The sequence below is a fragment of the Pseudophryne corroboree genome, chromosome 10 (genome assembly GCF_028390025.1).
Source record: "Pseudophryne corroboree isolate aPseCor3 chromosome 10, aPseCor3.hap2, whole genome shotgun sequence".
NCBI classification, from domain to species: Eukaryota; Metazoa; Chordata; class Amphibia; order Anura; family Myobatrachidae; genus Pseudophryne; species Pseudophryne corroboree.
In genome coordinates this window covers 79,927,439-80,071,617 of record NC_086453.1, presented here as the reverse complement: position 1 = coordinate 80,071,617, position 144,179 = coordinate 79,927,439, and the positions used below count along the sequence as shown (strand labels likewise).

Below are 144,179 nucleotides of genomic sequence, written 5' to 3'. Positions count from 1 at the left end.
TCATGTGCTGTTTGGGGAGTGTTTTTTGGAAGGGCCATCCTGCGTGACACTGCAGTGCCACTCCTAGATGGGCCAGGTGTTTGTGTCGGCCACTAGGGTCGCTTATCTTACTCACACAGCTACCTCATTGCGCCTCTTTTTTTCTTCTTTGCGTCATGTGCTGTTTGGGGAGTGTTTTTTGGAAGGGCCATCCTGCGTGACACTGCAGTGCCACTCCTAGATGGGCCAGGTGTTTGTGTCGGCCACTAGGGTCGCTTATCTTACTCACACAGCTACCTCATTGCGCCTCTTTTTTTCTTCTTTGCGTCATGTGCTGTTTGGGGAGTGTTTTTTGGAAGGGCCATCCTGCGTGACACTGCAGTGCCACTCCTAGATGGGCCAGGTGTTTGTGTCGGCCACTAGGGTCGCTTATCTTACTCACACAGCTACCTCATTGCGCCTCTTTTTTTCTTTGCGTCATGTGCTGTTTGGGGAGTGTTTTTTGGAAGGACCATCCTGCGTGACACTGCAGTGCCACTCCTAGATGGGCCAGGTGTTTGTGTCGGCCACTAGGGTCGCTTATCTTACTCACACAGCTACCTCATTGCGCCTCTTTTTTTCTTTGCGTCATGTGCTGTTTGGGGAGTGTTTTTTGGAAGGGCCATCCTGCGTGACACTGCAGTGCCACTCCTAGATGGGCCAGGTGTTTGTGTCGGCCACTAGGGTCGCTTATCTTACTCACACAGCTACCTCATTGCGCCTCTTTTTTTCTTTGCGTCATGTGCTGTTTGGGGAGTGTTTTTTGGAAGGGCCATCCTGCGTGACACTGCAGTGCCACTCCTAGATGGGCCAGGTGTTTGTGTCGGCCACTAGGGTCGCTTAGCTTAGTCATCCAGCGACCTCGGTGCAAATTTTAGAACTAAAAATAATATTGTGAGGTGTGAGGTATTCAGAATAGACTGAAAATGAGTGGAAATTATGGTTTTTGAGGTTAATAATACTTTGGGATCAAAATGACCCCCAAATTCTATGATTTAAGCTGTTTTTTAGTGTTTTTTTTTTAAAAACACCCGAATCCAAAACACACCCGAATCCGACAAAAAAAATTCGGTGAGGTTTTGCCAAAACGCGGTCGAACCCAAAACACGGCCGCGGAACCGAACCCAAAACCAAAACACAAAACCCGAAAAATTTCAAGTGCACATCTCTAAATCACACTACGATCACTCAAGCGTTGAAAAAACATCGCTCGAGCTTGTGTAAATCTACTAAGTTTTGTGTTAAATAACTAAGCGCATGCGCGCTGCGTACCATGCGCATTTTCTACCTAATCGCTCTGTTGCGAAAAATGGCAACGAGCAAACAACTCGGAATGACCACCATAGAGCACTGGGCATGATATGCCTAAAACGATTATTTAGCAGAATTTCAACATAGGAACATTAAAATAAACATAGTTCATCAAATAAGATTTATCCTCACACGGTTTCATATGCTCAATCAAAAGGTAAGTACAAACAGTATTATATAATATATAAAGCACATTTGGCATATAATATGGGTTGACAATATTCAAATGAGCGTGAGATATGAATATACTCTTTCAGCATGAAGGCATCTGTACTCAGAGCCAAATGATCAAACAAATTGATTATTTGGAAAAAAAATGTCTTTTCTTTTTATATGTTCTATAATATCTAAATCATTATACAGCATAAGGCGCATATTCTGAATGCAACAAGAACATAACAAGAAATTGCAGGATTGTACATATAACAAACATCTTCTTATAGTCATTTAATATACGGACAATTTTAGATGTATTTTTAGTGTTAAAGATAGCATCATAATTACATCCAGTATGACAAAATATATACATTTATGAGGATACAAACACATCATAAAGTTTAAAACCTCACAATGAGGATTTTAGCAATAACATTGCAGGTCTTAGTATATGGGGGCAGTGAAAAGAGGAAAAATCTGTTACTTACATAAAAATGATTATGTGTTCCTCTCAGAGTCCAGTGGATAACTGAGAAGGAACATAGGAGGTGATACTTATACTAGAGATGAGCGGGTTCGGTTTCTCTGAATCCGAACCCGCCAGAACTTCATGTTTTTTTTCACGGGTCCGAGCGACTCGGATCTTCCCGCCTTGCTCGGTTAACCCGAGCGCGCCCGAACGTCATCATGACGCTGTCGGATTCTCGCGAGGCTCGGATTCTATCGCGAGACTCGGATTCTATATAAGGAGCCGCGCGTCGCCGCCATTTTCACACGTGCATTGAGATTGATAGGGAGAGGACGTGGCTGACGTCCTCTCCGTTTAGACACTTGATTTACTAATTTTGGGGAGCATTAGGAGTACTCAGTAGTGTACAGTGCAGAGTTTTGCTGATAGTGACCAGTGACTGACCACCACTTTTATTTATAATCCGTTCTCTGCCTGAAAAAAGCGATACACAGCACACAGTGACTCAGTCACATACCATATCTGTGTGCACTGCTCAGGCTCAGGCCAGTGTGCTGCATCATCTATTATCTATATATAATATTATATATCTGTCTGACTGCTCAGCTCACACAGCTTATAATTGTGGGGGAGACTGGGGAGCACTACTGCAGTGCCAGTTATAGGTTATAGCAGGAGCCAGGAGTACATAATATATTATATAGTGAGTGACCACCAGACACACAGTGCAGTTTATTTAATATATCCGTTCTCTGCCTGAAAAAAGCGATACACACAGTGACTCAGTCAGTCACATACCATATCTGTGTGCACTGCTCAGGCTCAGGCCAGTGTGCTGCATCATCTATATATATTATATATCTGTCTGACTGCTCAGCTCACACAGCTTATAATTGTGGGGGAGACTGGGGAGCACTACTGCAGTGCCAGTTATAGGTTATAGCAGGAGCCAGGAGTACATAATATTATATTAAAATTAAACAGTGCACACTTTTGCTGCAGGAGTGCCACTGCCAGTGTGACTAGTGACCAGTGACCTGACCACCAGTATATATAATATTAGTAGTATACTATCTCTTTATCAACCAGTCTATATTAGCAGCAGACACAGTACAGTGCGGTAGTTCACGGCTGTGGCTACCTCTGTGTCGGCACTCGGCAGCCCGTCCATAATTGTATATACCACCTAACCGTGGTTTTTTTTTCTTTCTTTATACATACATACTAGTTACGAGTATACTATCTCTTTATCAACCAGTCTATATATTAGCAGCAGACACAGTACAGTGCGGTAGTTCACGGCTGTGGCTACCTCTGTGTCGGCACTCGGCAGCCCGTCCATAATTGTATATACCACCTAACCGTGTTTTTTTTTCTTTCTTTATACATACATACTAGTTACGAGTATACTATCTCTTTATCAACCAGTCTATATATTAGCAGCAGACACAGTACAGTGCGGTAGTTCACGGCTGTGGCTACCTCTGTGTCGGCACTCGGCAGCCCGTCCATAATTGTATACTAGTATCCAATCCATCCATCTCCATTGTTTACCTGAGGTGCCTTTTAGTTGTGCCTATTAAAATATGGAGAACAAAAATGTTGAGGTTCCAAAATTAGGGAAAGATCAAGATCCACTTCCACCTCGTGCTGAAGCTGCTGCCACTAGTCATGGCCGAGACGATGAAATGCCAGCAACGTCGTCTGCCAAGGCCGATGCCCAATGGCATAGTACAGAGCATGTCAAAACCAAAACACCAAATATCAGTAAAAAAAGGACTCCAAAACCTAAAATAAAATTGTCGGAGGAGAAGCGTAAACTTGCCAATATGCCATTTACCACACGGAGTGGCAAGGAACGGCTGAGGCCCTGGCCTATGTTCATGGCTAGTGGTTCAGCTTCACATGAGGATGGAAGCACTCAGCCTCTCGCTAGAAAACTGAAAAGACTCAAGCTGGCAAAAGCACCGCAAAGAACTGTGCGTTCTTTGAAATCCCAAATCCACAAGGAGAGTCCAATTGTGTCGGTTGCGATGCCTGACCTTCCCAACACTGGACGTGAAGAGCATGCGCCTTCCACCATTTGCACGCCCCCTGCAAGTGCTGGAAGGAGAACCCGCAGTCCAGTTCCTGATAGTCAGATTGAAGATGTCAGTGTTGAAGTACACCAGGATGAGGAGGATATGGGTGTTGCTGGCGCTGGGGAGGAAATTGACCAGGAGGATTCTGATGGTGAGGTGGTTTGTTTAAGTCAGGCACCCGGGGAGACACCTGTTGTCCGTGGGAGGAATATGGCCGTTGACATGCCAGGTGAAAATACCAAAAAAATCAGCTCTTCGGTGTGGAGGTATTTCACCAGAAATGCGGACAACAGGTGTCAAGCCGTGTGTTCCCTTTGTCAAGCTGTAATAAGTAGGGGTAAGGACGTTAACCACCTCGGAACATCCTCCCTTATACGTCACCTGCAGCGCATTCATAATAAGTCAGTGACAAGTTCAAAAACTTTGGGTGACAGCGGAAGCAGTCCACTGACCAGTAAATCCCTTCCTCTTGTAACCAAGCTCACGCAAACCACCCCACCAACTCCCTCAGTGTCAATTTCCTCCTTCCCCAGGAATGCCAATAGTCCTGCAGGCCATGTCACTGGCAAGTCTGACGAGTCCTCTCCTGCCTGGGATTCCTCCGATGCATCCTTGCGTGTAACGCCTACTGCTGCTGGCGCTGCTGTTGTTGCCGCTGGGAGTCGATGGTCATCCCAGAGGGGAAGTCGTAAGCCCACTTGTACTACTTCCAGTAAGCAATTGACTGTTCAACAGTCCTTTGCGAGGAAGATGAAATATCACAACAGTCATCCTACTGCAAAGCGGATAACTGAGTCCTTGACAACTATGTTGGTGTTAGACGTGCGTCCGGTATCCGCCGTTAGTTCACAGGGAACTAGACAATTTATTGAGGCAGTGTGCCCCCGTTACCAAATACCATCTAGGTTCCACTTCTGTAGGCAGGCGATACCGAGAATGTACACGGACGTCAGAAAAAGACTCACCAGTGTCCTAAAAAATGCAGTTGTACCCAATGTCCACTTAACCACGGACATGTGGACAAGTGGAGCAGGGCAGGGTCAGGACTATATGACTGTGACAGCCCACTGGGTAGATGTATGGACTCCCGCCGCAAGAACAGCAGCGGCGGCACCAGTAGCAGCATCTCGCAAACGCCAACTCTTTCCTAGGCAGGCTACGCTTTGTATCACCGCTTTCCAGAATACGCACACAGCTGAAAACCTCTTACGGCAACTGAGGAAGATCATCGCGGAATGGCTTACCCCAATTGGACTCTCCTGTGGATTTGTGGCATCGGACAATGCCAGCAATATTGTGTGTGCATTAAATATGGGCAAATTCCAGCACGTCCCATGTTTTGCACATACCTTGAATTTGGTGGTGCAGAATTTTTTAAAAAACGACAGGGGCGTGCAAGAGATGCTGTCGGTGGCCAGAAAAATTGCGGGACACTTTCGGCGTACAGGCACCACATACAGAAGACTGGAGCACCACCAAAAACTACTGAACCTGCCCTGCCATCATCTGAAGCAAGAAGTGGTAACAAGGTGGAATTCAACCCTCTATATGCTTCAGAGGTTGGAGGAGCAGCAAAAGGCCATTCAAGCCTATACAATTGAGCACGATATAGGAGATGGAATGCACCTGTCTCAAGCGCAGTGGAGAATGATTTCAACGTTGTGCAAGGTTCTGATGCCCTTTGAACTTGCCACACGTGAAGTCAGTTCAGACACTGCCAGCCTGAGTCAGGTCATTCCCCTCATCAGGCTTTTGCAGAAGAAGCTGGAGGCATTGAAGAAGGAGCTAAAAGGGAGCGATTCCGCTAGGCATGTGGGACTTGTGGATGCAGCCCTTAATTCGCTTAACAAGGATTCACGGGTGGTCAATCTGTTGAAATCAGAGCACTACATTTTGGCCACCGTGCTCGATCCTAGATTTAAAGCCTACCTTGGATCTCTCTTTCCGGCAGACACAGGTCTGCTGGGGTTGAAAGACCTGCTGGTGACAAAATTGTCAAGTCAAGCGGAACGCGACCTGTCAACATCTCCTCCTTCACATTCTCCCGCAACTGGGGGTGCGAGGAAAAGGCTCAGAATTCCGAGCCCACCCGCTGGCGGTGATGCAGGGCAGTCTGGAGCGACTGCTGATGCTGACATCTGGTCCGGACTGAAGGACCTGACAACGATTACGGACATGTCGTCTACTGTCACTGCATATGATTCTCTCAACATTGATAGAATGGTGGAGGATTATATGAGTGACCGCATCCAAGTAGGCACGTCACACAGTCCGTACTTATACTGGCAGGAAAAAGAGGCAATTTGGAGGCCCTTGCACAAACTGGCTTTATTCTACCTAAGTTGCCCTCCCACAAGTGTGTACTCCGAAAGAGTGTTTAGTGCCGCCGCTCACCTTGTCAGCAATCGGCGTACGAGGTTACATCCAGAAAATGTGGAGAAGATGATGTTCATTAAAATGAATTATAATCAATTCCTCCGCGGAGACATTGACCAGCAGCAATTGCCTCCACAAAGTACACAGGGAGCTGAGATGGTGGATTCCAGTGGGGACGAATTGATAATCTGTGAGGAGGGGGATGTACACGGTGATATATCGGAGGGTGAAGATGAGGTGGACATCTTGCCTCTGTAGAGCCAGTTTGTGCAAGGAGAGATTAATTGCTTCTTTTTTGGGGGGGTCCAAACCAACCCGTCATATCAGTCACAGTCGTGTGGCAGACCCTGTCACTGAAATGATGGGTTGGTTAAAGTGTGCATGTCCTGTTTTGTTTATACAACATAAGGGTGGGTGGGAGGGCCCAAGGACAATTCCATCTTGCACCTCTTTTTTCTTTTCTTTTTCTTTGCATCATGTGCTGATTGGGGAGGGTTTTTTTGGAAGGGACATCCTGCGTGACACTGCAGTGCCACTCCTAGATGGGCCCGGTGTTTGTGTCGGCCACTAGGGTCGCTAATCTTACTCACACAGTCAGCTACCTCATTGCGCCTCTTTTTTTCTTTGCGTCATGTGCTGTTTGGGGAGGGTTTTTTGGAAGGGCCATCCTGCGTGACACTGCAGTGCCACTCCTAGATGGGCCCGGTGTTTGTGTCGGCCACTAGGGTCGCTAATCTTACTCACACAGCTACCTCATTGCGCCTCTTTTTTTCTTTGCGTCATGTGCTGTTTGGGGAGGGTTTTTTGGAAGGGACATCCTGCGTGACACTGCAGTGCCACTCCTAGATGGGCCCGGTGTTTGTGTCGGCCACTAGGGTCGCTTATCTTACTCACACAGCGACCTCGGTGCAAATTTTAGGACTAAAAATAATATTGTGAGGTGTGAGGTATTCAGAATAGACTGAAAATGAGTGTAAATTATGGTTTTTGAGGTTAATAATACTTTGGGATCAAAATGACCCCCAAATTCTATGATTTAAGCTGTTTTTTAGTGTTTTTTGAAAAAAACACCCGAATCCAAAACACACCCGAATCCGACAAAAAAAATTCGGTGAGGTTTTGCCAAAACGCGTTCGAACCCAAAACACGGCCGCGGAACCGAACCCAAAACCAAAACACAAAACCCGAAAAATTTCAGGCGCTCATCTCTATGACCTCACTTCCTGCCTATTAAGTTAATAGGACAGATGAGTGTGGAAAAAAAAGATCCCCAATCCATACTTCTCTATAGATTCGGAGTGAATGAGTGCAAAATTATACACTAATGTGAGAATTTTGTCAAAAATAATAAATTAAATATGTAAACTATCATTTATTCTCAATATTAAAATTATTGGAGATATATAAATAGATTAAACTCTAGGCTTAATAGATCAGCTAATGAGAATTAAAAAAAGTGCATAATGGTGATGATAGGGGAAAGACATAAAACCTACACTTTTACAATTCTCTAACATCCTAGTGGATGCTGGGGACTCCGTAAGGACCATGGGGAATAGACGGGCTCCGCAGGAGACATGGGCACTTTAAGAAAGAATTTAGATTCTGGTGTGCTCTGGCTCCTCCCTCTATGTCCCTCCTCCAGACCTCAGTTTGAATCTGTGCCCGGACGAGCTGGGTGCTGTTCAGTGAGCTCTCCTGAGCTTGCTGTGAGAAAGTATTTTGTTAGGTTTTTTATTTTCAGGGAGCTCTGCTGGCAACAGACTTCCTGCATCGTGGGACAGAGGGGAGAGAAGCAGCCCTACTCTCTGAAGCTAGGTCCTGCTTCTTAGGCTACTGGACACCATTAGCTCCAGAGGGATCGTACACAGGATCTCACCCTCGTCGTCCGATCCCAGAGCCGCGCCGCCGTCCCCCTCGCAGAGCCGGAAGACAGAAGCCGGGTGAGTATGAGAAGCAAGAAGAATTCGAAATCGGCGGCAGAAGACTCCGTTCTTCACTGAGGTAACGCACAACACTGCAGCTGTGCGCCATTGCTCCCACACACCTCACATACTCCGGTCACTGTAAGGGTGCAGGGCGCAGGGGGGGGCGCCCTGGGTAGCATATGGACCTCTTTTGGCAAAAGTACACATATATACAGTTGGGCACTGTATATATGTATGAGCCCCCGCCAAGAAAATGTATATTTAAGCGGGACAGAAGCCCGCCGTCGAGGGGGCGGGGCTTCTTCCTCAGCACTCACCTGCGCCATTTTTTCTCCACAGCTCAGCTGAGAGGAAGCTCCCCAGGCTCTCCCATGCAGATACACAGAAGAAAAGGGTAAAAAGAGAGGGGGGGGCACATAATTAGGCGCAAAAATCAATATAAACAGCAGCTACTGGGTTAACATTAAGTTACTGTGTTATTCCTGGGTTTATAGCGCTGGGGTGTGTGCTGGCATACTCTCTCTCTGTCTCTCCAAAGGGCCTTGTGGGGGAATTGTCTTCAGATGAGCGTTCCCTGAGTGTGTGGTGTGTCGGTACGTGTGTGTCGACATGTCTGAGGTAAAAGGCTCCCCTAAGGAGGTGATGGAGCAAATGTGTGTATGAGTGGTGTCTCCGTCGACAACGCCGACACCTGTTTGGATATGTGAAATTAAGTGCTAAGGAAAATTTATTGCACAAAAGATTAGAGAACAGACAGGGAATCTACCCATGTCTGTCCCTATGTCGCAGAAACCTTCAGAGTCTCTCAATGCTCACTATCCAAAATAATAGACACTGATATCGACACGGAGTCTGACTCCAGTGTCGACTACGATAATGCAAAGTTACAGCCAAAATGGCAGGAAAGTATTCAATATATGATTATTGTAATAAAAAAATGTTTTGCATATCACTGATGACTCATCTGTCCCTGACACAAGGGTACACATGTTTAAGGGGAAGAAAGCTGAGGTAACTTTCCCTCCTCTCATGAAGAAAAAGAGCGGGAATCTCCAGACAAGAGACTGCAGTTTCCCACAAAGAATTCTCAGGGAGTTTCCTTTCCCTATTAGGGCCAGGATACGATGGGAATCTTCCCCTAGGGTGTCAAGTTTGCTCAAAAGGTAGCGCTGACTTAACAGCTATCCTCAGGGATCCTGCAGGTAGCATGCAGTAAAAGTACTTTGAAGTCCATTTACACACGTTCTGGTACACTACTCAGACCGGCGATTGTGTCGGCATGGGTTTATAGCGCTGTAGCAGCGTGGACAGATACCTTATCAGCAGAGATTGAGACCCTAGTATGTATATATATATATGTATATATATAGATAAATATATATATATAAAAGATGCTGTCTTAGATATATATATAAAACATGCCCAAAGAGACATTAGTCTACTGGGTTCTAGAGTCAACGCTATGTCGATTTCTGCTTGACGTGTCCTGTGGAACATGCAATGGACAGGTGATGCCGACTTAAGAGGCATATGGAAGGTTTACCTTACAAGGCTGAGGATTGTGTGGAGAAGGGATCTCGGACCAGGTCTCCACAGCTATAGCTGGTAATTCTGATATTTTGCCTTATATTACAGCACAGCCTAGGAAAGCACGACATTATCAAATGCTGTCCTTTCGATCACAAAGAAACAAGAAAGTCCGAGGTGCGTCCTTTCTTGCCAGAGGCAGGGGCAGAGGAAAGAAGCTGCACAACACAGCTAGTTCCCAGGAACAGAAGTCCTCCCCGGCCTCTACAAAATCCACCGCATGTCGCTGGGGCTCCACAGGCGGAGCTAGGCCCGGTGGGGGCACGTCTTCGAAATTTCAGCCACAAGTGGGTTCACTCCATGTTTGATCCCTGGGCAATAGATATTGTGTCTCAGGGATACAAGCTGGACTTCGAGGAGATGCCCCCTCACCGACGGCCCTGCCGGCTTCCCCCCACGAGAGGGAAATAGTGTTAACTGCAATTCACAAATTATATCTTCCACAGGTGGTGGTCAAGGTTCCCCTCCTTCAACAAGGAAGGGGTTATTATTCGACCATGTTGTAGTCCCGAAACCGGACGGTTCGGTCAAACCCATATTGAATTTAAAATCCCTGAACATATACTTGAAAAGGTTCAAGTTCAAGATGGAATCGCTGAGAGCGGTCGTCGCAAGCCTGGAAGGGTGGGATTTTATGGTGTCTCTGGACATAAAGGATGCATACCTTCATGTCCCCATTTATCCACCTCATCAGGCGTACCTCAGATTTGTGGTACAGGATTGTCATTACCAATTTCAGACGTTGCCGTTTGGTCTCTCCACGGCACCGAGAATATTTACCAAGGTAATGGCGGAAATGATGGTGCTCCTGCGGAAGCAAGCAGTCGCAATTATCCCATAATTGGACGATCTCCTCATAAAAGCGGGATCAAGAGAGCAGTTGCTGATCAGCATAGCACTTTCTCTGGAAGTGTAACGGCAACACGGCTGGATTCTAAATATTCCAAAGTCGCAGTTGGTTCGTACGGCTCGTCTGCCTTTCCTAGGCATGATTCTAGACAAAGACCAGAAAAGGGTTTATCTCCCGATAGAGAGAGCTCAGGAGCTCATGACACTGGTCAGGAACCTATTAAAACCAAAACAGGTGTCAGTGCATCACTGCACTCGAGTCCTGGGAAGGATGGTGGCATCATACGAGGCCATTCCCTTCGGCAGGTTCCATGCGAGGACCTTTCAATGGGACTTACTGGACAAGTGGTCCGGATCACATCTTCAGATGCATCGGTTAATCACCCTATCCCCCAGGGCCAGGGTGTCTCTCCTGTAGTGGCTGCAGAATGCTCACCTTCTCGAGGGCCGCAGATTCAGCATTCAGGAATGGGTCCTGGTGACCACGGATGCAAGCCTCCGAGGGTGGGGAGCAGTCACACAGTGAAGAAATTTCCCAGGTCTGGAGTCAAGTCAGGAGACTTGCCTTCACATCAACATCTTGGAACTAAGGGCCGTATACAACGCCCTACGTCAAGCGGAGACCCTGCTTCGCGACCAACCGGTTCTGATTCAGTCAGACACCATCACCGCAGTGGCTCATGTAAACCGACAAGGCGGCACAAGGAGCAGGGTAGCGATGGCGGAAGCCACCAGAATTTTTCGCTCGGCGGAAAATCACGTAAGCGCACTGTCAGCAGTGTTCATCCCGGGAGTGGACAACTGGGAAGCAGACTTCCTCAGCAGACACGACCTACATCCGGGAGAGTGGGGACTTCATCAGGAAGTCTTCGCACAGATGAGGGCATCACGCCTCAACAAAAAACTACAAAGGTATTGCGCCAGGTCAAGAGACCCTCAGGCGATAGCTGTAGACGCCCTGGTGACACCGTGGGTGTTCCAGTCGGTCTATGTATTTCCTCCTCTTCCTCTCATACCCAAGGTGCTGAGAATAATCAGAAAAAGAGGAGTGAGAACGATACTCATTGTTCCAGATTGGTCACGAAGGGCCGTGGCCTCTTCCTCTAAGACAGGACTTGTTGCAACAGGGGCCCTGTCTGTTCCAAGACTTACCGCGGCTGCGTTTGACGGCATGGCGATTGAACACCGGATCCTAGCAGAGAAAGGCATTCTGGATGAGGTCATTCCTACGCTGATAAAGGCTAGGAAGGACGTGACAGCTCAACATTATCACCGTATATGGCGAAAATATGTTGCTTGGTGTGAGGCCAGGAATGCCCCTACGGAGGAATTCCAGCTGGGCCGTTTCCTTCACTTCCTACAGTCAGGAGTGAATTTGGGCCTGAAATTGGGGTCCATTAAGGTCCAGATTTCGGCCCTATCCATTTTCTTTCAAAAGGTGTTGACTTCTCTACCTGAAGTTCAGACGTTTGTAAAGGGAGTGCTGCATATTCAGCCCCCTTTTGTGCCTTCAGTGGCACCTTGGGATCTTAACGTGGTGTTGAGTTTCCTGAAATCCCACTGGTTTGAACCACTCAAAACGGTGGAGTTGAAATATCTCACGTGGAAGGTGGTCATGCTATTAGCCTTGGCTTCGGCTAGGCGTGTGTCAGAGTTGGCGGCTTTGTCACATAAAAGCCCCTATCTGGTTTTCCATGCGGATAGAGCAGAATTGCGGACCCGTCCACAATTTCTGCCGAAAGTGGTTTCATCCTTTCATATAAACCAACCTATTGTGGTGCCTGTGGCTACTACGGACTTGGAGGATTCGAGTTGCTTGATGTAGTCAGGGCTTTAAAGGTTTATGTAGCCAGAACGGCTAGGGTCAGGAAAACAGAGTCTTTGTTTATCCTGTATGCTTCCAATAAGCTTGGTGCTCCTGCTTCAAAGCAGACTATTGCTCGCTGGATCTGTAACACGATTCAGCAGGCTCATTCGGCGGCTGGATTTCCGCTGCCAAGATCAGTTAAGGCCCATTCCACTAGGAAGGTGGGCTCTTCTTGGGCGGCTGACTGAGGGGTCTCGGCATTACAACTTTGCAGAGTGGCTACTTGGTCAGGTTCAAACACTTTTGCAAAGTTCTACAAGTTTGATACCCTGGCCGAGTAGGACCTTGTGTTTGCTCCCGCACTCTCCCGCCCGTTTGGGAGCTTTGGTATAATCCCCATGGTCCTTACGGAGTCCCCAGCATCCACTACGACGTTAGAGAAAATAAGATTTTACTTACCGGTAAATCTATTTCTCGTAGTCCGTAGTGGATGCTGGGCGCCCATCCCAAGTGCGGACTTCTTCTGCAATGCTTGTATATAGTTATTGCTTAAATAAGGGTTATGTTATGGTTGCATCAGGGTTGACCTGTTGCTCTGTTGTTGTTCATACTGTTGACTGGGTATGTTTATCTCAAGTTATACGGTGTGATTGGTGTGGCTGGTATGAATCTTGCCCTGGATTACCAAAATCCTTTCCTTGTACTGTCATCTCTTCCGGGCACAGTTTCTCTAACTGAGGTCTGGAGGAGGGACATAGAGGGAGGAGCCAGAGCACACCAGAATCTAAATTCTTTCTTAAAGTGCCCATGTCTCCTGCGGAGCCCGTCTATTCCCCATGGTCCTTACGGAGTCCCCAGCATCCACTACGGACTACGAGAAATAGATTTACCGGTAAGTAAAATCTTATTTAAGTGCTTATATATAGATAAGAAGTAAATGTTTAAACACAGTGAGAGGACTTAAGTTAGTCTGATAGCATCTAAAAATACCAATGCAGAAAAAAAAAATTCTATATATACATACACACATATATTTATATACACCAGTGGCGTGCAGTGAGGTCAGTGGCTGGTGAGGCACTGCAGCCATAATGTATGCTGAGGCCCACCGATGACCCCTACCACAGCTGAGCTGCTGTCTGCTACCGCCCTACAAGCCAATACCCACTACCGCCACTGCTAACGGCTGCTGCCAACGCCAATCTACTACAAAATCGGCGCCATCAACGGCCCTAGCCCCACCTGACACTAATTTGCATCTCAGTCCGATGCAGCCACTGCCAAACTTGTGATGAGCAGGTGGCTAATTTATTGTCAATTTTGTAAAATAAAAAAATACATATTAAGGGGTGGGGTGATGCCAGGGAGAAGGTGACATTGACAGCATTGGGAGACAGGGAGAGGGTGACAGCAGTGGGTGACAGAGAGAAGTTGACATTGACAGCATTGGGAGACAGGGAGAGGGTTATGACAGGGAGAGGGTGACAGCAGTAGGTGACAGAGAGAAAGTGACATTGACAGCATTGGGAGACAGGGAGAGGGTGACGACAGGGAGAGGGTGACAGCAGTGGGTGGCAAAGAGAGCGTGACAGGGAGAGGGTGACACCAGGGAGAGGATGACAGCAGTGGGTCACAGAGAGAGGGTGACATTGACAGCATTGGGAGACAGGGAGAGGGTGACGACATGGAGAAGGTGACAGCAGTGGGTGGCAAAGAGAGGGTGACACCAGGGAGAGGATGACAGCAGTGGGTGACAGAGAGAAGGTGACATTGACAGCATTGGGAGACAGGGAGAGGGTGACGAAAGGGAGAGGGTGACAGCAGTGGGTGGCAAAGAGAGGGTGACAGGGAGAGGGTGACACCAGGGAGAGGATGACAGCAGTGGGTCACAGAGAGAGGATGACATTGACAGTATTGGGAGACAGGGAGAGGGTGACGACAGGGAGAGGGTGACAGCAGTGGGTGGCAAAGAGAGGGTGACAGGGAGAGGGTGACACCAGGGAGAGGATGACAGCAGTGGGTGACAGAGAGAAGGTGACATTGACAGCATTGGGAGACAGGGAGAGGGTGATGACAGGGAGAGGGTGACAGCAGTGGGTGGCAAAGAGAGGGTGACACCGGGGAGAGGGTGACAGCAGTGGGTGACAGAGAGAGGATGACACCAGGGAAAGGATGACAGAAGTGAGTGACAGAGTGAAGGTGACACTGACAGCATTGGGTGAAAGGGAGAGGGTGACACCAGGGAGAGGGTGACACCAGGGAGAGGATGACAGCACTGAGTGACAGAGTGAAGGTGACACTGGCAGCATTGTGTGACACAGGGCCGGCTCCAGGCCTACTAGCACCCTGTGCGAGAAAATTTCAAAGCGCCCCCTCCCATACTCGCGCCGAAGTGGGCATAGCCTCCTGGGAAAGTGGGCGTGGCCTCCTGGAGAAGTGGGTGGGCCTTACAACTTCATATTATCACACTATAAATAAATAAATATATTTTCACACCCCCTCTATGCACACAATTAGCAGCATTACACATAACAGCTACAGTAGTGTTCCTTACACACAATGTCTCCAGTATAGTGCCAGCTACACATAATGTCTACAGTAGTGCAGTGCTAGATAGACATGACATGCCCCGCAGCAGTGCCAGCTACACATGACATGCCCCCCAGCAGTGCCAGATAGACATGATATACCCCCCAGCAGTGCCAGATAGACATGACATGCCCCGCTGCAGTGCCAGCTACACATGATATGCCCCCCAGCAGTGCCAGCTACACATGATAGTGTTCACTCTAGGATTTTTTTAGGGCAGGGGTGCTGATCACGGGGAGGGCACATTTTGCATTTGGGAGGGCACATATTTAAGTTAGAAGGGCAAAATTATGTACATACTGTAATGCTTGTTGCTCCGGTCAAATTCATGGACCTTGCGCGTCGAAGGCGCGCATCAAAAATTTTGCGGCGTTGCTTCGTGGGGAAGGGGCGCGGCCACATAATAGTGGCAATTCGCGTTACACCACACAGAAGTGCAGCTAATACACATTGCACCAGGTAGAACCTCCTATACACACTGCGACAGGTAGAGCACGTTAGACACTTTGCGCCAGGCAGAGCACGTTAGACACTTTGCACCAGGTATTGCACTGAGACACGGGAACACTACATGATATGCCCCCCAGCCGTGCCAGCTAGACACGACATGCCCCCCAGCCATGCCAGATGCACATGACATGCCCCCAGCAGTGCCAAATGCACATGACATGCCCCGCCAGCAGTGCCAAATGCACATGACATGCCCCCCCAGCAGTGCCAGAAACATAAATGCCCCCACATTGCCAGATACATAAATGCCCCCACAGTGCCAGATACATAAATGCCCCCACAAGGCCAGATACATAAATGCCCCCCGCAGTGCCAGATGCATAAATACCCCCCACAGTGCCAGATACATAAATGCCCCCCACAGTGCCGGATATGCCCCCACAGTCCCAGATAGATAAATGACCCCACAGTGCCAGAAATGCCCCCACAGTGCCAGAGAAATGCCCCCACAGTGCCAGATAAATGCCCCCACAGTGCCAGATACATTAATGCCCCCTCACAGTGCCAGATAAATGCCCCCACAGTGCCAGATACATTAATGCCCCCCAGTGCCAGATATGCCCCCACAGTCCCAGATAGATACATGACCCCACAGTGCCAGAAATGCCCCCACAGTGCCAGATACATTAATGCCCCCTCACAGTGCACAGATAAATGCCCCCACAGTGCCAGAAATGCCCCCCCACAGTGCCAAATACATTAATGCCCCCCCACAGTGCCAGATAAATGAATGCCCCCACAGTGCCAGATAAATGCCCCCCACAGTGCCAGATAAATGCCCCCACAGTGCCAGATACATTAATGCCCCCCCAGTGCCAGATATGCCCCCACAGTCCCAGATAGATACATGACCCCACAGTGCCAGAAATGCCCCCACAGTGCCAGATACATTAATGCCCCCTCACAGTGCACAGATAAATGCCCTAACAGTGCCAGATAAATGCACCCCTTCCACAGTGCCAGATAAATTAATGCCCCCCACAGTGCCAGATACATTAATGCCCCCACTGTGCCAGATAAATGCCCCCACAGTGCCAGATAAATGCCCCCACAGTGCCACATATGCCCCCAGTACCTACTGTGCCGAGGGAGGGGGAGTGCTGCTGTGCGCTCCGCTGTCTGACACAGAACTGTGCGCGCTGTGCGGCGCCGGTGTCTGACATCAGACGCCGGCGCTGCATAGCGCGCACAGCTCACTATACAAGCGGGAGGACAGCAGGCTACAGGACAGGGCCGGCTCCAGGCACCGAACATGCCTCGAGCCGGCCCTGGTGTGACAGGGAGAGGGTGACACCAGGGTTAGGGTGACAGAAGTGGGTGCCAGGGAGAGGGTGACGCTGTGGAGAGGATGACAGCAGTGGGTTACACGGAGAGGGTGACACTAGGTATAGCACAATATAAAATACAACATAAACAGTACAGCCTGGGGTCCGTGGAACAGCACGGGTGAGCTTACACAATGTCACACTGAAAATACACTTAGAAAAAAGAAGGCTCTTTTTTGGGGGCACGCTTGAAAATATCCGCAGGGATGTAAATGCACACATTTTTTTCTGGTCCCGCTCTCATGGAGGGCACACTCTGCAATGCTTTTTAGTATCAGGGTGACCCATTACCCCTAACGCAGACAGCAGAAGGGACCCTCTATCACTATATACTACACTCTCTGTAATTTACCTCACATATTAGCTCAGTATTTTTTCCTATTTTTCAGCACTCTCTCATTGGCGAATTTGCTGTAGTCTCCCTGCACCGTCCTTTGGCATCAGGGTTACGATCAGCATCTAACACCAACAGCAGAAGTGTTTTCTGTCTTATTTTTTTATTTGCAGTAAATTATACAGTGCAGGTACACAATTATGTATTCCTGTTTTAACTGGAAATACCTGTGCAAATAACTATGTTACTGCACTATCTGCTGAATCAAATTGTATCAATTGCTTTCTTTAACAAAAAATTCTAACAATGTGGCAATAATAAAATAACAGTGTTGCTATCACTTACATTAGTTGGTGAATATAAACTTGTTTTATAGCAACAAAATATTCAGTTGCCGCTTTTGAACTTGTTCTAAAGCAACAAACGTTTTAGCAATTAGAACACATCAGTGTTTCTGTTATCTTTATCACAAGCTTACAGTATATTGGGGGTCATTCCGAGTTGATCGCTCGCTAGCAGTTTTTAACAGCCATGAAAATGCATTGTCACCACCCACTGGGGAGTGTAGTTTCGCTTTTGCAGAAGTGCGAATGCTTGTGTAGCAGAGCGCCTGCAAAATCTTTTTGTGCAAAACAAGACCAGCCCTGTAGTTACTCTTCATGTGGGTTGATTCTAACGACGGAGGGACGGCTTTTGACGTCACACACCCGACCAGCGTTTGCCCAGCCACGCCTGCGTTTTTCTAAGCACTCCCTGAAAACGGTCAGTTTACACCCAGAAATGCCCACTTCATGTGAATCTTCCTGCGTTCGGCTGTGCAACTGGAATCTTCGTTAGACCCTGTGCAAACCCACAATGCTCATTGTACCTGTACGATGCACATGTGCATTGTGGTGCATACGCATGTGCAGAAATGTAAATTTTTAGCCTGATCGCTGCGCTGCAAACAACGGCAGCTATCGATCAACTCAGAATGACCCCCATTGTTGCTCCTGGGACCCTCATGCTTGATCAATTGAGGTGAATACTGTTCTCTCTATTAAAACCTATACTGTTACTCTTAAGGACCTCGATACTTTACTAATTGAGGTGACAATTGTGTCTTTTTCCATATTGGGTAATTCTAACTTTACATTATTTTATATTTATGTGGTCTTTTTCAAATATCACAATAATTGATGGTTAGGGAGCAATATGATTAAGGATCTTTAATGGCAATTAACTTGTTTTTTGTATTTATGCTTTTGACCGAGTGCTATGCAGATAATGAATGAGGTCCGCAGTTGGAATTGCTCCTATATTACATGTGCAATTTTAGTAATTTGTAAACATTTCAGATCTTTTTGGTGTATAACATTAATTGGTATTGTCCTTTATGACTAGAGTAGTGATTATAGGATTATGCGATCAATGAATTGTGTATACATTAAAGGTCACTTTTACGTTTGAATTAATTAAATGTTTGGTATGTCTAAGTATTTTGGGGAACTCTACTCTTTTTAAGATGGAATAATAAAAGTAATGTTTTAATTTTTTCTATGTGTACATTTACAACCCTGCGGACATTTTCAAGCATGCCCCCCAAAAAAGAGCCTTCTTTTTTCTAAGTGTATTTTCTCTGTTTATTTGGCTCTGGGGAGCACCGCCAACCCGTATTATACATTTGCTCTGTAGGGCTTATAAATAAGGTAGTTGGCTTTGTATCAGTACTTCATGATATTTCCCATCCATATGTGTCTGTTTGAGAGATTGGTGGTCATTCCGAGATTTTCGCTAGCTGCATTCGTTCGCTGTGCAGTGATGAGGCAAAAAAACCCGGCACTTCTGCGCATGCGTATGTGGCGCAATGCGCACGTGTGGAGTACTATTACAACGAATGATGTAGTTTCGCACAAGGTCTAGTGAAGTTTTTCAGTCGCACTGCTGGCCGCAGAGTGATTGACATGAAGTGGGCGTTTCTGGGTGTTAACTGACCGTTTTCAGGGAGTGTTCGAGAAAATGCAGGCGTGCCAGGAAAAACGCAGGCATGGCTGGGCGAACGCAGGGCATGTTTGTGACGTCAAAACAGGAACTGAACAGTCTGAAGTCATCGCAAGCGCTGAGCAGGTATTGGGCTACTCTAAAACGACACAAAAAATGTTTGCCGCCGCTCTGCGATCCTTTCATTTGCACTTCTGCTAAGCTAAAATACACTCCCAGTGGGAGGCGGCATAGCGTGTGCACGGCTGCTACAAACCGCTAGCGAGCGAACAACTCAGAATGACCACCATTATCAGATGCTCACGGTGGGGATCCTGTTGCGGACATTCAATTTGTGTTTTTCTGTCCACAATGTCACACTGACTAGCACTCACACTGTACTAAGGCACACACACTCATACTGAGACACACACTCATACTGAGATATGCACACTGACACTCACACTGAGGCGCACACACTGATACTGAGACGCGCACACTGACACTCACACTGAGGCACACACACTCATACTGAGACACGCACACTGTCACTCACACTGATGCACACACACTCATACTGAGACAAGCACACTGACAACTCACACTGAGGCACACACACACACACACACTCATACTGAGACATGCACACTGACACTCACACTTAGGCACACACACTGAGGCACACACACACTCATACTTAGAGACACACACACACACACTGACACTCGCACTCATACTGAGACACACAGACACACTGAGACACACACACTGTCACTCACACTGAGCCACTCACACTTGTACAGAGACACACAGAAACACTGAGGCACACACTCATACTGAGACACGCACACTGACAACTCACACTGAGGCACACACACACTCATACTGAGACATGCACACTGACACTCACACTGAGGCGCACACACACTTATACTGAGACTCACACACTGTCACTCATACTGAGGCGCGCACACACACACACACACTCACTCATAACTGAGAGACACACACACACTGACACTCGCACTCATACTGAGACACACTGAGACACACACACTGTCACTCACACTGAGGCACTCGCACTTGTACTGAGACACACAGACACACTGAAGCACACACTTATACTGAGGCACACACACACACTGACACACACTACCACAGTAGTTACCTCCAGGCTGGAGGCTCCAGCTCAGACTGCAGGAGCCAGTGTCAGCAAAGTAGGCTAAGCAGCAGTAAGATCGCAGGAGACTTGGCAAAGTCGGGGGCATGGCTTAGTCGCGGACATGTGACCACACCCCCTTTTTTTATAAAAATAAACCCTCACCATCAAGCAGCAATCTCTGGAGCCAGCCCAACACTAGCTGGTGTAACGTGCCCCCCTCCCCCTTAACTCGCCACTGCAGCTCCCTGCAGCCCTGTCCCCTGGGGGAGTCTCTGGTGATCTGTGGGTGTGAGCTGCCCCCCTTCCCACGCTACTCTCATTCACTCACCCCTCACCTCGGTCCTCATCATATATGCCTTCCGCAGAGGTGTCGGTGCTGCTGCCTGGGAGAGAGTAGTGAAGGAAGGAAGTTTGCGCCACCCGCCGCATAATGCACTCCCAGCTCTTTGCACTTGGCTCTCGCGGTGCTGCCAAAGGGGTAAGGAATTGCTGCTCATGTTTCTGTTAAATTGTCCCACCACCATACATGGTTTATTGGTCAGCAGATCCAGCACTGGATCTGCTGTCCAATCACATCTGCCTTGCAGACAGGGGCATGGTGTCCCTGTCAACGAGGCATTTATACAAGTGCCGCTTTCTCCAGCGCTTTCAATGGGCTTTTACAGCCAAATCGTGGCTCCGCCCCGTGCTTTATCCCCCATTCCCATTGTCTACGGGAGGCACTGCTATCACTGCCTTCCAAACCACTTTAATGTATTAAAATGATTAGCTTAATATAAAGAAGATACTTATGACACAGAATATGTGTCATAAGTATCTTTTTTATACTTGTTTAATCATTAATGACAGGGGACGCACTTGTATAAGTGATTCCTAGTGTGAGAAAATGGTGTAGGAAAATATTGTTGGTAATCTGTATCTGAGGGCAGGCCTTACATTGCCCGCATGGGAAGGATCCTGTTATATTTCTGGTTTTGGGAGATTCCCGTGAAAAGTGACTTCGTACAAGCATGTCCTTCATATTGTTGGATCTTCTCCAACCTACTTGGAGTGTCTGGTTCAACAAAAGTGATAAATCTGCATCTAAGTGCAGAATCGACATGTTTTTGGATCGCGTTCCTCAATAGGCGCCATTCTGGACAAAAGGTGCCTATCAAGTGAATCTTAGAATCCTTAACCCTATTTTTTGGTTTATCCTGAAAGATCAGAGATTTCCTTTTGGTTAGTAAGACCGAATGATGTGCTCGTTTTAAGGCCCGATTACTGTATCCCCGAGTTTGTAAATCTGTTATTAGTTCTCAACTTTTTTGTTTAAACACTTTATCTTCTGTGCAGTCGTAGGAATTCCCATTTGGGGATGTTCTCTATGGTTGGTGGGAAGTGGGACCTGGTCTAATACAAGATACTGTTAGTAGCTGTGTCTTTGCGGAAAAGTTCAGTTGCTAGTGTTCTATTGGTTGTCTTATAAATGCTGAGATCCAAGAAAGACACCCTTTCTTTGCTTACTGTGTGAGTTAGAAATATGTTACGATTATTGACGTTAAGATTTATGAAATCAAGCAGGCATTTTTCATCACCATCCCAGATCACAAATATATCGTCAATATATCTTAGCCAGCTCATGATGTGTTGAGTGTAATCCTGGTTGTTGTCGTTGAACACTATGGTTTGTTCTCACCAGCCTAGGAACAGGTTGGCATACGTGGGAGCACAAGCTGCTCCCATCGCAGTACCCCTGACCTGTAAGAAGAATTGATCGCCGAACGTAAAGAAATTTTTGTTAAGTACAAAACTGAGAACTTCACAGAGAAAATCATTGAATTCATGTTTTTCTTCCATATGCAGGAAGAACCTAGTAACTTCCACCCCCTGTTGATGGCTGATGCTAGTATAGAGGGCCTCTACATCTAGTGTGACCAAGATGCATTCCTCATCCAAGCTGATATCATGTATCTTTCGTAGGAGATCAGATGTATCCCTTAAGTATGAGGGTAGTGTTTAGTACATGGTCTGTAAGATGTAGATCTAAGAATTTGTTCAGTGATTCCAAGAGTCCCCCGTTGCCCGAGACGATTGGTCTGCCGGGTGGTTTGTTCATGTTCTTATGTATTTTCAGTAGCAGATAAAAAGTGGGGACTTTTGGATTTGACACTGTAAGATATTTGGTTTCTTGTTGAGTGAAGGTACCAGGAGCTGAGGCTTCCTCTACCATTCGCATATATTCTTGGTGGAACCTTTTTGTGGGGTTAAGTGGTAATTTCTTATAACAGGAAGTATTTAGTAACTGTCTCTGGGCTTCTTCTTCATATTCTTCGTACATTTTGGTTGGCCATAGTACGACATTTCCCCCTTTATCTGAGGGTTTAATAACAGTGTCTATCCAGGACTTAATTTCTTTCAAAGCCTGTCTCTCTTGGAATTTAAGGTTTTTGGTCAGGCATCTCTTGGAGTTATTTTGAATCTCATCGAATTCGCTCGAAACCATATCCAAAAACACTTTAATCTCAGGACTATTAGTGTCAGACAGAAAAAAGGTTGACTTAGCTTTGCATAAGGGTCTTGTTTTATGCAGAGGCGACATGTTGGAAGGTGATTCCATGCGAAGTTCTTCCAAAGTCTGTATAGCTGCGAGTTCTTCCTCAGATAAGGACATAGAAGGTGAGGCTGGGATAGTGGTCTCTTCATGGAGCATTACCGGCGCCATTGATCCCAAATCATCAAATGATGAGGCATCTAACATGTTGTCAGAAGATAATTTGGCAAAAAATTTCTTAAGTAGCAGTTTTCGACCAAAGAGTCTCAGATCTTTCTCCCATAGAAACCTGTTGAATGGTATATATATAATTAACAGGGCCACTAACAATATTTTCCTACACCATTTTCTCACACTAGGAATCACTATATCACAACATTACGCTTTTTTCACAATCATGATTTTAGTAAGTATTTTTCACCCCACTAAGGATTAATCTGAATTCATGCACAACTTCATCTGGTTACTTTTATTCTCCCAGTGGCACGCCCTTCCCTATAATCTGATACCTAGGTATTAGGACTATTTCCATCCATTTTCCATCCATCTAATATAGGTTAGTAAAGCTTCAAATATCTCCAATATTTATTCCAAAACTAGTGGCAATATAGACTTTAACCGTTTTTAAGGGTAACATACCAGGATTAAGAATATTCAACTACTTAATAGATTCACAGTTTGTACCCTATAAGTAGCCTCATATAATAATTGGGGTTGTAGTTCTTGCCTATCTTCGTTTATGACAGAGCAGCTTAGAATGAACTAGTGATTTCTAGTCCACACTTCCATACGGTTGTACCAGATGCCTGCATTTTATCTACAGGCAACATATTATTATTGCAACTATTACCCAATTGTCTACAACCTATATTCCTCTGCTTTCGGGCTGTCTATGCAGTACCCAGTATCCATTCAAATTATAGAATCCATACTTACCATTCTTTGTACCTGTTTCTGTATATATTTTGCCTTAATATCTGCAAATAACAAAGCACTAGGTCTCTACTAAATTTACCAGACGATTTGGTTTCATTTTATTTTATTTTGTTTTTAATGCACTTATTTTTCCTTTTTTATTACATGACACCACATACTGACAAGTTTTTATTGAGGTTAAAATTACTCTGGAGCTGTCAACCTAACCGGAATGCAACTCGATATCAATCACGAATGATTATACTTGAAATGACTCCGGCGGCTCGTTAACTGTAACAGCACACCCCCTGTTTTGTGATTGGAGATGAGCAAGTACGGACAGCGTTTAAAGCCAGAATGAAAACACACCAGGACAGGAAGTGATCAAGCCCGGTGTACGGGTGAAACGCGTCTTCTGTCCTGTCTGACCAGCTGTCTGAGATCGCGGACTGATCTCAGTCGCCTCCTTGAGTCACGCACCAACCTTTGCCACCAGGTAACGCCACACTCTCCAGTGACGAGGATCTACACTGTGCTCCGTTTCAGCTTTGCTCTGGTACGATGGTCACGGGTAACATTCACTTCTCCGCAATCCTTCACTGACAGACCACCGCAACGGGACACCAGTGTATAGAAGTTGTATCCCCACTTGAAAATAATTTTTCAGCGGTGCTTTTTGATCTTTACATATGTACATGTGATTATAATCTCAGCACTTAAATCCTTATCTACTTTAATAGTAATATTACTGTAATATCAGTTTCTTTAACCAATGTGATAACTACTAGTGAGGCACCTGTATTCTCAGTTTATTTACAAACTGAATTATTTTTCATAGTCTTATAGTAGTGCATTCTAGCCCTGAATGATACTTGTTGTATTCAGCAACAATATTGCTTTCTTTCTTATCTTTTGCATATACTGATACATTTTGAATACTCAGTATTTATTCTGTGTAATATCAGGAGTTGATTCATCTTCGTCTATGTGCAACCCTTTGGGATTTTCTATGCATGTAAATAGTATACTGATTATTCCCTAATTACTTAACCCTTTGCATTATTAGCCTAAGACCTCTGGGTTATAATTGTTCTTTGAATCATCCTTTTCCATTCTCCACTATTTTTCTGGACTCTCACCAGCGATTCAGAGTTTCACATCTCTATCTAACGTTGGCAGCAGAGCCACCTAATATTTTTCTCCTATCATCTCACTGTCATTACCTTCATCTTTTTTCTATGAGTTTGTAAACTCTCATCAGTGACCCCAGAGCTACAAAGATCATTTGCTTACAACTCTACTATCATACCACACTGGAAACGCCTGAATACATTTGATCTTGGAAGCTAATCAGTGTCGGGCTGAGTCAGTACTCGGGTGGGAGACTCCTGAGGAAGACCCAGTTTAGTAGAGTATCCTCATGATCCCCATGCTCAGTGTTTAACACTGACAGCAGATTCACCCTTTCATTTCTCTCATTACTTATTCTCCATTACTTTTTGGCAGCTTACATTGTCATGCTCTGGCCACAATACATGTTTAAAAATATTGCTAATGCCCGTAGGCAACTTTTGACTATTAACTTCGCTAAGTCATGCATAAACTTATGGTTGAGATCAATCTGTGAATTTATTGGATACCTTATTTGTAGGATAATCCTTAATTAAATCTAAATCTATCTCAGACAGCAGGCACTTGCTAATTAATGCCAATTATGGTTATTATTGTTGTTATTATTATTATTATTATTATTATTTTTGCATTGTTATAAAACACACCAAACTACTGACATATTTTATCACAAAATTAATAAAATTGAATTAATTTTACATCTTCCTCATTATTCATCATTTCTATAAATTTTTCTAAATTACTAAGAGTGCACCCACAAAAGAGTCTTCTTTTTCTCCCCTTGTGTTTGTAGAGTCTCCTTTTTGCACATTATGGCAGACAGCGTCCCCTTTTTACACATTACGGCAGACAGTGTCCCCTTTTTACACATTACGGCAGACAGTGTCCCCTTTTTACACATTACGGCAGACAGTGTCCCCTTTTTACATATTACGGCAGACAGCATCCCCCTTTTTACACAGTACGGAAAACAGCGTCCCCCTTTTTACACATTACGGCAGACAGCGTCCTCTTTTTACATATTACGGCAGACAGCGTCCCTCTTTTTACATATTACGGCAGACAGCGTCCCCTTTTTACACATTACGGCAGACAGCATCCCCTTTTTACACATTACGGCAGACAGCATCCCCTTTTTACACATTATGGCAGACAGCATCCCCTTTTTACATATTACGGCAAACAGAATAGAAAGATAGATAGAGAAATAGATAGAAAGAGACAGATAGATAGATAGATAGATAAATAGATACTTACTATCTCTCCCAACTGGCTCAGGCAGTCAGGCTCCTCGGTGCTGGCAGATTCCGGGCAGGGGAGAAGGAGGAGGAGGGAGGGGGACTTGGGAGCCGCAGCAGCACAGTGTAATTGGTGGTGGCGCCGCAGCAGCTGTCCCTCTCCTTCCACATTGGCTGGCCGCTGCCGCTGCTGTGAATGCTGGGATGAGGGAAGCACATCCCAGCATTCACAGCAGCGCCGGCCAGCCAATGCAGAAGGAGAGGGACTGCTGCAGCGGCGCCGCTAACAATTACATAGTGCTGCTGCGGCTCCAGAGTCCCCCTCCCTCCTCCTCCTCCCCTGCCTCCGGAGCTGCTCCTCTCCTCTTCTCCTCCAGCATGGCGCACACAGCACAGGCAGCTTGTAATGAGTCAATTGTAATGAGTTACGACTCTGCCCAGAGCATTACTGCGTGTTTATCACTTAGTGCTTCTCTACGTGTTCTCCAGTACTGATTACCTTCAGACATATCTACATGTTCTCCAGTGCCTATTACCATCGGACATCTCTATGAGTTCTCCAGTGCCGATTACCATCGTACATCTCTACGTGTTCTCCAGGGGCAATTACCATTGGACATCTCTGCGTGTTCTCCAGTGCTGAATACCATTGGACATGTGTACTTCTTCTCCAGTGCTGATTACCATCAGACATCTCTACGTGTTCTCCAGTGCCGGTTACCATCGGACATCTCTACGTGTTCTCCAGGGGCAATTACCATCAGACATCTCTGCTTGTTCTCCAGTGCCGATTACCATCGGACATGTGTACATCTTCTCCAGTGCCGATTACCATCAGACATCTCTATGTGTTCTCCAGTGCCGGTTACCATCGGACATCTCTACGTGTTCTCCAGTGGCAATTACCATCGGATATCTCTGCTTGTTCTCCAGTGTCGAATACCATCAGACATGTGTACGTCTTCTCCAGTGCTGATTACCATTGGACATCTCCAAGTGTTTTCAAGTACCAAATACCATCGGTTTAACGTAATTTGTTCTTCAAGTGTTTTCAAGTTCACCTGTTCTCAAGTATCGTGTGCCATCGCTCAAGCATCATTTATTTCTTCAAGTGCTTTCTAGGTCACCAGTTCTCAAGTAGCATGTGCCTCCGGTTAAACATCTTTGTTTCTTCAAGTGTTTTTTCAAGTTCTCCAGTTCCCAAGTATTGAGTACTATAGTGCTTCAATTTCATCAAAGACTCTCTCATTATCAATCTGCCACTAGGTATTTCTTTGTAGGATTCCTCAGCTATTTCCGGGTACCTGTCTAGGGGGCCGCGACCTGCCTATCGGAAGCAGCGAAACCCAAATTCCCACAGGAGGGGGAAACTGGTGAAATCCTTCCAGTGGGTTAGACTCCACGCCTCTTGGCAGGTCTCGCCAACACTCGGTGATAGCGATCTTTGAGGAAGTCTTATAATTATCTTCCTTGTTTAGTGTGGCAGTCTGATCCTGTAATCTCAGAAACCACCAGCTCAGTACACAGGGACCCTGGACGTGACATATAGTAAATACTGCTAGTGCAAGCATGATAATGTACCAGATTAATAACAGTAATGCACTGTAGAAAATATACCATAGTCCTGTGCAGTATAAGGTAACATGTATAATGTATAATTCAAGCGAACAGTCAGGAACCTGATCCCAGGGTGTTGGGCCCACCGGGGTTTTCACCTCTACCCCTGTGGGCCAGTCCATCCCTGATTATATGCAAGTATATACAGGAACTTCTTCATACCACTGTGGTGATTTGGACTTCTGATGAATAAAGGGTCTTCAGTTTTGCTTCTGTGTCCTTTAGATGACCTTGGAAGCAGTTACAGTATGGAAATAATGTTATTGCAGAATTGAGGAAATAGAAGGAAAAATATTTATCTGATCTTTCTCTGTTGTTTTTTTTTTTTTTTTTATGCCCAGCATATTCTCTACAGTGTGTCCAATACATTTATCCAAATACTGGGCCATATAATGAAAATCATCCAAGCACTGTGGTGAACTGCTCATCAGATCAGGATGTGTGCATGAGGATACACTATCTACTAGAAAAAAGAAGTAAGTACCACTGTCACTTTCCTATAGTCACAGACACAAGTGAGTTCTTGCAATAAAAAATATACAGTGGCGACATATTTTATATTATCATTATTATTATTATTATTATTTTTGTAAACAGACAATATAGTAAAAAGAGAAGAGCAAAACCTTCACAAGTTAATTTGCCAAAAAGTTTTATGCAAACAAAAAGAAACTTATTAAATATAGCACTTCGTCAACAGATTTTGGAGGAATTGCAATGATTTTGTAAAAGGAATACACTGACATTTTCTGTTGTCATGGATGTGGATTACAGAATGAATGTAGGGGTATCTGTTTCTATTTCACAGCCTTTAACTGGTGAGATACTTCCATACCCCGCTCTTTTATATCATGGGGAGGTGCTGGTCATAATCAGTGGTGCAAGTAGAAAAAATGTCTTACAAGCACTGTGTGCGTGCGCCAAAAATGGGTGTGGTCAAATGCCACATGGGGCGTGGCCAATGAAAATGGGGGCGCGAAACACATATGGGGGGTCAGATACACATATGACACCAATAGTGCCAGATACATGTTGCCCCATAGTGCCAGATATACATTGTCCCCACTGTACCAGATATGCATTGCCCCCACTGTGCCAGAAACACAAATGACCCCACTGTGCCAGATACACAAATGCCCCCACTGTGCCACGTATACATTGCCCCACTGTGCCAGATACACAAATGCCCCCACAGTGCCAGATATACAATGCCCCCACAGTGCCAGATATACATTGCCCCCCTGTGCCAGATATACATTGCCCCCCTGTGCCAGATATACATTGCCCCCCTGTGCCAGATATACATTGCCCCCCTGTGCCAGATATACATTGCCCCCCTGTGCCAGATATACATTGCCCCCACAGTGCCAGATATGCAATGCCCCCACAGTGCCAGATATACATAACCTCCCCTTACCGCTGGCTCTGTTTCTACTATGTGAGGGGAGGAGAGCGCAGCGCCTCTCTTGCCCCTCAATTCTCTTTGATGCCCGGTCTCACTCTCCGGCAGCAGGGTCAATCTGAAATGATGCGCCAGTTCGTAAGTTTCAGAGCTCGCGGACTGGCAGCCAACAGGGGGCACGGTATTGGCATAGGGGACGGTCCGAGGCGTGGATACACGATTGCATCATTACAGCATTGCCCCCACTATACAATGCCCAGATTACTGGCATTGTAAAGTGGTCCATGGGACTACTATGATGCACTTCTGTCCAAAATGCATTATTGCCCCACGCACTTTGTAGTTTTGTATGGTATAGATTTGCCTACTCTACGGGTGACCAAGACTGCAAACCAATTTTCAGGAGCCTCCCGGCCTTCCTGGGAGAGTAGGTAAGTATTTAAAACCATGACTCAAAACACTAAACTGGTCCAGGAGAACAGCTAGTCACTACTTAGCAGTAAGTAGCAGTGGCACTGGTTCAATGGAAAGGCAGTTATTTTACAGCTGTTTAGCCAATGTAGTGAAGTCTGCATACCAACCTTCTCCTAATGAGTGAACAACTGCATCTGGGAACAGCCCAGGGCAAGAAAGAAGCTGTCTATGTATTTTATTGCAACCTGCACAACTGGCCAATTGCTTCTAACAGTAGTTCTATTAGTATTGTAGTTTTATCAAACTGCACAATTAGTTTTAGAAATAAAGCAGTCAATCAATAAGGTATCCATGAACACAGTGACAGTCTTGTGCACATGCAGATTCTTTTATAGAGGCATGTAAACAAGTCTTGCATCTGGAGGCTAGACAGTCTGACCTTTAAGTTTTGTGAAAATATTTCCTCAGACATGTGATGTTATTTAGATAGATAAGTCATGCACAATAACACACAGTTATCTTTTAACACACAGTTAAGAGACAGCAAGTAGCGATTACCTATTTAACTACATTTCAACACATTTCCCTAGTTCCTTCGCAAAGTAGGAATGTGGAAATGTCTCCTCAATAAGGTGAGATAATTAATGTAGACATTTTCAAGTAAAAGTTAGGATTTCACAAACAAATAAAACTGTCAAAAATAGAAAAGACTGCACATGTCCTAGGGGTACTTTCAAAAGTGGACTTTTCTTCTACTTTTAAATGAATACATTTAACACCCTTACCCAAAATTGCCGTTCATCTGAATACTATAATTTTGCAATCTGACAGGACCAATATGCAGTCAATGGCACGAAACCTTATTTATCAAATTATTATTTACTGAACATTTAAGACTTCAAGGCAAACCCACTTACCTGTGTCAGTTTGCCAATGGTCATGTTTTGCATTTTTTCCCAATAGTAAATCAATGCAATGTATGCTAGCACTATCTAAATTATATATATATATATATATATATATATATAGCCAATGCTATGCTCCGGCACCGGGCACTGCCCCGGCAATGGGGCTGACCTGCTCTGGTGCCCTCCTCCAGGGACAAGGCCCATATGGATAACAGCAAGGAATGATGAGGCGGCACTCAGAGTCTTGAAACTGCTTAAAACTTGTAATAGTGCATATCAACGTTTCGGGGTCTTCCCCTTCGTCAGGATTAGTGCTTAACAACAAACAGTGTGCTTAAATAAGACTTACCCCCAGTAAGAACATCCCCTCTCGCGTGTGCCACTGGCCGCGCCGTCCCGGCGTCCAGCCCGTCGTCACTGATGTCTCAGCGGAAGTGACACGCCGGCGCCTGGAGGTGCGTCCATGGCAACGCTGCCTGGCAACAGAGGAACATGTACACAACATTAAATATACAGTGTCTTGAACATTATTGCTAAAAACAGTTATTATAGACTTTTAGTGTTACTAAATTGCTTTGTGTCATGAATATAAAGTGCTCTTGTTGCGTGATGCCAGGTCAGACATAACATAGTGCATAAAAAAAGGACTTTTTTAACATAAATATCTACAACGTGAAAAAATAATACATGGACCAACCTAATGGCCACACCACCGTACATTGTAAGCCCATACTACAATCTAAAAGATATAACCTAATAATAAACACCTATCACTGATACCCAGAGTTGGTTTTCATATTGTCACGGCTTTCCTGTTAGTCTGTTTTGCTGCCCTAACTTGAAATAAATTAAATGAATATCCCTTATATCAGCGGTGGCCAACCTGTGGCTCTTGAGCCGCATGTGGCTCTTTCTTTATTCAAATGTGGCTCCCAACACTCTAAATCATGTGACCACAACAGATACAGAAACTGCTGCACTCCAGCCAGACATGCAGCAGCACTACAGGGACTGAAATCTGAAGGAGCCAGATAATAGAGGTGAGACAACCACAAGAAAAGAGAGGACACATTAGGGTCTGCTGCAATGGCACGAGTTGATGGGAGGGGGGAGCTGTAGTGATACATGAGGGTGGGCTAGAGCAGTGCCGTAACTAGACATTTTAGCGCTGTGTGCAAGAAACAGCATCGGCGCCCCCCCCCCCCCCCATATATACAAAACAGGGCCATTGCGCACATCAGGCGCGTGCCAAAACTATAGGAGCAAGACCACAGAGCTCCCTTTCACACATTATGGCAGCAAAGCCCCCCTTTTTTTACACATTAGGCAGGGTCCCCATTTTTACACATTACGGCAGCAGAGTGTCCCCTTTTTTACACATTACGGCAGCAGAGTGTCCCCTTTTTTACACATTACGGCAGCAGAGAGTCCCCTTTTTTTACACATTACGGCAGCAGAGAGTCCCTTTTTTTACACATTACGGCAGCAGAGTGTCCCCTTTTTTACACATTACGGCAGCAGAGAGTCCCCTTTTTTTACACATTATGGCAGCAGAGTGTCCCCATTTTTACACATTACGGCAGCAAAGTGTCCCCTTTGTTACACATTACGGCAGCAGAGAGTCCCCTTTTTTTACACATTACGGCAGCAGAGAGTCCCCTTTTTTTACACATTACGGCAGCAGAGTCCCCTTTTTTACACATTATGGCAGCAGAGTGTCCCCTTTTTTACACATTACGGCAGCAGAGTGTCCCCTTTTTTACACATTACGGCAGCAGATTGTCCCCTTTTTTACACATTAGGGATAGAGAGTCCCCTTTTTTACACATTAGGGCAGCAGAGAGTCCCCTTTTTTACACATTAGGGCAGTAGAGTCCTCCTTTTTACACATTAAGCATGCAGGGTCCCCTGTTTACACATTAGGCAGCAGATTCCTCTTTTTACACATTAAGCAGGCAGAGTCTCATTTTACACATTAGGAAGCAGAGTCACCCTTTTTACATGAGATAGAGAGAGAAAGTGTGAGAAAGTGTGTGTGTGCAAGTGTGTGTGCAAGTGTGTGTGCGCAAGTGTGTGTGTGCAAGTGTGTGTGTGCAAGTGTGTGTGTGTGTGTGTAAGTGTGTGTGAGTTTGACAGTGTTTGTGTGTGTGTAAGTATTATACCTAAAAGTGACCAGCTGGCAGAGTGGCAGGCCTCTCTTCTTCTCCTTCCTGGCCTCCTCCTCCTCCCCCAGCTCTTAACTTCTCGCAGTGCAGTCTCTCCCGAGTTGCAGGGGGTGGCGATCCAGCATCCAGAGGCGAACATTTACGTCCCGGGACTCGGGAACCAGAGCTGCTGCTCCTCCATCCTCTCTCCCCTGCGGCCGCTTCCCCGGCGTGATGCAGTTAGGGAGCAGAAAGGGTAGCAGAGAGAGTGGGTGTAGGGATCAGTGAATGAGGGGAGCAGAGAGTTGGTGTAGGGAGCAGAGAGAGTGGGTGTAGGAAGCAGGGAGTGTGAGGAGCAGGGAGAGTGGGTGTAGGGTGCAGAGAGGGTGGGTGTAGGGAGCAGAGAGTGAGGGGAGCAGAGGTGGGTGTAGGGAGCAGAGAGAGTGGGTGTAGGAAGCAGGGAGTGTGAGGAGCAGGGAGAATGGGTGTAGAGTGCAGAGAGGGTGGGTGTAGGGAGCAGAGAGTGAGGGGAGCAGAGAGTTGGTGTAGGGAGCAGAGAGAGTGGGTGTAGGAAGCAGGGAGTGTGAGGAGCAGGGAGAGTGGGTGTAGGGTGCAGAGAGGGTGGGTGTAGGGAGCAGAGAGGGTGGGTGTAGGGAGCAGAGAGGGTGGGGAGCAGAGAGTGCATGTAGGAAGCAGTGAGTGTGAGGAGCAGAGCAAGTGGGTGTAGGGAGCAGAGAGGGTGTAGGGCGCAGAGTGAGGGGAACAGAGCAAGTGGGTGTAGGGAGCAGAGAGGGTGTAGGGCGCAGAGTGAGGGGAACAGAGCAAGTGGGTGTAGGGAGCAGAGAGCGGGGGTAGGGAGCAGAGAGCGGGTGTAAGGAGCAGAGAGGGTGGGTGTAGGTAGCAGAGAGGGTGGGTGTAGGAAGCAGAGAGGGTGGGTGTAGGAAGCAGGGAGTGTGAGGAGCAGGGAGAGTGGGTGTAGGGAGCAGAGAGTGGGTGTAGGGAGCAGAGAGTGGGTGTAGGGAGCAGTGAGGGTGAGTGTAAGGATCAGTGAGTGATGGGAACAGAGCAAGTGTGTGTAGGGAGCAGAGAGCGGGTATAGGGAGCAGAGAGTGGGTGTAGGGAGCAGTGAGTAAGGGGAACAGAGCAAGTGGGTGACACTGAGGGGAGCAGAGCAAGTGGGTGACACTGAGGGGAGCAGAGCAAGTGGGTGACACTGAGGGGAGCAGAGAGACTGGGGTGTAGGGAACAGTGTGTGTCATTGTGGAGCTGCCAGTGCCGAGCTAAGTGTGCGTTATGCTGCGGCTGCCACTTGTGTAACCTCCCCCCTCTGCCTCCGTCTCCGTCTCTGTTACTCATCCCACACACTGCCTCGGTCCGCTCCTATGCTTCTTCCGGCTCCCGCCGCCGAGTTCAAGGCAGAGCTCCGGAGACCTGCGGGTGAGAGGGCGGGTGGGCGGCGGCCGGCCAGTGGCCGCAAACTAATTACTGCGGGAGGTGGCGGTGGGGAAGGGGGAGAGCGGAGCTCTGCACATCACCTGCGGGTGAGAGGGCTGGAGGGCGGGTGGGCGGCGGCCGTCCAGCGGCCGCAAACTAATTACTGCGGGAGGTGGCGGCGGGGAAGGGGGAGAGCGAGTGTGCCGGTTGCGCCTGCAGTGCCCATGCGCTGTGGGCGGCGCACACTCGGCACACACGTCGTTGCGGCACTGGGCTAGAGTGACACATGGCAGAGCTGGCTGGAGAAATACAGGAGGGTCCTGGCAAGAGTGATGTGGGAGGGTGCTGGCAGGAGTGACACATGGGAGATATGACTGGAGTGACATAGGAGGGTGGTAGCAGGAGTGACACATGGGGGAGCTGGCTGGAGTGACAGGAGGGTATTGGCTGGAGTGACACATGGAAGAGCTAGCAGGAGTGACACGGGAGAGCTGGCTGGAGTGACATAGGAGGGTGCTAGCAGGAGTGACACATGGGGGACAGGCTAGAGTTACAGGAGGGTGTTAGCTGGAGTGACACATGAGGGAGCTGCCTGGAGTGACACAGCAGGGTCTTGGCAGTAGTGACACATGGGAGAGCTGGCTGGAGTGACATAGGAGGGTGCTAGCAGGAGTGACACATGGGGGACAGGCTAGAGTTACAGGAGGGTGTTAGCTGGAGTGACACATGAGGGAGCTGCCTGGAGTGACACAGCAGGGTCTTGGCAGTAGTGACACATGGGAGAGCTGGCTGGAGTGACATAGAAGGGTGCTAGCAGGAGTGACACATGGAAGAGCTGGCTGGAGTGACAAGAGGGTGTTGGCTGGAGTGACACGGGGGAGCTGGCTGGAGTGACATAGGAGGGTGCTAGCAGGAGTGACACATGGGTTAGCTGGCTGGAGTGACAGGAGGGTGTTAGCTGGAGTGACACATGGGGGATCTGGCTGGAGTGACACAGCCAGCAGGGTCTTGGCAGTAGTAACACATGGGAGACCTGGCTGGAGTGACACAGCAGGGTCTTGGCAGTAGTGACACATGGGAGAGCTGGCTTGAGTGACACGGGGGAGCTGGCTGGAGTGACAGGAGGGTGTTGGCTGGAGTGACACATGGGGGAGCTGAAGTTTATTATGTGAATCTGCCTTTTTCAATTATTTTATGTGAAAGTGGCTTTTTCAATGGATCTGGCTTTAAAAAATGTATTTTATGTCGTTCTGGCTTTTTCAATGTATTTTATACCAGGGGTGTGGTCTAGCAGGCACAAGGCCACATTCCATTTTTGCATGCACGCCATCGGCTCGATGTCGGCTCTTTGACATACCTAACAAGGTTTTTTGGCTCTTTGTCACTGACTGGTTGGCCACCCCTGCTCTAGCCTGTCCCCCATGTGTCACTCCTGCTAGCACCCTCCTATGTCACTCCAGCCAGCTCTCCCGTGTCACTCCTGCTAGCTCTTCCATGTGTCACTCCAGCCAATACCCTCCTGTCACTCCAGCCAGCTCCCCCATGTATCACTCCTGCTACCACCCTCCTATGTCACTCCAGCCATATCTCCCATGTGTCACTCCTGCCAGCACCCTCCCACGTCACTCTTGCCAGGACCCTCCTGTATCTCTCCAGCCAGCTCTGCCATGTGTCACTCTAGCCCAGTGCCGCAACGACGTGTGTGCCGAGTGTGCGCCGCCCACAGCGCATGGGCACTGCAGGCGCAACCGGCACACTCGCTCTCCCCCTTCCCCGCCGCCACCTCCCGCAGTAATTAGTTTGCGGCCGCTGGACGGCCGCCGCCCACCCGCCCTCCAGCCCTCTCACCCGCAGGTGATGTGCAGAGCTCCGCTCTCCCCCCTTCCCCACCGCCACCTCCCGCAGTAATTAGTTTGCGGCCACTGGCCGGCCGCCGCCCACCCGCCCTCTCACCCGTAGGTCTCCGGAGCTCTGCCTTGAACTCGGCGGCGGGAGCCGGAAGAAGCATAGGAGCGGACCGAGGCAGTGTGTGGGATGAGTAACAGAGACGGAGACGGAGGCAGAGGGGGGAGGTTACACAAGTGGCAGCCGCAGCATAACGCACACTTAGCTCGGCACTGGCAGCTCCACAATGACACACACTGTTCCCTACACCCCAGTCTCTCTGCTCCCCTCAGTGTCACCCACTTGCTCTGCTCCCCTCAGTGTCACCCACTTGCTCTGCTCCCCTCAGTGTCACCCACTTGCTCTGTTCCCCTTACTCACTGCTCCCTACACCCACTCTCTGCTCCCTATACCCGCTCCCTACACACACTTGCTCTGTTCCCATCACTCACTGATCCTTACACTCACCCTCACTGCTCCCTACACCCACTCTCTGCTCCCTACACCCACTCTCTGCTCCCTACACCCACTCTCCCTGCTCCTCACACTCCCTGCTTCCTACACCCACCCTCTCTGCTTCCTACACCCACCCTCTCTGCTACCTACACCCACCCTCTCTGCTCCTTACACCCGCTCTCTGCTCCCTACCCCCGCTCTCTGCTCCCTACACCCACTTGCTCTGTTCCCCTCACTCTGCGCCCTACACCCTCTCTGCTCCCTACACCCACTTGCTCTGTTCCCCTCACTCTGCGCCCTACACCCTCTCTGCTCCCTACACCCACTTGCTCTGCTCCTCACACTCACTGCTTCCTACATGCACTCTCTGCTCCCCACCCTCTCTGCTCCCTACACCCACCCTCTCTGCTCCCTACACCCACTCTCCCTGCTCCTCACACTCCCTGCTTCCTACACCCACTCTCTCTGCTTCCTACACCAACTCTCTGCTCCCCTCACTCTCTGCTCCCTACACCCACCCTCTCTGCACTCTACACCCATTCTCCCTGCTCCTCACACTCCCTGCTTCCTACACCCACTCTCTCTGCTCCCTACACCCACCTCTGCTCCCCTCACTCTCTGCTCCCTACACCCACCCTCTCTGCACCCTACACCCACTCTCCCTGCTCCTCACACTCCCTGCTTCCTACACCCACTCTCTCTGCTCCCTACACCAACTCTCTGCTCCCCTCATTCACTGATCCCTACACCCACTCTCTCTGCTACCCTTTCTGCTCCCTAACTGCATCACGCCGGGGAAGCGGCCGCAGGGGAGAGAGGATGGAGGAGCAGCAGCTCTGGTTCCCGAGTCCCGGGACGTAAATGTTCACCTCTGGATGCTGGATCGCCACCCCCTGCAACTCGGGAGAGACTGCACTGCGAGAAGTTAAGAGCTGGGGGAGGAGGAGGAGGCCAGGAAGGAGAAGAAGAGAGGCCTGCCACTCTGCCAGCTGGTCACTTTTAGGTATAATACTTACACACACACAAACACTGTCAAACTCACACACACTTACACACACACACACTTGCACACACACACTTGCACACACACACTTGCGCACACACACTTGCACACACACTTACACACACACTTACACACACTTTCTCACACTTTCTCTCTCTATCTCATGTAAAAAGGGGGACTCTGCTTCCTAATGTGTAAAATGAGACTCTGCCTGCTTAATGTGTAAAAAGAGGAATCTGCTGCCTAATGTGTAAACAGGGGACCCTGCATGCTTAATGTGTAAAAAGGAGGACTCTACTGCCCTAATGTGTAAAAAAGGGGACTCTCTGCTGCCCTAATGTGTAAAAAAGGGGACTCTCTATCCCTAATGTGTAAAAAAGGGGACAATCTGCTGCCGTAATGTGTAAAAAAGGGGACACTCTGCTGCCGTAATGTGTAAAAAAGGGGACACTCTGCTGCCATAATGTGTAAAAAAGGGGACTCTGCTGCCGTAATGTGTAACAAAGGGGACACTTTGCTGCCGTAATGTGTAAAAATGGGGACACTCTGCTGCCATAATGTGTAAAAAAAGGGGACTCTCTGCTGCCGTAATGTGTAAAAAAGGGGACACTCTGCTGCCGTAATGTGTAAAAAAAGGGGACTCTCTGCTGCCGTAATGTGTAAAAAAGGGGACACTCTGCTGCCGTAATGTGTAAAAATGGGGACCCTGCCTAATGTGTAAAAAAAGGGGGGCTTTGCTGCCATAATGTGTGAAAGGGAGCTCTGTGGTCTTGCTCCTATAGTTTTGGCACGCGCCTGATGTGCGCAATGGCCCTGTTTTGTATATATGGGGGGGGGGGGGTGCCGATGCTGTTTCTTGCACACAGCGCTAAAATGTCTAGTTACGGCACTGCTCTAGCCCACCCTCATGTATCACTACAGCTCCCCCCTCCCATCAACTCGTGCCATTGCAGCAGACCCTAATGTGTCCTCTCTTTTCTTGTGGGTGTCTCACCTCTATTATCTGGCTCCTTCAGATTTCAGTCCCTGTAGTGCTGCTGCGTGTCTGGCTGGAGTGCAGCAGTTTCTGTATCTGTTGTGGTCACATGATTTAGAGTGTTGGGAGCCACATTTGAATAAAGAAAGAGCCACATGCGGCTCAAGAGCCACAGGTTGGCCACCGCTGCCCTACACCCTCTCTGCTCCCTACACCCACTTGCTCTGTTCCCCTCACTCTGAGCCCTACACCCTCTCTGCTCCCTACACCCACTTGCTCTGCTCCTTACACTCACTGCTTCCTACATGCACTCTCTGCTCCCCACCCTCTCTGCTCCCTACACCCACCCTCTCTGCTCCCTACACCCACCCTCTCTGCTCCCTACACCCACTCTCCCTGCTCCTCACACTCCCTGCTTCCTACACCCACTCTCTCTGCTCCCTACACCAACTCTCTGCTCCCCTCACTCTCTGCTCCCTACACCCACCCTCTCTGCACTCTACACCCATTCTCCCTGCTCCTCACACTCCCTGCTTCCTACACCCACTCTCTCTGCTCCCTACACCCACCTCTGCTCCCCTCACTCTCTGCTCCCTACACCCACCCTCTCTGCACCCTACACCCACTCTCCCTGCTCCTCACACTCCCTGCTTCCTACACCCACTCTCTCTGCTCCCTACACCAACTCTCTGCTCCCCTCATTCACTGATCCCTACACCCACTCTCTCTGCTACCCTTTCTGCTCCCTAACTGCATCACGCCGGGGAAGCGGCCGCAGGGGAGAGAGGATGGAGGAGCAGCAGCTCTGGTTCCCGAGTCCCGGGACGTAAATGTTCGCCTCTGGATGCTGGATCGCCACCCCCTGCAACTCGGGAGAGACTGCACTGCGAGAAGTTAAGAGCTGGGGGAGGAGGAGGAGGCCAGGAAGGAGAAGAAGAGAGGCCTGCCACTCTGCCAGCTGGTCACTTTTAGGTATAATACTTACACACACACAAACACTGTCAAACTCACACACACTTACACACACACACACACACTTGCACACACACACTTGCGCACACACACTTGCACACACACACTTGCACACACACACTTACACACACTTTCTCACACTTTCTCTCTCTATCTCATGTAAAAAGGGGGTGTTCAGCCTCTCACTAAGCCCTTTCTGGCAAATTTGAAGCCTACAGTATAACCACCTTTACTTTTCAATAATCTGTTCAGAAGAGGTGTTTGTAGAACGGTGTTTTATTATTCAGTAAAGGGATCACAGATATGATGCGTTGATTTGATGTACAATACGATATGATGATATGTGATAATGAGGTAAAACTGTTAATGAAACAAGAATATGCAATTATGATATGCATGTGAAAAGCAAATGGATATACACAAGTACATATAACATGGGCTGTGCAAACATGTGATTACATGTGCAAGTATAAACTACAGTGCAGCTAACATTACTCACTGACTAAACAGGTTGAGATGAGACATTTAATATACAAACTCACCATCGAATGCTATATGAGAGTTGGACCCATGTAAAGCATGACTGTCTGGGACCATGAGGGAAGTAGAAAGGCTGATCCCAGCTTCTTCATCCCAGAATGCATTGCAAGACTGGCTACAAGAGGCTATGAGGGTCAAATTAATTGATGGGACTGACCACCAGATGGGGCAATAATACAACTTTCTGTAGTAAAAGTAATCAGATCTACACAAAGCAAATGCTGAAGGCATGACACTCCCCGTCTGGTATCACTGGTACCATATTTTAAACTCTAAACAGATAACAATAAGAATAGTTCAGTCACTGGTCTGAGGAACAACTTAGTCTCTCCTCGCTTACAGATCTTGACCTCAACCTTACGAACCTTCCCATCCTTGCTTGGGAACGTCTTGGTGACAAGACTTAAAGGCCATTCGTTGCGTTGTGACTGGCAATCTCTGACGAGCATAATGTCACCTGGTTTTAAGTTGGGTTTGGCAACTTGCCACTTGCTCCTTGACTGCAGGGTAGAAAGGTATTGTCTTTTCCATCTGTCCCAAAAGGTGTTTGCAAGGCTTTGAACTTGTCTCCATTGACGTTTGAACAGGTCTTTGGTATTGAATACTCCAGGAGGAGCATAGGTAATCCCGGTCTTCTGTGTAAGAAGAGTGGCCGGAGTAAGTAGAAGTGGGTCTTCTGGGTCATTAGACACTGAAGTCAATGGTCTTCCGTTGACAATAGCTGAGACTTCAGCCATGAAGGTTGTTAAGCTCTCGTGAGTAAGTCTTGCAGTTCCCACTTGCAAGAATATGGAATCAAGGATTCTGCGTATCATGCCGATCATCCTTTCCCAGGCACCTCCCATATGAGAAGAATGAGGCGGGTTGAAGGTCCATGTACAACCTTGCTCACTGAGATATCTCTCTATGCTTTTAGTGTCAATGTTCGAATTAATTTGTAATTCTTTGGCTGCTCCAATGAAGTTGGTACCTCTGTCGGACCGGATGTGTTTTACTGGGCCACGGATAGCAATGAAGCGTCTAAAGGCATTGATGAAGCTTGAAGTGTCCATTGATTCTATAACTTCGATGTGAACAGCTCTAATGCTCATACAAGTGAATACAACCGCCCAGCGCTTGCTGTTCGCATTCGCACCTCTAGTATGTCGTGTGATGACAGTCCATGGACCAAATACATCAAGACCAACATTGGAGAAAGGAGGGTCTGTACTAAGTCTGTCTGTTGGAAGATTAGCCATCTTCTGAGTTTGGGAAGTACCACGAAGTCTACGGCAAATGATACATTTGAAGATTGTGCTGCTTACACACCTTTTCGCTCCAATAATCCAGAACCCAGCTGATCGTAGAGCTCCTTCGGTAAACAATCGTCCTTGGTGTTTGACTTCGTTGTGATAGTGTTGCACAATTAAAGAAGCTATGTGGTGACTCCCAGGAATGATTAAAGGATTTTTCTCATTTGTCTCCAAGTTTGCTTCTTGAAGACGGCCTCCTACTCTCAATAAATGATTTTCATCAAGAAAAGGGTCTAGCTTTTTTAAGGTGCTGTCTTTGGGAATAGGATTTCCACTGTTAATGCAGTCGATCTCTCCGGAAAAGATTTGGTGCTGCACAACACGGATGATAAGGTTCTTGGATCGTTGTGTTTCTTCTGGTGCGTAAACATTTTGACAGTGGTGCCAACCTTTACATCCATTCACACTTACAGACGCGTTGCGTTTAAATGAATGGACTATGTGAGTTAAGCAGGTAATGGCTCTGACAAGTGATTTCCAAGTTGAAAATCTTTGGAATCTGTGAGGCTGAAGTTGACAATCTGAAGTTACGGTATGGATTGTAGTTATTTGTGGACGAATTTCAACATCTGAGTCTGCGTCTACTAGCTTGAATATGCTACTTTCAGGATTGTTCGAATCTGCCTTGTACAGGAATTCAGGTCCTCTGAGCCATGTAGTGTCTTTGAGGATACTGGCTGGGACAGCTCTTGTAGCGTGATCTGCTGGATTGTGAGCAGTAGAATACATAGTGCCACTGTTTTGGATTGGTGGATCTTCTGATTCTTAGCACACGATTGCTGACATAAACATGGAACCGTCTGGTCTCGTTGCATATGTAGCCTAATACTACCTTACTGTCTGTGTAGAAATCTGCTTCAGAGAGTCCAATTGGTAACTCAGATGAAATGAGCTCAGCTAATTCTACAGCTAGTACTGCAGCACAAAGTTCAAGTCTGGGCACTGTGTGTTCTGGACGTGGAGCTAACTTTGCTTTGCCCATGACAAATCCAATATGACATTGTCCTTTGATGTCCATGGTCTTAAGATATGCAACTGCAGCAATTGCCTGGGTTGAGGCATCAGAGAATACACATAGTCTCTGGTTTTGTACTGCTGTAGAAGGCACGGGGGCATATGGACGTGTAATGCGGAGGTTGGTTAAGGTAGATAGAGAATCTTTCCACTCTTGCCACAAGTTTCTTTTCTGGGGAGGCAGTGGGGCATCCCAGTCAATTGACTCACAGGTTAGGTCTCTGAGCAAAGCTTTGCCTTGGATAGTGACAGGAGCTGCAAATCCTAAGGGGTCGTACAAGCTGTTTAGAGTAGAGAGAACACCTCTGCGAGTGAAGGGTCTTTCTTCGCTGTTTACTTGGAAGGTAAAGGTGTCAGATTTTAAGTCCCACAAGAGTCCAAGGCTACGTTGAGCTGGTGGGGAATCGGTTCCTAAATCCAAGTCTCTTAAATCGCTGGTATGATCTTGGGAAGGGAAGGCTTCCATCACTACTTTGCTGTTGGAAGCTATTTTGTGAAGCCTCAGGTTTGAACAAGCAAGCATTTCCTGAGCTCTTTTGAGGAGGCTGATTGCTGTCTCGGCTGTTGGCATAGATTTTAGGCAGTCATCCACGTAGAAGTCTTTATCTACAAGTTGTCTAACATCAGAACCATACTCTAGCTCACCCTCTTGAGCTGAACGTCTGAGTCCATAGATGGCAACTGCAGGTGAAGGGCTGTTACCAAAGATGTGTACCTTCATGCGATACTCCGTGATGTCTTTTGAGGGGTCATTGTCTCTGAACCAGAAGAATCTTAGGAAATTCCTGTCTTTTTCTCTCACAAGAAAGCAATGAAACATTTGTTGAATGTCAGCTGTGAAGGCAATAGAGTCTTTTCGGAAACGGATGAGTACTCCTAGGAGTTTGTTGTTAAGGTCTGGTCCTGTCAGGAGTACGTCATTTAAAGAAACACCTTCAAACTGGGCACTGGAATCGAACACCACTCTTATCTGACCTGGTTTCTTCGGGTGATATACTCCGAACATTGGCAGGTACCAGCATTCTTCTGTGTCTTTAAGAATGGGAGCTATCTCGGCGTGACCATTCTCAAATATTTTAGCCATAAAGGAGAAGAAATGATCTTTCATCTCTGGTTTCCTGTGAAAGTTGTGTTTAAGTGAAGAGAAGCGTTTGAGTACTTGTTCTCTGTCATTAGGAAGGCGTTGTCTGGGTGTTCTAAAGGGTAGAGGAGCAACCCAGCTGTTGGCATCATCCTTGACTAGTCCTTTCTCCATTATTTCCAAGAATAGTTTGTCCTCTATGGACATTGCCACCTGGTCATCCTTCTTTGTTCTCTGGAAGACTGCGTGTCCCAGATGATCTTGATAGTTGTCACAGATATGGTTGTCACTAGTTGAGTCTATGAAGGTACAGTGTGGTAATTCCTTTATGAGGAAATGGTTATGACATGGCTGGAATAGAGAAGGGCGTCCATTTTCTAAAGTACAGGTAAGCATGCTGTTGACAGAATCTGGTTTATGCACATCTCCAAGACATACTTCTCCTATTATTACCCATCCCAGATCCAGTCTTTGAGCGTAAGGTGCGTTATGTGGACCATTAATCTGACTTCTGGCTTTGTGGACTTGTAGGATATCCCTCCCAATGAGTAGATTTATTTGGGCATGTGGATCCAGTTCTGGTATCAGATGTGCTATGCGTTTCAAATGTGTATGGTGTTTAGCTACCTCTGGTGTAGGAATCTCACTCCTATTGTCTGGAATCTCGTCACACTCTGTGATAGTTGGTAAAGAGAGACATGTCTTCCCATCCAAGGACTCAATTTGATAGCCAGTTGCTCTCCTTCCTGTTGTCTCAAAACTCCCTGCGCAGGATCTTAAGGAGTAAGGAGTGCTGGGTCCTTTAACATTAAAGGTCTCAAAGAAGATTGATCTGGCTAGAGACCTGTTACTTTGGTCATCTAGGATTGCATAAAGTTTAACGGCTTTGTCTGGATGGCCTTTGGGGTAAACTTTGACTAAACATATTTTGGAGCAGGATCTACCGCTAATGGCATCTTTGCAGACTTCGGTACATTGTGAAGTTATTTCTGGTGTGACTGCAACAGTGTCTTTTTGTTCTACACTGTGCTCCCCGCCATGCTCTGTATCGGTATAACTGTGTTGCAAAGCCCATGGGGGAGGACCAGGGTGTAGAGCGGTATTGTGGTCTGTGCTGTGGCATTCTGTGCAGTTAGCACTAACCTTGCAGTCCTTGGCGAGGTGTGATGTGGAGGAACAGCACTTGTAGCAGATCCTATTCTCCTTTAAGAAGGCTTTGCGGTTCTCCAGGGACTTTTCTCTGAAGGTTCTGCATTTCAGGAGAGGATGCGGTTTGTGATGCAGAGGACATTGCTTGGCTGGATCTTTGTCTGTGGTCTCTTGGCGATTAAAGCTGGTAGACCTGCGGAAAGAATCTGAATAATGCACATTAGTCTTGTGAACTGCAACTGATGTTTTGCGGGGGTTAGGTACCATAGGTGCAGTATTTGTCAAGGTAAAGGCAAAACTAGGATCATTCCTGGTCATAGCTTGCTGGTGTACAAAGTCCACGAAAACTGAGAATGGTGGAAATTGCACTTTGTTCTGCCGCTTATATTTGGAGCCATGGTTGATCCATTGTTCCTGCAGATTATACGGTAGTTTCTGCACTATAGGGTTAACGCCTCTGGCTGTGTCAAGGAAGGCAAGTCCTGGTAAATCTCCCTCACATTTAGCTACTTGAAGTTCTTTTAGTAAGTCACTTAGTTCTCTGAGTCTCTGATAGCCTTTGTTGGGTAACCTGGGGAAATCGTCTATTCTTTTGAACAGAGCACTCTCTATTATCTCTGGTGAGCCATAGCACTCATTAAGTCTATCCCAGATCATCCTAAGTTCATTCTCAGGGTGGTTAATGTTAATCACTCTTATCCTTCTAGCATGTTCTGCAGATTCATTCCCAAGCCATTTAATTAAGAGGTCTATCTCTTCACTATGTGAAAGGTCTATTCCTCTGATAGCATTTTGAAAAGAGGACTGCCAGGCTCTGAAGTTCTCAGGGCGATCATTGAACTTTGAAATACTAATCGTGACTAATTCACGGCGGGTGAGAAATTTAGCAAAGTCTAATGTGTCCTGATTGGCTCTTGGAGATGTCGGTACATTAACACGGTAGGTATATGGTGTGTAGTCATACCTGTTAGTGTTGTCTGGTTCCCGACGGTTGGTATCACACCGCTTCTGTGTGAAGTAGGCTGTGTCTTTCTTGGAGTTTGCAGATTCAGACATCTGAGGTGGGGAAGAGTTGTCCCTCATAGGTTCACAGTGTCTAGGATTCTCTTGCTTGCAAATGTGTGGTCTGTTGTCCACTGGTGGTGGCGCTGTAGAGTGTACTTGATTTGTTTGCATGAGGTCTGAATGCGTACCTTGTAAAGATGGAGGGTTGCTACTCCTTTTTGAGACTTGACGTACGTATTCTGATGTGCGTTGCAGTGAATCCTGAGATCCATTCTCTGTGTCAAGTACATTGGTTCTTCTTATATCAGGGAGTTCTGCAGTCTCCAAGATTTCTGCTTCAGCTATGGCAGCCGCTGCCTCCTTCTCTGCAGCGAGCTTCTCGCCGATTGCTTCTAAGCGTTTGCTCTCGATTTTTAATTGCATCTCCTGCTCGGCAAAGTTAGCCCTTACTTTTGCGGCTTCCGCTTTTGCACGTGCCATGATGGCTGCATTACTGACAGACAAGGATTTGGAGGAACCAGAGACTTGGGACTTTGTTTTGTATGAGGATATCGTTTTCTGTGACATGGTGATCTGGTAGAGATGTTTGATTGTGTAGAGACTGCTGTAATGCTGTCTGCAAGTAACTGTTCAGACTGTGTCGCAGATCTCTGAGGAGTCAGTATCTTTGAACTGTTATGAAGCTGCTTGACTGTGAAGAGACTGTTGTGTTGCCTTATAAGCGTGGCGCACTGACTTGTACAGGTTTCTGTGTAGTCAAATGGCGGTACTCCTATTGCTGAGCTGCCATAGTTGGTAGACTGTATAGAAACTGTGTGGCTGTCATATGCAGATAGCTGTGGCTGGCAGTGTAACGGCTCTGTAAGTCAGTATATGTCCCCACTGCTGACAGGCAATGATTTACTGACGGAGTCAGTGTAAGAGAGTCCATCTGCTTGTAGCATTCGATGTTTTACTGTTCAGCCTCTCACTAAGCCCTTTCTGGCAAATTTGAAGCCTACAGTATAACCACCTTTACTTTTCAATAATCTGTTCAGAAGAGGTGTTTGTAGAACGGTGTTTTATTATTCAGTAAAGGGATCACAGATATGATGCGTTGATTTGATGTACAATACGATATGATGATATGTGATAATGAGGTAAAACTGTTAATGAAACAAGAATATGCAATTATGATATGCATGTGAAAAGCAAATGGATATACACAAGTACATATAACATGGGCTGTGCAAACATGTGATTACATGTGCAAGTATAAACTACAGTGCAGCTAACATTACTCACTGACTAAACAGGTTGAGATGAGACATTTAATATACAAACTCACCATCGAATGCTATATGAGAGTTGGACCCATGTAAAGCATGACTGTCTGGGACCATGAGGGAAGTAGGAAGGCTGATCCCAGCTTCTTCATCCCAGAATGCATTGCAAGACTGGCTACAAGAGGCTATGAGGGTCAAATTAATTGATGGGACTGACCACCAGATGGGGCAATAATACAACTTTCTGTAGTAAAAGTAATCAGATCTACACAAAGCAAATGCTGAAGGCATGACAGGGGGACTCTGCTTCCTAATGTGTAAAATGAGACTCTGCCTGCTTAATGTGTAAAAAGAGGAATCTGCTGCCTAATGTGTAAACAGGGGACCCTGCATGCTTAATGTGTAAAAAGGAGGACTCTACTGCCCTAATGTGTAAAAAAGGGGACTCTCTGCTGCCCTAATGTGTAAAAAAGGGGACTCTCTATCCCTAATGTGTAAAAAAGGGGACAATCTGCTGCCGTAATGTGTAAAAAAGGGGACACTCTGCTGCCGTAATGTGTAAAAAAGGGGAAACTCTGCTGCCATAATGTGTAAAAAAGGGGACTCTGCTGCCGTAATGTGTAACAAAGGGGACACTTTGCTGCCGTAATGTGTAAAAATGGGGACACTCTGCTGCCATAATGTGTAAAAAAAGGGGACTCTCTGCTGCCGTAATGTGTAAAAAAGGGGACACTATGCTGCCGTAATGTGTAAAAAAAGGGGACTCTCTGCTGCCGTAATGTGTAAAAAAGGGGACACTCTGCTGCCGTAATGTGTAAAAATGGGGACCCTGCCTAATGTGTAAAAAAAGGGGGCTTTGCTGCCATAATGTGTGAAAGGGAGCTCTGTGGTCTTGCTCCTATAGTTTTGGCACGCGCCTGATGTGCGCAATGGCCCTGTTTTGTATATATGGGGGGGGGCGCGCCGATGCTGTTTCTTGCACACAGCGCTAAAATGTCTAGTTACGGCACTGCTCTAGCCCACCCTCATGTATCACTACAGCTCCCCCCTCCCATCAACTCGTGCCATTGCAGCAGACCCTAATGTGTCCTCTCTTTTCTTGTGGGTGTCTCACCTCTATTATCTGGCTCCTTCAGATTTCAGTCCCTGTAGTGCTGCTGCATGTCTGGCTGGAGTGCAGCAGTTTCTGTATCTGTTGTGGTCACATGATTTAGAGTGTTGGGAGCCACATTTGAATAAAGAAAGAGCCACATGCAGCTCAAGAGCCACAGGTTGGCCACCGCTGGGCTAGAGTTACAGGAGGGTGTTAGCTGGAGTGACACATGAGGGAGCTGCCTGGAGTGACACAGCAGGGTCTTGGCAGTAGTGACACATGGGAGAGCTGGCTGGAGTGACATAGGAGGGTGCTAGCAGGAGTGACACATGGGGGACAGGCTAGAGTTACAGGAGGGTGTTAGCTGGAGTGACACATGAGGGAGCTGCCTGGAGTGACACAGCAGGGTCTTGGCAGTAGTGACACATGGGAGAGCTGGCTGGAGTGACATAGGAGGGTGCTAGCAGGAGTGACACATGGGGGACAGGCTAGAGTTACAGGAGGGTGTTAGCTGGAGTGACACATGAGGGAGCTGCCTGGAGTGACACAGCAGGGTCTTGGCAGTAGTGACACATGGGAGAGCTGGCTGGAGTGACATAGAAGGGTGCTAGCAGGAGTGACACATGGAAGAGCTGGCTGGAGTGACAAGAGGGTGTTGGCTGGAGTGACACGGGGGAGCTGGCTGGAGTGACATAGGAGGGTGCTAGCAGGAGTGACACATGGGGTAGCTGGCTGGAGTGACAGGAGGGTGTTAGCTGGAGTGACACATGGGGGATCTGGCTGGAGTGACACAGCAAGCAGGGTCTTGGCAGTAGTAACACATGGGAGACCTGGCTGGAGTGACACAGCAGGGTCTTGGCAGTAGTGACACATGGGAGAGCTGGCTTGAGTGACACGGGGGAGCTGGCTGGAGTGACAGGAGGGTGTTGGCTGGAGTGACACATGGGGGAGCTGAAGTTTATTATGTGAATCTGCCTTTTTCAATTATTTTATGTGAAAGTGGCTTTTTCAATGGATCTGGCTTTAAAAAATTTATTTTATGTCGTTCTGGCTTTTTCAATGTATTTTATACCAGGGGTGTGGTCTAGTAGGCACAAGGCCACATTCCATTTTTGCATGCAAGCCATCGGCTCGATGTCGGCTCTTTGACATACCTAACAAGGTTTTTTGGCTCTTTGTCACTGACTGGTTGGCCACCCCTGCCTTATATAGACCGCCACCCTCGCATTACTCATATTATTCTCAAACCCTATCAATTTTAATTCTTCAGGGAATATGGTACAGATGTCACATAACTGGGCAATTTTAGGGGATCTCTACCCCCATTAAATAAAATTAATAAGGCCTAGATTGTCATTGAGACCAGCAGGTCTAAGGGTGTTTAGTCTATGAATCCACATAGACTCTAATTGTAAGAGCTTTTTACCTCTATTACCGCCCCGCATAGATTCCGGCACATGGTCGATGATTCTTTGCTTAAAAGTAGCCATGGTATGTCTGTATTCCAAAAAATGTTTGGATACAGGTTGGTCCCCCTTGCCTGATGCAAGAGCATTCCTGATAGCCAACCTGTGTTGTGCCATCCTGGTTTTAAATTGACATTCGGTCTTGCCGATGTAGTATCTACCACATGGTCATATGATGGCATAAATTACGAATTTGGTAGTACACGTTAAAGGCCATTTGATGGGATATTTTTTACCTGAACATGGATGTGTAATACGGTCTCCCACAGACATATGTGCACAGGTCGTACATCCTGTGCATTTAAAGCACCCGTTCTTATGTTTCAGAAAATGTTTTGGGATCTCTTTAAATTTTGCCATGTCAGTTTTAACGACCATGTCTTTAATGCTTCGCCCTTTCCTATAACTAGGCATCACTCTTTGATGCCGAAATACAGGCAAGTCCGGATCAGTTGATACCAGGGGCCACAGTTTTTCGACCTGCTTTTGTGTATGATTACTATATACATACATTGTACTCACACACCCAAGGAATGACGTCACCTAATTTTTTGACTCTCTTTGGTTTAAGACTTTCGGTCCTATTTTTGCTAATCGCTTTTGCTCTGGCCTGGGCCAATAATTGTCGTGGGTAACCTCTAGCGCTTAATCTCGATTCCATTTCATCCATTTGCTTATCCCTTTCTTGTACATTACTATTGATCTTACACACTCTCAAGAGTTGGGAATAAGGTATACTCCTAACAGTAGATACTGGATGGCAGTTATCGTATCTGAGTATGGTGTTACGGTCTGTCGGTTTTTTGTATAAAGACGTCTCCAATGTGCCTTCCTGTATTCTGATATTAAGGTCCAGGAAGCAAATTTCACTGCGGCTGTGTTATGAGCCACGGCTGTGGCTCATTCCTGTTTTGCATGTCAGTTAGGTATTTTATGTTTATAAGTTGTTTCGCAGGACAGGATTTCCCGTTGCTCTGTTTAAGAGTACTCTTGGTTGCTGCCGCTGGTGAGTCTGTGTAATTGCAGCTTGTTCCCATGTGTTCAGCCTCACCTGGCTGCTAATTGCATCTTGTCAGTTTGGAGTCATGCAACAGGGCAGCTGCATGAGATTATTAATTAGGCCTCTCTGTTATATGCTGGCTCAGTGCTATTCACAGACGCTGGTGATATTTCTAGGTTTCCAGTCTGCTTGAGTTCTGAGCTTGGTTCCTGCTAGCTCCTGTGTAGCAGTGTCAGTCGAGCTGCTTCCTGTGTCGATTCCTGTGTCAGTCCCTGTGTCGATTCCTGTGTCTGATCCCGTGTCCTGCCGTGAGGCGTTCCTGTCCTGAGGTCCAGTGGCTTTGCCTGTGCCTGGTCAAGTTTCTGGCTTCTTGGTGTCCACCGGTCTGTCGTTTGGGATTCTGCCTGTCCTCCAGTTCTGAGAGTCTGTGTCAGCAGCATTGGGAGTTCCTGTCTGTTTGCCAGTATTCGTACCGGTTCCGTGAGTAGCGGCTCTGCCGCGTCCGTCGGCCTAGGCCGCTGTATTCCGTTATTATTTCTGTCACTGGTGTTTTGCAGAGGGTTCTGCTTATGCTGTCACCGCCGGTACACAAAAGTATTGTGTCGGCGTGTGGTCAGCATTTCCTTTGTTGTTCTTTTCCTTTGGCGGCAAGCCGCACATACATTTAGTTTTTGGCTAGTTAGTAGCCCCTGGCTTTGGTTGTTTCAGTAAGAGGGCCCCTTGTTATCACCCTGTCTCGGTACACTCTTTGTCTTTCATTAAGACCTGAGGGGGCATCGAAGTTGGGCAGACGTAATCCGCCCTTCAAACGCGGCTGCCATGGGCTCAAGCAACCATAGTCTCGCAAGAGTGTACTGACAGCACGGGCGAGACAACGGAGATAGGGCGCCAGGGGCTATTCCCTTTCCATTCCCCTTTCTCAGCATTACGTCCTGGTGCTCTGGACTCACTTCATAACATCTCCCTTGTTCTTAGCCAGGAACCTAACATTATCACCAGCCATACCACAAAAAAGAAATAAAACTTTTTTTTTCTTTTTTGGCCCAGTCCAGTGTCTAGTCTAGAATTCAGTGTGCTGAACCCAGTCCTGTGTTTAGAATCCAGTCCTGTCTAGAATTCAGTGTGCTGAACTCAGTCCGGTGTTTAGAATCCAGTCCTGTCTAGAATTCAGTATGCAGAATCCAATCCGGTGTTTAGAATCCAGTCCTGTCTAGAAACTAGTGTGCAGAATCCAGTCCGGTGTTTAAAAATCCAGTCCTGTCTTGTCTAGTTTAAAAATTCAGTCTTGTCTTGTCTAGTTTAAAATTCCAGTCTTGTCTTGCGTTCTAGTCTTGCCTTGTCTAGTCTTGCCTTGTCTAGTCTTGCCTTGTCTTGTCTTGTCTAGTTTTAAATCCTCCTATGTCTACTATGCAAGCCCTGCAGGCATCTCTCGCAGCCCTGAACTCTGCTTTCAGTGCTTTGAGACCAGAGCGACTAGAAGTTTTGCAGCAATCCCTAAAGCAACTGCAAAACCTTCTGACTAAAATCTTGCTCATCTTGCCAGAAGTCGTTGAGAGTACATCTATCTCTAAAGAGACTCTTGTTCACAGTATGGTGACAAGAGAATCCTCTGGTTTAATTGAAGAGAAAAGGTTTAAAAGTTTTCTGCGGCCCAGGCTCTCAGAAGAGGAGCGTCTGCGTCGCAGAAACTTAAACTTATGCCTATATTGTGGGGGTTTAGGCCACTATCTGCAGACCTGTGAGTTGCGCAAGCCAAAGTGTGGTGACGAGTCTTGCCCTCTGGCCAAGTTGAGTCAGGATACAAGACCTACTCCTGTCTCTACTGTGGCAGAGGTACTTGTCACACAACCCACACTAAAAAGCTCTCTGTCCTATAATTGGGGTCCTTGGGCAAGGGAGCCCCATTATAGATTTAGGAATCAAAAGAGAATGTTTCTCTCCTCTCTTGAGGTTCCTGTTGAAGCAGGGTTGCAAGCCCCTAGAGTGGTGCCCATAGCCCAGGTTCCTGGAGTGGTGCCCATAGCCCAGGGTCCTGGAGTGGTGCCCATAGCCCAGGGTCCTGGAGTGGTGCCCATAGCCCAGGGTCCTGGAGTGGTGCCCATAGCCCAGGGTCCTGGAGTGGTGCCCGTAGCCCAGGGTCCTGGAGTGGTGCCCGTAGCCCAGGGTCCTGGAGTGGTGCCTGTAGCCCAGGGTCCTGGAATGGTGCCCGTAGCCCAGGGTCCTGGAGTGGTGCCCGTAGCCCAGGGTCCTGGAGTGGTGCCTGTTGCCCAGGGTCCTGGAGAGGTGCCCGATGCTCAGGATCTTGGTGCGGTACCCGATGCCCAGAGTGCTGGAGCGGTACCCTATGCCCAGAGTGCTGGAGCGGTACCCGATGCCCAGAGTGCTGGAGCGGTACCCGATGCCCAGAGTGCTGGAGCGGTACCCGATGCCCAGAGTGCTGGAGCGGTACCCGATGCCCAAGCTTATAGAGGGACATCAAATATTGTAGCTCAGGTGTCCATACCAGAAGGGGTCTCAGAAGCTGTTACCCCAGGTAGGGACTTGAAAAGCGCAACCCCAGAAAGGGTATCTAAAACCATAGTTCTAGAAGGGAACTCGAGAAGCAAAACCCCAGAAGGGATATTTGAAGTAATATCCCCAAGTGGGGTCTCGAGAGACGCAGCCTCTAAGAAGGGTCTTGAGGTCGCTTCCCCAGGAAAGAACTTAAGAGGCGTTAGTGGAGGTGCTGAAGGTTATAGCTTCAGCAAAAGTCCCGGAAGTCATAGTCCCGGGAGAAGTTTCGGTAATTATCGACTCAGAGAGGGAGGCCGATGGCTCGGTCCCAGTGGGGGAGGCCGACGGCTCGGTCCCAGTAAAAGAATCTGAGGTGCTGACCCCAGCGGGGTTCCCGGAGGCCACTGCCCCAGCGGGGTTCCCGGAGGCCAATGCCCCAGGTGGGGTTCAGAAAGTCACTGCCCCGGGTGGGGTTCAGAAAGTCATTGCCGCGGGTGGGGTTTAGAAAGTCACTGCCCCGGGTGGGGTTCAGAAAGTCACTGCCCCATGTGGGGTTCAGAAAGTCACTGCCCCGGGTGGGGTTCAGAGAGTCTCAGCCTCGAGTAAGGTCAATAGTGACCAGGTCCTAGCAAAGCACTCCAGTCAGTCAGATGGGAAGGAAACAGATCCTGACTCTGTTGATATCTCAACATCCATAATCTTTGATGGGGACTTAGCCCAATTTCTGGCGCTTTACAAACACTATTACATTATTATGTTGTCTAGACCATTTCTGGGCATCACTTCAGAGAACATTGTGCTCTATCTGATTTATTCTTTTAGAGGAGAGCCTTTTGAGTGGGCGATCAGCCTAATGAAAGCTGAAGATCCCATTCTCCAGGATCCCCCAGCATTCAGTGATGCAATTATTAAAAGATATGGTTCCAAAGAAATTGGTTCAGGTACCTCTAAGTCACCCGTCTTGTCTGCTGAGAGTCCACCAAATACTGTAAACTCGGCACAAGAGTCCCAGCCCATTGTTTTGACTGCAGGATGTGCTTTTCTCACTTCTTCTTCTTCTAATAATAGTACTTTGCCAGAAAGTTCAGCTCCCAAGGGTAAGACACCTGTCTCTGATTTGAACGCAGCCTTGCTGGGTGGTACCATCAGTTCAGACAATGTTTGGGGAATTACCTTGGTCAGACCTAAAGAGCTTTGTAAAAAGAAGAAGAAGAAAAAGAAATAATTTTTGACTCTTGCCTTGATATAAAAAAAAAAAAAAGATTTTTTTCCTTATCTTGTGTCCAGTGGCCACCGTCAGGGGGGGGGGGGGGCACTGTTACAAGCTGTGGTTGCAGCTTGTTTCTGTTTTCGTGTCTATTAGTCCAGTGTGTCAGGTTTTTTTTTTTTGTATCCCTTGTTTTGGATAGTCTGTATTTTGGGGTCCTTTGACCCCTCCTCAAGGGGGGGGGTACTGTTATGAGCCACGGCTGTGGCTCATTCCTGTTTTGCATGTCAGTTAGGTATTTTATGTTTATAAGTTGTTTCGCAGGCCAGGATTTCCCGTTGCTCTGTTTAAGAGTACTCTTGGTTGCTGCCGCTGGTGAGTCTGTGTAATTGCAGCTTGTTCCCATGTGTTCAGCCTCACCTGGCTGCTAATTGCATCTTGTCAGTTTGGAGTCATGCAACAGGGCAGCTGCATGAGATTATTAATTAGGCCTCTCTGTTATATGCTGGCTCAGTGCTATTCACAGACGCTGGTGATATTTCTAGGTTTCCAGTCTGCTTGAGTTCTGAGCTTGGTTCCTGCTAGCTCCTGTGTAGCAGTGTCAGTCGAGCTGCTTCCTGTGTCGATTCCTGTGTCAGTCCCTGTGTCGATTCCTGTGTCTGATCCCGTGTCCTGCCGTGAGGCGTTCCTGTCCTGAGGTCCAGTGGCTTTGCCTGTGCCTGGTCAAGTTTCTGGCTTCTTGGTGTCCACCGGTCTGTCGTTTGGGATTCTGCCTGTCCTCCAGTTCTGAGAGTCTGTGTCAGCAGCATTGGGAGTTCCTGTCTGTTTGCCAGTATTCGTACCGGTTCCGTGAGTAGCGGCTCTGCCGCGTCCGTCGGCCTAGGCCGCTGTATTCCGTTATTATTTCTGTCACTGGTGTTTTGCAGAGGGTTCTGCTTATGCTGTCACCGCCGGTACACAAAAGTATTGTGTCGGCGTGTGGTCAGCATTTCCTTTGTTGTTCTTTTCCTTTGGCGGCAAGCCGCACATACATTTAGTTTTTGGCTAGTTAGTAGCCCCTGGCTTTGGTTGTTTCAGTAAGAGGGCCCCATGTTATCACCCTGTCTCGGTACACTCTTTGTCTCTCATTAAGACCTGAGGGGGCATCGAAGTTGGGCAGACGTAATCCGCCCTTCAAACGCGGCTGCCATGGGCTCAAGCAACCATAGTCTCGCAAGAGTGTACTGACAGCACGGGCGAGACAACGGAGATAGGGCACCAGGGGCTATTCCCTTTCCATTCCCCTTTCTCAGCGTTACGTCCTGGTGCTCTGGACTCACTTCATAACATCTCCCTTGTTCTGAGCACCAGGAACCTAACAGGCTGCTGCTCAATGTCAATTTAATAGGACTATCTGTGGCATTATGAGTCACGATGATGTCCTGTAAATCAGACACATCTCCATACCACATTAGAAGCAGGTCGTCTATATACCTATAGTATAAAAACAATCTGCTAGAAATCAAACTATTGGCGAAAAAGAGACTCCGTTCTACCTCCCACATATAGGCATTTGCAAACGAGGGTGCCACAGAAGATCCCATGGTACACCCCGTTTGCTGCCTGTAGAACTGGCCATCAAAACTGAAAAAATTATGAGTTCAAGTGAAATTCAATAATGTCATAAAAAAAATCAATGTCGGGGCCCTCATAAGATACATTCCCCGTAATCAAATGTCTAACCGCCTGCATCCCTTGTGCATGCGGGATGCAGGTGTATAGACTTGTGACATCGATAGTGGCTAAAGTAATATCAGCCGGTATCTGATCAAAAGAAGAAAACTTATGAAGCAGCATGGTAGAATCTTTAAGGTGGGTAAATGTACCCTGTTTCACGTTGTAGATATTTGTTAAAAAAGTCCTTTTTTTATGCACTATGTTATGTCTGACCTGGCATCACGCAACAAGAGCACTTTATATTCATGACACAAAGCAATTTAGTAACACTAAAAGTCTATAATAACTGTTTTTAGCAATAATGTTCACGGCACTGTATATTTAATGTTGTATACATATTCCTCTGTTGCCAGGCAGCATTGCCATGGATGCGCCTCCAGGCGCCGGCGCGTCACTTCCGCTGAGACATCAGTGACGACGGGCTGGACGCTGGGACAGCGCGGCCAGCGGCACACGCGAGAGGGGATGTTCTTACTGGGGGTAAGTCTTATTTAAGCACACTGTTTGTTGTTAAGCACTAATCCTGACGAAGGGGAAGATCCCCGAAACGTTGATATGCACTATTACAAGTTTTAAGCAGTTTCAAGACTCTGAGTGCCGCCTCATCATTCCTTGCCGTTATATATATATATATATATATATATATATACTTTTGTCACCTGACAGTGAGGGGATTGTTATAAATGTATATTTCACAATACTGCAACATGCTATTCTCATGTATTTGTAATCTCAGTTGCAACTAAAATAGACCAGTAAACACAATAATCTTCAATACAATTTCCTCATAGCAACCAAACAGATGATGAATGCATTAAGTTTTCTCACAGAGAGTCAAATGTATCAGTAAAGAACGGCGAGTAACTACACAGAATACCTCTGCTCCAATACGGTATGATACTAACAGGAGTTACATCCTCTACTTTCTGAGCTCCAACATGGGGTTATTTGTCAGACATTAGTCCCAATGAGTACACATATCTACAAATTGTGCATGCATAGTAAAAACCAATCAGAGGCTGCCAGGGCCGGCGCCACCACTAGGCAGCTTTAGGCAGTTGCCTATGGGCGCCGGCCACTGGGGGGCGGCGGTGCACACTGCTGATGAAAGATTGCGTCTTTCATTTCCTTAGCTCAGCTGAGCTCTTCGTTTAGAGAGAGACTGAGGAGAAAGGATGCCGTGGCCACCCAGCTGTTATCAGCCGCCACGGCACTGATGTCAGTCAGTGTAACACCTAACATGGGTAAGTGTAACATGGGTAGCACTGTCTGACTGCTCTTGTCTGCAATCCCCTCTCCCCTCCCTCTGCAATAGAACACAGCATTTTCCCACCCCGCATCACAACAGCACCCTGTTAATGTGGAAACCCTCATGTCACCTGGCACCACTCCTCCCGCGATTGCATCCAGCATTTTACCCGCCCCTGCCTCCCGTGATTGCATGCTGAATATTACCAGAGCCCCCTCCCCTCCCGTGAGTGTCTGCCGCATATTAATCACACACAATCCCCCCCCCCCCCCGATTGTCTCCCGCATGTTATGCGACCCCCCCCCCCTCCCCCGGAATTCCCTCCGGCATATTACACCCCACCCCCGATTGTCTCCTGAGTCTCGCATGACCCGCTCCCTCTCTCGCAGTTGCCTCCTGCATATTACCCGCCCCCCCTCCTGCAAATGCCTCCCCCCTCCTGCAAATGCCTCCCCCAAATGCCTCCCCCTCCCGCAAATGCCTCCCGCAAATGCCTCCCCGTCCCGCAAATGCCTCCCCTCCCACGAATGCCTCTCACGATTGGCTCCGGCATATTACCCACACCCCCTCCAATGCATCCCGTATATATAAAACCCCCATGATTGCCATATCATCCTGCATTTTAGACCGCCTCCCCTCGCGATTACACCCCCACCCTGCGATCACATACCCCACATATATTCTCTCCCCCCCATGCTACATTCAAAAAACGTCTCCTTTCACATGTCTTCATATTCCAGTCACACCAACTATCATTAGAACTGGGCAAAAAGTTAACTGTATTTAGATGCAGGATACATAACTGTAACAACTGACAGTACTATTAAGCCACATGGGAGGTACTTTAACCCCCAAAAAATGTCCGCATGCACCTTTCCTAAAACAGTTTGACAATATTGATTTTTTTTTATTTTTTATAAAAAATAGCTCCAAACAATTATTACTGGATAAGTATGCTACCCCTAATCCCTTACCTCCCTAACCCTCCTTACCTGCAGCCTGACCCTACACAGCCTAAGCCTAACCCACCCTCCCTACAGTTTAGCCCTAACTGTCTATCCCCCACTCCCTAACTCTCCCCAGTGGTGCCTAACCCTCCCTCCCCGAAGTCTAACCCTAACACTCCCCAGTGGTGCCTGACCCCCCCTCCGCACAGCCTAAACCTAACCCTCTTTCTCTGCAGCCTATCCCTAACCCTCCCCCTGCCCCCCCCCCCCCCCTTTCCTATCCCTAATCCTCCCCAGAAACCTTTAAGCACAAAAATAGGTCTATTTTTTAGCATCACCTATCTTATAGTACAGACATAGGGGGTAATTCAGACCTGATTGCTAGGCTGCGTTTTCTCACAGCCTGCGATCAGGTCTAAACTGCGCATCCGTATGCACCACAATGCGCAGGCACGTCGCATGGGTACAAAGCGGATCGCCGCTCAGTGATGTGTTTGTGCAAAGGAGTCATTCACACAGGCGATCGCAGGGAGATTGACAGGAAGAGGGCGTTTGTGGGTGGCAACTGACCGTTTTCTGGGAGTGGTTAGAAAAACGCAGGCGTGTCCAAGTGTTTGCAGGGCGGGTGTCTGACGTCAATTCCGGGCCCGACCAGTCTGAAGGGATCACAGCGGCTGAGTAAGTCCTGGGCTGCACAAGATCTGTTTGTACCGCCTGGCTGCACATGAGACCGCACACTTCCACAGTGAAAATACACTCCCCTTGTAGGTGGCGAATATCTAATCACAACAATGCAAAAATCGCCTGCTAGCAATCAGGTATGAATTACCCCCATAGGCAGCCATTGGCACTAGTGCCACAAGCGCACGAAGATACTGCGAGTGGCACCCGTATAGTCTATCCTACTCCTACTATAAAGCAAGATGCAATGCTCCCCCCCCCTCCCCCCCCCCCCGCTCCACCTCCCTCCCTTATAGAGGGCGGAGTGTACTAATTTCCGCATGCTGCTTGCAATATTTTCACATTATTAGTGCTGCAGTGTTCTAAAGCTGGGCATACACTATACAATCATCTGGCAGATAATCTATGGTTGGAATGAAAACCCTGCAATGAATGAGAGCAACAGACACTGGAAAATGGACGATAACTGAGTTTATGCAAATTGGTTAAATCATGGACAGGTTTTGTCCATTTTCCGGTGTTTGGTAGCAAATGGTCGATTATTAGTTGCTCTCATCCATTACCAGATTTTCATTCCAACCACAGATAATCTGACAGATAATTGTATAGTGTATGCCTAGTTTAACTCACCGGCTTCCTTATCGCCGGTATGTACTAAGATTTGTCTGCCTGCGCTTCCATTGCAGTCATTGACTTCTTTGCAGTTTGAACACTCTGCTAGTATCTTAAGCAGTTTGTGGATTAGGATAATAATGTATCATTCCAATGTTGCTAGCATGCTGCCAGTACTGTGTGGTTAAAATCAATTAAAGGTTTGTTACTTTGTTATAACTCAAGAGCCATTAGACTGATACATTATTATTCTAATCCACAAACTGTTTCAGCATACGTGTTCTTTTGATGCATGTAACTGTTTCTGAATTGAGTGCCAATATAGCAATTCATAAATACAACACTGTCCTGATACTATACCCTTTAACTGCCCTGGTGCCCTCCAAGATATTTTCACACCACATACAAGCTTTCCAAAGACGGCGGCACTCTCTGGACTATATGGGGGAGATTCAAATGTTTGAAAAGTCGGTTGGTTGTCTGTTTTTTCCTGTCTATTAGATAGGAAAATACAGACTCCCAACTGACTTTTCAAACATTTGAATCTCCCCCCATAAGTGAAAGTCAAAGACACTAAGGTCTGTTCACCGTTTCGGTCCACTGGACCTTCATCAAGAACCCGGTTTCTTGATTAAGGTCCAGCAGACCGAAACGGTGAACAGACCTTAGTGTTTTTGACTTTCATTTATACAGTCCCGAGAGTGCTGCCGTCTATGGAAAGCTTATATATATATATATATATATAGAGAGAGAGAGATGTAGCCACGCTCATCTATGTCACGATGCGTGCTATACTGCGACTGGCCGCAGCAGTGTGGTGCAGGTACAAGTGTGGCGCGTTTGCATTATGCCGCGATGCATGCGTACGCATCGCGGCATAGATGAGCATCGCTACATCAGTATATGAGCAGCTGGGGGGAGAGTATCGCGGGAGGCAGGGGCAGTATTGTGTAGCTTTGCCTAGGGTGCCTAGAAACCTTGCACCGGCCCTGGAGGCTGCACAGGTGTCGCAGCCATGCATATGCACATGGACAGAGATTGAGGGTCTGATACAAAGGTGGAGGCAGCTGAATTAGCTACAGCATTTTCAGATTCATAACTGTAATAATTAGAGATGAGCGGGTCAGGTTTTTTGAGAACCGGATTCACATGAATTTCGTGATCTGAGCCGGGATCCGAGTCTGGCTCGGATTTCCCTGCCTGACTTGGATCCCAAAACAAAGCAAAAAGTAATCCTATCGCAGTTGAATTCTCGCAGGTTTTGTATTCTATAAAGGTCCCTGGTGATTATGCCATCTTTACTGGCTGTGGAGGTTGTATACTGCAGACGTGCTGCGTCCATCCAGGGTGCTGTGTCCATCTAGAGTGCTGTGTGGTCTATCCAGGGGTGCTGTCTTGTCCATCAAGGGGCTGCTGTTTCCGACAAGGGGATGCTGTGTCCAAGCAGGGGTGCGCTGTCCATCCATCACGGGGCTGCTGTGTCCTCCATGGGTGCTCTGTCCATCTAGTAGTGCACTGTCTGTCAATCAAGGAGCCGGTTCTAAGTCTTCCAGCGCCCCGGGCGGGAAAAGGGGGCGTGGCTTGATACAGGGGGCATGATCAGTTACACCCCCTGTTCAGTAGTGAAATGATGACGTCATCGCGCACCGCACAGCAAAGGTCCTCTCCACGAAGGGAAACTAGACGCTACGCGTCTAGTTCCCTTCACAGCGGGGGGCAGCGGCAGCGGGACAGAGCGATCAGCGGGGGGCACAGCAGCAGCGGATCTTGCCATGGTGTGGCGCCCTCCAGATGGCGCCGGCGCCCTCCGGAAGGCGGCGCCCCGGCAAAAGTCCTGCTTGCCCGTGGCAAGATCCGCTACTGTGTCCATCCGAAGATGCACTGTCCGTCCATCAAGGGACTGCTGTGTCCTCCAGGGGTGCTCTGTCCAGCTAGGGGTGCTCTGTATGTCCATCAATGGCCTGCTGTGTCCTCCAGGGGTGCTCTGTCCATCTAGGGGTGCTCTGTCAATCCATCAAGGGGCAGCTGTCTCCTCCGGGGTTGCTCTGTCCATCTAGGAGTGCACTGTCCATCCATCAAGGGGCTGTTGTGTCCTCCAGGGGGGGCTCTGACTGTCCATCTAGAGGCTGATGTGTCCTCCAGGGGTGCTCAGTCCATCTAGGGGTGCTCTGAAAAAAAAATAGATAATTTTATTGTGACGCTGCAGGTCATACCCCAGCTTAATATTCATACACATATTGTGAAGCTGTAGGCCAGACCACAGTGCAATATTCATACAAGTATGGTGACACTGCAGGTCATACCTCAATTTCATACAAGTATTGTGATGCTACAGGACGTACTGCAGCTTATTATTCATACATGTATAGGGACGCTGTAGGCCAGACCGCAGTGTACAGTAATATTCATACAAGTATTGTGATGCTGCATGCAGTACCCCAATTTCATACAAGTATTGTGACTCTGTAGGTCGTATCCCCGTGCATTCACATAAGCAGTGTGACACAGGTGTCATTTGTGAACAAAGTTAAAACTTTCAATGTCTGTGGACAGTGCAACTCCGTTAGTGGTCCTGAACACTCCACCATCGGTGCACCATTGTGCACACCATTGACACTTGTGGTAGCCTGATCAATGTTTTCTTCTCAAATTCCTCTAATCATGGCTTCTGTGGCTGTGTGCCTGCATTTGGGAACACAGTCATGTTCAGTGATATGCCTGTAACACTCCCATAACATGCCCACGTGATATTTTTGCAAGCACTTAAGGCCACATCCCAGTCACCGCCCAGGAACACCATGGATGTCTATAAATAGATTTTCAGGTGCGTTATCAACTGCAGCTGGTGTAGGGAAGGTCAGTTCCCTAAAAATAGGTAATAAGATAAAGGTATTTCTCTGACGTCCTAGTGGATGCTGGGGACTCCGTAAGGACCATGGGGAATAGACGGCTCCGCAGGAGACTGGGCACATCTAAAGAAAGATTTAGGACTATCTGGTGTGCACTGGCTCCTCCCCCTATGACCCTCCTCCAAGCCTCAGTTAGATTTCTGTGCCCGGCCGAGCTGGATGCACACTAGGGGCTCTCCTGAGCTCCTAGAAAGAAAGTATAGTTTAGGTTTTTTATTTTACAGTGAGACCTGCTGGCAACAGGCTCACTGCAGCGAGGGACTAAGGGGAGAAGAAGCGAACCTACCTAAGTGGTGGTAGCTTGGGCTTCTTAGGCTACTGGACACCATTAGCTCCAGAGGGATCGCACACAGGACCCGACCTCGTCGTCCGTTCCCGGAGCCGCGCCGCCGTCCCCCTTACAGAGCCAGAAGCAAGAAGGTCCGGAAAATTGGCGGCTGAAGACTTCTGTCTTCTCCAAGGTAGCGCACAGCACTGCAGCTGTGCGCCATTGCTCCTCATGCACACCACACACTTCGGTCACTGATGGGTGCAGGGCGCTGGGGGGGGGGCGCCCTGAGCAGCAATATTAACACCTTGGCTGGCAAAACTGACACCATATATAGCCCCAGAGGCTATATAGGTGTAAATTACCCCTGCTAGAATAATACAAATAGCGGGAAAAAGCCCGCTGAAAAAGGGGCGGAGCCATCTCCCTCAGCACACTGGCGCCATTTTCCCTCACAGCTCCGCTGGAAGGATCGCTCCCTGGCTCTCCCCTGCAGTCCTGCACTACAGAAAGGGTAAAAAAGAGAGGGGGGGCACTAAATTTAGGCGCAGTATATATATAATACAAGCAGCTATAGGGGAAAACACTCTGTATAGTGATATCCCTCTGTTATATAGCGCTCTGGTGTGTGCTGGCATACTCTCCCTCTGTCTCCCCAAAGGGCTTTGTGGGGTCCTGCCCTCTGTCAGAGCATTCCCTGTGTGTGTGCTGTGTGTCGGTACCGCTGTGTCGACATGTATGATGAGGAAAATGATGTGGAGGCAGAGCAAATGCCTGTAAATGTGTTGTCACCCCCTGAGGGGTCGACACCTGAGTGGATGGACTTATGGAAGGAATTACGTGACAGTGTCAGCTCCTTACATAAAAGGTTTGACGACATAGGACAGCCGGCTACTCAGCTTGTGACTGTTCCAGCATCTCAAATGTCATCAGGGGCTTTAAAACGCCCGCTACCTCAGATGACAGACACAGATGTTGACACGGATACCGACTCCAGTGTCGACGACGATGAGACTAGTGTACCCTCCAATAGGTCCACCCGTTACATGATTGAGGCAATGAAAAATGTATTACACATTTCTGTTAGTACCCCAGGTACCACAAAAAAGGGTATTATGTTCGGTGAGAAAAAACTACCAGTAGTTTTTCCTGCATCTGAGGAATTAAATGAGGTGTGTGAGGAAGCCTGGACTTCCCCCGATAAGAAATTGATAATTTCTAAACGGTTATTGGCAGCGTACCCTTTCCCGCCAGAGGATAGGTCACGTTGGGAAACACCCCCTAGGGTAGATAAAGCGCTTACACGTTTATCAAAGCAGGTGGCACTACCGTCTCAGGATACGGCCGCCCTAAAGGATCCTGCTGATAAAAAGCAGGCGGCTACCCTAAAAGCTATATATACACACACTGGCATTATATTGCGACCTGCGATTGCATCAGCCTGGATGTGCAGTGCTGCTGCTGCTGCGTGGTCAGATTCCCTGTCGGATAATATTGATACCCTGGATAGGGACAATATTTTGCTGACAGTAGAGCATATAAAAGACGCTGTCTTATACATGCGTGATGCACAGAGGGATATTTGCCGGCTGGCATCAAAAATAAGCGCAATGTCCATTGCCGCCAGAAGGGGGTTATGGACTCGGCAGTGGTCAGGTGATGCCGATTCAATAAGGCACATGGAAGTTTTGCCTTATAAGGGGGTGGAACTGTTTGGGGATGGTCTTTCATACCTTGTTTCCACAGCTACGGCTGGGAAATCGACATTTTTGCCACAGGCTACCCCACAGCAAAAGAAAGCACCGTATTATCAAGTACAGTCCTTTCGGCCCCATAAACACAAGAGGGCTCGAGGCGCATCCTTTCTGCCGAGAGGCAAAGGTAGAGGGAATAAGCTGCAGCATACAGCCAGTTCCCAAGAGCAAAAGTCCTCCCCCGCGTCCGGTAAGTCCACAGCATGACGCTGGGGCTTCACAGGCGGACCCGGGTACGGTGGGGGCCCGTCTCAGAAATTTCAGCACACAGTGGGCTCTCTCACAGGTGGATCCCTGGATCCTTCATGTAGTATCTCAGGGGTACAGGCTGGAATTCGAGACGTTCCCCCCCCCCCGCCGTTTTCTAAAATCTGCCTTACCAGCAACTCCCTCTGCCAGGGAGGCAGTGTTGGTGGCTATCCAAAAACTGTTTTCACAGCAAGTGATTGTCAAGGTACCCCTCCTTCAGCAAGGAAAGGGTTACTATTCCACAATGTTTGTGGTACCGAAACCGGACGGTTCGGTGAGACCCATCTTAAATTTAAAATCCTTGAACACTTATATCAAAGGGTTAAAGTTCAAGATGGAATCGCTCAGGGCGGTTATTGCGAGCCTGGACAAGGGGGATTACATGGTCTCCCTGGACATCAAGGATGCGTACCTGCATGTCCCCATTTACCCTCCTCACCAGGAGTACCTCAGATTTGTGGTACAGGACTGTCACTATCAGTTCCAGACGCTGCCGTTTGGGTTATCCACGGCACCGAGGGTCTTTACCAAGGTAATGGCCGAAATGATGATACTCCTTCGCAAGAAGGGAGTTTTAATTATCCCGTACTTGGACGATCTCCTGATAAAGGCGAGGTCCAAGGAACAGTTGGTAGTGGGGGTAGCACTTTCTCGGGAAGTGCTACAACAGCACGGCTGGATTCTCAATATTCCAAAGTCACAGCTGGTCCCGACGACACGTCTTCTGTTCCTGGGAATGATTCTGGACACAGACCAGAAAAAAGTGTTTCTTCCAGTGGAAAAAGCAGAGGAGTTGTCATCTCTAGTCAGAGACCTCCTAAAACCGGGACAGGTGTCGGTACATCAATGCACGCGAGTCCTGGTAAAAATGGTAGCTTCGTACGAAGCAATTCCATTCGGAAGGTTCCACGCAAGGACTTTCCAGTGGGACCTGTTGGACAAATGGTCCGGGTCCCATCTCCAGATGCAACAGCGGATAACCCTGTCGGCAAGGACCAGGGTGTCGCTGCTGTGGTGGCTGCAGAGGGCTCATCTACTAGAGGGCCGCAGATTCGGAATACAGGACTGGGTCCTGGTGTCCACGGATGCCAGCCTTCGGGGCTGGGGTGCAGTCACACAGGGAAGAAATTTCCAAGGACTGTGGTCAAATCAGGAGATTTCGCTTATTCTGGAGCTAAGGGCCATTTACAATGCCCTAAGCCAAGCAAGGCCCCTGCTTCAGAACCAGCCGGTACTGATCCAATCAGACAACATCACGGCGGTCGCCCATGTAAACAGACAGGGCGGCACAAGAAGCAGGAGGGCAATGGCAGAAGCCACAAGGATTCTCCGATGGGCGGAAAATCATGTGTTAGCACTGACAGCAGTGTTCATTCCGGGAGTGGACAACTGGGAAGCAGACTTCCTCAGCAGGCACGACCTCCACCCGGGAGAATGGGGACTTCATCCAGAAGTCTTCCAAATGCTGGTAAACCGTTGGGAAAGACCACAGGTGGACATGATGGCGTCCCGCCTCAACAAAAAGCTAAAAAGGTATTGCGCCAGGTCAAGGGACCCTCAGGCGATCGCTGTGGACGCTCTAGTAACACCGTGGGTGTACCAGTCGGTTTATGTGTTTCCTCCTCTGCCTCTCATTCCCAAGGTACTGAGAAAAGGGCATTCCGGAGGAAGTCATCCCTACCCTGATCAAAGCCAGGAAGGATGTCACCGCAAAACATTATCACCGCATTTGGCGGAAATATGTTGCTTGGCCAGGAAGGCCCCAACGGAGGAATTTCAACTGGGTCGATTCCTGCATTTCCAGCAAGCAGGGGTGACGTTGGGCCTCAAATTGGGGTCCATTAAGGTCCAGATTTCGGCCCTGTCCATTTTCTTCCAGAAAGAACTGGCTTCACTGCCTGAAGTTCAGACTTTTGTCAAAGGAGTTCTGCATATTCAGCCTCCTTTTGTGCCCCCAGTGGCACCTTGGGATCTCAATGTGGTTTGGGAGTTCCTGAAATCACATTGGTTTGAACCACTTAAGATTGTGGATTTGAAATATCTCACGTGGAAAGTGGTCATGCTGTTGACCCTGGCTTCGGCCAGGCGTGTGTCAGAATTGGCAGCTTTGTCCTGTAAAAGCCCTTATCTGATTTTCCATATGGATAGGGCAGAATTGAGGACTCGTCCTCAGTTTCTCCCGAAGGTGGTATCAGCGTTTCACTTGAACCAGCCTATTGTGGTGCCTGCGGCTACTAGGGACTTGGAGGATTCCAAGTTACTGGACGTAGTCAGGGCCCTGAAAATTTATGTTTCCAGGACGGCTGGAGTCAGGAAATCTGACTCGCTGTTTATCCTGTATGCACCCAACAAGCTGGGTGCTCCTGCTTCTAAGCAGACAATCGCGCGCTGGATTTGTAGCACTATTCAGCTTGCGCATTCTGCGGTGGGACTACCGCAGCCTAAATCTGTAAAAGCCCATTCCACAAGGAAGGTGGGCTCATCTTGGGCGGCTGCCCGAGGGGTCTCGGCTTTACAATTTTGCCGAGCTGCTACTTGGTCAGGGGCAAACACGTTTGCAAAATTCTACAAATTTGATACCCTGTCTGAGGAGGACCTGGAGTTCTCTCATTCGGTGTTGCAGAGTCATCCGCACTCTCCCGCCCGTTTGGGAGCTTTGGTATAATCCCCATGGTCCTTACGGAGTCCCCAGCATCCACTAGGACGTCAGAGAAAATAAGAATTTACTCACCGGTAATTCTATTTCTCGTAGTCCGTAGTGGATGCTGGGCGCCCATCCCAAGTGCGGATTGTCTGCAATACTTGTAAATAGTTATTGTTACACAAATCGGGTTGTTATTGCGAGCCATCTGTTCAGAGGCTCCGTTGTTATCATACTGTTAACCGGGGTTCCTATCACGAGTTATACGGTGTGATTGGTGTGGCTGGTATGAGTCTTACCCGGGATTCAAAATCCTTCCTTATTGTGTCAGCTCTTCCGGGCACAGTGTCCTAACTGAGGCTTGGAGGAGGGACATAGAGGGAGGAGCCAGTGCACACCAGGTAGTCCTAAAGCTTTCTTTAGATGTGCCCAGTCTCCTGCGGAGCCGTCTATTCCCCATGGTCCTTACGGAGTCCCCAGCATCCACTACGGACTACGAGAAATAGAATTACCGGTGAGTAAATTCTTATTATATACACCAGTGCTGGCTGTCTTATGAAAAAGGCATACAGAACGGCTTATAGAATATATAACAACATGTTTATTATAACATACAATAAAATCACATATATATGTGTGTATCTCAATAAAAGCAAGATATGGAATTCACGTTGATCTGTGCTTATTAAATTGTATTGCCACAGTTATATGCAAATGGTGACTAGGACTGGAAATAACTAATCCTGTATGCTGGATGGAGGATATACCGGATATTGAAATGAGGAAAGCAATGTCCCATTAGGGGTGTTGGTTTACCGGTAGCCCAGTTGTGGATGGTGCAGTCCCCTTAATCCTTTGCTCAGGAAGAATTCCTCTTTTTCGACGGGGATCCAAAAGGCCGGAAATTGTAAATCCAGGACAGGTAGGGGTCCGACTGATGTCAGCATATGATGAAAATCCGGGTGGCAAGTCACAGTATGCACGTGGTGGGCTGTAGCTCAACGCGTTTCTTTGGTATAACCAGCTTCCTCAGGAGCATTATCTTTACACCATGGATGTCTGTTGCCGACTCTACTTTGACTCTGTATGCAACAGAGATCTTTGCGTACACTCAGTGGAATGCAGGCACCATAGGGGTTTCTGTACTTTTTGAGCAGTAGAAGGGTTGGACTGGCCAACAGGGAAACCCCCGGTGGGCCCCACTGCCTGGGGGCCCCACCCCCTCCTCTAGGGATCAGACTGTGCACTTGAATTATACATTATGTATGTTACATTATACTGCACAGGACTATGGTGTACTTTTTACAGTGCATGGCTGTTATTAATCTGGTACATTATCATGCATGCAATACCAACATTTACTATATATATTTATCAAGGCGCCCAGACCATACACCAATGGTTAGCCAAGCCTCTAAACATGGGCCCCTACCACTACATTTCCCCCTGTGGGCCCTTCGAACCCCAGTCCGACACTGAGCAGTAGCAAAAATATCTCTAAACTACATAAACATTGCCATTGCATCCACTTTTGAATTTAATGATGTCCTTAACCACTTGCCTGGCATGGTCGCATCAGATGCGACCATGCCTGCAAGTGCTCTCTCTGACCTGGTCGCACAGGATGTTAAACTTCCCTCCGCTGCTGCTGTCAGAGGGACCGGAAGGTCCCTCTGCCTCCCTGCACTTTCCCCCCCCTGATTGCCGTGCTGCGATCACTGCTGATCGGTCTGCACGGCAGGATCCCCCTCTCCAGCGGTGTGCAGACAATGTCAGCGGCTGGGGAGTGTAAATGAACCCTCCCAAGCCACCCCCAGACCCCCCCTATATACCTGCAGGCTCTCCCGGCTTTCAAAATGAAAGCCGCGATGGTCGCAATGTTCCCGATGTTCCGATGGTCGCAATGTTCCCTTTCGATGTTTGAACAAAATTAAGAAAAAAAAATACATTTTTTTTTTTCATTTTTTTAACTAAAATCATTTGGGATAGGGTTAAATTCATGTTCTTCACCTAATTCACCCATAAAAAAAAACCCGACCAATTTCGGAGCGGCTTTTGGCAAAATAAATTGTCAGTTAAGTGGTTAATAAGCAGTTAAATTGATCCATCAATTGACGTATAACTCTTTCCTTGAAATGAGCATTTCTGGACTGCAACTGGTTGGTGAACATGTGATCGCATCGAACTGATCAATCTCTTCAGAGTGTCATAGAAGTATGGGCATGTAGGCAGATCCAGATTAAGGGGGCCAATCCTTTAATCCTTTAATCACAACTGCATTGCACAGCAGGACTGTACTGGCAGCTGGAGAAGAGAAGAGGAAGGTTGAGTGTGAGCAGGGGGCGGGGCTACACAGCACTGCATAGTCAGTACCAGCAGCGCTGGGAAAGAGGCAGAGAGGAGATCTGATCTAGCAGTTAGCCTATATAGAAACATAGAAACATAGAAACATAGAATTTGACGGCAGATAAGAACCACTTGGCCCATCTATTCTGCCCATTTTTATTTATCCTTTAGGTAATCGCAACCCTCTTTGAACCTTGATAAGGAATGGGGTGCGTGTTTAAATTTATATATATATATATATATATATATATATATATATATATATATATACATATACATACCACCACTTTTTCATGACTTGAATAGCCAAATCTCCGCAAGTGTCCACCCTCTCGCCAGCACCCAGGTTGACCTAAGGTCTCAGTGGCCTTGCTTTTAAGGACAAATTTTAAGATGATGTACAAATGCAGGTCCTGCTAATATATCATTTCTGAAATTAAATAAGCAGACACAAATTTTCAGTGCAACTGTTATGTCGCACTAGTCTGTTATGTAAATATTTTGCTGGCTTGATGAAAGATACAGCTTGACAAGAACAGTTACATCTGCAAGAAGTTACTTTAAATAATAATAATAATTAAATAAAATTGAAATACAATGTTTTTAGAATGTTGTTTTTATCATTTTAAATTTGTCTTGCTTAGGTTATACTGAAAAATCTAAAGTTCAAAGTCAAAGAAAATGTGCAAAATCATCACAATGTAATATGAGAGAGAGTTTGACAACAGCTGTCTATAATATAGCATACAGTACCACTTGCTGTAACACAAGTTACTGCGTTCCAACGGCACCTGTTTGTAAGTATTAATTTTGTTATGTTTTATTCTGCTTTCCGTGTTGATAAAATTAATTATCAGCATTTTCACCTTCACTGGGTTATATTATAGAAAGAATACCAGAAATTAATTTAGCATCTCCTTAGATTAGTGCTTATCTCTCTGCAAATGTAACATTTAATTACATACAGTAGCACCTGCATATTCCATTGTGTTTCTCTATATTGTTAATTTAGATTTTCTGTGAAAAATAAAAAATGTATTGTATAATAGAGCCATAATCATAATGTAATCATCGTTTGTTTTACCAAAAAATAGGAGTACTGATTAAGTAGATAAATGTCCACATTCTGCTGTTGGGAAGTTTCTCAGTACAAACATGATGCGCAAACATTGGCAAGTGTGACAGGGACAGCATAAGCACACCTGGCATTGATATAAAACAGTAAAGTTGTGGTTGGAAAGAATCCAGTCCAGGTATTCCATTCGATCAAGTCTAAGAAAGAGCAAGCATGATTGCAGACACCTGTCAGCTTGTTTTAGACAGGTATCAGACAGAGGAACAGGGCTCCTGATGGTGAACTAGTTGCCCAGGTGATAGCTGGTAACTACTGATGTTCAACTGTGGAACAGCTGTGGAAAAATAAACCTTGTGTTTGGAACATTTACCTGGTGTATGTGTTCCTTGTCACATTTTGCACCCGAACAAGGACACATTTGCAAAATGCTTCTAAGTGACAAAGAGTCCTGGAAAAGGTGACTGGATTTACCCACAGCGGCAGCAAGATGCATCGCACTTGGTGAGACTGAGCCACAATGACAGCAGCTGGGTGAGTCAGGTAGGCCAGCCATTAAATGGAAATTGTTCACAGTTAACATTATGGATGTTAGTGTATGTGGTTTAGAGACCAAGAAATGCTGAATTTTGTGTTTACTTAGGGCATTGTGGTCAGTAGGGGTGAAGCACACCCAAAGCTACCTGATATTTTTCACTTTGGCTGTTAAAACTGGCTTGCCAGAGAGATTTGATAATGCCTGCTAAGTTCATCCAGAAGGTGGAAACGCTGTGTAAAATGGAGAAGCTTTTTAAGCTGTTTGCTGAGATGGCTACAGGCCAACAAACCCTAATACAGGGCCAGCAAACCAGATCCAGTTGATGCATGAGGAATTAGTGGAAATAAGGAAAGGTGGATGGGTGCAGGAAGTGTTGCAGATGACACAGAGGCATTTTTGTGCACCTGGAGCACACAGCAACCAGGCTAAAGTGGCCAGAGGAGCAATGGGCAGCAATATTAGTTCCCTGTCTCACAGTTGAATCCCAGAGGGCCTATGTGGATTTACCACTGTCAGAAGCAGACTCCTATCCTAACATGAAAAAAGCTAAACTCATCAGGATCGGGGTGACGGGCCCCAGCAAAGCTCAAAAATTTCATGATTGGTGACTGAACCCAGGGCTGAAACTAGGATTTTCGTCACCTGGGGCAAGGCAGGAATTTGGTGCCCCGCTTCTGTCACATGGCCTCCCAGCAGTGTGTTCTATTACGTGCCCCCTGTGTGTCCACTTACGTTGCACTAAATCATTACACTACATGCCCCATACGCTGCACTGCATCACTACACACTGTACTACACCACAAAACATGCCCCTATACACTGCACTACACTAAATACCCTATATGCTACACTTCACCCCCCCCCCCCCCACTGCCCTCCCCCTCCCCGACTGCAGCTGTGAGGAAAGCAATTAGGACCGAGTGGAGTTCAGCAGCTTGGGCCCAAAATATAGTGTATTAGATGGGGAGGCACAGGGGTTTCAGAGCAGCCACCAGATCACACAGGTGGCTGCCTCAAAATGGTGCCTCAATTCTCACACTACAAGGCAGTCCAGTAACACAGACACTAACAGCGAAAACTGGGGGCAGCCATTGGGCAGGAGACTCAACACCAAAGCACAGAATGGCAGGAGAAGGCAGAGAGGACTGCAGGCTGCCTCATGGAAACCGGAGCGATGGATCCATGTCTTACCCTGATCAGGCAGCAGAGCAGGCCATGCACACAGCAGGATATAGAGCCGCAGGAGAATCCGGACAGAAGCCCCGGCATCAGGAGGGCTTCATATAGCAGCAGTTGAGAGGAAAGTCCATTGAGGGCAGCAGGAGGGAACTCTTCCTTCTCATTCATTCTCTTCACTGCGCTTCCCGCTGTCCCTCCACAGCCGCCTCCTATACCCGTAAGTCCTGCTGCAGTCGGGGAGGCGGAGAAAATGAAGGGCAGACTCGGACATGCTGCCTGCACCTGTGATCTATGTCTCCGGCATCAACTGCTGCAACAGTAGGTCGGTGACAATCAGGGTGGATGCAAATTGCACGCCCCCTCAACACCGGCGCCTGGGTCACATGCCCCCTTAGCCCCCCTCTAGTTATGGCCATGACTGAACCCCACTCAGGACCCGAGAGTCTAACTGGCAGAACTAGCCAGACTAGGTAGAGCTTGGTTACAGCTGGACAAAAACATCCCTCAGTATAAAATGGAAGTTATTGCTTTAGACCATGCTATATGTTTGTAAGATCATACTGTACAACTGTGGGCTCTTTAGGCTGATATCCAAACATTTGAGGAGTTAGCAGTGGTTGTTGAACTGTCTGATACTTGAAAAATGTAATAAAACTAACCAAGAGTTATGACCAGTTCCTAAGCCCCGGACTCAGGTCCCGCTTGTCAAAACATATAACTCGTCCACTACTGTATGTTTTGACTGCTGTAAGCCTAGTCCTGTACACTGGGACTGCCCAAACTGGGATAAGCCAATGGACTGTAGTACAGGTAAATCAGCTCGACCTGTTGTTAGCATGTTTGGAAGAAATATCTCCCCATCAGAAACCACTCTGTTTCATGATAATAACCAAGATTTGGGCTTTGGTGGATACAGATAGTGAACTGTCTGTTATTTCGACTAACCTAGAACCATAATGGCTGACTAAGTTTTATCCTCGGTCAAGGTATTGTGTATCCACAGAGATGTGGTAAAATACCCTTGAGTACAACTGCAGGTGGTGTCGAAAGGATAACCACTTAAGATATTAGATGCAGTAGCACCTAGGTCTCCCTATCCTTTGATCTTGGGGTGTAATTTTCTGCTGTTACAGTTAATTACTTGTCGTGAAAGAGACCTGGTGGGTGAGGTGTCCATGAAAACGGGAACTGTGATGAGTCAAAGTGCTGCATCCATAAAACCCTCCTTGGCTGGTGTACAGTGAGAGGAAAGTGGCTTTCAGAAACAGTTTGTGTTGCAGACTGATGCTTCTGGAATAGGGTTGGGTGCAGTCCTTTCTCAAGAGGTCTAAGGTCCATTTGACCAAGTCTAAGAAACAGCAAGCATGATGTTCAGCTGTGAACTGCCTGTCTGTGGAAAAGCTGTAGAAAAATAAACCTTGTATTTGGATCTTTTACTCGGTGTATATGATCCTTGGAACACAAGATTGTTACACTATCATTGAATGCTGATACTATAATATCCATACTTATGGTACAGCTGTCACTTGAGTTATGAAAAAAAATTTTTTTCATTTTTCTTCTAAAATATTTCTGAACAATTTTTTTAAGGGGCTTTAGAATCCTCAAAATATGTGGACATTTGTTATAAAAGGCACCTACCACAAACAGAAGTGCATGCAGTGGCATATCTGTAATGAATTACATTACATTGCACTGGGGCCCCTGGACCCCCTGGGCCCCTGCACATCCTACATCCATAACTACAATATTTACCTCTCTGTCGCAAGTCGGCACCAGCAGCATAGCTGTGTGGCATATTTTTTTGTGCTTTTTCAAAAGAAAAATTGGCAGGAAATGTCCAAAGCTCCATATTCCCAAAGACCTACACATGTGCAGTAGATTCTGGCAAAGCGCCAGTCTTCTCATTTGCCCCGCTGGCTACTGAGGAGGGAAGCCAACGGAAACTGCACAACGGCCCCCTCCTCTCTAAATTTGGCCCTTTGTGCTTGTTCTCCTTCTTCTTTGGTGAACTGCAAGCCTTTGCTAGAGTCGTGTTAGAATATATCCGGTGGAAGGATTAAAATGTCTATGAAGTCCTAACTGCTATCAGTTTGTAACCACTCAATTCTCTCATTTGTACATTTCTATTTGTCTTAGTAAATACTACTTAATCAAGCTTCATTTATTTATTAACAAATCATGAGAGTAATGATGGGATATTGTTAGGGTCTCCTGCCCTGTGCTGCCACATCGTCATGGCAACCGGGAGACAAGTGCTAGCGGAGTAACCTGAGCGCAGCTGATACTCCGGTTTGGGTCTTTTGCTGTGCAGTGGTTATAGGCTCTGTGCACGACAGGGGATCCGGTGCTGGTTTTTGTGCTCACAGTCTGTGAGGTCTGAGTGGGGCGTGGACAGCACCTGCTTTATAAGGCCTCTTCTCAGGGTAAGCAGATGCTGCTGAATCTTTGTTGGTTAGTCAGTTCCTGAAAGTTAACCAGTACTGTGTAGCTTTGTATTTGTTTGTTGCTTACTGCAAATAGGCCTGGGGATTTGGTATTACACTCTGCCAATCCAGACCTAGCAGTAAGACTGGAGTCAGTCGTTTAGCTTGCTGGGGTTCTGTTACTACTCTGTGAACTTAGCAAGTTTGCGGCTGTATTCTAAGACTTGCCTGTCTAATCCTGTCTCACTGTGCTAGGTGTCAGGGGTCAGTTTAGTGGCAGTAAGCTGAACCTGTGCACTGCAAGTGAGAATTAGGATTGTGGAGACTCTCCTTGTGTCTATCATTCCATCTCTGACCAAGGAGTTTACTGCCACACCCGTTGGTAACCCTTTAGGGTTTTGCTGTTGCCCTTAGCAACAGCATTTCGGGTTCTCTACGTATTAAAACACAACATCTTGCTTTTCCCATCTGAGCAGTTCTAATACAAGGGAGATACCCAGTTCCTTAGCCTCTGGGCTTCTCTGTTCACCTTGTGTGTATTTTGTTACCCTATCACCTTCTATGTACGTTATGTCATATTCCCCAGTCTGTCTGTGAGTCCATTTGTTTTGCATAACAGTTCAAACACCAGTACATTCCTGCAGGCACTGGAGTGCATAACAGTTCTGACACCAGTACTTTCCTGCAGGCACTGGTGTGCATAACAGATATACAGTAAGTATCACATTTCCCGGGACACACTTCCATAAACACAAGTGACCAAGCTTAATGAATAGAGGGGGTCATTCCGAGTTGATCGCACGTAGCAACTTTTTGCTGCCCGTGCGATCAACTTGACGCCGCCTATGGGGGAGTGTATTTTAGCATAGCTGGGCTGCGATCGCTTGTGCAGCCCTACTATGCTAAAAAGTTTTGTGTAAAACTAGATTAGCCCTGCAGTTACTTACCCTGTGCGACGATCTCAGCGATGCAGGTCCCAGAATTGACGTCAGACATCTGCCCTCCAAACGCCTGGACACGCCTGCGTTCGGCGCTCCACGCCCCAAAAACGGTTTGTTGCCGCCCCAGAACACCTTCCTCCTGTAAATCTTCTTGCGGTCGCCACTGCAACCGCTTTCTTCGCTAGCGGCACCGCTGGTCGCCGCCGGGCAATGACGCGCCAGCGCAATCCGCCCACCGCGCATGCGCAGTTCTGCCCTGTTTGCACCGCTGCGACGAAGTGCAGCGTGCGAACGGGTCGGAATGACCCCCTGAGTATTCTTTATTCCTAGCAGCCCTTTCCTTTAAATCTAGATGCACCTACTGATACTCAGCTTCCTGCATATCAGAGCAGATCCGATAGGCTTATCGTGCTGAAAACATTATTTGGGAAGTTTCTGTCCAGCAATGAAAGATACCAATGGTGGGAACTACAGTATGCAGACAATGGAGTAAATACAAGGGCGTAGCTACCATAGGTGCAGGCAGTGCAGCTGCTATGGGGCCCAGAGCTAAGAGGGGCCCACTTTCCCTGTCAAACGTTACATGTTATATACATTTTCGTGATTGGGTGGTACATAGGGGTCTTTTCAATATTCTTCTTTGGGGCCTGCAATATATCTAGGTATGCCCCTGGACTTGCTCATTGTAGTGTGGTATAATATGAACTGGAGGGCATTTTTGTAATTTTATAATATATGAACCGGGGCACTGTACGGGGAGCACTATATATCATAATGTAAATTTGGGGGTACTGTGTGGCATAATGTGTACTGGCAGCTCTGAAATAAGACATAGGGTGAACTTAAGCACTACTACGATTCATAAAAGAAACTAGGGCACTACTGTGGGGCATAACATTAAATAAGGCTCTATTATGGTTCAGAAAATTAACTAGGGCACTATTATAGGGCATAAAATTAACAACTGCTGCAGAGAAGTGTCTCTATAGAAGCTTTGAGACGGGGGCCCCTTCAAAATGTTGCTATGGGGCCCACAAAGTTCTGGCTACGCCCCTGGTTAAATATACTAAGGTGGGAGGTTTTTTTTAGAACTGGTGAAGTTACCCATAGCAACCGATCAGATTCTATCTATTATCTTCTAGAAGCAGCTAGATAAATGCTAAATAGAATCTGATTGGTTGCTATGGGCAACATCACCAGTTCTAAAAAAAAAAAAAAAACTCTCGCCCTAGTAAATATACCCCATAGTGATGTATGTTAGTGTCTCTAGCTCCCCCTAATAACACTTCAAGGCAGCATCATCGAGGCATGGGGCCACCAGTCTTCATCCAAGGTGGAATGGGATTCACTGCTAGGAGTCTACACATTGCAACCCTCTAACTGCCCCTTAATATCACTATCTGGGATATAGAAGTGAGGGAATGATGGAGCACAGAAACTTGATCCAAGAGAAGAGTCATAGCCAAATGTTGGGTTTCCAGGACAGGTTCTTATATGGGTACAAGCAGGAGTCTGGAGCTCAAGTACGGGTTCAGAGTCTAGTACCAAGCAGAGTTCAGTATACAGGAAAATAAATACTTTATTAAAAACATGCTGGAGCGAGGATAACAACCATATTCTGGTGCTAGATCAGTGCTCAGACTGAGTTTATATATACTGTATGCTGATTTGAATTTGGATCCAAGGTGACGTCGCCACTCATCACTTGCTTCTTTAAAACTGCAATAGAGTGACATGTCTGGTCCGGAACATAGGAGGAGATGCAGGATCAGTGAGGAAACAGCAGTGCCCAGCAGGAGTGACATCCCACTGCCAGACCATGATTTATGGTGCTAGCGGCAGATTTGTGACTCTGCGTCTAACTTCCACAGCATAAGCAACTGGGTAAGGGTACCTGTCATAAGAATGAATGATAACCTTGATGGTACAATACATGTTACATGTGGAATAAAGATTATTTCTAAAACAGCATGCTACTGGCAACATACTGTACAAGTCCTACAAGAAGTACTAATTATTCTTTTTTTTTTCTCTTCCATTGCTTACTTTAGTACAAACAAGAAAATTACCCAATAATGGTATCACATGCCCAGCCTGCCATGCAGAAAAGTCAGGATCATGTCTGCCGGAGAGAGCCATGTCTTGCACAGGGGACGAAACACATTGTATCTCGCTCAAAGAAGTAGCATTTAATGGTAAATTAGATTCTTCTTCCATTTTTACACTATTGTTGTGTGTCTAATTCATCATAAGTTGTAGTTTTGCAAAAATTTGCAAAGGCGGGGGACCCCGCCTACTAGAAGGCAGGGGACCGCCCAGCACAGGACAAGGCTGCCCCGCATGCCAGGTCTCCCCCCTGCTAAAATGCGAGCCCTTCACTAAACATCTTTACAGTAGCCCCCTGCCTGCGCAGCCTAGCTGCAAAGGCAGTCGCTGGGCCGCCATGTTTTGGGTTGCAGTGCCTTTATGTGACATCATGCAGCTGCCTTTGCCCACCCCGCAAATGGTTTGGACACGCCTCTGTTGTCCAGACCACGCCCCCAACAATGCATCCATGCCCACAAAATGGCGCAACGCCCCCCCCTTGCTGGCACATAGACTGTGATCACATGCGACCATAATTTAAGTCCTCTCACAGTGGTGTTTGCGCATGCAAAGAAGTGCAAAAAATCGCCAATTAGCAATTTCTGCACTTCATCAAGCTGAATCAGGGCCTATATTCCTAATTTGACTTAATTTTTTTATCATCACTGAACCAGAACATTTTCAGATTTTAATAGAGAAATGTGTACTTTATGTTCTAGAAATTTTTTTGTTTGTTATATTTTCACCAAATTTTCAATGAAAAGCTTTTCTAAAAATAAAACCTAACAGCTGAAAATGGCACATAAATTCAGGTTTAAATGTAAAAAATCATGTCCCATCACATATATATTGTGACAAACATGACAATAGATGATGCCAACATGGGTCTTGCTGAACCAGTGCACTGCCGTTTAATGAGACATCAGGATGTTACAGCATCAGCCTCTGGTTCTTATGGTTTACTTAGCCCTCATTCCAAGCTGAACAGTCACACCAATGTGGTCCACCTGTAAAGCTGTGTTGTGTGTGCAGCCCTGTCTGCAGCATAAGCCTGTAGACTCTTAGAGGAAGCCTTCATTTCTCTCATAATAGTCTGTGGGAAACTATGCTTTTTGTCACTATATATGTATAGCTCCATCCAAAACCTGTTGGCACTCCAACCACATCTAAAACAACATTCTCCGGAGCCCAAATTCAACCATACTCCAACGGATACAAACAGCACTAAGAAACGGAAATAGAAAATAATTGTGTGTATTTTCATTGGCTTTTCAGGGTCTAAGCCCCTTCCTACAGACTACAGGAGTATGTACTTTGCTGTGGTCCTGAGGAAGTACCGTTTGTACCGGTTGGAGTAGATATATAGTTTATCATTATAATAAATGATGAAGGAAGCTCTTAGGGACATTGATTGGGAGTTTTTGTTTCAAGGCAAGAATACCACAGAAAAACAGGATGCATTAAAAATGTTGCTCGCTACTTATACTCGTAAATTCATTCCCATGGGCAGCAAATTAAGGAGTAATTATTCCAAACCAATGTGGCTTAACAAAAATATTCAGGAACTAATGGGCAAAAAGAGGCGAGCTTTCAAAAAAAAGGATAAATTGGATGGGAAGGGGGAGTCATTCCAGTACTATAAGGACTGTAACAAAATATGCAAAAAAGAAATCAGAGCGTCTAAAATAGAAACGGAAAAGCTAATAGCAAAAGAAAGTAAATCAAAACCCCAAAAAGTTTTTTTAAATACATCAACAGCAAAAGATTAAAGAAAGAGAGTATAGGTCCTTTAAATGATAAGTTGGGCATCCTAATCAAAGATGAAATTAACATAGCGGAAAAATTAAACAGGTTTTTCTCATCTGTATTCACAAGAGAGGACCAGATAGCGGGATTGACACATAACCTCAGCAATGATAATGTCCCACTGCTAAATGCTTATTTAAGTGAGGAAGTAGTCTGTGACCGATTAAAAAATATTCTGATTAATAAATCACCTGGTCCCGACGGAATTCACCCAAAGGTTCTTATGGAGCTACACTCCGAATTAGCAAGACCCCTATATTTGATTTTCATTGATTCACATCAGGCATGATTCCCAAAGACTGGCGTATAATGGAGGTAGTGCCAATATTTAAAATGGGATGTAAATCTGAAACGGATAATTATAGACCAGTAAGTCTTACATCAATAGTGGGGAAAGTACTGGAGGGTATTTTAAGGGATAGTATACAGGAGTTCCTTGAAACCAATAAGGTTATTAATAGGAACCAACATGGATTTGTGAAGAATAGATCATGTCAAACTAACTTAATAGGCTTTTATGAAACAGTTAGTGTGATCAAGGTAAAGAGGTGGATGTAATCTTTTTAGACTTTGCTAAAGCTTTCGACAGTAACTGACATGAGACTTATCTATAAATTAAAAGAACTTGGGCTAGGGAGCACAATATGCACTTGGGTTAGAAATTGGTTGGATAAAAGGGAGAAGCGAGTGGTGGTAAATTGAACTTTTTCAAAACGGACTGAAGTACTAAGTGGTATGCCACAAGGGTTTGTACTTGGACCACTACTGTTCAACATCTTCATAAATGATCTAGCATATCTGGTCTAGAGAGCATGTGTTACGCACACCAGTGCTAACAGGAGTATACCGGTGTATGAACAGAGAGGGAAGCGAAGCAAACGAACTCACAGACAGTATAACATAACATACACAGGAGGTGATGGAATAACTAATAAACACAAAGTGAACGGAGAAGCCCAAAGGCTCAGGAATTGGGTGTCTCCCTAGTGTCAGGAATGCTCACATGGAATAGAGCGGACAATGAAGCGATGTGTAGTGATTTAACATGTGGAGCACCTGAAATGATGTTGCTAAGAGCAACAGAAAAAACCCCAAAGGGTTACCAACGGGTGTGGGAATAAACTCCTTGGTCAGAGATAGAAATATAGACACAAGGAGAGTATCCACAATCCTAACCCCTACTTGCAGGGCACAGGTTCAGCTTACTGCCACTAAACTGACACCTGGACGCCCTGCACAGTGAGGGGGGATTAAGCAAGCAGGTCTGAGAGTACAGCCGGAAACCTGCTGGGTTCACAGAATAGCAAAAGAACCCCAGCAGGTCAAACAACTGACTCCAGTCTTACTGCTAGGTCCGGATTGGCAGAATGAAGTACCGAATCCCAAGGCCTATTCGCAGTAAGCAACAAGTAAATACAAAGTCACACAGTACTAGCTAACTCTCTGGAACTGACTAACAAACAAAGATTCAGCAGCATTTGCCGAGCCTGAGAGGATGGTTTATATAGCAGGTGCTGTCCACGCCCCACTCAGACCTCACAGACTGTGAGCACAAAACCAGCGCCGGATTCCCTGCCGTGCACAGAGCCTGTAACCACTACACAGTAAAAACCCGGACCGGAGTATCAGCTGCGCTCAGGTTACTTCGCTAACACTTGCCTCCCGGTTGCCATGGCGACGTGGCAGCACAGAGCAGGAGATCCTAACAGTACCCCCCCTCTGACGAGGGGTCAAAGAACCCCTACCACCGGGTTTATCGGGGAACTGCGAGAAGAAAGAGCGTATCAGTCTGGGGGCATGAAGATCACAACTGCGCACCCACGACCGCTCCTCCGGGCCATACCCTTTCCAGTGCACCAAAAATGACAGCCGACCCCGAACCATCTTGGAGTCAAGAACCCTTTCAACCACAAACTCCCTCTGACCCCGTATCAGAAGAGGAGAAGGTCTTCCACTGGAAGAAGGATTACTAACCGCCAGTTTTAAAAGGGAACAATTAAATGTTTTATTGATACCCCATGAACGGGGCAGATCTAACTGAAATGCCACCGGATTAATAACCCTGGTGATCTTATAAGGGCCGATGAACCGGGGGCCTAACTTATGAGATGGCTGTCTCAACTTCAAATTCTTGGTGGACAACCAGACTAAGTCTCCTAATTTGAAGCTGCAGGGTCTTCTCCGCTTATCAAAAACCCTTTTGGTCACTAATGACACAGACACAAGGGCTTTCTTCACTTTCCTCCAAATACCCCTAAGGACCGAAACAACAGAAGAACCACCAGGCGTGGAATCCAGGGGGTCAAAAGAATTGGCCTTAGGATGATGCCCATACACACAAAGGAAGGGAGAGATCCCTGTAGCAGAGTGAGCCGCGTTGTTATAGGCAAACTCCGCCATGGACAGATGAGCAACCCAGTCAGTATGACACTTGGAGACATAACACCTGAGGAACTGCTCCAAGGACTGGTTCACCCTCTCAGTCTGCCCATTAGACTGTGGATGGTAGCCTGACGACAAGCTCACAGAAATCTGGAGATCAGAACAAAATGCCCTCCAGAATTTGGCCACAAACTGGGATCCACGGTCAGAGACCACATCAAGTGGCAACCCGTGGAGGCGCACAACATGCTGCATAAATAACTCAGACAGGCGTCTGGCCGATGGCAACCCAACCAGTGGAACGAAATACGCCATCTTCGAAAACCTGTCAACGACAACCCAAATGGCTGTCATCCCCGAGGATTTGGGCAAGTCCACCACAAAATCCATAGAAATGTGGGTCCATGGCTTAGACGGAATAGAGATTGGATGTAATGGGCCGACAGGAACCCCTCTAGGAGTTTTATTTCGGGCACACATGCCCGAACCCACTGATCCACATCCCTAGCCACCGAGGGCCACCACACCGCCCTAGACAGCAACTCCCGAGTTCTGGCAATACCCGGATGCCCTGCCGACCTCTTGGCATGGAATTCCAGGAACACTCGCTGTCTTAACCTAGGAGGCACAAACAAGAGACCTACCGGAAGGTCTGGGGGAGCCTGCTCCTGTGCTCTAAGGACTAATGACAAGAGGTCCTGGGTAATGCCCACTTTAATACATGATGGGGACACAATGGGCAATGGCTCCTCGGTGGTCTCTTGAACTGGAGCAAAACTCCGCGAGAGCGCATCAGCCTTAATGTTTTTTGACCCAGGGCGATATGTTATCAAAAAATTAAAGCGAGCAAAAAACAAAGCCCATCGTGCCTGCCTGGCATTGAGCCGCTTCGCTGACTCTAAATATGCCAGATTCTTATGGTCGGTGAGAATTGAGACCATAAACTTAGCCCCCTCAAGCCAGTGTCTCCACTCCCCGAGTGCATCCTTTATAGCCAACAATTCCCGGTTACCCACATCATAATTCATCTCGGCAGACGAAAATTTACGGGAAAAGTAAGCACAGGGATGAAGGCGATTATCAGACACCCCCATCTGAGAGAGCACTGCCCCAATACCCATCTCAGAGGCATCCACTTCTACCACAAAAGGACGCTCTGGATCTGGGTGTCGCAGCACCTTGGCCGAGACAAATGCCCTTTTGAGACGGGCAAAGGCCGCTTTGGCCTCACAAGACCAGTGAGCAACATCCGCCCCTTTCTTAGTGAGTGCCACCAAGGGGGCCACTATAGACGAAAATCCAGCGATAAACCGTCTATAAAAATTCGCAAAGCCCAGAAAACGCTGAAGTGCCTTCAAACTAGTGGGCTGCACCCAATCCAGGACTGCCTGTACCTTAGAACCCTCCATTTGGAAACCTTCTGAGGAGATAATATACCCTAGAAATGCGATTTGCTGGACTTCAAACTCGCACTTCTCCAGCTTCGCCCCAAGCTGGTGGTCTCTGAATTTCTGGAGGACTAAGCGTACATGCTTCCGATGTTCCTCCAGGGAATGAGAGAAGATTAGGATGTCATCTAGATAAACAACTAAGAATCTATCCAAATATTCCCTGAGCACATCGTTCATGAATTCCTGGAAGACTGCCGGGGCATTAGAGAGCCCAAAAGGCATCACCAAATATTCATAATGCCCTGAGTGGGTATTAAAGGCAGTCTTCCATTCATCCCCCTCTTTTATTCGGATTAGATTGTAAGCACCGCGTAGGTCAATCTTAGAAAAAATGGTGGCAGTACGAAGCTGGTCAAACAAAACCGAAATGAGAGGCAGTGGGTACGAGTTTTTAATCGTGATACGGTTCAATTCCCTGAAGTCGATGCAGGGTCGCAACGAACCATCCTTTTTACCCACGAAAAAGAACCCCGACCCAACTGGGGACTGTGAGGGTCTGATAAATCCCTTAGCCAAGTTCTCCTGAATGTACTCTGCCATAGCCTGAGTCTCAGGACATGACAGGGAGTACAACCTGCTCTTGGGAAGCTTAGCATCCGGCAACAAATCAATGGCACAGTCATAGGGGCGATGGGGAGGTAGTACCTCCGCAACTTTTTTGGAGAACACATCCGCAAAATCTGCATAACATCCTGGCAATCCTGGCAAACTTAGCTGCGAGAACCTGACTGGAAGGCTCAAGCAACTCCAGAAACAATCACTACCCCAACTAAGAATCTCCCCAGAGACCCAGTCAAATTGAGGGTTATGGACCCTTAACCAGGGTAACCCCAAAACCAATGGGGCAAAAGAACAGACAGTCACAAAAAAAAGAAAATTTTTCAGAGTGTGTGGCTCCAATAAACAAAGGAATTTGGCTGGTGCAGGAGGTAATTTTACCCTGGGACAATGGTTCCCCGTTTAACCCACAGATCTCAATCTCTGATGCCAAAGGTACTGAGGGAACAGAGTGTTCCAGGGCGAATTGACGGTCCATGAAAACCCCATCGGCCCCACTGTCAACAAAGGCCTCAGTCTTGACAGTTTGACCGAGGATCTCCAAAGTCACCGGAATGAGAAAAAATTTTTGGGGAAATTCTGACTTCTGGCCTGACAGGATATTTCCCATCACCCTCAGGCCCTGAAGTTTTCCGTTTTTTCTGGGCATGATACTACAACATGACCTTTATTCCCACAGTACAAACACAAACCCTGCTGTCTCCTCCGCATCTTCTCACGCGAGGAGAGGCGGGTAGCCCCAATCTGCATAGGCTCCTCGGAATATTCCTCAGAGTCTGAGGTTCCCTTGGGAAAAAAGGAAACTGCGGTCTCCCTTTCAAGCCTACGCTCTCTCAGCCGTCTATCCACCCGGATGGATAACTGCATGAGCTGATCTAAGCTATCAGGCGAGGGATATTGTACCAGTTGGTCCTTTATCTGGTCAGAAAGGCCCCTTCGGTACTGGTTTCTCAGGGCTGGGTCATTCCACTGGGTATCATGAGCCAACCTCCGAAACTCCGTACTATAAACCTCAGCTGGCCGTCGCCCTTGCTTAAGAACCGTAATCTGAGCCTCGGCTGAAGCCATCTTGTCAGGGTCATCATACAAAATGCCCAGTGCCGTAAAAAAAGCATCAACACTTTTAAGCGACGGACAGTCAGGCTGTAACCCATATGCCCAGACCTGTGGGTCTCCTTGTAGCAAGGAAATCACCATGCCCACCCGCTGAATCTCCGACCCAGAAGACTGGGGCCTAAGCCTGAAATATAGCTTACAGCTCTCCTTGAAACAAAAGAACTGCGAGCGATCTCCAGAAAAACGATCCGGGAGATTTACTTTCGGCTCCTTAACCCCTGAACTTGCCGCTGCTGCTGCGGGAGCTCCGCTAGTGGCCTGCGGGGTGTTCATTTTAATGGACATCTCATTAAATTGTCGAGTCAGGACCTGCACCTGATCGACCACCTGTTGCAAAGTATTTTGAGGGGTATGCTCCATATTCCCACAAAATTTCAACAGGAGTATGGCTGCTGAATATGTTACGCACACCAGTGCTAACAGGAGTATACCGGTGTATGAACAGAGAGGGAAGCGAAGCAAACGAACTCACAGACAGTATAACATAACATACACAGGAGGTGATGGAATAACTAATAAACACAAAGTGAACGGAGAAGCCCAAAGGCTCAGGAATTGGGTGTCTCCCTAGTGTCAGGAATGCTCAGATGGAATAGAGCGGACAATGAAGCGATGTGTAGTGATTTAACATGTGGAGCACCTGAAATGATGTTGCTAAGAGCAACAGAAAAAACCCTAAAGGGTTACCAACGGGTGTGGGAATAAACTCCTTGGTCAGAGATAGAAATATAGACACAAGGAGAGTATCCACAATCCTAACCCCCACTTGCAGGGCACAGGTTCAGCTTACTGCCACTAAACTGACACCTGGACGCCCTGCACAGTGAGGGAGGATTAAGCAAGCAGGTCTGAGAGTACAGCCGCAAACCTGCTGGGTTCACAGAATAGCAAAAGAACCCCAGCAGGTCAAACAACTGACTCCAGTCTTACTGCTAGGTCCGGATTGGCAGAATGAAGTACCGAATCCCAAGGCCTATTCGCAGTAAGCAACAAGTAAATACAAAGTCACACAGTACTAGCTAACTCTCTGGAACTGACTAACAAACAAAGATTCAGCAGCATTTGCCTAGCCTGAGAGGATGGTTTATATAGCAGGTGCTGTCCACGCCCCACTCAGACCTCACAGACTGTGAGCACAAAACCAGCGCCGGATTCCCTGCCGTGCACAGAGCCTGTAACCACTACACAGTAAAAACCCGGACCGGAGTATCAGCTGCGCTCAGGTTACTTCGCTAACACTTGCCTCCCGCAGAGCCGGCCCTAACCAATATGATGCCCTAGGCAAGATTTTGGCTGGTGCCCCCTAGCACCGCCGCTAGTTCTGCAGGAGATGCCTGGCATGAGTCAGCTGGCAGCTCTGCTAACGTCGGGTGCCTTTTTGTTTATTTATTTGAATTACTATGTGGCTAGGGTGCACAAGCAGCTTCTGCTGATTAAAATGATATGCAGCATGCCTATATTCTCTGTACGACTGCAGCTCTATCTGCATACGAAATGCTACATTACAGTGATTTCCAGGAATACACTGCAACGTACCATTTTGTATGCAGATACAGCCGCAGTCACAGACAGAATATAGGCATGCTGCATATCATTTTAATCAGCAGAAGCTGCTGGTGCCCCTAAGCATACCAAATGCCCTAGGCATTTGCCTAGTTTGCCTATGCCTAAGGCCGGCTCTGGCCTCCCGGTTGCCATGGCGACGTGGCAGCACAGAGCAGGAGATCCTAACAGCATGGTGTCAATTTTTGCAGACGATACCAAACTATGTAAGGTTATAAACTCGCAAGGGGATGCTGAGTCTCTTCAGAACGACTTATTTAAACTGGAAGCATGGGCAGCAAAATGGAGAATGAGGTTCAATATAGACAAATGTAAGGTAATGCACTTTGGTAGCAAGAACAAACATACCACTTACACACTGAATGGGGAAAAACTAGGGGATTCTGTATTGGAAAAAGATCTAGGTGTTCACATAGATAACAAACTTAGCAGTAGTACCCAAAGTAGGAATGCAGCAAAAAAGGCAAACAAAGTATTAGCATGCATAAAACGGGGAATTGATGCAAGGGATGAAAGTGTTATTCTCCAATTATATAACTCACTAGTGAGGCCACATTTCAAATACTGTGCACAATTATGGGCACCATACTATAAAAAGGATATCCTGGAACTAGAAAATGTTCAGAGACGGGCAACCAAATTGATTAAGGGGATGGAGATGCTAGAATACGAGGAAAGGCTTTATAAGCTAGGCATGTTTACACTGGAAAAATGGAGATTAAGAGGGGACATGATTAACATTTACAAATATATATAGGGGACAATACACAGAGCTAGAGGGGGACTTGTTTTTGGTGAGATCAACACAAAGGACACGCGGACACCCGCTTAGGTTAAAGGAGAGAAGATTTGACAGCCTGAGAAGGAAAGGTTTCTTCACAGTAAGGACAATACGTATTTGGAATTCCCTGCCTGAGAGTGTAGTAATGGTGGACTCGATCGTTACTTTTAAGAATGGACTAGATATATCCTAACGGATAAGAATATACAGGGATATGGTTGTAAATCATGCACTAAAGTAAAAAACAAAACAAAAAAAAACATTAAATAAAAGACACATCGGCTAAACATTCACCACAGTTAATATTAGCTTTAAAATATCACAGTATAGGAGATCACTAACAGGTTGAACTCGATGGACAAATTGTTTTTTTTCAACCTCAGAAACTGTGTTACTATGTTACTGTGTTACTATTTAATTCCCTCTAACCATAGGTTGCAAGTATATATGTAAGCTAACAACGACTAATGTCACAGCATGGAATAAAAATATTCCTTCTCAGTCTGTGAATTTTCCCACAACATTGAATCATACTGTATGCAGAGATCTGGAAGATGAGACTTATTTCAGCTCAGTTACAACTATTCCTTCAGAGGTACAGGTGTAAATAACATGCACACAAATCTGCAGTTCTAGACAGGGTTGGACTGGCCCACAGGAGTACAGGGGAAACACCTGGTGGGCCCCACCACCCCACCCTCCATCTCCTCCTCTAGGGATCAGGTTCCATACTGTGTACTTGAATTATTCATTATACATATGTTACGAGTACATTGTACTGCACAGGACTATGGTGTATTTTGTTATTAAGCTGGTACATTATCATGCATGCACTAGCAAAGTTTACTATAGGCAAACCAATGTGGCTGCTGGACACACACCCTTTGGAGACTGACCACACCCCTAAACATGGACCCTTATCAATGCATTCACCTGGTGGGCCCTTCATGCTGGGTGTAGTATGTCTGACCGGCGGTCAGGAGACCGCCGGTCAGCTTACCGACGCCGGGGTCCCGGCAGCATACCGACGCCGGGATCCCGGCGGGGAGGGGCGAGTGCAGCAAGCGGTCGCCACGGGTTGTATTCCCACTCTATGGGTGTCGTGGACACCCACGAGTGGAAATAGTCCCTGTTGGTCGGCATGCCGACCATCGGGATAGTAACACGTCGGACTGGTGGAGGAGGTCAAGTGACTGTCGGTCACCTGACCGGCGGTCACATGAATACCACCCCTTCATGCTCTGACTCTGGTTCCAGTAGAAAAGGAAAATCCTTTTTGGCGCAGACTCCACCTAATGAAGAATTAGTAGTAATTCTTTAAAACCAGTAGTTTATTAAATAGTCATCACTAGCAAGTGCTTGAATTTCATCCATTATATATAGAAGAACATCAGATACATCATACAGAGAGCTTGCATAAACTTGTTATGCATTTCACAGATGCACGGAATATGCACTTGGAATGTATGCTTCATGTATTGAGAAAATCCATATTATAAAGACATCTCATTTTACAATTAATTACGACTTGCATTATAATAATGGAGATTTTACTTTCATTTTAACATGCTGACCATTTTTCTTAAATGTATGGTATTGTAGGTTATTGTACCTTGAGCATAAAATGACATCTTTTTTTTTACTTTTTAGGATATAGTGCATATTCCAGAGGTTGTGGCACAAAAAATGTATTCAAAGACAACGGAGAGCTAATTAGTTCACTAAGTTTTTTTTCAAAAGTGACCATTACTGAAGAAAGCAGAACACATTCACTAGGACTGGGTAAGAGATGTATAGGTATAGTCCACTGTTATGTCTTACTTGTGTAATTAAATGTAATTAAATGTAATAGACCTACAGTATGTGAGCTCCTTTTGCAAGAGTCGTAGGGGTGCATGATTTCTGACGGTGTACATACGCAGTACATATCCCCTTGCTGGTCCGACTCCTCTTCTCGCAACACCTCCTGTTCCTTGGCCACTTCTGGCCTTGTCCACCATGCAAGCCAGATTGACTTTCCCAGACACACAGGTGTGTTTACTGCGCAATGTACCCAAGGCCAAATTAAGGCTGGTGGATGCCCAGGGGCAATGAAGTTGTAACAGTAACAGTAGTGTAAAATTCTGAGCGCACCGCCACATCCCCCTGTACACTCCACCCCCCAACCCCATACACACACCACAGCGGCATCTTACCTGGACCCTGCAGCATGCCGGAACAGTGCACCACACCAGCAACAGAACAGACGAGGCCGGCTCAGAGTCACTGACTCTAGACGGAGGAGCTCAGCCACCGGAGTGGACTCCTCCATTTCATATTGCATTATGTAGGGGCATTATGTGGGGGACAACCACCCCTGTCGCCCCTCTCTTAATCCGGCCCTATACCTGTACCATAATTTACATATGAACATTTTAATGTCCTACTAAGGGTGGAATTAATTTAGCCAAGGTAATTTATCACAGGCTAAAAATCCCTCTATTATAGTTGAAATTGTTTGGATTACAGGAGAATAAGGGCTTAATGACATCATTATGCTGGGGATGCAAATACATCATTATTAAGCACTCCTACTCCACTCCTTCTAGACAATATAGTGCAGAAATTTCATAAGCCGGTGCATATATCCAGGCGAACATAACGCTCGATGCATCCAACTCTACAAAACTAGCATATATGCATTTTTACATAAAATGTCATAGAAGTATCAAAATGTCTTTATATATGCCCTACGGTAGCGTAGAGACTGTATACAGTTTATAAGGATTAAGTAGAATTGTGGCTTGGTACTGTAGTTTTATTACTAAATTTGAGATGACATTATCCTATTTGCACACAATATAAAAATATATTTAAATGTCGTATTCATAAACAAGAATAGTGATCAGTTAATTGCTAAAGTCACATTTTCCTTGTAAAAAACAAAAACACAAAATAGAATTTAAGGTAAATACAAACATGTTTTCCCTTTTAAATGGGTCATTTTTTTTTTCCTTTCAAAGTCCAAATTGAATTCTAATTTAAGTAATATGAATATGCTCTTGGGTTGAGTGCATGAATGCGGTATAAAGACATTATGGGTGGAATTCAAAAGTTTGAAAAGTCGGTTGGGTGTCTTTTTTTCCTGTCAATTAGATAGGAAAAAGCAGACTCTGTTTAACTGACTTTTCAAACATTTGAATCCCCCCCTGTGTGTCCAAATACATTTTCTTGCAGTGATCCATAAATGTGTGTAGTGTGTGTGTGTGTGTGTGTGTGTGTGTGTGTGTGTGTGTGTGTATATGTGTGTGTATATATTTATTAGAGATGTGCGGGCTGGCACTTTTCGTGTTTTGTGTTTTGGCTTTGGTTCTAATTCCACTTTCATGTTTTGGTTTTGGCTTGGTTTTGCCAAAACCACCCTTTCGTGTTTTGGTTTTGGATCTGGATGATTAAAAAAAAAAACACATAAAAACAGCTAAATTCACAGAATTTGGGGGTAATTTTGCTCCTACGGTATTATTAGCCTCAATAACATTCATTTCCAGTCTATTCTGAACACCTCACAATATTGTTTTTAAGCCTAACAGTTGCACCGAGGTGGCTGTGTGACCAAGCAAAGCGACACAAGTGTGCGGCACAAACACCTGGCCCATCTAGGAGTGGCACTGCAGTTGCAGACAAGATGGCACTATTCAAAAACTAGTCCCCAAACAGCACATGATGCAAAGAAGAAAAAGAGGTGCACCGAGGCTGCTGTATGACTAACTGGAATTATACGTCCAAATCACTGGAATTATACGTCCAAATCACTGGAATTAAATGGCAGTGCCACTGGACATATATACGGAAGTGTCAGACAGGATGGCACTTTAAAAAAAAATAGTCCCCAAACAGCACATCATGCCAAGAAATAAAAGAGGGCAATGAAGTAGCTGTATGACTAAGCTAAGCGACACAAGTGTGCAGCACAAACACCTGGCCCATCCAGGGTTGGCACTGCAGTCCCACTGCACTAATGGTGGATACCGGACGCACGTCTAACACTAGCATAGTTGTTATGGCCTCAGTAATCAGCTTTACAACAGGGTATATATATACAGTGGAGCAAAAAAGTATTTGGACAGCCACCGATTGTGCAAGTTGACCCACTTAAAAAGATGAGAGGTCTGTAATTTCCATCATAGGTACACTTCAACTATGAGAGACAGAATCTGAAAAAAAAAACTAGGAAATCACATTGTATGATTTGTAAACAATTTATTTGTATATTCTTGCGGAAAATAAATATTTGGACAATCAAAAAGTTTAACTCAATACTTTGCAATATAACCTCGGTTGGCAATTACAGAGGTCAAACATTTCCTGTAGTTCTTGACCATGTTTGCATACACTTTAGTAGGAAATTTGGCTCACTCTTCCATGCAGATCTTCTCTAGATCTTTCCTGTTTTGGGGCTGTCACCGGGCAACACGGACTTTCAACTCCCTCCACAGATTTTCTATTGGGTTGAGGTCTGGAGACTGGCTAGGCCACTCCAGGACCTTGAAATGCTTCTTACGGAGCCACTCCTTAGTTGCCTGGGTGATGTGTTTGGGGTCATTGTCATGCTGGAAGACCCAGCCACGTTCCATCTTCAATGCTCTTACTGAGGGAAGGAGGTTTTTGCCCAAAATCTCACGATACATGGCCCCATTCATCCTCTCCTTAATACAGCTCAGTCGTCCTGCCCCCTTTGCAGAAAGGAACAGCCCCAAATCATGATTTTTCCACCAACATGCTACACAGTGGGTATGGTGTTCTTGGGATGTCATTCATCATTCTTCTCCCTCGAAACACAGCGAGTGGAGTTTATACCAAAAAGTTCGATTTTGCTCTCATCTGACCACAATACATTCACCCAATCCTCCTCTGGATCATCCAGATGGTTACTGTCAAACTTTAGATGGGCCTGGACATGTGCTGGCTTAAGCAGGGGGACCTTTTGGGCGCTGCAGGATTTCAATCCATGACGACGTAGTGTGTTACTGATGGTAACCTTTGTGACTGTGGTCCCAGGTCTCTTGAGGTCATTGACCAGGTCCCCCCGTGTAGTTCTGGGCTGATTCCTCACCTTTCTCAAGATCATTGATACCCCATGAGGTGAGTTCTTACATGGATCCCCAGGTCGAGGGAGATTGTCAGTGATCTTGTATTTCTTCCATTTTTTAATAATTGCACCAACAGTTGATCTCTTCTCACCAATCTGCTTGCCTATTGTCGAGTAGCTCATCCCAGCCTTGTGCAGCTCTACAATTTTGTCCCTGGTGTCCTTAGATAGCTCTCTGGTCTTGGCCATGATGGAGAGGTAGCAGTCTGACTGTTTGAGGGTGTGGACAGGTGTCTTTTATACAGATAACCAGTTTAAACAGGTGCCATTAATATAGGTAACGAGTGGAGGATAGAAGAGCTTCTTAAAGAAGAAGTAAAAGGCCTGTGAGAGCCAGAAATCTTGCTGCTTGGTAGGTGTCCAAATATTTATTTTCCACAAGAATATACAAATAAATTGTTTAAAAATCATACAATGTGATTTCCTGTTTTTTTTTTCAGATTCTGTCTCTCACAGTGGAAGTGTACCTATGATGGAAATTACAGACCTCTCTCATCTTCTTAAGTGGGTCAACTTGCACAATCGGTGGCTGTCCAAATACTTTTTTGCCCCACTGTATATATACGGCAGTATCACTGGACTGGACTTATACACCAGTACCACTGTAATTATACGGCAGGATCACTGGACTTATACGGCAGGATCACTGGATTTATATGGCAGGATCACTGGATTTATATGGCAGGATCACTGTAATTATACGCCAGTACAACTGTAATTATACGGCAGGATTACTGGAATTATATGGCAGGATCACTGTAATAAATAATAATACTGCAAAATCACTGTAATTAAATGGCAAAATTTCTGGAATTTTATGTCAAAATCACTGTAATTATATGGCAAAATCACTGTAATTATACGTCCAAATCACTGGAATTAAATGGCAAAATCACTGTAATAAATAATAATACTGCAAAATCACTGGAATTAGATGGCAAAACCACTAGAATTATATGTCAAAATCACTGGAATTATACAGCAAAATCACTGGAATTATACGTCCAAATCACTGGAATTAAATGGCAAAATCACTGGAATTATACTGCAAAATCACTGCAATAAATAATAATAATACTGCAAAATCATTGGAATTAAATGTAAAAATCACTAAAATTATACGTCAAAATCACTGGAATTATACAGCAAAATCACTGGAATTATAGGTCCAAATCACTGGAATTAAATGGCTAAATCACTAGAATTATATGGCAAAATCACTGGAATTAAATGGCAAAATCACTGGAATTATATGTCGAAATCACAGGACTTAAATGGCAAAATGACTGGAATTATACGTCAAAATCACTGGAATTATTCGGCCAAATCACTGGAATTATACGTTGATAATGCTGATTTAATTACCTTATAACTTCATTATATGGGTAAGAGACTCAGTACGCAATTGGCGTATGGGGTACCATAAGGGTACGCACTTAGCGTAGCATACGCTCGGCCGTGATCGAGACGCACATGCGGCACGCTCGCTCACAGCTTAATGCGTGGTGTCGAGCACGCTATAGGCGGGCGACTACCGTAATGCTACGCTACCAGCGTAGCGGACGCTCGAGACCACGAGGAGATCACGAGCGGCGCAGACGCTCACAAGATGACAATCAGTAAACCTTGAGTGTAACACACAGAAAGGATACTCTTATACTGTAAACCTTGTACTGAAACACTGTAGCGATATAACGCTGCTTAACCTTGTTAATACTAAAACTGTTTGAGCGATCGAGACGCTCCTATTACCCACTGCAATGTAATGAACACACGATACCGTGCTAAGGTTCCAACACCTTTACTAACAAGCTTTTAAGTTATATCGAAAAAGGTAAAACAGTTCACAAGCCATACACTACAAACTAACATATAATTCTAACAGAATATCTAGACAGAAATATACAATAGCGTCACAATCCTATACTATAACAGAGAGAGGGAATGGCCAATACAAACAGAGAATAAGTTGGTTTGCAGAGAATTACTTACACACACTGGGAATGATCGCTGCGCAGCTTTCTGGTACCAGCTCCGTGTTAGTCAAGATGAAAACCGTTTGTGGAGAGTGAGAGAGCTGCCCAGGCTGGCTGATCTTATATACACTGAGTACAGTATACTACAAAGGGACCTATAATCTCATTGTTCATTGGACACAGGAATGTCTCCTCGTATCATAACAAAAGGTCATAGGTTAGTTTGAACAGGTGGGCTGTGACTATATCAAACTGCTCAGGTGGGAGGGAATCTGAAGATTCCCGCCGCATGGGTAATGAATCGCAAATATATGAAATGTCCAGAATCTACTAATGGCCATAACTATACGCAGGAGCGATTAATCTTTACCTAACCAACACCGGATTGTTGCTATTAAAATGTTCTTTAGTTAGGTACCAGACACAGCTGTTCAAACCCTGTCTGACCCTTCGTACCATACAAAGAGGAATTCCTCTGTCCAGCGACCATTTACATTAAACAAATTTACAGTCATTATTAAGGGGAACATTATCTATAAAACGTACTATTTGGTTTTATTATTTAACGATTGAGTCGCCCGCTAGACGCACACAAACTCTACCGTAAATGCACATACCACGCGCTCGAGCGCATGGCCGAGGCGCCATCACGCGGCTGCGAGTATCCGCACGCACGGGGGAGAATGTGCACGTGCAGCAGGCACGCGCATGAGGTGAATATATGGCAACGTGTAGCATGATATTTTTCTGACTTTGACAACGTCAAAATCACTGGAATTATACGGCCAAATCACTGGAATTAAATGGCAGTACCACTGGACATATACGGAAGTGTCAGACTGGATGGCACTTTAAAAAAATAGTCCCCAAACAGCACATGATGCAAAGAAGAAAAAAAAAAGTGCACCGAGGTTTCTGTATGACTAAGCTAAGCGACACAACCACCTGGCCCATCTAGTAGTGTCAGGCAGTAGCTGAATGTCGAGAGTGGGCCGCAATTGTTCAGTCCACTGACAGCATCTCCAGCATGCCCCTGTCATTTTTAAAAATTTCTGCAATTGGTGGACTAATACAGCAGTACCCCTGGACTCATACGGCAGTGTCAGACATGATGGCACTTTTCAAAAACTAGGCCCCAAACAGAACCTCATGCAAAGATGTCGACGAGGTGCAATGAGGTAGCTGTATGACTAAGCCAAGTGACACAAACAATTCCCACTGGAATTATACGTCCAAATCACTGGAATAATACGTCCAAGTCACTGGAATTAAATGGCAAAATCACTGGAATTAAATGGCAAAATCACTAGAGATGAGCGGGTTCGGTTTCTCTGAATCCGAACCCGCACGAACTTCATGTTTTTTTCACGGGTCCGAGCAGACTCGGATCCTCCCGCCTTGCTCGGTTAACCCGAGCGCGCCCGAACGTCATCATGACGCTGTCGGATTCTCGCGAGACTCGGATTCTATATAAGGAGCCGCGCGTCGCCGCCATTTTCACACGTGCATTGAGATTGATAGGGAGAGGACGTGGCTGGCGTCCTCTCCATTTAGATTAGGGTTGAGAGAGAGAGAGAGAGATTGACCTGAGGCTGTGATACTGTAGAAGAGAGTGCAGAGTTTAGTGACTGACGACCACAGTGACCACCAGACAGTGCAGTTGTTTGTTTTATTTAATATATCCGTTCTCTGCCTGAAAAAAACGATACACACAGTGACTCAGTCACATACCATATCTGTGTGCACTGCTCAGCCCAGTGTGCTGCATCAATGTATATATATATCTGACTGTGCTCAGCTCACACAGCTTATAATGGTGGGGGAGACTGGGGAGCACTGCAGTGCCAGTTATAGGTTATAGCAGGAGCCAGGAGTACATAATATTATATTAAAATTAAACAGTGCACACTTTTGCTGCAGGAGTGCCACTGCCAGTGTGACTAGTGACCAGTGACCTGACCACCAGTATATATAATATTAGTAGTATACTATCTCTTTATCAACCAGTCTATATTAGCAGCAGACACAGTACAGTGCGGTAGTTCACGGCTGTGGCTACCTCTGTGTCGGCACTCGGCAGCCCGTCCAAAATTGTATATACCACCTAACCGTGGTTTTTTTTTCTTTCTTTATAGTCATACTAGTTACGAGTATACTATCTCTTTATCAACCAGTCTATATTAGCAGCATACACAGTACAGTGCGGTAGTTCACGGCTGTGGCTACCTCTGTGTCGGCACTCGGCAGCCCGTCCATAATTGTATATACCACCTAACCGTGGTTTTTTTTTCTTTCTTTATACATACATACTAGTTACGAGTATACTATCTCTTTATCAACCAGTCTATATTAGCAGCAGACACAGTACAGTGCGGTAGTTCACGGCTGTGGCTACCTCTGTGTCGGCACTCGGCACCCCGTCCATAATTGTATATACCACCTAACCGTGGTTTTTTTTTCTTTCTTTATACATACATACTAGTTACGAGTATACTATCTCTTTATCAACCAGTCTATATTAGCAGCAGACACAGTACAGTGCGGTAGTTCACGGCTGTGGCTACCTCTGTGTCGGCACTCGGCAGCCCGTCCATAATTGTATATACCACCTAACCGTGGTTTTTTTTTCTTTCTTTATACATACATACTAGTTACGAGTATACTATCTCTTTATCAACCAGTCTATATATTAGCAGCAGACACAGTACAGTGCGGTAGTTCACGGCTGTGGCTACCTCTGTGTCGGCACTCGGCAGCCCGTCCATAATTGTATATACCACCTAACCGTGGTTTTTTTTTCTTTCTTTATACATACATACTAGTTACGAGTATACTATCTCTTTATCAACCAGTCTATATTAGCAGCAGACACAGTACAGTGCGGTAGTTCACGGCTGTGGCTACCTCTGTGTCGGCACTCGGCAGCCCGTCCATAATTGTATATACCACCTAACCGTGGTTTTTTTTTCTTTCTTTATACATACATACTAGTTACGAGTATACTATCTCTTTATCAACCAGTCTATATATTAGCAGCAGACACAGTACAGTGCGGTAGTTCACGGCTGTGGCTACCTCTGTGTCGGCACTCGGCAGCCCGTCCATAATTGTATATACCACCTAACCGTGGTTTTTTTTTCTTTCTTTATAGTCATACTAGTTACGAGTATACTATCTCTTTATCAACCAGTCTATATTAGCAGCAGACACAGTACAGTGCGGTAGTTCACGGCTGTGGCTACCTCTGTGTCGGCACTCGGCAGCCCGTCCATAATTGTATATACCACCTAACCGTGGTTTTTTTTTCTTTCTTTATACATACATACTAGTTACGAGTATACTATCTCTTTATCAACCAGTCTATATATTAGCAGCAGACACAGTACAGTGCGGTAGTTCACGGCTGTGGCTACCTCTGTGTCGGCACTCGGCAGCCCGTCCATAATTGTATATACCACCTAACCGTGTTTTTTTTTTCTTTCTTTATAGTCATACTAGTTACGAGTATACTATCTCTTTATCAACCAGTCTATATTAGCAGCAGACACAGTACAGTGCGGTAGTTCACGGCTGTGGCTACCTCTGTGTCGGCACTCGGCAGCCCGTCCATAATTGTATATACCACCTAACCGTGTTTTTTTTTCCTTTCTTTATACATACATACTAGTTACGAGTATACTATCTCTTTATCAACCAGTTTATATTAGCAGCAGACACAGTACAGTGCGGTAGTTCACGGCTGTGGCTACCTCTGTGTCGGCACTCGGCAGCCCGTCCATAATTGTATATACCACCTAACCGTGGTTTTTTTTTCTTTCTTTATACATACATACTAGTTACGAGTATACTATCTCTTTATCAACCAGTCTATATTAGCAGCAGACACAGTACAGTGCGGTAGTTCACGGCTGTGGCTACCTCTGTGTCGGCACTCGGCAGCCCGTCCATAATTGTATATACCACCTAACCGTGGTTTTTTTTTCTTTCTTTATACATACATACTAGTTACGAGTATACTATCTCTTTATCAACCAGTCTATATATTAGCAGCAGACACAGTACAGTGCGGTAGTTCACGGCTGTGGCTACCTCTGTGTCGGCACTCGGCAGCCCGTCCATAATTGTATACTAGTATCCAATCCATCCATCTCCATTGTTTACCTGAGGTGCCTTTTAGTTGTGCCTATTAAAATATGGAGAACAAAAATGTTGAGGTTCCAAAATTAGGGAAAGATCAAGATCCACTTCCACCTCGTGCTGAAGCTGCTGCCACTAGTCATGGCCGAGACGATGAAATGCCAGCAACGTCGTCTGCCAAGGCCGATGCCCAATGTCATAGTACAGAGCATGTCAAATCCAAAACACCAAATATCAGTAAAAAAAGGACTCCAAAACCTAAAATAAAATTGTCGGAGGAGAAGCGTAAACTTGCCAATATGCCATTTACCACACGGAGTGGCAAGGAACGGCTGAGGCCCTGGCCTATGTTCATGGCTAGTGGTTCAGCTTCACATGAGGATGGAAGCACTCAGCCTCTCGCTAGAAAAATGAAAAGACTAAAGCTGGCAAAAGCAGTAGCACCGCAAAGAACTGTGTGTTCTTCGAAATCCCAAATCAACAAGGAGAGTCCGACTCCAATTGTGTCGGTTGCGATGCCTGACCTTCCCAACACTGGACGTGAAGAGCATGCGCCTTCCACCATTTGCACGCCCCCTGCAAGTGATGGAAGGAGCACCCGCAGTCCAGTTCCTGATAGTCAGATTGAAGATGTCAGTGTTGAAGTACACCAGGATGAGGAGGATATGGGTGTTGCTGGCGCTGGGGAGGAAATTGACCAGGAGGATTCTGATGGTGAGGTGGTTTGTTTAAGTCAGGCACCCGGGGAGACACCTGTTGTCCGTGGTAGGAATATGGCCGTTGACATGCCTGGTGAAAATACCAAAAAAATCAGCTCTTCGGTGTGGAAGTATTTCACCAGAAATGCGGACAACAGGTGTCAAGCCGTGTGTTCCCTTTGTCAAGCTGTAATAAGTAGGGGTAAGGACGTTAACCACCTCGGAACATCCTCCCTTATACGTCACCTGCAGCGCATTCATAATAAGTCAGTGACAAGTTCAAAAACTTTGGGTGACAGCGGAAGCAGTCCACTGACCAGTAAATCCCTTCCTCTTGTAACCAAGCTCACGCAAACCACCCCACCAACTCCCTCAGTGTCAATTTCCTCCTTCCCCAGGAATGCCAATAGTCCTGCAGGCAATGTCACTGGCAATTCTGACGAGTCCTCTCCTGCCGGGGATTCCTCCGATGCATCCTTGCGTGTAACGCCTACTGCTGCTGGCGCTGCTGTTGTTGCTGCTGGGAGTCGATGGTCATCCCAGAGGGGAAGTCGTAAGCCCACTTTTACTACTTCCAGTAAGCAATTGACTGTTCAACAGTCCTTTGCGAGGAAGATGAAATATCACAGCAGTCATCCTGCTGCAAAGCGGATAACTGAGGCCTTGACAACTATGTTGGTGTTAGACGTGCGTCCGGTATCCGCCGTTAGTTCACAGGGAACTAGACAATTTATTGAGGCAGTGTGCCCCCGTTACCAAATACCATCTAGGTTCCACTTCTCTAGGCAGGCGATACCGAGAATGTACACGGACGTCAGAAAAAGACTCACCAGTGTCCTAAAAAATGCAGTTGTACCCAATGTCCACTTAACCACGGACATGTGGACAAGTGGAGCAGGGCAGGGTCAGGACTATATGACTGTGACAGCCCACTGGGTAGATGTATGGACTCCCGCCGCAAGAACAGCAGCGGCGGCACCAGTAGCAGCATCTCGCAAACGCCAACTCTTTCCTAGGCAGGCTACGCTTTGTATCACCGCTTTCCAGAATACGCACACAGCTGAAAACCTCTTACGGCAACTGAGGAAGATCATCGCGGAATGGCTTACCCCAATTGGACTCTCCTGTGGATTTGTGGCATCGGACAACGCCAGCAATATTGTGTGTGCATTAAATATGGGCAAATTCCAGCACGTCCCATGTTTTGCACATACCTTGAATTTGGTGGTGCAGAATTTTTTAAAAAACGACAGGGGCGTGCAAGAGATGCTGTCGGTGGCCAGAAGAATTGCGGGACACTTTCGGCGTACAGGCACCACGTACAGAAGACTGGAGCACCACCAAAAACTACTGAACCTGCCCTGCCATCATCTGAAGCAAGAAGTGGTAACGAGGTGGAATTCAACCCTCTATATGCTTCAGAGGTTGGAGGAGCAGCAAAAGGCCATTCAAGCCTATACAATTGAGCACGATATAGTAGGTGGAATGCACCTGTCTCAAGCGCAGTGGAGAATGATTTCAACGTTGTGCAAGGTTCTGATGCCCTTTGAACTTGCCACACGTGAAGTCAGTTCAGACACTGCCAGCCTGAGTCAGGTCATTCCCCTCATCAGGCTTTTGCAGAAGAAGCTGGAGACATTGAAGGAGGAGCTAACACGGAGCGATTCCGCTAGGCATGTGGGACTTGTGGATGGAGCCCTTAATTCGCTTAACAAGGATTCACGGGTGGTCAATCTGTTGAAATCAGAGCACTACATTTTGGCCACCGTGCTCGATCCTAGATTTAAAGCCTACCTTGGATCTCTCTTTCCGGCAGACACAAGTCTGCTGGGGTTGAAAGACCTGCTGGTGACAAAATTGTCAAGTCAAGCGGAACGCGACCTGTCAACATCTCCTCCTTCACATTCTCCCGCAACTGGGGGTGCGAGGAAAAGGCTCAGAATTCCGAGCCCACCCGCTGGCGGTGATGCAGGGCAGTCTGGAGCGACTGCTGATGCTGACATCTGGTCCGGACTGAAGGACCTGACAACGATTACGGACATGTCGTCTACTGTCACTGCATATGATTCTCTCAACATTGATAGAATGGTGGAGGATTATATGAGTGACCGCATCCAAGTAGGCACGTCACACAGTCCGTACTTATACTGGCAGGAAAAAGAGGCAATTTGGAGGCCCTTGCACAAACTGGCTTTATTCTACCTAAGTTGCCCTCCCACAAGTGTGTACTCCGAAAGAGTGTTTAGTGCCGCCGCTCACCTTGTCAGCAATCGGCGTACGAGGTTACATCCAGAAAATGTGGAGAAGATGATGTTCATTAAAATGAATTATAATCAATTCCTCCGCGGAGACATTGACCAGCAGCAATTGCCTCCACAAAGTACACAGGGAGCTGAGATGGTGGATTCCAGTGGGGACGAATTGATAATCTGTGAGGAGGGGGATGTACACGGTGATATATCGGAGGGTGATGATGAGGTGGACATCTTGCCTCTGTAGAGCCAGTTTGTGCAAGGAGAGATTAATTGCTTCTTTTTTTGGGGGGGGGGTCCAAACCAACCCGTCATATCAGTCACAGTCGTGTGGCAGACCCTGTCACTGAAATGATGGGTTGGTTAAAGTGTGCATGTCCTGTTTTGTTTATACAACATAAGGGTGGGTGGGAGGGCCCAAGGACAATTCCATCTTGCACCTCTTTTTTCTTTTCTTTTTCTTTGCGTCATGTGCTGTTTGGGGAGGGTTTTTTGGAAGGGACATCCTGCGTGACACTGCAGTGCCACTCCTAGATGGGCCCGGTGTTTGTGTCGGCCACTAGGGTCGCTTATCTTACTCACACAGCTACCTCATTGCGCCTCTTTTTTTCTTTGCGTCATGTGCTGTTTGGGGAGGGTTTTTTGGAAGGGACATCCTGCGTGACACTGCAGTGACACTCCTAGATGGGCCCGGTGTTTGTGTCGGCCACTAGGGTCGCTTATCTTACTCACACAGCTACCTCATTGCGCCTCTTTTTTTCTTTGCGTCATGTGCTGTTTGGGGAGGGTTTTTTGGAAGGGACATCCTGCGTGACACTGCAGTGCCACTCCTAGATGGGCCCGGTGTTTGTGTCGGCCACTAGGGTCGCTAATCTTACTCACACAGCTACCTCATTGCGCCTCTTTTTTTCTTTGCGTCATGTGCTGTTTGGGGAGGGTTTTTTGGAAGGGCCATCCTGCGTGACACTGCAGTGCCACTCCTAGATGGGCCCGGTGTTTGTGTCGGCCACTAGGGTCGCTTATCTTACTCACACAGCGACCTCGGTGCAAATTTTAGGACTAAAAATAATATTGTGAGGTGTGAGGTATTCAGAATAGACTGAAAATGAGTGGAAATTATGGTTTTTGAGGTTAATAATACTTTGGGATCAAAATGACCGCCAAATTCTATGATTTAAGCTGTTTTTTAGGTTTTTTGGAAAAAAACACCCGAATCCAAAACACACCCGAATCCGACAAAAAAAATTCGGTGAGGTTTTGCCAAAACGCGGTCGAACCCAAAACACGGCCGCGGAACCGAACCCAAAACCAAAACACAAAACCCGAAAAATTTCCGGCGCTCATCTCTAAAAATCACTAGAATTATATGTCCAAATCACTGGAATTAAATGGCAAAATCACTGGAATTATACGTCCAAATCACTTGAATTATACGTCCAAATCACTGGAATTATACGTCCAAATCACTGGAATTAAATGGCAAAATCACTGGAATTAAATGGCAAAATCACAGGAATTATAAATCCAAATCATTGGAATTATAAATCCAAATCACTGGAATTAAATGGCAAAATCTCAGTATCGCCTGCCTAGTGAAGTGGAATCTAGATGGGATTTGGTACCGGGGACACAATACCTCCATCAGTTGTCTAAATCCCACTGCACTAATGGCGGATACCGGACGCACGTCTAACACCAACATAAGTGTCAAGGCCTCAGTTATGAGGGCTTCCATCGTCATGTGAAGCTGAAACACTAGTCATATACATAGGCCAGGGCCTCAGCCGTTCCTTGCCACTCCGTGTCGTAAATGGCATATAGGCAAGTTTACATTTCTCCTCAGACTATTTACATTTATGTTTTTGAGTCTTTTTACTGAACTTTGGCTTTTTGGATTTTACATGCCTTCTACTATCACATTGGGCATCGGCCTTGGCAGACGACAATGGCATTCCATCGTCTATGTCATGGCTAGTGGCAGCAGCTTCAGCACTAGGAAGAAGTGGTTCTTGGTCTTTCCCTATTTTATCCTCTAAATTTTTGTTCTCCATTATTTTTCTGGAGTTATATAACACAATATGCGGCACAGGAATGACTGATGGCTGATGCACAGGACATTACCACTGTTCTGATGCAGGACAACACATCAACACTGTAAGGGACTTGTTGTTGTTGTTGTTGTTGTTGTTATTATTATTATACGGCAGAAGTGGACATATAGCAGCAGCGTATACCACCGTGACTACCTGGTCACTGGAATGACTGATGGCCAGGACACTACCACTGGTCTGATGCAGGACAACACAGCAACACTGTAAGGGACGTTGTTGTTGTTGTTGTTGTTGTTGTTATTATTATTATATGGGCGCAGTGGACATATAGCAGCAGCGTATACCACTGTGACTGCCTGGTCACTGGAATGACTGATGGCCAGGACACTACCACTGGTCTGATGCAGCACAACACAGAAACACTGTAAGGGACTTGTGGTGGTTGTTGTTGTTGTTGTTGTTGTTGTATACCACTGTGATTGCCTGGTCACTGGAATGACTGATGGGCAGGACACTACCACTGGTCTGATGCAGCTCAACACAGTAAGGTAGTTATTATACAGCAGCACTGGACATATGGCAGCAGAGGACACAAGCACTGTGACTGGACAGACACAGCACAAGACACGGACACTGAGGACACGGAGAGAACGGAGACACGTCCTCTCTGTACACTCTCCAATGCCGGAGTGAAAATGGCGTGGACACGTGACTCCTTATATGGAATCCAAACCCAGCGAGAATCCGACAGCGGGATGATGACGTTTTGCCTCGTTCTGGTTTCCAAGTCAGGCAGGAAAACCCGAGCCTGGCTCGGAACCGGAATCGAATGGTTACGTTCGGTACGGTTTGGTTCTCTGAGAACCGAACCCGCTCATCCCTACTATATATATATATATATATATATATATATATATACAAACAGAAAATTCAGCACTCACCATAGTAAGCTCACTTATCCTCACAACATCAATAAATAAATGATGGGGGCTTAGTTAGTGAATTGGCCAATGCATGGAAGCCTGCAATTCGCTCGCCAAGGTACTCCACCTTCTTGCAGGTCCTACACTATCACAGAGTCTTAAAAATTAAAACCTGGCAACTGTATCACACATAATATAACTGCAAATATGCTCACCAGGTTTAATGTGTACCTGCCACATACCTTATGGCTTTTAAAGGTACACTAGTCACCTGACACTGGCTGATAAATTACTAGGGAATAGCTGACACAGGTTTAGAACAATTGAGTTTACATAGGGGTGGCCATGGGCTAAATGCACCCCACCCTATGAGTGGTGAGTGCAGACATTGCATCCCACTTCTGGGGTGGCGAGTGCTGTGGTTTTATATATATTTCTTTGTATATGTATATATATATATATATATATATATATATATATATATATTATGCACATTTTTATAAGAGACTGGCACTCCAAATCCACCAGCATTCAGCTGATTGCAACAACAGCTTTGCTGCATTACTTGAGCCCTGAGAGTGCTGCGTATCCATCCAGTGCTATATATATATATATATATATATATTTTTTTTTTTTTTTTACAGTATATATTTATCCTGTCTGTACTATGCTGCACTTGTCCAAGTTATTATGTGTGATGTCATGGAAATATTGTGGTTTTATATAAGTAACATAAATATTATAACCCAATTCAACGTACAATGTGCTACCAATTGAATGCAATTATCAATTCACAAGAGCATATACTACTGACAATGCAATGATAATATGATAGCACATCCAACAATGTTGTACTAATGATATAGATGTAGTGTGACTAAAGACTGGAATTAAAACTTTGGACATGGAAATTATCTTATTACATCTATGCCCATGTCAAAGATGAAATGATACCAGATGAGTTCTTAAAGAGTGAATACATATGCTCAGGCACAAAAACAATAACGACAATCATATAGTTCCAATGGTGATAGAATAGAACATGGAACGTACTCAAGTTGGTGTACATACTATATACTGTACCTGCCCAAGTGGATAATATAAGCACTTTGCATTACAGGAAACTTTCTTTGGTGTTATGCGTGCCACGATGAGCATACCACCACCTGTACAAAACATCCGATTCTGTGTCCTGTAGATAGCGATGTGTGTCTTTCTGAAATTAGAAGGACCATAGATGGTATGTATCCAGATTTATTTGTTTATATTAATCTTATTAATTACAATAATTGTAGAGCAACTGGTGTTAATTCTGAGTTGCATGCAAAGTGGCTGTAGATGTAGGCAGCTGCAGAAGCCTGGTTTACTAATTACTCAGAATAGGATCAACAAAAATTCATAATGTAACTGCTGCACGTGCACTGTAGGCAAATATTTGTTTGCTTTCATGCTAAGAGACCCATCTAGGCCGTCGTTTATAACCATAAAGCCAAATGTCCTGAAGATGCCTTGCTAAAAATATATAACTTGATAAAGCCAAACAAGTATCCTACAGCTTTCCATAGCAATTTAACTAGAAATGAGCGGTACAGATTTTAGAAGATCTGAGTGCCTGAACCTCTGGGATCTGAGTCTACCCGAGCCAGGGTGTTCCCTCCAGACTTGGATTCCAGATCAAGGCATAATGTCATACTCCCGGCATCGGATTCTCACAGGTTTTGGATTCTATATAAGGGACCTGCTGCAGTTTTTTCTGCTGGTTCAAGTGGCTGTGCTATGTCCAAAGACTCTGGACTCAATAAAAGTGGCTGTGCTGTGTCCATACAAGTAGCGGTGCTGTGTGCAGACTCCGTACAAGTGCCTGTGCTGTGCCCATCTAAAGGGGCTGTGATGTGTCCATTAAGTGGCTGTGCTGTGTCCATCCAGAAGTACCTGTCCAATGTCTATCTGCTCCAGTGCTGCCAACACACCTGACCAGTGTCCATCCACTCAAGTGCTGCCAACGCAATTGTCCAATGTCCATCTCCTCCAGTGCTGCAAATGCTCCTTTCTAGTGCCCATTAGAGAGCATGCTAGAGCATAAAAATAGAGTAAAAAAGTTTAAAAAAAGTTAAACAAAGTTGAAAAACTTTAGTCAAGTGAAAAAAAAAAAAAAAAAAAAAAAAATATATATATATATATATATATATATATTTAAATGTGTTTTGTTGTGCTGTAACCCACTTTGTATCCATAAAGTAAAAGCACTTTGACTCCTCAGGCTCAGCATGCCATACCCTCATGACTCAGCATGCCATACCCCACCGTATAACCATAAAGTAAAAGCACTGTGACTCCTCAGGCCCTACCTTACTGTGTATCCATAGTACACAAGAAATATGACAATGCAGGCTGTACCCCACTGTGTCTCTATAATGTACAAGTACTGTGACTTTGCAGGCTGTACCCCACTGTGTATGCATAAAATATAAGTACTGTGACTCCGTAGGCCATACCCCACTGCATATTCATAATATATACGTACTGTGACTGCAGTGATTGGTAATTTTCGAAAAAATGTTCAAGTAAATAAATAATACTATTAAACTGTAGTTGTTATTGAACAACTTGGGTGTGTTCATCAATATGGATCACGACGATCAGTCTAGAGAAGAGCAGGAGCAGCAAGCTGCGTACTACATCCCAGTACATTGTATCCCAGACCGTGTGTGTAAAAACGGTCTCACACCACACAGTGTGAGCCAAGCTGCCAGTTAAAAAATAGATAACGATCAGTCTGGAGAAGAGCAGGAGCAGCACCCAAATATTATTGCTGCAGCTTCTGCAACCAGTCATGATGATAATACTAGTCTTTCAGTGTCATCTACAGCCAATGCTCAAGGACATAGAGGGGGTGACGATGCTGCCGGCCAATTCCACAAATACGCCAATTTGAGAATTTCCACATGCGAGGTCACTTTTGACACACGGGATTACTTAAATACCTTCAGCTGCCACCAGCATAGACTTGTCAACGTATTACGGATGTTGCAGGTGTCTTTAGCTTTACCTGTCACATACACACTTCAATACCTAGAAATATAGGTAGACGTTAGCCACACAGGCCTTGAGTTCATAAGAACAATCAGAACTAAAATTAGGATTTTAATTTCAAGAATACTTCAGAGCTTTAGTTACAAAAAGGTTACAAAGATTATTAAGAATATTTTAAAAACACACACAGGATACAGCAATCTCACTAAATGAAAAGGAATAAAAACGGCAGAAACCCTAATTCACTTACTCAAATGGGCTTCGTGGTTTCCATTGTGGGGGATTTCACAGAATAACTCAGGTCATCTCCAGCATGTTTCTTCTGTGTCCCCAAGAGATCACACTTTCTGTTTTCATGAGGGAGATAGATATAGTCTCCAGCTTCCTCCGGCCCCCTCCCTTGGGATTTTTAACTACTTCCCTGCTGGACACTACACATACACCGGGTTTTACACACTTGGTGATAGAAAGAAACACAGGAGAAGGGGAGGGGGTGTAGCCCAAAGGCATTGAAATCTCCTTCAAAGAGAGTGAGGTCTGTGAGGATCTGCACCTTGTCACCCCTGGACATCTTTATGACTAGCCAGGAAGTTTTGGCTCAGTTATCTAAACATGTGGACTTCTTTTACTTTCCATCCGGTAATTGATCCAGCCATCTCCCTCTTATCAGTATTTATAACCTCTGGTCTGGTCATTGCACATGTCATCTCAAACTTTATGGTCTGCAGATCTCCCCCATCCTGGATGCATGGAGGTTAAATGCAGGACATTGCCTGTCAGTCATTTTGTCACATCTAGGCTGAAAGAATACAAAATTATATATATATATATATACTGTCACTTGAAAACATTCCTGCAGGTAATCACCACAGCTTAGATCCCATATAATTTGTGATCCTCCTTTCTGTATTTAACATGACAGAGGGTTTAACTCAGGGCATCTAAAATAAAAAAAAACAACAATATACAGTAGTACAGAAAAAAACACATCTAATAAATGAAAAGTTTGGTGCAGAAAAATATAAAATTGGCAACATGCCATTTACCACACGCAGTGGCAAGGAAAGACTCAAGCCTTGACCTTTATTTATGAGTGGTAGTTCTGCAACTGTCAGTGAGGCGTCTTCTCCTGCCTCTCATGATGATGCAAGACCTTTTCACCCAGAGCCTACAAGAAATGTGAAAAAAAAAATGAAAACCACTAAGGCAGTAGAACAAAAGGTGCCTTCAGAAACAGAAATGTTAAAAATCCATGAGCAGAGTCTTGTCCTCGAGTACTATGTGTGAGCCTGACCTTTCTGATACTGTACTCGCAGAGAAGCCACCCTCCACCATTTTTGCTCCCTCTGCAAATGAGCAGATTTTGCATTTCCCTCTTTTATGCTGTAAAACACGTCCCTGCCTGTGAACTGTGGACTAACATACATGTTGATGATAATGTTGACCATCAGCATCTGCTTTTACTAGTAAATGCTGATAAAAATGCCCCTGCTTATTGCATTATTTGTCTATTGTATTATAATTCTCCAGGTACAAGCTGCAGACACATGGTGGCACTATATAAGTAAAAGATAATAATGCAAATAACAGTAGTAATAATAATTATTGGTATGTGCCTCCATCTAGCAAATAGGCCATATTTCTGTCCTTTGAACTTTGCTTTTATTTCTATTTGATTTTTTTTTCAAAATAGTTCATAAAAACATTAAAAAATCCTTCTCTGTCCAATTCCCTGAAAATAATATTGCTATAAACTTTTTATATAAAATTACATTATTTTTACTATCCTTATTTTCATGCAGCGCTGTCCTAAATTCTCATAAAAAGGTTGGCAAAACTTGGAGTTGATATTATGCCCATTGCTGTTCTATATTTTTGTATTTTACATTTTTGTATAATATGTGTATACCAGATAATGTACATTGACTACTAGCACAATCACGTCATAGCTGTACTTTGTCTTTAAGCTATAGATACACCATCCTTTGTGGTATTCACACTTGTTAAGCCTGATGTACTAAATGCTTTTATTTTTAGCTGATTCATCTTGATATTTGCTCAAGTTAATGTATTACTGCAAATATGTTTTTTATTTTTTTTATTTTATTTGAATCCATCTTATCCCTATATATATGATTTTAGCCAACTCTGATTAAGCACATCTATGTGCATTTAGTTGCTGCCCTGTGGTTACACTGAGACAGCACAGATGGTGTAATGGTTGGCATTACTACCTAACAAGACTGAGGTCATGGTTTCAATTCCCACCATGGTTCTAACAGTGTGGAGTTTGTATGTTCTCCATGTGCTTGCTTGGTACATGCATAGGCGTTTCTATAATGGGCGCAATGTGTGTGGAGCACAAGGGCCCCTGGGTCCAGGGGGGCCCACACCACACACACTGCACCCATATAGTATACTTACCCCTCTGGAGTCCTGCGGCAGCGTCCCGGCAGTGCAGGCACAAATCACTCTGAAAATTTGCCGCCCCAGCCATTTCTGAGTGATTTGCATTTGCGCAGGTGCCATGTTCCCAGAGACCTGCACATGCGCAGTAGACTCTGGCTTTATGCCAAAGTCTACAAACTGCAGGAGAGGAAGGGGCCCACAACGGAGGCTAAACGCAGGTCCCTTCCTCTCTTGAAATACCTCTGTGTACATATAATAGGTAATATAGATTGGGGCAGGGACTGATGTGAATTACCACATATTCCCTGTACAGAGATGCGGAATATGTGTGTGCTATATAAATAACTGGCAATAAATAATAAATAATAATAATAATAATAATAATAATAATAAACTGTAGGACTGCAACTTATTAGGTGGCAAACCATCTTAAACTGCTTTGCTGACAGATTTAGATTTGGGAGCAACAGTCAAGTAAGTCATAGAGAAAACCAACTTTAAAACATATAGTAAAAATAAAGCTGCCTTGTATTTGTGTGCTACAGCAAAGGAAGACAGAATTTTCTCTGCTTGCAAATCAAATATTGAAATCGTACTTTTTGCATGATTTGTCCAAATACTAATTTGCATCCCTGAAATTCTCTCAAGCCAGAATGTGAACCAGTTCCTATCTCTCATGTATGTTTAAAATATTTTGGAACAGACTAAAATATTCAATTCAGAATTATGTTCTTTCCCTCAGAGAAAAGCCGAAGACTTACCACGCAAACATTGAGACGATGTGCAAAATCCAATGAATGTAAATTTGAAGGCACAGCAACTAGTGCAGAAAGGACATTATCAATAAAAAGCTCTTGCTGTGATACGGACATGTGCAACTCTCCAGAACCCATATGTAAGAAGACACCTGTTAATATTTAACACAGTATTTGCATCTATAAGTAAATATTCTATAGTATTTGTTTAATTTCTTTTTCTTTGAAGGCACTTTTGACCAAGGTCTGAACACTTTAATTGTATCATTCTTCGGGCTAGATGCATCATCGCTTGGAAAGTGATAAAATGAAGAGTGAAGAAGTACCAGCCAATAAGGTTCTAACTGCCACGTCACAGGCTGTGTTTAAAAAATGCCATTTAGGAGCTGATTGGCTGGTACTTTTCACTCTCCATTTTATCACTTTCCAAGGGATGATGCATCTGGCCCTTCATCTCTTACTCATTAATACATACTGTAAAAAAACAAGCTAGTTTGTCCCAGTCTCTTATGAAAGAGACTAATGTTATCTGGGTTTGGTATTTGGATGACTCTAAACCTGTGACAGAAAACTGGTGCCTTGAGCTGTACCGTGACGAAAGCTTGATGGTTTAATATAGTTCTTGCTTAATAGGTCAGAGAGAGACTTGAGGCTAGGGAAGAGTTGGATGATTCACTAGAACTAGCAACAGGTTGTTGACTCAACCCAGAACAGGGGCGCGGAATCTTACCCCATCGGTGGTCTTCTCCAGGGTTCTCTGCAAGATGATTTGGGTTTCGCTGTACCCGGCAGGCCAGTGTGGCACCCTGACTGGGTCACTTGGGCTGGAATTGAAATAATATCACTGGAGATATAGATCTGGAACTGGACACCGGAGATATAGATCTGCTGACCGGGCTGAAACCGGAATGATGACACTTCTTGAATAGAACTTGTACCAGACTGAAGTAGAACCAGACTGAAGGAGTGCTGACTGGACTGGAATGATGACACTTCTGGACTAGAACCAGACTGGAGTGAAACTGGACTGAAGGAGTGCTGACTGGGCTAGAACCGGAATGATGACACTTCTGGACTAGAACCAGACTTGGGTGGAACCAGTCTGGAACAAGACTGAAGTGCAACCAGACTGAAACTGGACTGGAGTGAACCCGACTGTAATAGAGCCGGACTGAAACCGGACTGGAGCCAGATTAAAACTGGACTGGAATGCTGAGACACAAAGGATAGCCAGATTCTGCTGTCTACCCAGAGAACAGATCCAGGGTAGTGAGTTTTGCAAACCTTAAAGTTTTCTGTGAAGTGCTGTATAAAATAAAATAAAAATTACTGCAAATGTGGAAAAACAAATGTTTGTGAAATTGATGCAACAGAGAAGAGGTTAACTGTGCAAAACCCCAGTTTGTGGCTACTGAAGGAAGACAAGTGTTTGAATCTGTCTTGTTAAGCAGGCTGTGGTTCAGAGAGAAACCTCTTGAACTCTAGGCCCACTGTTATGAAGAAAATTACCACCTCAGATGACGTGGAGTTATATTTCTTAGCTTTTGAAAGAATTGCCACGAAGCTCAAAGGACCACCAGAAGTATGGTAGGAAAAGCTGGCACCATATTTAAGCAGTGAATCTCAGCAGGCCTATGTTGAGTTGTCTGATGAACATGCTTCTAATTATAAGCATGTTAAATTGGGCAACTGGCCTGCCTAGGAGAGATGGATCAGAAAACACTTAGCGCTTCCATGAATTGTGTTTTGTTAAAGGTAAAGCAGTTTAATTAACAGCTGACAGAACTCTCCAAAGTGATAAAGAGCTGATTGCAGCCAGAAACCAATTCCCCTGGTCGTATGATGGAGATTCTAATTATTGAACATTGTATCCGTGGGCTTGGCCAAAGCCTTTCAGAGGTGGGTGCTGCAAGTGGACCCACCGTCTTATGGGGATGGTATCAGTATCTTGGCACTTAGGATACCGGTGGTCAGAAGACTGACAGTGGCATTCTGATGGTCACGAACCCTAATCCTTTTAGGTACGTAGGCTAACCCTCCTCCTTACCCCATAACTCACCCTACCTGCAGCCTAACTTTAACCCTCCCCCTGCAGCCTAATCCTAATGCCCCGACTCAGATCACGTAGGCGTACCGAGTAGAACTTAGCCCCATGTATTGCCACCAAGTTCATATCTCAAAAACAGATTTTCCATTTTTGGATGGCATGAAAGTCCCTCCCTCATGATTTCAGTTGCCATTTCACGGTGGGGAGTGTATGGAGAGCATGTGGGCTGTAGTTCATTCTGCAATACTATATACTAGCATCCACATAAATTATTTTAGCTGTTCTTATTAATTTTTGAAGACATATACTGTAGATCCAAAACATAAACAGTTAAGGGTTATTTTGACAAAACCAAAACAAGACAATGATTTAGAACCTACTAGTGATGAGCGGGTTCGGTTCCTCAGGATCCGAACCCCCCTGAACCTCACCCATTTTTGCACGGTTCCGAGCAGACTCGGATCTTCCCGCCTTGCTCGGTTAAACCAAGCGCGCCCGAACGTCATCATCCCGCTGTCGGATTCTCGCGAGATTCGTATTCTATATAAGGAGCCGCGCGTCGACGCCATTTTTCACTCGTGCATTGGAGATGATAGTGAGAGGACGTGGCTGGCGTTCTCTCAGTATCTGTGTTCAGTGTGCTGCAAATATCTGTGCTCAGTGTGCTGCAAATATCTGTGCTCAGTGTGCTGCAGATATTTGTGCTCAGTGTGCTGCAAATATCTACGTTCTCTGCCTGAAAAACGCTCCATATCTGTGCTCAGTGTGCTGCAAATATCTGTGCTCAGTGTGCCTTATGGTGGGGACTGGGGAACACCAGTATTATATAGTAGGAGGACAGTGCAGAGTTTTGCTGACCAGTGACCACCAGTATTATACGTTCTCTGCCTAAAAAACGCTCCATATCTGTGCTGCATTGTAGTATATAGTAGGAGGACAGTGCAGAATTTTGCTGACCAGTGACCACCAGAATTATATCAGTACGGTACAGTAGTCCACTGCTCTACCTACCTCTGTGTCGTCAAGTATACTATCAATCCATACCTGTGGTGCATTTACGTTTTTGTGCGCAGTATATATATAGTAGTAGGACAGTGCATAATTTTGATGACCACCACTATATAATATATAGCAGTACGGTACAGCAGGACACTGCTCTGCCTACCTCTGTGTCGTCAAGTATACTATCCACCCATACCTGTGGTGCATTTAAGTTTTTGTGCGCAGTATATATATAGTAGTAGGACAGTGCATAATTTTGCTGACCACCAGTATATAATATATAGCAGTACGGTACAGTAGGCCACTGCTCTACCTACCTCTGTGTCGTCAAGTATACTATCCATCCATACCTGTGGTGCATTTAAGCTTTTGTGTGCAGTATATATATAGTAGTAGGACAGTGCATAATTTTGCTGACCACCAGTATATAATATATAGCAGTACGGTACAGTAGGCCACTGCTCTAACAACCTCTGTGTCGTCAAGTATACTATCTATCCATACCTGTGGTGCATTTAAGTTTTTGTGCGCAGTATATATATAGTAGTAGGACAGTGCATAATTTTGCTGACCACCAGTATATAATATATGGCAGTACGGTACAGTAGTCCACTGCTCTACCTACCTCTGTGTCGTCAAGTATACTATCCATCCATACCTGTGGTGCATTTAAGTTTTTGTGCGCAGTATATATATAGTAGAAGGACAGTGCATAATTTTGCTGACCACCAGTATATAATATATAGCAGTACGGTACAGTAGGCAACTGCTCTACCTAGCTCTGTGTCATCAAGTATACTATCCATCCATACCTGTGGTGCATTTAAGTTTTTGTGCGCAGTATATATAGTAGTAGGCCATTGCTATTGATATATTACTGGCATATAATTCCACACATTAAAAAATGGAGAACAAAAATGTGGAGGGTAAAATAGGGAAAGATCAAGATCCACTTCCACCTCGTGCTGAAGCTGCTGCCACTAGTCATGGCCGAGACGATGAAATGCCATCAACGTCATCTGCCAAGGCCGATGCCCAATGTCATAGTAGAGAGCATGTCAAATCCAAAAAACAAAAGTTCAGTAAAATGACCCAAAAATCTAAATTAAAAGCGTCTGAGGAGAAGCGTAAACTTGCCAATATGCCATTTACGACACGGAGTGGCAAGGAACAGCTGAGGCCCTGGCCTATGTTCATGGCTAGTGGTTCAGCTTCACATGAGGATGGAAGCACTCATCCTCCTGCTAGAAAACTTAAAAGACTTAATATGGCAAAAGCACAGCAAAGAACTGTGCATTCTTCTAAATCACAAATCCCCAAGGAGAGTCCAATTGTGTCGGTTGCGATGCCTGACCTTTCCAACACTGGACGGGGAGAGGTGGCGCCTTCCACCATTTGCACGCCCTCTGCAAGTGCTGGAAGGAGCACCCGCAGTCCAGTTCCTGATAGTCAAATTGAAGATGTCACTGTTGAAGTACACCAGGATGAGGATATGGGTGTTGCTGGCGCTGGGGAGGAAATTGACAAGCAGGATTCTGATGGTGAGGTGGTTTGTTTAAGTCAGGCACCCGGGGAGACACCTGTTGTCCATGGGACGAATATGGCCATTGACATGCCTGGTCAAATTACAAAAAAAATCACCTCTTCGGTGTGCAATTATTTCAACAGAAATGCGGACAACAGGTGTCAAGCCGTGTGTTGCCTTTGTCAAGCTGTAATAAGTAGGGGTAAGGACGTTAACCACCTAGGAACATCCTCCCTTATACGTCATCTGGAGCGCATTCATCAGAAGTCATTGACAAGCTCAAAAACTTTGGGTGACAGCGGAAACAGTCCACTGCCAACTAAATCCCTTCCTCTTGTAACCAAGCTCCTGCAAACCACACCACCAACTCCCTCAGTGTCAATTTCCTCCTTAGACAGGAACGCCAATAGTCCTGCAGGCCATGTCACTGTCAAGTCTGTTGAGTCCTCTCCTGCCTGGGATTCCTCCGATGCATCCTTGAGTGTAACGCCTACTGCTGCTGGCGCTGCTGTTGTTGCTGCTGGGAGTCGATCGGCATCCCAGAGGGGAAGTCGGAAGACCACTTGTAATACTTCCAGTAAGCAATTGACTGTCCAACAGTCCTTTGCGAGAAAGATGAAATATCACAGCAGTCATCCTGCTGCAAAGCGGATAACTGAGGCCTTGGCAGCCTGGGTGGTGAAAAACGTGTTTCCGATATCCACCGTTAATTCACAGGGAACTAGAGAATTGCTTGAGGTACTGTGTCCCCGGTACCAAATACCATCTTGGTTCCATTTCTCTAGGCAGGCGATACCGAAAATGTACACAGACGTCAGAAAAAGAGTCACCAGTGTCCTAAAAAATGCAGTTGTACCCAATGTCCACTAAACCACGGACATGTGGACAAGTGGACCAGGGCAGACTCAGGACTATATGACTGTGACAGCCCACTGGGTAGATGTATTGCCTCCCGCAGCAAGAACAGCAGCGGCGGCACCAGTAGCAGCATCTCGCAAACGCCAACTCGTTCCTAGGCAGGCTACGCTTTGTAGCACCGCTTTCCATAAGAGGCACACAGCTGACAACCTCTTACGGAAACTGAGGAACATCATCGCAGAATGGCTTACCCCAATTGGACTCTCCTGGGGATTTGTGACATCGGACAACGCCACCAATATTGTGCGTGCATTACATGTGTGCAAATTCCCGCATGTCCCATGTTTTGCACATACATTGAATTTGGTGGTGCAGAATTATTTAAAAAATGACAGGGGCGTGCAAGAGATGCTGTCGGTTGCCCGAAGAATTGCGGGCCACTTTCGGCATTCAGCCACCGCGTGCTGAAGACTGGAGCACCAGCAAACCCTCCTGAACCTGCCCTGCCATCATCTGAAGCAAGAGGTGGTAACGAGGTGGAATTCAACCCTCTATATGCTTCAGAAGATGGAGGAGCAGCAAAAGGCCATTCAAGTCTATACAGCTACCTACGATATAGGCAAAGGAGGGGGAATGCACCTGACTCAAGCGCAGTGGAGAATGATTTCAACGTTGTGCAAGGTTCTGCAACCCTTTGAACTTGCCACACGTGAAGTCAGTTCAGACACTGCCAGCCTGAGTCAGGTCATTCCCCTCATCAGGCTTTTGCAGAAGAAGCTGGAGAGATTGAAGGAGGAGCTAAAACAGAGCGATTCCGCAAGGCATGTGGGACTTGTGGATGGAGCCCTTAATTCGCTTAACCAGGATTCACGGATGGTCAATCTGTTGAAATCAGAGCACTACATTTTGGCCACCGTGCTCGATCCTAGGTATAAAGCCTACGTTGTATCTCTCTTTCCGGCAGACACAAGTCTGCAGAGGTTCAAAGACCTGCTGGTGAGAAAATTGTCAAGTCAAGCGGAACGTGACCTGTCAACAGCTCCTCCTTCACATTCTCCCGCAACTGGGTCTGCGTGGAAAAGGCTAAGAATTCTGAGCCCACCCGCTGGCGGTGATGCAGGGCAGTCTGGAGCGAGTGCTGACATCTGGTCCGGACTGAAGGACCTGCCAACGATTACTGACATGTCGTCTACTGTCACTGCATATGATTCTGTCCCCATTGAAAGAATGGTGGAGGATTATATGAGTGACCGCATCCAAGTAGGCACGTCAGACAGTCCGTATGTATACTGGCAGGAAAAAGAGGCAATTTGGAGGCCCTTGCAGAAACTGGCTTTATTTTACCTAAGTTGCCCCCCCTCCAGTGTGTACTCCGAAAGAATGTTTAATGCAGCCGCTCACCTTGTCAGCAATCGGCGTACGAGGTTACTTCCAGAAAATGTGGAGAAGATGATGTTCATCAAAATGAATTTATAATCAATTCCTCCGTGGAGACATTCACCAGAAATTGCATCCAGAAAGTACACAGGGACCTGAGATGGTGGATTCCAGTGGGGACGATTTAATAATCTGTGAGGAGGGGGATGTACACAGTGAAAGGGGTGAGGAATCGGACGATGAGGAGGAGGTGGACATCTTGCCTCTATAGAGCCAGTTTGTGCGAGGAGAGATTGATTGCTTCTTTTTTGGTGGGGGCCCAAACCAACCAGTCATTTCAGTCACAGTCGTGTGGCAGACCCTGTCGCTGAAATGATGGGTTTGTTAAACTGTGCATGCCCTGTATATACAACATAAGGGTGGGTGGGAGGGCCCAAGGACAATTCCATCTTGCACCTCTTTTTTCTTTCATTTTTCTTTGCATCCTGTGCTGTTTGGGGACTATTTTTTGAAGTGCCATCCTGTCTGACACTGCAGTGCCACTCCTAGATGGGCCAGGTGTTTGTGTCGGCCACTTGGGTCGCTTAGCTTAGTCACACAGCTACCTCATTGCGCCTCTTTTTTTCTTTACATCATGTGCTGTTTGGGGACTATTTTTTTAATCTGCCATCCTGTCTGACACTGCAGTGCCACTCCTAGATGGGCCAGGTGTTTGTGTCGGCCACTTGGGTCGCTTAGCTTAGTCACACAGCTACCTCATTGCGCCTCTTTTTTTCTTTACATCATGTGCTGTTTGGGGACTATTTTTTTAATCTGCCATCCTGTCTGACACTGCAGTGCCACTCCTAGATGGGCCAGGTGTTTGTGTCGGCCACTTGGGTCGCTTAGCTTAGTCACACAGCTACCTCATTGCGCCTCTTTTTTTTTTTTTCATCATGTGCTGTATGGGGACTATTTTTTTAATCTGCCATCCTGTCTGACACTGCAGTGCCACTCCTAGATGGGCCAGGTGTTTTTGTCGGCCACTTGGGTCGCTTATCTTAGTCACACAGCTACCTCATTGCGCCTCTTTTTTTCTTTGCATCATGTGCTGTTTGGGGACTATTTTTTTAATCTGCCATCCTGTCTGACACTGCAGTGCCACTCCTAGATGGGCCAGTTGTTTTTGTCAGCCACTTGGGTCGCTTAGCTTAGTCACACAGCTACCTCATTGCGCCTCTTTTTTTCTTTACATCATGTGCTGTTTGGGGACTATATTTTTAATCTGCCATCCTGTCTGACACTGCAGTGCCACTCCTAGATGGGCCAGGTGTTTGTGTCGGCCACTTGGGTCGCTTAGCTTAGTCACACAGCTACCTCATTGCACCTCTTTTTTTCTTTGCATCATGTGCTGTTTGGGGACCATTTTTTAAATCTGCCATCCTGTCTGACACTGCAGTGCCACTTCTAGATGGGCCAGGTGTTTGTGTCGGCCACTTGGGTCGCTTAGCTTAGCCATCCAGCGACCTTGGTGCACCTCTTTTTTTTCTTTGCATCATGTGCTGTTTGGGGACTATTTTTTGAAGTGCCATCCTGTCTGACACTGCAGTGCCACTCCTAGATGGGCCAGGTGTTTGTGTCGGCCACTTGGGTCGCTTAGCTTAGTCATCCAGCGACCTTGGTGCAAATTTTAGGACTAAAAATAATATTGTGAGGTGTGAGGTGTTCAGAATAGACTGGAAATGAGTGGAAATTATGGTTATTGAGGTTAGTAATACTATGGGATCAAAATGACCCCCAAATTCTATGATTTAAGCTGTTTTTGAGGGTTTTTTGTAAAAAAAAACACCTGAATCCAAAACACACCCGAATCCGACTAAAAAAATTCAGGGAGGTTTTGCCAAAATGCGTCCGAATCCAAAACACGGCCGCGGAACCGAAACCAAAACACAAAACCCGAAAAATGGCCGGTGCACATCAAAACACTAGATCTGCGCACAACTACTTTTTCTGCCTATCCACTTACAGCTTTTCTGCAGCTCTCATTGGTCCAAACCAAGACCACGGCATTTTTACATAAAATAGAAGCAACCATCCTATTTCAGCTCATATATTTACATCTGTAGAGTAGGGGAATAAGTAATTAACCCTTTTAATGCATGAATTATGATAACCTAATGAAAGATTATTTAAAAAGATATGTGGGATTTATTTTGAGTCACTGGAAGCTGCAGTGGAGACTTTCATTCACCGTGTAGAAGACGTACCTGCTTCGGACTGGTCCAACTGCTTAACCAAGTAGTTTAAGTGCATGAAACTTTACCTCGAGGTCAACTGCTGACCGCAAAGTTCCCACCATTGAATATAATGGAGCGCCCATGCGCTATGCGCCGCCTGACAGCTCAGACGCTCACAGTCAATCAGGAGAGTGCCACGACGTGGCGCTCCCTGATTGGCTGAAGGGACCCTCTTTGACAGCAGTCACGGGGTGTACCGGCAGTCGGGGAAAGGGGTCCCATGTTTAAACATGGGACCCCTTTCAGTGCGTGGTCCGTGTTTTGCGTTTTTTTTATTTTGCCAAGTACGTGGATTACAAACTCTGAAGAGGACAGATCTACCCCGGATTGTTGTGAGTATAATTTTATTTACAGGTACCCCGTGGATTCTACGTGGAGAAGGGGACCGAGCCTCATGTCAACATAGGTAAGTATGTATGTATGTCGGTGTGCATGTATGTAATAAAGTTATACTGTCACGGTGTGTGTGTGCACTGTTTTTATTTGGGTATTTTTTTGTAGTAGAACTACAGGTACCAGCGGGCCCATTTTTCTCCTGCATGCTGGTACTTGTGGTTCTCTAAGTACCAGCTTGCGGGGGAGGCTTGCTGGGACTTGTAGTTCTGCTACAGAAAAACAATATTCTTTTTTTTCAGACTTGGCTATCAGCCTACCATCCGCCGGGCTTCACCCCTGGCCCTTGGGTGGCTGGAGGGGGGGACCCCTTGATTTAAGGGGTCCCCACTCCTCCAGGGTACCCCGGCCAGGGGTGACTAGTTGGGGATTTAAGGCCACGGCCGCCGGAACCAATATAAAAGTGTCCCCCGGCTGTGGTATTATCTCTCTAGCTAGTGGAGCCCGGTGCTGGTGTTAAAAATACGGGGGACCCCTACGTCTTTTGTCCCCAGTATTTTTGGCACCAGGACCGGACGCAGAGCCCGGTGCTGGTTGTTAAAATACGGGGGATCCCCTGTCATTTCCCCCCCCCCCGTATTTTTACAACCAGGACCGGCTCAAAGAGCCTGAGGCTGGTTATGCTTAGGAGGGGGGACCCCACGCAATTTTTTTCAGGAATTTAACCCATCCCACCCCTTCCCACTGAAAACATGCACTGATCTCTCCTATTTTTTTAGTCAGTAAAAAAAAATATTCTTTTAAAAAATCAATTAAATAATACTTGTGGCTCCTAAATAGACAAACCAAGTAGATAATCCCTTCTAATATAGATATGCTAATAGCAATAAAAAAAACACAAAAATCATGTTTCTAAAAATTTTTATTAGATCACGACAGCAAAATGAGGCGGAATGAAATTGACGAAATGACTGTCGAAAAGCACTGTTGTCGAATCGACATTCTTCAATTGAATATACTTTTGTCGAAAAGCCGCATTTTTACCGTTACAGACATGTCGAATTTGAGAAATGTCGAATGTCGAAAAGTTTGGGGTTAACCTCTCCTGTATTTTTGTTGCTGGTTTTTTTTTGGATCAATTGGTATGAATGGATACTGGACATAATTTGCATTGTTAAATACAGTATTTCTTATACACTAGAAACAGAAGTGCTACAGTGGGTATATATTACCGTTATATCTCTATGCACTATGCTCGGATGAATTTCCCAAGGAAATAGTGTATCTTTGTATTCATATGGTGAACGGCGTAATAAAACATTATTTTATTAGCTCTAAATTAAAGTCTTTGATGAGAAAAGTACTCATTTGACATAGAGATGAGCGGGTTCGGTTTCTCTGAATCCGAACCCGCCAGAACTTCATGTTTTTTTTCACGAGTCCGAGCGACTCGGATCTTCCCGCCTTGCTCGGTTAACCCGAGCGCGCCCGAACGTCATCATGACGCTGTCGGATTCTCGCGAGGCTCGGATTCTATCGCGAGACTCGGATTCTATATAAGGAGCCGCGCGTCGCCGCCATTTTCACACGTGCATTGAGATTGATAGGGAGAGGATGTGGCTGGCGTCCTCTCCGTTTAGACACTTGATTTACTAATTTTGGGGAGCATTAGGAGTACTCAGTAGTGTACAGTGCAGAGTTTTGCTGATAGTGACCAGTGACCACCACTTTTATTTATAATCCGTTCTCTGCCTGAAAAAAGCGATACACAGCACACAGTGACTCAGTCACATACATACCATATCTGTGTGCACTGCTCAGGCTCAGGCCAGTGTGCTGCATCATCTATATATATTATATATCTGTCTGACTGCTCAGCTCACACAGCTTATAATTGTGGGGGAGACTGGGGAGCACTACTGCAGTGCCAGTTATAGGTTATAGCAGGAGCCAGGAGTACATAATATTATATTAAAATTAAACAGTGCACACTTTTGCTGCAGGAGTGCCACTGCCAGTGTGACTAGTGACCAGTGACCTGACCACCAGTATATAATATTAGTAGTATACTATCTCTTTATCAACCAGTCTATATTAGCAGCAGACACAGTACAGTGCGGTAGTTCACGGCTGTGGCTACCTCTGTGTCGGCACTCGGCAGCCCGTCCATAATTGCATATACCAGTGACCTAACCGTGGTTTTTTTTTCTTTCTTTATACATACATACTAGTTACGAGTATACTATCTCTTTATCAACCAGTCTATATATTAGCAGCAGACACAGTACAGTGCGGTAGTTCACGGCTGTGGCTACCTCTGTGTCGGCACTCGGCAGCCCGTCCATAATTGTATATACCAGTGACCTAACCGTGGTTTTTTTTTCTTTCTTTATACATACATACTAGTTACGAGTATACTATCTCTTTATCAACCAGTCTATATATTAGCAGCAGACACAGTACAGTGCGGTAGTTCACGGCTGTGGCTACCTCTGTGTCGGCACTCGGCAGCCCGTCCATAATTGTATATACCAGTGACCTAACCGTGGTTTTTTTTTCTTTCTTTATACATACATACTAGTTACGAGTATACTATCTCTTTATCAACCAGTCTATATATTAGCAGCAGACACAGTACAGTGCGGTAGTTCACGGCTGTGGCTACCTCTGTGTCGGCACTCGGCAGCCCGTCCATAATTGTATATACCAGTGACCTAACCGTGGTTTTTTTTTCTTTCTTTATACATACATACTAGTTACGAGTATACTATCTCTTTATCAACCAGTCTATATATTAGCAGCAGACACAGTACAGTGCGGTAGTTCACGGCTGTGGCTACCTCTGTGTCGGCACTCGGCAGCCCGTCCATAATTGTATATACCAGTGACCTAACCGTGGTTTTTTTTTCTTTCTTTATACATACATACTAGTTACGAGTATACTATCTCTTTATCAACCAGTCTATATATTAGCAGCAGACACAGTACAGTGCGGTAGTTCACGGCTGTGGCTACCTCTGTGTCGGCACTCGGCAGCCCGTCCATAATTGTATATACCAGTGACCTAACCGTGGTTTTTTTTTCTTTCTTTATACATACATACTAGTTACGAGTATACTATCTCTTTATCAACCAGTCTATATATTAGCAGCAGACACAGTACAGTGCGGTAGTTCACGGCTGTGGCTACCTCTGTGTCGGCACTCGGCAGCCCGTCCATAATTGTATATACCACCTAACCGTGTTTTTTTTTTCTTTCTTTATACATACATACTAGTTACGAGTATACTATCTCTTTATCAACCAGTCTATATATTAGCAGCAGACACAGTACAGTGCGGTAGTTCACGGCTGTGGCTACCTCTGTGTCGGCACTCGGCAGCCCGTCCATAATTGTATACTAGTATCCAATCCATCCATCTCCATTGTTTACCTGAGGTGCCTTTTAGTTGTGCCTATTAAAATATGGAGAACAAAAATGTTGAGGTTCCAAAATTAGGGAAAGATCAAGATCCACTTCCACCTCGTGCTGAAGCTGCTGCCACTAGTCATGGCCGAGACGATGAAATGCCAGCAACGTCGTCTGCCAAGGCCGATGCCCAATGGCATAGTACAGAGCATGTCAAAACCAAAACACCAAATATCAGTAAAAAAAGGACTCCAAAACCTAAAATAAAATTGTCGGAGGAGAAGCGTAAACTTGCCAATATGCCATTTACCACACGGAGTGGCAAGGAACGGCTGAGGCCCTGGCCTATGTTCATGGCTAGTGGTTCAGCTTCACATGAGGATGGAAGCACTCAGCCTCTCGCTAGAAAACTGAAAAGACTCAAGCTGGCAAAAGCACCGCAAAGAACTGTGCGTTCTTTGAAATCCCAAATCCACAAGGAGAGTCCAATTGTGTCGGTTGCGATGCCTGACCTTCCCAACACTGGACGTGAAGAGCATGCGCCTTCCACCATTTGCACGCCCCCTGCAAGTGCTGGAAGGAGCACCCGCAGTCCAGTTCCTGATAGTCAGATTGAAGATGTCAGTGTTGAAGTACACCAGGATGAGGAGGATATGGGTGTTGCTGGCGCTGGGGAGGAAATTGACCAGGAGGATTCTGATGGTGAGGTGGTTTGTTTAAGTCAGGCACCCGGGGAGACACCTGTTGTCCGTGGGAGGAATATGGCCGTTGACATGCCAGGTGAAAATACCAAAAAAATCAGCTCTTCGGTGTGGAGGTATTTCACCAGAAATGCGGACAACAGGTGTCAAGCCGTGTGTTCCCTTTGTCAAGCTGTAATAAGTAGGGGTAAGGACGTTAACCACCTCGGAACATCCTCCCTTATACGTCACCTGCAGCGCATTCATAATAAGTCAGTGACAAGTTCAAAAACTTTGGGTGACAGCGGAAGCAGTCCACTGACCAGTAAATCCCTTCCTCTTGTAACCAAGCTCACGCAAACCACCCCACCAACTCCCTCAGTGTCAATTTCCTCCTTCCCCAGGAATGCCAATAGTCCTGCAGGCCATGTCACTGGCAAGTCTGACGAGTCCTCTCCTGCCTGGGATTCCTCCGATGCATCCTTGCGTGTAACGCCTACTGCTGCTGGCGCTGCTGTTGTTGCCGCTGGGAGTCGATGGTCATCCCAGAGGGGAAGTCGTAAGCCCACTTGTACTACTTCCAGTAAGCAATTGACTGTTCAACAGTCCTTTGCGAGGAAGATGAAATATCACAGCAGTCATCCTACTGCAAAGCGGATAACTGAGTCCTTGACAACTATGTTGGTGTTAGACGTGCGTCCGGTATCCGCCGTTAGTTCACAGGGAACTAGACAATTTATTGAGGCAGTGTGCCCCCGTTACCAAATACCATCTAGGTTCCACTTCTCTAGGCAGGCGATACCGAGAATGTACACGGACGTCAGAAAAAGACTCACCAGTCTCCTAAAAAATGCAGTTGTACCCAATGTCCACTTAACCACGGACATGTGGACAAGTGGAGCAGGGCAGGGTCAGGACTATATGACTGTGACAGCCCACTGGGTAGATGTATGGACTCCCGCCGCAAGAACAGCAGCGGCGGCACCAGTAGCAGCATCTCGCAAACGCCAACTCTTTCCTAGGCAGGCTACGCTTTGTATCACCGCTTTCCAGAATACGCACACAGCTGAAAACCTCTTACGGCAACTGAGGAAGATCATCGCGGAATGGCTTACCCCAATTGGACTCTCCTGTGGATTTGTGGCATCGGACAACGCCAGCAATATTGTGTGTGCATTAAATATGGGCAAATTCCAGCACGTCCCATGTTTTGCACATACCTTGAATTTGGTGGTGCAGAATTTTTTTAAAAACGACAGGGGCGTGCAAGAGATGCTGTCGGTGGCCAGAAAAATTGCGGGACACTTTCGGCGTACAGGCACCACGTACAGAAGACTGGAGCACCACCAAAAACTACTGAACCTGCCCTGCCATCATCTGAAGCAAGAAGTGGTAACGAGGTGGAATTCAACCCTCTATATGCTTCAGAGGTTGGAGGAGCAGCAAAAGGCCATTCAAGCCTATACAATTGAGCACGATATAGGAGATGGAATGCACCTGTCTCAAGTGCAGTGGAGAATGATTTCAACGTTGTGCAAGGTTCTGATGCCCTTTGAACTTGCCGCACGTGAAGTCAGTTCAGACACTGCCAGCCTGAGTTAGGTCATTCCCCTCATCAGGCTTTTGCAGAAGAAGCTGGAGGCATTGAAGAAGGAGCTAAAAGGGAGCGATTCCGCTAGGCATGTGGGACTTGTGGATGCAGCCCTTAATTCGCTTAACAAGGATTCACGGGTGGTCAATCTGTTGAAATCAGAGCACTACATTTTGGCCACCGTGCTCGATCCTAGATTTAAAGCCTACCTTGGATCTCTCTTTCCGGCAGACACAGGTCTGCTGGGGTTGAAAGACCTGCTGGTGACAAAATTGTCAAGTCAAGCGGAACGCGACCTGTCAACATCTCCTCCTTCACATTCTCCCGCAACTGGGGGTGCGAGGAAAAGGCTCAGAATTCCGAGCCCACCCGCTGGCGGTGATGCAGGGCAGTCTGGAGCGACTGCTGATGCTGACATCTGGTCCGGACTGAAGGACCTGACAACGATTACGGACATGTCGTCTACTGTCACTGCATATGATTCTCTCAACATTGATAGAATGGTGGAGGATTATATGAGTGACCGCATCCAAGTAGGCACGTCACACAGTCCGTACTTATACTGGCAGGAAAAAGAGGCAATTTGGAGGCCCTTGCACAAACTGGCTTTATTCTACCTAAGTTGCCCTCCCACAAGTGTGTACTCCGAAAGAGTGTTTAGTGCCGCCGCTCACCTTGTCAGCAATCGGCGTACGAGGTTACATCCAGAAAATGTGGAGAAGATGATGTTCATTAAAATGAATTATAATCAATTCCTCCGCGGAGACATTGACCAGCAGCAATTGCCTCCACAAAGTACACAGGGAGCTGAGATGGTGGATTCCAGTGGGGACGAATTGATAATCTGTGAGGAGGGGGATGTACACGGTGATATATCGGAGGGTGAAGATGAGGTGGACATCTTGCCTCTGTAGAGCCAGTTTGTGCAAGGAGAGATTAATTGCTTCTTTTTTGGGGGGGGTCCAAACCAACCCGTCATATCAGTCACAGTCGTGTGGCAGACCCTGTCACTGAAATGATGGGTTGGTTAAAGTGTGCATGTCCTGTTTTGTTTATACAACATAAGGGTGGGTGGGAGGGCCCAAGGATAATTCCATCTTGCACCTCTTTTTTCTTTTCTTTTTCTTTGCATCATGTGCTGATTGGGGAGGGTTTTTTGGAAGGGACATCCTGCGTGACACTGCAGTGCCACTCCTAGATGGGCCCGGTGTTTGTGTCGGCCACTAGGGTCGCTAATCTTACTCACACAGCTACCTCATTGCGCCTCTTTTTTTCTTTGCGTCATGTGCTGTTTGGGGAGGGTTTTTTGGAAGGGACATCCTGCGTGACACTGCAGTGCCACTCCTAGATGTGCCCGGTGTTTGTGTCGGCCACTAGGGTCGCTAATCTTACTCACACAGCTACCTCATTGCGCCTCTTTTTTTCTTTGCGTCATGTGCTGTTTGGGGAGGGTTTTTTGGAAGGGACATCCTGCGTGACACTGCAGTGCCACTCCTAGATGGGCCCGGTGTTTGTGTCGGCCACTAGGGTCGCTAATCTTACTCACACAGTCAGCTACCTCATTGCGCCTCTTTTTTTCTTTGCGTCATGTGCTGTTTGGGGAGGGTTTTTTGGAAGGGCCATCCTGCGTGACACTGCAGTGCCACTCCTAGATGGGCCCGGTGTTTGTGTCGGCCACTAGGGTCGCTAATCTTACTCACACAGCTACCTCATTGCGCCTCTTTTTTTCTTTGCATCATGTGCTGTTTGGGGAGGGTTTTTTGGAAGGGCCATCCTGCGTGACACTGCAGTGCCACTCCTAGATGGGCCCGGTGTTTGTGTCGGCCACTAGGGTCGCTAATCTTACTCACACAGCTACCTCATTGCGCCTCTTTTTTTCTTTGCGTCATGTGCTGTTTGGGGAGGGTTTTTTGGAAGGGACATCCTGCGTGACACTGCAGTGCCACTCCTAGATGGGCCCGGTGTTTGTGTCGGCCACTAGGGTCGCTTATCTTACTCACACAGCGACCTCGGTGCAAATTTTAGGACTAAAAATAATATTGTGAGGTGTGAGGTATTCAGAATAGACTGAAAATGAGTGTAAATTATGGTTTTTGAGGTTAATAATACTTTGGGATAAAAATGACCCCCAAATTCTATGATTTAAGCTGTTTTTTAGTGTTTTTGGAAAAAACCACCCGAATCCAAAACACACCCGAATCCGACAAAAATAATTCGGTGAGGTTTTGCCAAAACGCGTTCGAACCCAAAACACGGCCGCGGAACCGAACCCAAAACCAAAACACAAAACCCGAAAAATTTCAGGCGCTCATCTCTAATTTGACATAGCCAAAGCTATTCTAAAGGTTGATCTTTCTATCAAGATATTGCATCTTATTTAATACCCTTTGAAGTCCTTAAAACTATGGAATTTCTATTTTAATAAATCTAATCCCACTTTTCATTTTATTAAATTTCACCCTTTACCAGTCTCTCTAAAAATTTAATTACTATAGAAGTACCTCCTAAATGTTAGGCGCCGTGGTCCGCGACGTCCTTGCGGCCCGGCGCCTAGCAACTAGTGACGCCAGGCGTGCGAGCCGCCGGGTCCCTAGCAATGCTGGGACGCCGTGCGCGCTTAGCCGCCGGCTCCCTAGTAACACTGAGCCGCCTGGACCCTAGCAACGGGGACGCCACGGGCGGACCGCGCTCCCCGTTGCAGGGTCAATCTAATCAAGTTTTAACTTTCACATTTGTCTTCTGCTCGTGCAGCAAGCCAGCTGCACGGCATCTTGTTAATCAGGCTCCAAGCTTCTGATTGGAGGACTCTCTGCTAAATACCTGCTCAGTGCTGCACACAGACGCCTGTAATAGCTTCCTGCATGCTACCTTGGTTTGCTGAACGTCTGTTCCTGTCCTGCTGTATCCGGTCATTCCTGTCCTCAGAAGTTTTGTATCTAGGAGTTGTCATCTCATCCCAAGAAGTCGTTTGGTCCCCTGTTGTCCTCAACGATCACCAGAGAATATCGTGTGGTGTTCGTGAGTTACGGCTCTGCCGTATGTTGCGGCTAAGCTGCTTTATCTTTATATTCTGTTTCGGAGCATTTGCGGAGGGTTCCGCTTCCACAAGTCCTCTCCGGAACTCGGCGGTGCCGGGTAGGAGAGTGGACAAGTGGATATTTTGGTTGTCCTTTTCCCTGGCGGTTTTTCCGCACATATTCTAGTTTTAGTTTCTTGTAGCCCCTGGCCTGGTTGTTTAGTCAGAGGGCCCCTTGTTATCACCCTGTCTCGGATTTCCCTTTGTCTCCCATTAAGACCTGAGGGGGCATCGGAGTTGGGCAGACATAATCCGCCCTTCAAACGCGGCTGCCATGGGCTCAAGCAACCATAGTCTCGCAGGGGATTTCTGACAGCACGGGCGAGACAACGGAGTTAGGGCGCCAGGGGCTATTTTCCATTCCCGCTCCCTTCCCCAGCATTACGTTCCAGTGCTCCGGTCCTCGCAATAAGATCTCCTCAGACCAGAGTGCTGGAATCATAACACTAAAGTGCTGTGCGATGTGCACAAGGAGGGGATGTAGAGTGAGCGGTAGTGTAGTAAAGGGCAATGTAGTGCAGAGTGTGCAGGGAAGGGGTGCAGGGAGAGCAGTAGTGTAGTGTAGGGCAATGTAGTGCAGTGTGTGTGTGGGGAAGGGGTGCAGGGTGAGCGGTAGTGTAGTTCAGTTTGTGCCGGGAGGTCATGCAGGGTACGCAGTAGTCTAGTGTAGTGTAGTGCAGTGCGTGCAGGGTGGTGGTGCCAGGTATGAGGCAGTGTATGAGCAGTGTGCACAGGTAAGGTGTGCAGGGTGATGGATAGTATAGTGTAGTGCAGTGTGTGCGGATATGGGTTGCAGGGTGAGGAGTAGTGTAATGTAGTAATGGGGTTTGTAGTGCGGAGGTGCAGGGTAAGGTGTAGTGTAGTAAGGGGGTTTGCAGTAGGGGGGTGCAAGGTGAGAGGTAAGGTAATGTAGTGTAGTGCAGTGTGTGCAGGGCGAGAGGTAGTTCCTGTGCCTAGTCTTTGGAAGTCATGCTGTCTGCAACGCTGAGGAGAAGAGAAGACTTCAGGAAGTAGAGGAGGACAGTGCTGCAGAAGGTGAGTAATTATGGATTAAAAAGCTAATTTGAAACTTTCAGTTGCTTAATTAGTCATTCGGGGGTGTCCAAAGGGTTCTAAAGCAAGTCCCAACAATTTTTCCTTAAAGTATGGATTTTAGGAAAAATTGGACTTGTTCTGGAGGGGCTCCAAAAAAATTGAGCACCGCATGAAAAAAGAAAGAACCCACACCTAACTGAATACCAAAAATCCTGCACCTGTAGAAAAACCACCTCAGTGGGAAATTTTTGAAAATACCCCCTAGTCCCCAACATATCTGATCTCCTACTACTGATAAACATTTATGACCCAGCCTATTCCTGACCTACTCTTTGCTTCATCTCTCTGCCGGTGACTCCTGTGTATGACCTCAGCATGTGACCCACTATTTTTTGCTAAGCCCTTTGGCGTCAATGCAGCAGCGTAACCAGCCAAACCTACTTTAGCTTTCTGACCATTTTCTAGCAGGCCACGCTAGCAGCCAACTCTGGAAGTAATGACCTGCATGTCGGTTGCAGCTAACTCCTAACCTACTTTTAGGGGCCCTGTTCAACAACACCTATATGTTAGCTCCATCCTCTGTTGTTGGTAGAGTACAAATTCTTATATTTGTTTTTAAATTGTGGCAGTTATGTTTCACCATATACTGTGTACATGTACACCTGTAATTGCCTCCCCCCATTCACTTTCACATGCCTACTTTATCTCCTACATTATGAAAAAATGTATTTCTTACCACCCTCATCATCATCATCATCATCATCATCATCATCACATCAGCTGTCTCTTTCACCTTCCATCTTCTTGTATGCACATATGTATTTCTATCTGCACCCACGTACTGTGTGTGCTATTTCTGAAATAAAGTATAAAATAATTGTACTTTCTTTTAAACATATTCATATTAAATCTATTAACCATTGGCTGGTTGTCTAATTAAAAACACTTCTAACATATTAGAAGATAAATGCCAGTTGCTGATTGCTTAGTGTGGTTTAGTGTAAATACGGCACCAAATGGCACTGTCAATTAGTGACCCCTAATGTTACCCCTGGCCTATAGAAGAAATAGGGTGGTATTCAGCATGCTGGCTGTTGGGATCCCTGTGCACAGTATACCGGTGCCGGAATCCCGATACCCGGCATACCAACACCTACTCTCCCTCTTGGGGGTCCACGACCACCCTGGAGGAAGAATAAATAGCGTGCTGCACTCACAAGAGGCTCATTTACGCTCACCCCACTGCCGGCATTCCGGCGGTCGGGATCCCGGCAGTCAAGTCATAGCTCACCCGAAGAAATAGGTAATCCTAAACTGATTTGCAGTCATCTTTACTTTCCTGCTTCTTAAGTAACCATTTACTCGTTATGACAAAGCACAGGGCCGTAACTAGGTGTGTGCGGAAGGTGCTGAGAGTGTAGGGGGCGCTGTTGAAGGCATTTGTCAATTATTTTTTTGATTACATTCACTTGCAGCTTCCCCCCTTTTTGAAGCCCAGCATCTCCAGACCCATTACCTGTGGCATTGCAGTCAGTCACTTCATTGAGCTATCTGTTCTTGCATAGAAAGGTAGATCATTCTTAGCTAGAGAATTCTAACGATTTGAGGCTTAACTTGTACTTTGTGAAAAAAAAAATGATCAGCCTTGCGGCTGAGCAGATCTATGTAGTGCATGGCTGCAAGAGATTGGATGTGTGGCTGCATACTACATCGATCTGCTCAATTGCAATGCTGCTTATTTTTTTTACAAAGTACCAGTTGCTTCATACTATATAGTGTTCATCGCCTATATATTAGCCTTGTGACTCTGTGCCTGCATTTCTAACGCTGGGTGGAGTCACAGATCTGGGTGGCTGGATGCAGGCCAGGAACAGTCCCCTCCCTCGGTCCGCTCATCCCCGCCCAGTCCCCTCCCCATCTCCGCCCACTCCCTTCTCTCCCTGCTCCACGTACACTCCCTGCACCCTGGTGACACTGCAGCCGGTGACTGCTCAGCTGCCGCACAGTCCGGAGGAGAATGCCGTGGACGACCACTGACTGCCGCCCCCCTCCCACCCGCGGCACATACAGCCTTCACATCATCCGCCCCCCACCCGCGGCACATGCCCCGAACCCTCCCACCCGCGGCACCCACACCTGCAGCACCCCTCACCCGCGGCACTCACTCCCCCACCCATGGCACCCACATCTGCAGCACCCCCACCCGCGGCACTCCCGCCCCTCCCCCACCCGTGGCACTCCCGCCCCCTCCCCCACCCATAGCACCCACATCTGCAGCACCCCACGCCCCTCCCCCACCCACGGCACTACCGCCCCTCCCCAACCCGCGGCACTCCCGCCCCCTCCCCCACCCATAGCAGCCACATCTGCAGCACCCCCCACCTGCGGCACTCCCACCCCCTCCCCCCACCCATAGCACCCACATCTGCAGCACCCCCCACCCGCGGCACTCCCGCCCCTCCCCCACCAGCAGCAGATGTCCCTCCCCCACTCACGGCATTCCCGCCCCTCCCCCACCCGCGGCACACGCCCCTCCCCCACCCACAGCACTCCCGCCCCCTCCCCCACCCATAGCACCCACACCTGCAGCACCACCCGCCGCACTCCCGCATCCTCCCCATCCGCAGCACCCCCCGCCCCTCCCCCACCCGCCGCACCCACAGCACCCACCACATCTGTCCCCCACCCACGGTACACGCCCCTCCCCCATCCACACCACTCCCGCCCCCTCCCCCACCCGTAGCACCCATAAACCATGCCGCCCCCTTCCTCTCCCACCCGTGGCACCCCTGCCCCTCCCCCACCCCCCTACCCACCTCTCCCCCCCTACACCCTCTGCACCTCCCCGACCCCATACCCACCTCTCCCCCCGTACCTTTCCCACCCGCGGCACCCACAACATCCACCACATCTGCTCCCCACTCACGGCACACGCCCCTCTCCCGCCCGCTGCACTCCCTCCTCCACCCATAGCACCCCCTCCCCCACCCGCAGCACCCCCCCACCCCCATCTCTCCCCCCGCTACAACCCTGCAACCTCCACCCCACCTGCCCCTCTCCCACCCGCGGCACCCACAGCATCCACCACATCCCCCCACCCGCGGCACATGCCCCTCCCCACCAGAAGCACCCACCACCCCTCCCCCACCCGCGGCATCCCCATACCCACCTCCCCCCCCTACACCACCGCTCCCTCCACCCCTCCCGCCCGCCCCTCCCCCACCCGCAGCATCCACCACATTTGCCCCCCACCCGCGGTACTCCTGTCCCCCCCACTCATAGCACCCGCACCCGCAGCACCCCCTCCCCTGCCCGCAGCGCATCCAGACCCCACCACACCCCCGCACCCATACCCACCTCTCCCCCCTCCCCCACCACGGCACCCACAGCATCCACCACATCCGCCCCCCACCCGCGGCACACGCCCCTCCCCCACCCACAGCACCCCCGCACCTCCGCCACCCGACCCCCACCTCTCCCCCCCGCTACACCCCGCACCCTCCACCCCACCCGTGGCACCTACCACTTCCATCCCCCACCTACAGCACACACCCCTCCCCCACCCGTAGCACCCACATCATGCGGCACTCCCTGCCCCTCCCCTACCTGTGGCACTCCGACCCCACCCCCATACCCAACACTCCCCCCACTACACCCCTGCACCATAAAACCCGCGGCACCCACAGTATCCACCACATCCACCCCCCACCCGCGGCATCCACCACACCTGCCTCGCACCCCCTACCCCACCCTAGCACCCACACCCGCAACACCCCCCACCCCTCCCACCCCCACGGCACTCCCGCCCCCACCTGCAGCACCCCCCGCCCCTCCTCCACCCACGGCACCCACCACATCCGTCCCCGGCACATGCCCCCCCACCCACAACCCGCAAACCCCCACCCGCAGTACCCCCGCACCTACCCCACTTCTCCTCCCGCTACAACCCCGCACCCTCCCCTCCCCCAACCCACCCCTATACCCACCTCTCCGCCCACCCCCACACCCTCCACTCCACCCCACCCGCACCTCCCCCACCAGCGGCACACACAGCATCCACCACATCCGCCCCCACCCACTGCACACGCCACTCCCCCACCAGTAGCACCCGCAGCACCCACCACCCCTCCCCAACCCGCGGCACCCCCCTACCCACCTTTCCCCCACGCTACACCCCTGCATCCTCCACTCCACCCGCCGCACCAACAGCATCCACCACATCTGCCCCCAACTGCTGCACATGCCCCCCCTCCCACTCACAGCATCCACCACATCCGCCTCCCACCCGAGGCACTCCCGCTTCCTCCCCCACCCACAGCACCCCCCACCTACAGCGCATCCAGACCCCCACCACCCCCCCGCAGCCGCCCCCCCCCAACCACAGCACCTCCGGCCCCCTCCCCCACCCACATCATCTATAGACACCTTCCCCCATTCGTGGACCTACCACTCCTCCCCCACCCGCAGCACCTCTGGACCACCTCCCACAGCACTCCGGACCCCATCCACGGCTCCCCTGCAGCCACCCCTCCACCCGCAGCACTTCTAGAACCTATCACCAAACCTCACCCCCCCTGCAACCCCACCTCCCCAAACCCCCCCCCCACTACATCGCCCCTCCCCCATGCACACCACCTCCAGACCCCCTCCTTCATCCACAGCCCCCCCGCACCCACCCCTCACCCACCAACAGCATCTACACTCCCCTTCTGCACCTGCAACCCCCCCACCCGCAGCACCTCTAGACCCCCTCCCCCATCCACGCCCCCTCCACACCTCCCCCTCCCCCACCCACAGCACCTCTGCACCCTTTCCGCCATCCGTGCCACTGCACCCACCCCTCCACCACCCGCAACACCTCTGGACCCCCTCCCGCACCCACCCCTCCACCACACGTAGCACCTTGGACACCATCCACAGCCGCTACAAGTGATTCCCTGAATCGGGGTGATCAGCGGCATGGATAGGCACCTCCACCTCACTGAACCCACCCTCTTTCCAAACCCCCCACACACACACTGAACTTCTGTGAGTATAGTTGCTACCAATGGACATTGGATTAATGAAAAAAAAGTAATACTGTGGCCATTATGTGTCTAAGCGACACTGCTACCTGTGGCCATTGTGTATAAGTGGCACAGCTCCCTGTGGCCACTGTGTGTATACGCGGCTCTGGTACCAGTGGCCATTGTGTGTATAAGTTATGGTGCTACCAGTGGCCATTGTGTGTATAAGCGGTGCTGCTAAAAGTGGCCATTGTGTATTAAAGTGGTGCTGCTACCTGTGGCCATTGTGTGTATAAGCACCTCTGTTACCTATGGGAATTGTGTGTAGAAGTGGCACTGCTACGGGGGCCATTGTGTGTATAAGCACCACTGCTACCTGTGGTCATTGTGTGTATAAACTGCTTTGCTACCTGTGGGCACGTTGTGTATCAACGTCTCTGCTACCTGTGGGCACTGTGTGTATCAACGTCTCTGCTACCTGTGGGCACTGTGTGTATCAGCGGCTCTGCTACCTGTGGGCACTGTGTGTATCAGCGGCTCTGCTACCTGTGGCCACTGTGTGTATAAGCGCCTCTGTTACCTATGGGAATTGTGTGTAGAAGTGGCACTGCTACGGGGGCCATTGTGTGTATAAGCACCACTGCTACCTGTGGTCATTGTGTGTATAAACTGCTTTGCTACCTGTGGGCACGTTGTGTATCAACGTCTCTGCTACCTGTGGGCACTGTGTGTATCAACGTCTCTGCTACCTGTGGGCACTGTGTGTATCAGCGGCTCTGCTACCTGTGGGCACTGTGTGTATCAGCGGCTCTGCTACCTGTGGGCACTGTGTGTATCAGCAGCTCTGCTACCTGTGGCCACTGTGTGTATAAGCAGCTCTGCTATCTGTGGGTATTGTGTGTATAAGCTGCCCTGCTACCTCTGGCCACTGTGTGGATACGTGACTCTGATACCTGTGGCCACTGTGTGTATAAGCTGCGCTGCTACCTGTGGACACTGTGTGTATAAGCGGCTCTGCTACCTGTGGGTATTGTGTGTATAAGCTGCCCTGCTACCTCTGGCCACTGTGTGGATACATGGCTCTGTTACCTGTAGCCATTGTGTGTATGAGCAGCTCAGCTACCTGTGTCCATTGTGTGTATACGCGGCTCTGATACCTTGATACCTGTGGCCACTGTGTATAAGCTGCGCTGCATACACTAGCAGTATATACTACACTATGTTATTCATTGTGCCCTGCGGCCACTCTTTACACCCTCACAAAGGGCTACGCCCCCTTGACAATCGCACGCCCTTCCCCCTTGCAATATTTACCCAATAGCATAAACTTTTTTGCAGGTAATACTCCATATAATAACAATTATAGCACAGCTGAAGCCCGTGTAGGGGTTAACGGGTCGTAGCCTCTTGCAGCGGAATTTTCTGTCTAACACCTTGCCTCTCTTTATCCTCTCCCTACCACCCTGCCTCTCCCTATCCTTTACCGATCGCACAGCGTTTCTGTACATTCCCTTTCACCCCTCCCCCCCCACGCCTCTCTATCTTTTCTCAACCGGACACCATTTCTGTATGCCCTCTATACTGCCCTGCGTTTCTGATTCTGTTATCTACCGGCCTGCGTATGTCCAAAGGTGTGCAGGGGTTAACGGGGCGTAGCCCCTAACGACGGTGTGAAGAGCGCCCGTAGGGCGCGATGAATCACCTAGTACTTTATATGTCTTGATGAAATAGCTCATTGAGTAGGGTGTTTGATTAGAATTTTTATTTCAACAATGAGCTGTCAAGGTAAGTGCAGGAATGTGGTATAAAGAGGATTTGTGACCAAATCCATTTCTTACAGTGGTCTATAGATGTGTGTAATAAATATATATATATAGTGGGGAGGAGCATCATAGCATGGGCTTTCTTTGGGATCATTCTTGACATGCCCCTTCCCCACAAGGCATGCGCCCTATGCCTCTATTGGAAAAATGGGGGGGGGGGGACACACGCCAATTCTCTCTTTGGCACAGGTCACCAAAAAGTCTAGTTACGGCTCTGACAAAGTATATTATTACCATCTATTACAGGGCCCCTAAAAAGGAAAAAGAACAATGGAAAGTCTTGTCCAGCTTGCTCACCTTTAAATGTTTCTCATTGTTGGCAGTCAGACGTTATCCAGTGCACTGATGATGAAACGTATTGCATACTGTATATAATGACAATAAACAAAGGTATGTGCCTTCATTTTACCTGACCAACTTTAAAGTACCGCTGGAGCAGAATGCAGTGCATTAGGGCTAAGGAATTAGATTTCTTATTAAAAGATGTGAACACAATTTTGAGCCCTTTTTGGATCCAAATTGCATTTGTTTTTATTGAGCAAATATTTGCAATTTGCATCTTTTTTAAGTATGCATGTGCCTAAACTACAACTAAGTATGACTAGTGGGCCGGGACAGGGGGTGGAGTGGATTTGCAGATGTGGGCAGTGGGCATACAAACACTACCAAAGTACATTAACCAACTTATCTGGCTAATATTTTTGTTCAAAAAAATCCTTAGAAATCGTCTTTCTTTAAGCTAGAAATATCTTTTTAAAACCATATTTAAATATTTTAAAGGACACTATGCATGGGGCTGTCTAGGGTTGTCTAGTGCCCCCCTCAGTGGCATTGCTCTCCCCCCCAAGTGGTTACAGATACCCCATAGCCTCAGTACCCACCTGTAGCCATTGAAGCATTAGCCATCTTCTCTCAATGGCAATAACCTGCCATGGTAATAGATCCCCATCCCCTGAATCTTTATAAACACTAACCCTCCTGGGCTTATAGAGGAAAGACAAGCTGAGTGCTGTGTCCTGTGCCTCAGTGACTGCTGATCCCCGGGTAAGGCATCCAGCACATATATTACATACAACATTACATGTATATACAACTAAATCCACTCCGCCACCAATAGCAGCTGGTAAAGGGGTGTCAGACCCAATAATACAAGTAAATAAATAATGGGAAACCAGCACTATTGTTTCCAAATTAAAAAAATACTAATAATGTTAAATAAATCAAAAACTAATAATTTGCATTTACGTTTAACAAACATATAAAATATACAATTCATGTATCCACATGGACTCACTATTTATATTACCACCCCGGATCTTGCAAAATTAATAAGAGGGCTTATATTTCTCCCAGCACATAATCATACCAGTTCAATTGTCCGTAGCTGAATGATGTAAAAGAAAGTCCTTAGGAATTCCCTTAGGCCACTTAATTAGAAGATGCCAAGAATAAGGGTTCCGTTTTGTATCCAAAACAACCACGTTAGCTGGTGTGCTGGAGACGTTGTGCAGTCCTCAGTAAAGGTTTGCAGTAGAAGATATCACAAAGTGCATCCGGTATATTCGGTGTCTGGAGTCCGTGTGGTATCAAGGCTTGACGCGTTTCTCCGGGCAGGTATGCACCCAGTTTCCTCAGAAGCATGACACCAGCGTGTCTGGAGTATCACTTATATACCCCTTTAATTAGGTTGAATGTGAATGATCACATGTATGTATGTATGTATGTATGTATGTATGTATGTATGTGTGCTAACCGACTCCCCTCCTTGCAATGTGTTGTCCGTGCTGCAGCCCACGGGCAACAGCCACCACTGGTCCTGCGGGTGCACAGCCACCCTATCATTGGAGATTGACGTAACCCATTGGGTTTACCTACATTTCTGAATCAGGCCCCTAGAATAATGTGCATCTGAGAAGTGTGGCTACTGCTTGATCTGTGCACTGATGTTCTTGAAATTTCCCCTTCATTGAAACTTTCTATTGCCCATTCTAATCAGTGATCTGAACCATTATGGTCTGCAATTCTTATAACAGTAATTACACACAGGATCACATGGCACCTCCTAGTTCTGTATCACTATACACAATGTTCTCTGCAGGTGGCATAACTACCTCCTCTCCTTTACATTTGCCTAATTGTAACCCCCCCCCCCCCCCCCCGCAGTCTAACCCTAACCCCCACAGGTAGCGTCTAAACCTAACCTCTTCATCCCCGTCCCTAACCCTAATCCGTCCACTATACTTGCAGTTGGGTTGCCGGCTGTCAGGATTCCGGCATCATACTCCTGACCCTGTCTGTATTCTGTTGTTGGCATTCTGATGGGTGTCGGTATTCAGGCGTCAGTGTACCCACTTCTTGAATCCCAACAGCCGGTATCTTAACCGCATCCGTCATAACTGCTTGTTTGAAATTACACAGAGAACTGACCCTTTAGGAATTATGCTCCTTTTTAAATGGTAATCTACAGTACTTTTAATTCACTTGATTAATAGTTGAGTATTCGGAGTTTGGCGTATTATATGGCTGCTCATCTGCTGGCATCTGTGAAAATCCGACCTTCAAGAAATATGAAACAGAATCCGATAATCTGGTAATGACCAATGATATTATATGCAGCAGGGGGATACGGATCATCAATCATCTCTTCAGCCTGGTTGCAGTACTGAGCTTGTTAAATCATCATCATATCATGTGATGATCATCATAACCAGCCAACGTGTTTTCAGAAAAACATCCATTAACATAGTTTCAATGGTGTTTTCCCATGAAAGAATAATATGTCATTCATCTTATCATGTAGATTACTGATACAAAGTTCAAATACATCTGCCGTGTTTCTAAAAAGTTCAAGATTTTGGGGGAATTATAGCATTTTGTTGTTTTATATTATACACATATTGTTTCATGTTATATGCATAAGCCTGTTACAGATGTTTATCCCTTTATACAAAAGTTAACTTAAAAATGTTTATGTTAATATTAAGAAAAAAATGATGCAATTAATTATACCCACTAAGAAACATATTATAGGAAAATATTTCAATGCAAAATTAACTCTTCATTAGAAATTGAAAAGACAAATGTTTTTTAATTTTATATCTGCCTGGCATGCAACTCAGTCAACATATGTGTTCATGAGTATATAAAGTATATATTCAGTATATTAGAGATGAGCGTCTCAAACCATTTCACTTCAGTCACGCTACTGCATGCTGCGCTCTGCGGTGACCATCCAAGTGGCTGTGCGAAATACAAGTGCTGTCTCTGTGTCCATAAGGGGCTATGTTGCTGTCACTGTGTCCATAATGGGCTGTGCTGCTGTCATTGTATCCCTCTAAGGAGCTGTGCTGCTGTCACTATGTCTATCTAAGGGGCTGTGCTGCTGTACCTGTGTCCAACTAAGGGGCTGTGCTGCTGTCACTGTGTCCGTCTAAGGGGCTGTGCTGCTGTCACTGTGTCCGTCTAAGGGGTTGTGCTGCTGTCACTGTGTCTATCTAAGGGGCTGTGCTGCTGTTACTGCATACCTCCCAACTGTCCCGATTTTTTGCGGGACAGTCCCATTGTTTTTATGACTGTCCCGCTGTCCCACCCACGGGCCACAGTGTCCCATGGTGTGTGAGTGTGGGAGGGTCCAGACACTTGCTGCTCTGCTCAGTTCAGAGCAGAGCAGCAGTGAATAGAGACTGTGTGCATACGCAGTGTCTATTCACTAGAGACGGAGGGACACGGGGCGTGCCAGAAGCTCACAGATCACTGGCCATGCCCCCATACTGATGAAAAATAGGTGCGTGGCTAGCGATCGCGGCACTCCCTTGAAGCCATGCCCCCTTTTCTATAGGCCACGTCAAAGCGTCCCTCCTTCTCTCCTCCCAATGTTGTGAGGTATGCACTGTGTCCATCTAAGGGGCTGTGCTGCTGTCACTGTGTCCATCTAAGGGGCTGTGCTGCTGTCACCGTGTCCATCTAAGGGGCTGTGCTGCTGTCACTGTGTCCATCTAAGGGGCTGTGCTGCTGTCACTGTGTCCATCTAAGGGCTGTGCTGCTGTCACTGTGTCCATCTAAGGGGCTGTGCTGCTGTCATTGTGTCTATCTAAGGGGCTGAGCTGCTGTCATTGTGTCTATCTAAGGGGCTGTGCTGCTATCATTGTGTCTATCTAAGGGGCTGTGCTGCTATCATTGTGTCTATCTAAGGGGCTGTGCTGCTGTACCTGTGTCCATCTAAGGGGCTGTGCTGCTGTCACTATGTCTATCTAAGGGGCTGTGCTGCTGTACCTGTGTCCATCTAAGGGGCTGTGCTGCTGTCATTGTGTCCATCTAAGGGGCTGTGCTGCTGTCACTGTGTCTATCTAAGGGGCTGTGCTGCTGTACCTGTGTCCATCTAAGGGGCTGTGCTGCTGTCACTGTGTCCATCTAAGGGGCTGTGCTGCTGTCACTGTGTCTATCTAAAGGGCTGTGCTGCTGTACCTGTGTCCATCTAAGGGGCTGTGCTGCTGTCACTGTGTCCGTCTAAGGGGCTGTGCTGCTGTCACTGTGTCCATCTAAGGGGCTGTGCTGCTGTCACTGTGTCCATCTAAGGGGCTGTGCTGCTGTACCTGTGTCTATCTAAGGAGCTGTGCTGCTGTACCTGTGTCCATCTAAGGGGCTGTGCTGCTGTCACTGTGTCCATCTAAGGGGCTGTGCTGCTGTCACTGTGTCTATCTAAGGGGCTGTGCTGCTGTACCTGTGTCCATCTAAGGGGCTGTGCTGCTGTCACTGTGCCCATCTAAGGGGCTGTGCTGCTGTACCTGTGTCCATCTAAGGGGCTGTGCTGCTGTACCTGTGTCCATCTAAGGGGCTGTGCTGAGTAGGCAGGGGGCTACCTTAATCATGCGATAACATCACTATATAGCGATGCACTTGCATGTTTGCAGTGATGAGGGTGGGTCGGGCACGTCTCCAACCCAAGCTGAATTAGTCCCTATATCTAAAACTAAAACCAGATGACGAATTAGAACTTAAACCTGGTAAAATGGTCCGGTGCTCATCTCTAATATATACAGTACATATTTTTAACAGGTACAAAGAAGTCAAATTATAATTTGCTTAAATAATTCATGTTACAATATGCTGTGTTTTACTTGGCTCAGTGGTTAGCATTGTTGCCTCACAGTCCTGGAACTACGTGAAAGATTCAGGCCAACACCAGATCAGCATGGTGTATGTATAATCTCTGTATGTTTTTAGCACAGGCTGCTGATATAGATGAACCCCAGTGTTGTATGGTAAAAAGACAGGGACTGGAGTGTATGATTACATTTTCTCTGTACAGTGCTACATAATGTGGTTATGCTATATAAATAAATTATTATAAATAATAAAATATTACTTTTTCTTCTGCCTAATGAATGTTATCAAAAGCATGCTAGACTGTAATGACAATGGGGGTCATTCCGAGTTGTTCGCTCGTTATTTTTTTCTCGCAACGGAGCGATTAGTCGCTAATGCGCATGCGCAATGTCCGCAGTGCGACTGCGCCAAGTAAATTTGCTATGCAGTTAGGTATTTTACTCACGGCATTACGAGGTTTTTTCTTCGTTCTGGTGATCGTAATGTGATTGACAGGAAGTGGGTGTTTCTGGGCGGAAACAGGACGTTTTATGGGTGTGTGTGAAAAAACGCTACCGTTTCTGGGAAAAACGCGGGAGTGGCTGGAGAAACGGAGGAGTGTCTGGGTGAACGCTGGGTGTGTTTGTGACGTTAAGCCAGGAACGACAAGCACTGAACTGATCGCACTGGCAAAGTAAGTCCCGAGCTACTCAGAAACTGCACATAGAAGTCTTTTCGCAATATTGCGAATCTTTCGTTCGCATTTTTGATAAGCTAAGATTCACTCCCAGTAGGCGGCGGCTTAGCGTGTGCAAAGCTGCTTAAAGCAGCTTGCGAGCGAACAACTCGGAATGACCCCCAATGGGCCTAATTCAGACCTGATTGTAGCAGCAAATTTGTTAGCAGATGGGCAAAACCATGTGCACTGCGGGGGGGGGGGGGGGGGGGGGGGCAGATATAACATGTGCAGAGAGAGTTGGATTTGGGTGGGTTATATTGTTTCTGTGCAGGGTAAATACTGGGGATCAGTATGAAATACATCCAATCAAAATCCCGACAGCAATTGACCGACAAGGTCAAAATCCCAACATGAACAAAATACAGACATTTAAAATACCGACAAGGTCAAAATACCGACATTTAAAATGTCGACAGGACAAGAAGCCGACACAAGTGTTCCATTGTTTTTTGGTGTGTATGTCGATATAGGTCGACATGGACACCATATAAGTGTACCGCGTCCCCTCGCATGGCTCGCTGCGCTCGGCACACTATTATATTCCCTCTCCAGGTCCACTGGGATGGTACAGTATGAACAAGTTGGTTTCAATGAAAAAATCATAAAAAACCAATGTCAACTTTTTGAACCGTCGACATTATAAATGTCGGTACTTTGACCTTGTCGGTATTTTAAATGTCGGTATTTTGACCATGTTGGGATTTTGACCTTGTCGGGATTTTGACCGTCGGTCAATTGCTGACGGTATTTTGACCGTCGGGATTTTGATTGTCGGTAAATTGACTGCATTCCAAATACTGGCAGCTTTATTTTTACACTGCATTTTAGATTTCAGTTTGAACACACCACACCCAAATCTAACTCTCTCTGCACATGTTATATCTGCCTCCCCTGCAGTGCACATGGTTTTGCCCATCTGCTAACAAAGTTGCTGCTATGATCAGGTCTGAATTATGGGGGTCATTCCGAGTTGATCAATCGCTAGCAGTTTTTAGCAGCTGTGCAAACGCATAGTCGCCGCCCACCGGGGAGGCAGAGCGCCTGCAAACACATTTTGTGCAAAACAATACCAGCCCTGTAGTTACTTATCCTGTGCGATGATTGCTGCGAAGAGTGACACGGTAATGACGTCAGATACCCGCCCAACAAACGCCCGACCACGCCTGCGTTTTTCCAAACACTCCCAGAAAACGGTCAGTTGCCACCCATAAATGCCCTCTTCCTGTCAATCTCCTTGCGATCGGCTCTGCGTTTGGAATTGTCGCTAGAACCAGTGCAAAACCATAAAGGACTTTGTACCCGTACGACGCGCGTGCGCATTGCGGTGCATACGCAGATTAGCCATTTTTTTCACTGATCGCTACGCAGCGAACAATGGCAGCTAGTGGTCAACTCGGAATGACCCCTTAGGCCCATTATCCATGAGTTATTATTACATGTTACTTGTATTATCCTGGTACAGGGTTGGTTCTACCATTAGACAGCTTTAGGCAGCTGAGTCTGGTGGTATGGGGGTCAGTTGGCTGAAATTTTACCCAGGGTTCCCAGAAAACATGCACCAGCCCTGCACTGGTATAATACAGGTAGTATGC

The 144,179-nt window shown here is 46.7% G+C and overlaps 1 protein-coding gene and 1 pseudogene across 1 annotated transcript; both read left to right on the top strand.

Moving 5' to 3' along the window:
- The first annotated feature begins 23,199 nt into the window (after positions 1-23,199).
- On the top strand, positions 23,200-139,458 carry LOC134965208 (uncharacterized). Its single transcript, XM_063941717.1, has 10 exons — positions 23,200-23,293; positions 26,805-27,284; positions 28,237-28,371; positions 70,110-70,262; positions 77,673-77,816; positions 89,014-89,145; positions 105,649-105,768; positions 110,713-110,865; positions 137,010-137,153; positions 139,256-139,458. The coding sequence occupies exons 1-10, from the start codon at positions 23,200-23,202 to the stop codon at positions 139,456-139,458; spliced, it is 1,758 nt and encodes a 585-aa protein (XP_063797787.1).
- Positions 25,205-25,323, top strand: LOC134967116 (5S ribosomal RNA; annotated as a pseudogene).
- Positions 139,459-144,179: the final 4,721 nt, after the last annotated feature.

What these genes read in the sequence shown, in the direction of transcription:
- LOC134965208 (XM_063941717.1), top strand. Translation starts at nt 23,200, where the DNA reads ATGTTGTCAGAAGATAATTTGGCAAAAAATTTCTTAAGTAGCAGTTTT. An exon ending in CCATAGAAACCTGTTGAATG is followed by an intron (nt 23,294 to 26,804) that starts GTATATATATAA and finishes CATGTTCTCCAG; the next exon opens with TGCCTATTACCATCGGACAT. An exon ending in TATAATGACAATAAACAAAG is followed by an intron (nt 137,154 to 139,255) that starts GTATGTGCCTTC and finishes CTTGATTAATAG; the next exon opens with TTGAGTATTCGGAGTTTGGC.